Below are 131,353 nucleotides of genomic sequence, written 5' to 3'. Positions count from 1 at the left end.
AAGCATATTAGGTGATGTGCATCTCTGTAATGAGAAGGGGTGTGGTCTAATGGCATCAACACCCTATATCAGGTGTGCATAATTATTAGGCATCTTCCTTTCCTTTGGCAAAATGGGTCAAAAGAAGGACTTGACAGGCTCAGAAAAGTCACAAATAGTGAGATATCTTGCAGAGGGATGCAGCACTCTTAGAATTGCAAAGCTTCTGAAGCGTGATCATCGAACAATCAAGCGTTTCATTCAAAATAGTCAACAGGGTCGCAAGAAGCGAGTGGAAAAACCAAGGCGCAAAATAACTGCCCATGAACTGAGAAAAGTCAAGCGTGCAGCTGCCCAGATGCCACTTGCCACCAGTTTGGCCATATTTCAGAGCTGCAACATCACTGGAGTGCCCAAAAGCACAAGGTGTGCAATACTCAGAGACATGGCCAAGGTAAGAAAGGCTGAAAGACGACCACCACTGAACAAGACACAAGCTGAAACGTCAAGACTGGGCCAAGAAATATCTCAAGACTGATGTATCTAAGGTTTTATGGACTGATGAGATGAGAGTGAGCCTTGATGGGCCAGATGGATGGGCCCGTGGCTGGATTGGTAAAGGGCAGAGAGCTCCAGTCCGACTCAGACGCCAGCAAGGTGGAGGTGGAGTACTGGTTTGGGCTGGTATCATCAAAGATGAGCTTGTGGGGCCTTTTTGGGTTGAGGATGGAGTCAAGCTCAACTCCCAGTCCTACTGCCAGTTTCTGGAAGACACCTTCTTCAAGCAGTGGTACAGGAAGAAGTCTGCAAGGTAAGAAAAACATGCTTTTCATGCAGGACAATGCTCCATCACACGCGTCCAAGTACTCCACAGCGTGGCTGGCAAGAAAGGGTATAAAAGAAGAAAATCTAATGACATGGCCTCCTAGTTCACCTTATCTGAACCCCATTGAGAACCTGTGGTCCATCATCAAATGTGAGATTTACAAGGAGGGAAAACAGTACACCTCTCTGAACAGTGTCTGGGAGGCTGTGGTTGCTGCTGCACGCAATGTTGATGGTGAACAGATCAAAACACTGACAGAATCCATGGATGGCGGCTTCTGAGTGTCCTTGCAAAGAAAGGTGGCTATATTGGTCACTGATTTGTTTTTGTTTTGTTTTTGAATGTCAGAAATGTATATTTGTGAATGTTGAGATGTTATATTGGTTTCACTGGTTAAAATAAATAATTGAAATGGGTATATATTAGTTTTTTGTTAAGTTGCCTAATAATTATGCACAGTAATAGTCACCTGCACACACAGATATCCCCCTAAAATAGCTAAAACTAAAAACAAACTAAAAACTACTTCCAAAAATATTCAGCTTTGATATTAATGAGTTTTTTGGGTTCATTGAGAACATGGTTGTTGTTCAATAATAAAATTAATCCTCAAAAATACAACTTGCCTAATAATTCTGCACTCCCTGTATGTGGGGGCATTGTGGTGGAAACTACTATATGGGGTGTTGCTATTGGGGAGGCACTGTAGGGGCAATTCTATTATTTCTGGGGACACTATACAGGGATTATTACCTGGAGCACTGGTAATTGCTATGTGGGGACAGTGTGGGGTAATTGCTATGTGGGGGCAAATTACTGTGTGGAGGAAAACTACTATATGGGGCAGTTTGGGGCAAATTACTATGGGGGGATTACTATGTGGGGGCATTGTGGTGGAAACTACTATATGGGGGTGTTGCTATTGGGGAGGCACTGTAGGGGCAATTCTATTATTTCTGGGGACACTATACAGGGATTATTACCTGGAGCACAATATAGGGTGTTATTATTACTGGGGGTAATTTATCAAACTGGTGTAATGCAGAACTGGCTTAGTTGCCCATAGCAGCCAATCAGATTCAGCCTTTCATATTTGGCAGCTCTTTTGGAAATCCAGTTCTACTTTACACCAGTTTGATAAATTACCCCAATTATATCTATCAGGGTCACTATTTTTTCAGCAGTATAGTTCCTGGGGCATTGGGGAGCACAACGGGCACAGTATTGGGGGTGGCAGCAGGATGACACTGTGGGGACACCAGGATGAGGAGGTTGATGGAAAAATTGAGAAATCTAACGTGTCTGTGTTACAAACTGTAGAGACGAGATGCGGCTGAAACAATTTGCCATGGTGGTCTGGGTCTAACGGAGGAGAAGAGGAAAGAGAAGGTCTACATGACAGGAGATGTCACTGGATGTAAGAGGTATGTGGTGCTGTACTCTCCCCCATGTCTTTTTTATTACAATTATATGTATTTTAAATTTGACGACCACATTTTTCAGTTTAGGACCCAATTTGGGGTATTTTTTTTTTTGGTCTGAAGATGTCATATGGCCTAAGAAGAGACTCTGGCGCCCATAAAGCACCGCAGCCTCTTCATACAAAAAAAAAAACTAAACTAAAATGGAGGGGGGGGGGGGTGGCAAGTTGGGTAGACAGCCCCGGGCCTGTCATGCACTTAATCCGCCCCTGTTCAGCCGGATCGGATGTTTACGTTAGGCTAGGTTTCATTTTCTCTTTTTAGTAGGTATGAATGAGATAGTCTGCATGGAGCTGGGCCAGTAGGGTAAGTGTATATACTTGTTTTATATATTGTTTGGAAACTTTATGGCAAATTTTTGTATTTTTGTATAAAATTAAAAAGAGTTCCTCAGTATCTGCTCTTATTCTGTATATATACACTGCACAGTACCACTTCTCCTCTCCTGTATACTGGGTGTAATCCTCAGTATCTGCTCTTATTCTGTATATATACACTGCACAGTACCACTTCTCCTGTCCTGTATACTGGGTGTAATCCTCAGTATCTGCTCTTATTCTGTATATATACACTGCACAGTACCACTTCTCCTGTCCTGTATACTGGGTGTAATCCTCAGTATCTGCTCTTATTCTGTATATATACACTGCACAGTACCACTTCTCCTGTCCTGTATACTGGATGTAATCCTCAGTATCTGCTCTTATTCTGTATATATACACTGCACAGTACCACTTCTCCTGTCCTGTATACTGGGTGTAATCCTCAGTATCTGCTCTTATTCTGTATATATATACACTGCACAGTACCACTTCTCCTGTCCTGTATACTGGGTGTAATCCTCAGTATCTGCTCTTATTCTGTATATATACACTGCACAGTACCACTTCTTCTGTCCTGTATACTGGGTGTAATCCTCAGTATCTGCTCTTATTCTGTATATATACACTGCACAGTACCACTTCTCCTGTCCTGTATACTGGGTGTAATCCTCAGTATCTGCTCTTATTCTGTATATATATACACTGCACAGTACCACTTCTCCTGTCCTGTATACTGGGTGTAATCCTCAGTATCTGCTCTTACTCTATATATATATACACTGCACAGTACCACTTCTCCTGTCCTGTATACTGGGTGTAATCCTCAGTATCTGCTCTTATTCTGTATATATGGACACTGCACAGTACCACTTCTCCTGTCCTGTATACCGGGTGTAATCCTCAGTATCTGCTCTTATTCTGTATATATATACACTGCACAGTACCACTTCTCCTGTCCTGTATACTGGGTGTAATCCTCAGTATCTGCTCTTATTCTGTATATATACACTGCACAGTACCACTTCTCCTGTCCTGTATACTGGGTGTAATCCTCAGTATCTGCTCTTATTCTGTATATATATACACTGCACAGTACCACTTCTCCTGTCCTGTATACTGGGTGTAATCCTCAGTGTCTGCTCTTATTCTGTATATATACACTGCACAGTACCACTTCTCCTGTCCTGTATACCGGGTGTAATCCTCAGTATCTGCTCTTATTCTGTATATATATATACACACTGCACAGTACCACTTCTCCTGTCCTGTATACTGGGTGTAATCCTCAGTATCTGCTCTTATTCTGTATATATATATACACTGCACAGTATCACTTCTCCTGTCCTGTATACTGGATGTAATCCTCAGTATCTGCTCTTATTCTGTATATATATACACTGCACAGTACCACTTCTCCTGTCCTGTATACCGGGTGTAATCCTCAGTATCTGCTCTTATTCTGTGTATATATACACTGCACAGTACCACTTCTCCTGTCCTGTATACTGGGTGTAATCCTCAGTATCTGCTCTTATTCTGTATATATATACACTGCACAGTACCACTTCTCCTGTCCTGTATACTGGGAGTAATCCTCAGTATCTGCTCTTATTCTGTATATATATACACTGCACAGTACCACTTCTCCTGTCCTGTATACCAGGTGTAATCCTCAGTATCTGCTCTTATTCTGTATATATATATACACTGCACAGTACCACTTCTCCTGTCCTGTATACCGGGTGTAATCCTCAGTGTGCAGGAGCCACTGGTCGGGTGTGGTTGTGTCTGGAGGAGCTCCTGCTGATTGCTAACGAGACTTCCAGGGATTTTTCCAGCTATCCCAGCCCAGGCCCTGCCTCTCTCTCCCCAGGGAGTTGGTAGGGTTCTGGGCTATGAAGCGACTCAAGACCCAGGATCCTGCTTCCCGGGGTAGGCCGGCGGGAGGTAGGGGAGGTGAGCTACCGGCCTCAGTTCCATCTTCCGCCCCGGGGGTCAGAAGATCCAGCAGGAGTCGTGGTGCAGCGGCCCCTGCAGCCCCCGGAGGTGAAGCCGTGTCCATCGCCGGCGGTTCCAGGAGGGCGGACAGTAGCCCTCCAAGAGGTACGCGGAGTGCTCCTGGGGATGGGCCGGTTCCGGTTGAGGCTGACTGGGGTGACATGAAGCCCCGGGAACTGATCGCCGTTTACAGCTCCCGGATCGCGGCCTACCTCCGGGAGTTCGAGGAGGCGAATTGGACCCTCAAGAAGGTGAGGGAGCAATTAAGGCTTGAGAGGGGGAAGGTGGACAAAGCGGCCAGAAAAAACAAGCCGGAAATAACAAGGAAAATAAAAGGCTTGAAAGAAGTTATAAAAGAGCTGCAGGAAAGAATGGGGGCCATTCTGGAGAACAGTGGCCCCTTTAAGGAAAAGCTCCTGAATGACAAAAGATTTAATGAAATGGCTGGAAACCAAAAACAGCAAGAAGATGACTCCTCTAGTGAGGAGGAAGAGTCGGACATGGGGGGGCAACCTGTGGAAACTGGCATCACCGCAGAGCAGGTGTGCCTGCCCCCCACTAGTTCCGATGAAGAAGGCGGGTACAGTGAGAACAGCGGAGTTGGGGGGCAGCTTATGGCCGAGATACGCCACCTGGAGTCCCCCAAAATTCGTGAGGACATTTGTTTTGGTAATGAATTACCTGAAGATGAGCCAATAGGAAAGAAGAGAAAGGCAAAGACATTAAAGCCAGAGGTGAGGTATGTCTATGTGACCCACCCTGCGTGCCCTAGGCCAGCTGAAAAGCCAGCTCAGGGCACGAACCCCACCATCCTCCCTGGCCCAGTCTCTGTTGTGGGACCGGTGCGTAGGAGTGGGGAGACAGACGTGGCAAAGATGGTGCAGGACGCCGTCCCTGTTTGCGGTAACAGGGGCGGTGAGGAGAAGCAGGAGGGGCCAGACAGGAAGGCTCCCGGGGCGAGTGGCGAGGGGGGCATGGTTGGTGGTCGGGTGGCTCCGCCCGCCTCTGCTGGGGCACTGGACATGTGCCGGATGGAGGTGCGGCGGGGCGATGTGGCTGCCACTGCCCCCCTTGCAGAGGTTGTTGCCGGGATCCCTGTCCTGGGGTCTGCGTCCTCTGCCCCGGTCTGCTTTGCCGCTCCCGTGCGCCCTGCAGTCCCCCATGCCGGTTTTGGCATGGCAGCGGGGGACGGGGGGGCAGGGGTGGCGGGGGTGGCTGTGGGTGGAGGGGGTGCGGCTGCGGGTACAGCGGTATCCCGATCCGGAGTTGCAGGGGGAGGGTGCGAGGTGGCTGCCTCCGCCCCTCCCAAGTTGTGTGCCCAGGTCCTTGCCGGGGTTCCAGTCTCCTCTGTCCCGGTCTGCTCCGCTTCGGTCCCTTCCGCTGGTATTGTCGTGGCGGCGGGGAGTGGGAGCGCAGTGGGAGTGGTCAGGGGTGGAGGGGGTGGGGCTTCGGAAATCCACAAAGCAACTCAAAGCAGCGTGTGTGTAGGCAGAGAGGGAGGGGGCGGTCCTGATGCGAGTGTGGTGCGCACCGCCCCTCCCTCCTTTACTGTCCGTCAAGTGGATAAGGCCGGCGTGGCTGGGACCAGTGGTTCTACAGCCCGCCGGCCCGAAAAATCAGGAAAGACTTTTAAAAATGTGTCCAGCAAGGAAATGATGGACAAAACAAATAAAGTGACCTCTGTCCCCTCTGGCCCAGCAGTGTGTGTGGGTGGAGGGGAGAGTGCGGTAGTGGCCACTGAAGAAGTGGTCACTTGTGTGAATACGGTTTATGTTAGTGGTGTTGCCCCGGGCCTTGATGGAGGGGTGAATGTTGGAGGTCGGCCGACCACTGTACAAGTGGCCGGTGCGCCTCATGTAGCCCCTTCAAAGGGGTCTGGAGTGACACCTGCTGTAGATAGGTCTGGGGGGGGTGGGGGCGGGCCCGGTCCGGCTGCCCCTCCTGCGTCGGTTACGCCTGGCAGAAGTTATGCTGGTGTGGTCGCCGGCGCAGGGGGGGAGGGGCGGCCCCCATTGTCCTCCCCATTACCAATGTCTGGTGACGGTAACTTGCAGCGGCAACTTCTAGAGGCTCTTAGGAGAGGGGAGAATTCCATTACAGTAGGGGGGCAGCAGGTGGATCTATCCTTCTGGATAGACAGGCATGGCCTGCGGGCCTTCCGAGAGCAAGGCGGGGGCGAGACCACCTGGTCCTCCCCCACAACCGGCCCTGGGTCAGCCAGACGGAATGTTGTCTGTCTGAAATGGAGAGGCAAGGAAGCGTGCCCTACCAGGAAGAGGGTGGCGGAGCTTCTCTTTCAGATGGGCATCAGGGCATGTGACATCTTTGCCCTGATACATCCGTATGGCACCCGGGAGTTTGATGTCAGTTTTGCCCGGCCAGAGGGTCTTGAACTTTTCTGGTCTGGGTATGAACTGGCAAAAGACCAGCCGGACTGGCAGGGGTTTTTTGTGCAAGCGATAACCCGCCAGAATGAGGTCAAGAAGGTGACCGTTCTGACCCGTAATGAGTCACTTTCTTGTGTTGACATCTTGACCTGGTTGAGCAGGTACGGGGACGTCCAGGGTCTTCCTAGCAAGAACCTGGATGAGTTTGGCATCTGGTCGGGTGCCTGGACGTTTCAGATTAAGTTGAAACATTCAGGGGGGTCGGTTTCCCACATACCGTCATCTGCTTTCCTTGGTCGGGATAGGATCATGGTGTTCTACAGGGGGCAGCCTAAGCTGTGTTACAAGTGCGGCAGCCCTTCGCACTTCAGCGCCAGCTGCCGAGTGCAGAGGTGCGCGTTGTGCGGGGGTGAAGGCCATCTAGCTGCATCTTGTGGGCAGATTAGATGCAACCTGTGTGGTGAGCTAGGGCACCCGTTCAGTCGTTGCCCTCGCTCTGTCGCCAACGTGGCTCGTGCACGCGCAGAGGCGAGCCGGGAGGCCCCCACTGCCGAGGCGAGTGCTGGCGAAGGAGACAGGGCAGTGGGGTCGATGAAGAGAAAAGAAAGCCCGTCCCAGCAGAGACGGAGGGAGAGGCGTCAAATGGAGAGGGGGCAGGTGGAACCCCCTCCTGGGGTGATGCCTGTGCCCTCCCAAGAGAATGCCTCTCCTAGAGCTGAGACCCTGGGGGATATCGAGGTGAATGAGGAACTCAGGAGACTAGACCGTTCCGAGGTGACTCTGTCCTCTTGCTACGAGAGTGCAACAGAGGAGAGTGAGACAGAGTCTAAAAGAACAAGAAGGAAACGTCTGACCAAAAAAAGATCTAGCCCGGCTAGAGTGCCTGTGGAAGGCAAAGCCAGCTCCCCCCTGGACCTCTCTAATCCTGACTCTCTTCCCCTGGATCTTTCCAACCGGTACCTCACCTTGGATGAGATCTCTTCTTCCGGGGAGGAGGTTGAAGGTGGGGAGCCGGAGGGGCAAGAGAAGGAGCCTCTGGAAGGGCCCGCGCCTCCCTCCGGTGAGGATGCAAGGTCCTCGGGAGGTGGGGCGGGTCCAGACGCTGGTAATGGGAATGACAAGGGTGGTGCGAAGGGGGAGGCGGTGGTGACTAATGAGATGGACACCACTGTCTCTCTCAAAAGAGATCGTGCCACCTTAGGGGGTAGCCCCAAGAGGGGTAAGAAAAAGAATAAGAAGGGGAAGGGAAGGAAGAAGGCCGTCTAACTTAATCACTCTGTATGGCGGCACTCACTCCGTTGACGCTGGCGACCATTAATGTCGCCAGTATTAAATCGGATGCGGCTAGGTTTGCAGCCTTTGATTTTCTCAGCCGGGTTGAAGCTGACATTTTATTTTTGCAAGAGACCAGGCTCCCAGATTTGGCGGCTGTGTATAAAGCAAAAAAGGAGTGGAGGCGTGGTCCATCATATTGGTCTCTTGCGGCTGAGCCGTATAGCGGAGTGGCGGTTCTTTTTACCGCACCAGTAGAAAGCCGACGAGTGATTGAGTTAGAAATGGGGAGGTGTTTGATTTTAGATGTCCTCATGAAGGGTCAAGAGCTTCGCCTGATAAACATCTATGGTCCCCAAACCAGGTGGGATCGGAAGCGTCTCTTTATGAGGATCAAACCTTTCCTTTTTACGAGTCGGCAGGTGGTCTTTGGCGGGGACTTTAATACAGTCACTAGGTCCCAAGACCGGGGAGGCGCCAGAAACCGGCTGGCTTATGATAGTGTATCCCTGAATAGCATAGCTAGCGAGGCTCGCCTGGTGGATGTCCACATTAGGCACACCCCAGGCCACGGTGGTTTCACTTATTATAGAGGTAGTCAGATTAGGTCTAGAATAGACAGGTTTTATTTAAAGGAGGAGACTACTTTTTCACCTTTAGAGGTGGTAGAGGTGGAATTCTCTGATCACTGTATGATTATGTTCTCTTTGAATGTTGCAGAATCCCCCCAAATGGGAAGAGGCTATTGGAAGCTAAATTCGGCCCTCCTGGAGGAAGCAGAGGTGAGACAATCCTTTAAGGACTTCCTTCAGAGTCAGGTAGAGTTGCTGGATCTTTGTGACACTAAGTCTGAGTGGTGGGAGATATTCAAAGATCGGGTGGCAAAATTCTTCCGCCAGCTCTCGAGCCTCAGGTCCCTGGACAGGTACCGCTTGTATCAGGGTCTGAGGAGGAAACTCGAACAACTGGTCTCGACTGGAGGTAGCCGAGAGGATATCTCCAGGGTGAAATCTTTGCTTAAGAGGTGCCAGTACGATAGGCACACATCTTTGGTTTTTGAGAGGGATTTCGGGAAGTACCGCTCGCCCGACCCTTACAGAAACTGTAAGATGTCAGTGAAAAGTAAGTTGGTGACGGGACTGGTCGATGGTACGGGATCTCTGGATAGGTCCAGATCAGGGATCTTGGAAATCGTCAAGTCCTTCTACTCGTGCCTCTTGAGGAAGAAGGATCTGAATCGGGACAGGATTTCGGCTTTCCTGGCTGAAACCATCCCTGAGTCAGGAGTAGACCTCTCTCTTGGTGTTTTGATAGAGGAAATCAGAGAAGAGGAAGTCAGCCTGGCGATCGAAGGGCTTGCCCTAAAGAAGTCGCCAGGCCCGGATGGCTTAACATCCGAGTTTTATAAGACCTTTAAGGACTCCTTGGTTCCCCTCTTGACTAAGGTATTCAATGAGTGCCTTTCCTCGGGTGCTCTCCCGAAGTCAATGAGGAGGTCAGCTCTGATCCTTATATCAAAGGGTAAAGATCCGAGCCGTATTGAGAATTGGCGTCCCATAGCGCTTCTCAATACGGACAGAAAGATCCTGGCCAAGATACTGTTTAAACGGTTGGTGCAGTTTGCGCCCCGGCTCCTTTCGGAGACCCAACATTGCTCAGTTCCAGGCCGAAGCACGTTTAGTGCTGTGCTCGGTGTCCGAGAGGCAGTGGAGCAGAGTAGGGCGGGTAACTGGAAGGGGTACATGCTGGCTTTAGATCAGGCAAAGGCTTTTGATCGGGTTGACCACGAGTACCTCTGGGCAGTCCTTCTGAAATATGGCCTGCCGGGGGGGTTTGTCGATTGGTTAAAGATCTTGTATGCAGGGGCAGAGAGTTTCCCTCTGGTGAACGGTTGGTCTGGCAGCCCTTTTGAGGTCGGGTCTGGAGTCCGCCAGGGTTGTCCATTGAGCCCGCTCTTATACGTGTTTGCGATTGATCCTTTTATTAGGAGGATTGATCGAGGACCGTTGGCGGGAGTCAGGATGAGTCTGGAGGAGCCGGAAGCCACTCTGAGGGTGGTGGCGTATGCCGATGACGTCACTGTTTTCGTATCCTCAGGAGGGGAGGCGGAATACGTGATGTCGGAGGTAGAACGCTACTCGGAAGTTTCCGGGTCCGTGATTAACCGGGATAAGTGTGAGAGTCTCTGGCTGGGAGGAGGTGATCCATCTTTCGGTCTCCCGGACACCCTCCCAGAGCCCCAGTCGTCAGCCAAAGTCCTAGGCGTTCAATTCGGCCATGGGGATTATCCCACCCAAAATTGGGACAGCAGGCTCACGATCGCCGCTCAGAAGGTTGACCAGTGGAAGGGTTGGTCTTTGACCCTCAGGGAAAGGGTGAACCTGATCAAGACTTACCTTCTCCCTTTGCTTATCTATTTGGCCAGTGTATGTGTCTTGCCAGAACCTCTCTGGACTCGGGTTTACAGTCTGTTCTTTCAACTGTTATGGGGGAATAGGCTGAACCTAGTCAAGAGAGAGGTGACATACCGTACGAGGAGATTAGGGGGGTTGGGTATGGTCAACCCAGTGGTGTTCCTCGTGAACACCTTTGTTAAGATCAACCTGGCAAACCTCTGGAAAGAGAGGGCTCCTCCGTGGGTAGTCTCTTGCAGGGGTTGGTTTCGGCCTTTCTTCCAGGAGTGGGAGACAGGAGGGCAAGTGAAGGATTTGCGTACACCTCACGGATATCTTCCGGCTTATGTCACCCCGATTCTGAAGGTGATCCGCCAGTGGGGTTTGGGAGTGAGGGAAATCAAGACCCAGTCAAGGAGATCCCTTGACGAGAGGGTCTTGTTGACCCACTTCCGAAAGCCCCTGGCCCTTAAGGATTGCCCAAGCCGGGATCTAGACAGGGGTTTACAGTTGTTAAATTCGGCAAGGATCCCCTTGAAGTTTTGGGACTTGGCTTGGCGCTGCTTTCACGGGAAGCTGTATGTAAGGGGCAACTTGAGGTATAGGAACTCTGATGAAAGGGGTTGTCCCCGGGAGGAGTGTGGCGACATACTGGAAAGTATGGAGCACTTCCTTCTTCAGTGTCCCTTTAATACAGAGGTATACAAACGGGTGGGCGCATCCATTGGCTGGCCTAGGCTAGCCAACCTCTCCTATGCGGAATGGGCTTATGGAGCATTCAAAGGTTTGGGAAGAAGGGACCCATGCACAGCTTTTGTAGTTAGCATAGTGGTCAGGTACTTCACATGGAACGCACGGTGTTTAGTTTCAACCCAGCAGAAAGTCCTCCCTGTGGAAGAGGTGTGTAGGAACATTCTAGGTGACCTGGCGAAGGTTCGCTCTCTTGAGTGCGAGAAGGTGGGTACGGATGGGGTCTCTTACCTCTGGAGAGGCTTCACCTTTGATGTACCTTAGCCTCAGTAGCACTTTTCCTGGTGTTGGGCTGAGGCTTTCACATTAGGTTTTTGTTTTGTATTAAAGATGAGTTTTTGAAGAAAGGTTTGCAAATGACTGAACTTGGGCCTTCGGGGGGATTTTAATATTGGTTTGTATAGATAGATATGGTTGTTATAAGATGTATATAGGGTAAGTGGGGTGTAGTTAGGTTGGGTGGGATAGGGTGGGGGGGGGGGTTCATATTTATTTATTTATTTATTTATTTATTTTTCGTGTGGGGAGGCCTGCATCCAGCCCTGGACTATGCGGACATAGGAGGACATGAGGCGAGGGGCTGGGTTTGGGTGGTGGAGGAAGGGCTGGCCTCATGGAGGGACAAGAGGCGGAGGTTGGCCCTGGGTGAAGGTGATGGGATAGATAGATTGGTAGGGTTAGTATAGGTTTGTTTTTCTCCTATATGTGTGTGTATATAAAAAAAATAAAAAAATATTTAAAAAAAATTAAAATATACATAAATAATAATAACCCAATAAAAAATATGTATATAAAAAAAAAAAAAAAAAAATTTTTATTGTGACAATTTGTCATTTCTGTTAGAAACAATTTGTATATAGTCAGGGTTCAGCCGGATCGGATGTTTACATTAGGCTAGGTTTTATTTTCTCTTTTCAGTAGGTATGAATGAGATAGTATGCATGGAGCTGGGCCAGTAGGGTAAGTGTATATACTTGTTTTATATATTGTTTGGAAATTTTATGGCAAAGTTTTTGTATTTTTGTATAAAATTAAAAAGAGTTCCTCAGTATCTGCTCTTATTCTGTATATATATACACTGCACAGTACCACTTCTCCTGTCCTGTGTACCGGGTGTAATCCTCAGTATCTGCTCTTATTCTGTATATATATACTCTGCACAGTACCACTTCTCCTGTCCTGTATACTGGGAGTAATCCTCAGTATCTGCTCTTATTCTGTATATATACACTGCACAGTACCACTTCTCCTGTCCTGTATACCGGGTGTAATCCTCAGTAACTGCTCTTATTCTGTATATATACACTGCACAGTATCACTTCTCCTGTCCTGTATACCGGGTGTAATCCTCAGTATCTGCTCTTATTCTGTATATATGGACACTGCACAGTACCACTTCTCCTGTCCTGTATACTGGGTGTAATCCTCAGTATCTGCTCTTATTCTGTATATATACACTGCACAGTACCACTTCTCTTGTCCTGTATATACACTGCACAGTACCACTTCTCCTGTCCTGTATATACACTGCACAGTACCACTTCTCCTGTCCTGTATACTGGGTGTAATCCTCAGTATCTGCTCTTATTCTATATATATATATATATATATACACTGCACAGTACCACTTCTCCTGTCCTGGATACCGGGTGTAATCCTCAGTATCTGCTCTTATTCTATATATATATATACACTGCACAGTACCACTTCTCCTGTCCTGTATACGGGGTGTAATCCTCAGTATCTGCTCTTATTCTGTATATATATATACACTGCACAGTACCACTTCTCCTGTCCTGTATACTGGGTGTAATCCTCAGTATCTGCTCTTATTCTGTATATATACTCTGCACAGTACCACTTCTCCTGTCCTGTATACCGGGTGTAATCCTCAGTATCTGCTCTTATTCTGTATATATATACACTGCACAGTACCACTTCTCCTGTCCTGTATACTGGGTGTAATCCTCAGTATCTGCTCTTATTCTATATATATATACACTGCACAGTACCACTTCTCCTGTCCTGTATACCGGGTGTAATCCTCAGTATCTGCTCTTATCCTGTATATATACACTGCACAGTACCACTTCTCCTGTCCTGTATACTGGGTGTAATCCTCAGTATCTGCTCTTATTCTATATATATATACACTGCACAGTACCACTTCTCCTGTCCTGTATACCGGGTGTAATCCTCAGTATCTGCTCTTATCCTGTATATATACACTGCACAGTACCACTTCTCCTGTCCTGTATACTGGGTGTAATCCTCAGTATCTGCTCTTATTCTATATATATATACACTGCACAGTACCACTTCTCCTGTCCTGTATACCGGGTGTAATCCTCAGTATCTGCTCTTATCCTGTATATATACACTGCACAGTACCACTTCTCCTGTCCTGTATACTGGGTCCTGCTGCATTTGGGGGCCCCGGACAGTAATCTTCTGCATTCTTTGATCTGACGGGTGCTGATGAGTTAACAATGAGCACGGAACCTAGAAGTTTTTGGTGTCGCTCGGAGTGAACCCTTTTGTGTATTTACAATTCATAAGCTGTAGTGCCGGCTGCACAGTCTTCACATGACCACCAGGTGGCACATATCCCAGAATATCTCAGCAAATAATTCAAAGTGAATCTAAAACGTGTCAGGAGGAATCACACTGCGTAAAGCCTCATTCACACATCAGTGTTACACAGATCATTAAGAATTGATTCTTTGAAAACACTGATACATCACGGACGTGTGAATGAGGCTTAACTTACACAGAAATCCCCAAACCATTAGACCCAATGGAATCCGCCCTGATTTCACCTCTGTCAGGAGACTGTTTACAGTATATACATAGAGAATCCACGAGCAGAATAGTGAGTGCAGCTCTGGAGTATAATACAGGATGTAACTCAGGATCAGTACAGGATAAGTAATGTATGTACACAGTGACTGCACCAGCAGAATAGTGAGCGCAGCTCTGGAGTATAATACAGGATGTAACTCAGGATCAGTACAGGATAAGTAATGTATGTACACAGTGACTGCACCAGCAGAATAGTGAGTGCAGCTCTGGAGTATAATACAGGATGTAACTCAGGATCAGTACAGGATAAGTAATGTATGTACACAGTGACTGCACCAGCAGAATAGTGAGTGCAGCTCTGGAGTATAATACAGGATGTAACTCAGGATCAGTACAGGATAAGTAATGTATGTACACCGTGACTGCACCAGCAGAATAGTGAGTGCAGCTCTGGAGTATAATACAGGATGTAACTCAGGATCAGTACAGGATAAGTAATGTATGTACAGTGACTGCACCAGCAGAATAGTGAGTGCAGCTCTGGAGTATAATACAGGATGTAACTCAGGATCAGTACAGGATAAGTAATGTATGTACACAGTGACTGCACCAGCAGAATAGTGAGTGCAGCTCTGGAGTATAATACAGGATGTAACTCAGGATCAGTACAGGATAAGTAATGTATGTACACAGTGACTCCACCAGCAGAATAGTGAGTGCAGCTCTGGAGTATAATACAGGATGTAACTCAGGATCAGTACAGGATAAGTAATGTATGTACACAGTGACTGCACCAGCAGAATAGTGAGTGCAGCTCTGGAGTATAATACAGGATGTAACTCAGGATCAGTAATATAATGTATGTACACAGTGACTGCACCAGCAGAATAGTGAGTGCAGCTCTGGAGTATAATACAGGGTGTAACTCAGGATCAGTACAGGATAAGTAATGTATGTACACAGTGACTGCACCAGCAGAATAGTGAGTGCAGCTCTGGAGTATAATACAGGGTGTAACTCAGGATCAGTACAGGATAAGTAATGTATGTACACAGTGACTGCACCAGCAGAATAGTGAGTGCAGCTCTGGAGTATAATACAGGATGTAACTCAGGATCAGTACAGGATAAGTAATGTATGTACACAGTGACTGCACCAGCAGAATAGTGAGTGCAGCTCTGGAGTATAATACAGGATATAACTCAGGATCAGTACAGGATAAGTAATGTATGTACACAGTGACTGCTCCAGCAGAATTGTGAGTGCAGCTCTGGAGTATAATACAGGATGTAACTCAGGATCAGTACAGGATAAGTAATGTATGTACACAGTGACTGCACCAGCAGAATAGTGAGTGCAGCTCTGGAGTATAATACAGGATGTAACTCAGGATCAGTACAGGATAAGTAATGTATGTACACAGTGACTGCACCAGCAGAATAGTGAGTGCAGCTCTCGAGTATAATACAGGATGTAACTCAGGATCAGTACAGGATAAGTAATGTATGTACACAGTGACTGCACCAGCAGAATAGTGAGCGCAGCTCTGGAGTATAATACAGGATGTAACTCAGGATCAGTACAGGATAAGTAATGTATGTACACAGTGACTGCACCAGCAGAATAGTGAGTGCAGCTCTGGAGTATAATACAGGATGTAACTCAGGATCAGTACAGGATAAGTAATGTATGTACACAGTGACTGCACCAGCAGAATAGTGAGTGCAGCTCTGGAGTATAATACAGGATGTAACTCAGGATCAGTACAGGATAAGTAATGTATGCACACAGTGTCTGCACCAGCAGAATAGTGTGTGCAGCTCTGGGGTATAATACAGGATGTAACTCAGGATCAGTACAGGATAAGTAATGTATGTGCACAGTGACTGCACCAGCAGAATAGTGAGTGCAGCTCTGGAGTATAATACAGGATGTAACTCAGGATCAGTACAGGATAAGTAATGTATGTGCACAGTGACTGCACCAGCAGAATAGTGAGTGCAGCTCTGGAGTATAATACAGGATGTAACTCAGGATCAGTACAGGATAAGTAATGTATGTACACAGTGACTACACCAGCAGAATAGTGAGTGCAGCTCTGGAGTATAATACAGGATGTAACTCAGGATCAGTACAGGATAAGTAATGTATGTACACAGTGACTGCACCGGCAGAATAGTGAGTGCAGCTCTGGAGTATAATACAGGATGTAACTCAGGATCAGTACAGGATAAGTAATGTCTGTACACAGTGACTGCACCAGCAGAATAGTGAGTGCAGCTCTGGAGTATAATACAGGATGTAACTCAGGATCAGTACAGGATAAGTAATGTATGTACACAGTGACTGCACCAGCAGAATAGTGAGTGCAGCTCTGGAGTATAATACAGGATGTAACTCAGGGTCAGTACAGGATAAGTAATGTATGTACACAGTGACTGCACCAGCAGAATAGTGAGTGCAGCTCTGGAGTATAATACAGGATGTAACTCAGGATCAGTACAGGATAAGTAATGTATGTACACAGTGACTGCACCAGCAGAATAGTGAGTGCAGCTCTGGAGTAGAGATGTCGCGAACATAAAATTTTCCGCTTGCAAACGGCGAACACGAATTTCTGCAAATGTTCGTGAACGGGCGAACCGCCATTGACTTCAATAGGCAGGCGAATTTTAAAACCCACAGGGACTCTTTCTGGCCACAGTAGTGATGGAAAAGTTGTTTCAAGGGGACTAACACCTGGACTGTGGCCGGAGGGGGATCCATGGCAAAACTCCCATTGAAAATTACATAGTTGACGCAGAGTTGGATTTTAATCCATAAAGGGCATAAATCACCTAACAATCCTAAAATATATTGAACAACATGGTTTAAAACATCCAGTGTGTGTATACGATAAGATATGATGTTGTATCGATCAGGTAGTGTAAGGGTTACGCCCGCTTCACAGACATTGACAGACCAAACTCCCCTTTCTCGCCCAGTTTCCTTGGGGGACACAGAAGACCTTGGGTATAGCTCATCTCCATAGGAGGCGTGACACTAAGTGAAAACTGTTAAGCCCCTCCTCCACAGCTATACCCTCAGCCTGGAGAGAGAGGCTGCCAGTTTTTGCTTAGTGTCCAAGGAGGCAAGACACTCCCTGCTACTGCAGGGCTGTTTTCTCCTTTGTTGTTTTAAAATTTTTGATTTTTACTTTTTCTTTTCTTTTTGTTCCAGAATACGGGATAACAGAGACGCACTAGACCTCTCTGTTTCTCCCGGGGTTGAGCTGCGCCAGTGCCGGTCATCCGCACTGCTGCCTCCCCCACAGAAGGCAAGGTGGACCAGGGCAGCCCAGCTCCCCTGCATCCCGCCAGCGCAAGGGTCGCCCGCACGCCAAGCCCCTCTTCCAGCGTCCTGCCACTACGGTGCCAGTAGCTGAAGGGGCGACCCTGCTGGAACGGACCGAGGGTGAAGACATCTGTGGTGAGAGAGTGGCTTCTCCAGCCCTACGTCCCCTCCCTCCCCGGTCTCCTGCGTGACTGACCCCCATACTGGTAGCCTATCCGAGAGCGGAGAGGTGCAAGGTTTAGGCATTACCCATTGCTTTACCAAAGACAGATTTAAAATGTTTGTCTCTTATAGCAGAGTGGCTATAGGGTGGCCCTGCTGGACCTAGGGTGGTCCCTGGGGTGCCGCAAGGCGGCAATCTGCTCCTCTCTTCCCCGCCATAGATCATACCGCTGGTGCAGGACGCGCGCAAAGAGGGGGCGCTTACCGGTGCGCTGCTCAGGACCTGCTGCCGCTCCTGACGGCATGGGTAATCCTGGGCGCCGCCAAAATTCAGTCCAGGCTTCGCGGCCTGCTGGCCCGCACCATCCGGTGCTCCTTCCTCGGGCCCCTGACTCTTCCGGGCCGCGGGGTGGGCACCCGCGGTCTGCATTGCATGTGCGCACTATGCTCTAACTAGGCCGGCCGACCATCCGTCCGGTTGGCCGGACGCCGCAACTTTGGGCCCAGACATCGCGGCCTACTGGGCCGCACCTCCACGCTCCTCTCGGGTCCCTGATTCTCCCGGCTGCCGGGTGGGCTCCCGCAGCCGGCATTGGATAGCGCTGTGTTCCAACAGGTCCCGGCCGGCCATCGGTGCATTCCGGCCGGCCGGGGCGCTGCATAGTTTGTTCAGGCTTCGCGGCCTGCTGCGCACTTCCGGCGCTCGGGTTGGGCACCCGCGACCGGTACGGGGGCTCCCGCGGCCGGCTTAGGCCCGGCCGATACTTTAAATACTTGCGGCCCCGGTCAGCCGGGCGACGCTAAAATTTAGGCCCCGGCTTCACGGCCTACTAGGCCGCAACATTCTGGCCTCTGGGGGGGGGGGCGGGAACTCTCCAGGCGCGGATTCTTCCCGCCTGGAGGTTCCCCCACCCCCAGGGGTTCGCTGCGCCGCCCCCAGGCCAGATGCCTGTTAACCCTTTGGGTACTGGCCGGCTCCTGAGGGCCTGTGCCCCTGTATGGTGGCCCCCCTTCTGCCTCAGGGAGGCTGTAATATTAATAAATAAATAATAATGATAATAAAAAAAATAATAAAAAAAAAAAAAAAAAAAAAGAATACTATTATTTTGTTTTAAATAACTGGACTTGTGGGCTGCGCAGGACGCGGCAGCCTCATCATTCAGTACTGCTGTCTGTATGCATGCCCCCCTCTCTTAGGCGGTGTGTCGTGTTCCCCGGCCGCGGCGCCTCCCAGGCGTTTTTTCTTGCCCTCTCCCGGGATTCGGCGCTGGCCAAGTGCATGCAGATTTTTTTCTGACCAGACTTCGTCACCCACTCCAGTTCTGGTGGCTGCAGGTGCATGACCCTCCTTCCTAGGCGGAATACTGCACTCTCCCTGGCTGCGGCCTGGCCTCGTGCATGATCCCCCTTTTCTAGGCGGACTGCTGCACTCTCGCCGGATGCTGTGTTGGCCATATGCACGACCCCCTTCCACAGGCGGGACGCTGCACTCACTGGATTCGCTGCCGGCTATGTGCATGAACCCTTCCATAGGTGGAATATTGCACTCTTACCGGATACGGTGCTGGCCATGTGCATGAACCCCTTCCATGAGAGGTATACTGCACTCTCCCCGGATAAGGAGGTATACTGCACTTTCCCCGGTTACGGTGCCGGCCATGTGCACGTTCCCCTTCCATAGGCGGAACACTGGATTCGCTGCCGGCCATGTGCATGAAACCTTCCTTAGGCGGAATACTGCACTTTCACCGGATACGGTGCCGGCCGTGTGCGAGAACCCCTTTCATAGGTACACTGCACTCTCACTGGATCCGTTGCAGGCCATCTGCATGACCACCACCCCCCCCCCCCCTTCCGTGGGCGGTGTGCCGCACTCTCACTGGATTCGCTGCCGGCCATGGACATGTCTCCTTTCCTCAGGCGACATACGTGCACTCTCATCCATGGCGGCGCTCTCACTGGATGCGTGGCTGGCCATGTGCATGACCCCCATTTCTGGGCGGAATACTGCACTCACTGGATGCATTGCCGGTCATGAGCATGCCCTCTAACTTGGGTGGAATGCTGGCACTTCCATTGGATACGGTGCTGGTCTTGTGCATGACCCCCCATTATTCCATGGGCGGCATTTTGCACGCTCACACGATCCACGGCTGTCCTTGTTTATGCTGTGCTGGACTGGTACACGTCCCCCTTCATTGGCGGAGTGGTGCACTCTCACGACTTTCGGTGTTGGGTGGATTTTTGCACAATCACTTAATGATAGAATAACCTGTGCATGCCCCCTTTCACTAAAGTGGACCTTCCTGCGTTCTGCTGGATATGTGCGGCCATGGGCATGGCCCCCTTCTGGGCGGAGTATGGTATGCCCTACCTTTCCGGAGTAGGTACTGGCCTTGGCATCCCCCCCTTTTTTTTTTTTGGGCAGGCCTCTGCAGTGGTTGCCAGGTACATTTTCCCCCTTTTCTGGGCGGACTGTTTGCGTTCCATCGCATGCCGTACTAGTCTTGTGCATGACTACCTTTCGGGTTGCACTTTGCACTTCCATTGTTACGGTTGGACTCTGGCTGATTCTTCGCTGAGTGACTATTTTTTGCAGTGGGCGGACTTTCTTGTGCGCTCTATCCGTTGTTTGGGCTGTGTATGCCTTCTCCTCCCATAGGTGGGTTGGCCTTCTCACTGCTTACGGGGCTACTCGTCCGTATGCCCCCCTTTATCCTGAGATGTACTTTTTTCTCTTGGGATATGGTGCTTCCAGCAAGCCTTGCACTATTCTCTAAAGAGCTCATTCGGTCCAACTGTGTGGGCCTGAGGTGGTGTCCAACAAACAGCAGATGAATGCCCAATGTATTCAAGGTATATACCTTTTTTATAAGTAGACGGGCTCTACTTGTTCGCTACTGCACCTAGCTGGGTGGTACTCATTCCTTTCGTGGCCCTTCCGCCCGGGGTGTGTTCGTGGTCTCTAGATACGTACCCATTCGTCCTCCCGCGGCATTGTTCCCCTGCGTTAGTGGTCACATGCTCGAGAGTGCTGTTGTCTGCAGCGCCTCTCGAATTCTTCGTTGGCTCGTGCAGGACTGCGATTCCCTTGCCTGCTGCAATTTCCTCCTCTTCGGATGCAGTGTGGTATGAGTCCTTCCTCTTGGCGCCTCTGCGCTTCTGTCTGATCTGCTGCCAGGTTCGGGCTGCTATTCTCTGGAAGGTCACCCAACTTCTCTTGGGTGCTCGATTACCCAGGTCCGGAGGACCTCCGCCTTGGGTTCTCCAAGGTATTCGCCTTCTGCGAGGCGGTGGACCGGGCGTCTCTCAGTGTAGCGGGTTCTGCTTTTCAGCTGGCCTATGGCTTCCCTGTTGCCCACCCCTCCTCCTTTCGGTTGGAGGGTGTTATGCCGGCCTCTGTCTCCACTGCCTTATCTCGCCGGCTTTGTTTGGCTCCCGCTCGGTACGGATCACTCCGATGTGGCTTCCCGCCGGACTTCAGAGGCTGTTCTTTCACTGTCCTCCCCTCTGGGGAGAGCATGGTTGTTCATGTGGATGGTTCCGGTGTTCCTTTTGGCCTCGTGCTGTCTCCCTGGTTCACACTGGCTGTATTAGCTGTGTGCCTATTTACCGAGTCTACCGCGTGCTGTCCTCCCGCTGAGTGCAGATTGCATGGTCCTGCTGTAGACTTGCCTTCTTGATAACTTGGGGGGACTACCTTTTTCGATCCAGATTGTCCTTTTTTTTTGTTTCAAAAAATTTATTGGGCAAAATACAAAACATTTACAATAAATAAGATTTTTACAATCTCTCAATTCTTAGTGACCCAGCTAATTATATATAAACATAAATATATTCAACTCGTCTTTTCATAGCAATTAGAAAACCCTCCCCTCCCTCCCCCCCAATATGTGGTGCGTCAAAGTAGGACCCCCAAATATGAAACAACCTGACCTCAGCTAATCAAATCCTCCAACCGTCCCATATCCTACTCCACTGGTACTCAGTTTCCCTCCGTTTATATATAATTTTCTCATAGTTCTTTACCTTATCAGTTAAGTTTAACCATGTATTTATGTCTGGAGCGGAACGGGCAAACCAGGTCCGACTGATCAGAACTCTGGCCAACATCAATATTCTGCTCAGGAAAATCTTTTGATACTTGTGATTTTTTAGTTTGGAAAGATCATTAAGAACAAATACTTGTGGTTCAAAAGGAATTTGAATTTTTAGTTTATACATAATACAGTTATTGATACTATTCCAATAATTTATAAGTTCTGGACAAGTCCATATCATATGGAGAAAGTCCGCTCCTACAGTGTCACATTTGGGACAGTTGGACGAATCTCTTAACCCACATTTATTCATCCACAAGGGAGTAATATATAATCTGTGACAAATATAGAATTGTATTAGAACATGGTTGAAGTTCTGGGATAATAAAGATAAATTCCCAAAAATATTCTCCCACCCTTCTATTTGTAAATTCGGACAATCCACCTCCCACGCTTTTTGTCCTGGTGAGTGTATATCACTAAACCGTGTCTTTAGTAATAACTTATATATATTGGAAATTTTTATTCTAGAAGGTGTACCCCCTACCCAATCATTCAAAAACGGTAAATCATCTATATCCAACAGCCGCTTATCATCCAAACTAGATAATACAGATCGCAATTGAAAATACCTAAACCATGAAAGATTTTTTATAGTGTGTGTCATTTCTATAAAAGGTTTAATTTCTCTATCTTTAACTACCTGTGAAATATATAAAATGTTATTATTCTGCCAAAATGTGTCAGCTGCAATTTCATCTAGCCCTTGTAAATAGAAATTATGCCAAAGAGGCGTAAATATAAGTGAACCCTTAACCTTCAACCATGTCCTAATTGTGGCCCACACTTTCAGGAGTAGTTTTATAGTCTCTCTGTAGCCTTGGTCATAGATCTTCAATAGCCCAGATTCCAACAAAGTGAAAATATTATTGTGAGCGTGACTAGTTACCAACTTCCCCAGCAGTGCACTGTTCTCTGATTCATAACACATTAGTAACTGGGCTGCAATAAAATACCCCTTAAAATAGGGGAGATTTAAGCCCCCGCACTCCACAGATTTATACAAATATTCCAACTTAATTCGAACTCGCTTTCTTCCCCAGATTAAATCATTAATTATTCTTTCCATAAGTTTAAAATGTTTATCTTGTATCCAAATAGGTGTATTCCTAAGCACATAAAGAAATTGTGGTAGTATCACCATTTTAACTAATGAAACTCGATCAGCTCTAGATAGGGGAAGTTTCAGCCAGATTCCTATTTTTGCTCTGATCTTTACCATTATAGGAATCAAATTAAGTTCTAAAAAATTTTCAACCCGAGGCGATATAGTCAAACCCAAGTATTGAAAAGTATCAACAGTATCCAACTGTGTAAAAGGAACCTCTTTCTGTAGCAGGGGGTCTATTGGGAGCAGACTGGTCTTGGCCCAGTTTATAAGAAAACCAGACACCTCTCCAAATAGTTTAACCATTTGAATAATCCTAGGGAGGGATTGTCCTTTGATCTCCCACACCGGGGCTGTACAACGTGGTTACATCAGCATGGACTTTTGCCTGTCTTCTCCTGGTATCTGGCGGATCCTTTGGGTTCTTTCCATCTGTCCTCTGCTCCCCCACTCGGGTGGATACGGGACAACGTTGTTCGAGGGCCGACGGGGCTATTTTTGTCGACCCTTCTGCCCGTGTTACTGGTCTGCGCCTGATCACATTGGGTTTTCGCCCGCTTGCCAGGCGACTCCAGCGGGTTCGCTACTGTCCACTCCTGGCTGTGTTTCGTCCAGGATCTGTCGTAAGGCTTAGGGTTTTTTGTATGGGGTTCAGTGGGAAGCTGTGCATTCCCCACTCTGAATTTCTCTCCCCATGGTTCTGTCGTTTACTTGGGGTGTCAAGTGTCGGCGCTGTTCTTCCTCTTCCAGCGTTCCCGGCCCTCTGGGCCTGCCAAGACCTTCTTCCTCGGAGTGGCTCTTTGGTTCCTCTGTACTGTCCTTCGGTACCGCCCTGGGACTATATACTGAGATCTCGGCGCTCCAATCTTGTCCTTGGGGCCGTTACAGAGGTTCTCTCTACCCCTTCTGTCCGGTACGGTTGTGTTCTGTATCAGTCGTGTCTCTGACGGGTGCCGGAATGGCCCTTTTTTTGTTACGAGCCTTCTGTCTTTTCCAGGACAGGGCTGTTCTACATCCCGTTTTTCTTCGTTCCTTCCTTCCTTCCTTCCTTCCTTCTGAAGGTGGTGTTTGCCTTTCGCTTCAACACCTCACCTATTTGGACGTTGTTTGGGCCTTGCCGTTTTTTTACTTGGAGATCTCCGACTCTTGTAGATGTTCGGCCTCTTGGGTTTCCAGGAGGTCTGTGCATAGGGTTGACGGACTCCAGGGTGGTTGTCCTCCGCTTGCTCAGATTGGCTATTGCTGAGGTTTCCGCACCTAGGGCAGGATTCTGTCTTGGTGTCACCGTTCATTTCACCAGAGCGGTCGGTGCCTCCTGGGCCGGAGGCATTGGGCTTCGGCCATGCATTTGGGCAAGGCGGCCACAGGTCTACCTTGCACGCCTTGACAAGTTCTACAGGGTGCATACTCTGACTTTGGCAGATGCTGCCTGCCCCGCCTGGGTTTGCGGGCGGCGGTTCATTGATGCCTTTCGGGTGCGTCACCTTGGTGCTGTGGTCCCTCCCCCTTTTGGACTGCTTTTGAACGTCCCAAGGTCTTCTGTGTCCCCCAAGGAAACTGGGCGAGAAAACGAGATTTTTGTATAACTTACCAGTAAAATCTCTTTCTCGCTCTTTCCTTGGGGGACACAGCACCCACCCATTCATTGTTTTTCTCTGTACAGTTTCCGAGTTTTTTGTTACCCGTTGGGTAGTTGGCTTGTTGGTTCCTTGTTGGGCTTTGCCTTTTCTCACTGCTTGGACACGCAACTGGCAGTCTCTCTCTCCAGGCTGAGGGTATAGCTGTGGAGGAGGGGCTTAACAGTTTTCACTTAGTGTCACGCCTCCTATGGAGATGAGCTATACCCAAGGTCTTCTGTGTCCCCCAAGGAAAGAGCGAGAAAGAGATTTTACTGGTAAGTTATACAAAAATCTCGTTTTTAATGCACCGCAAACAACCGCAAACAGTCCATTTGCCCAACCGCAAACTCCCCATTTGCACAAGGTTGGATGCCAAGCTCGCCATGTCCCGTTGATGTCATTGAAGGTTTCTTCCTCCACCAGCCACGTACAACACCAAGGGTCCCCGAAAGGTGAATTAAATAGATTTTTCGAACGGGGAGATGGTTAAAAAATTGCTGGCTCCCTCCCCTTTGTTTGAATCCACGCCACGGTCACTGCGTCTGCGCCGTGCAATTTACTGTCACACCCGATATGAGTGGTATTTTCTGTAGTACTATTCTCATCAGTTTAATCCCTGTTACGTCCCATATCAGGGATTGCCTTTTGTGAAAAAAAAATGCGTTGCCGCAGGTCCGGCAAGCGATGATGACAAGGCTGTTTCTGGTGGTGACCACAACTCTTCCTCTTCACGCTCATCTACGGCCTGATCCAGCACTCTTTTCAGGGCACGCTCCAGGAAGAAAACAAATGGGATAAGGTCGCTGATGGTGCCTTCGGTGCGACTGACTAGGTTTGTCACCTCCTCAAAAGGACGCATGAGCCTACAGGCATTGCGCATGAGCGTCCAGTAACAAGGCAAAAAAATTCCCAGCTCCGCAGAGGCTGTCCTAGCACCCCGGTCATACAAATACTCGTTGACGGCTTTTTCTTGTTGGAGCAGGCGGTCGAACATTAGGAGTGTTGAATTCCAACGTGTCAGGCTGTCGCAAATCAAGCGCCTCACTGGCATGTTGTTTCGCCGCTGAATGTCTGAAAAGTGCGCCATGGCCGTGTAGGAACACCTGAAATGGCCACACACCTTCCTGACCTGCTTGACGACGTCCTGTAAGCCTGGGTACTTGGACACAAAGCGTTGTACAATGAGATTCAACACAGGTGCCATGCACGGCACATGTAAAAACTTGCCCAAATTCAATGCCGCCAACAAATTTCTTCCATTGTCACACACCGCTTTGCCGATCTCCAGTTGGTGCGGGGTCAGCCACTGATCCACCTGTGCGTTCAGGGCGGACAGGAGTGCTGGTCCGGTGTGACTCTCTGCTTTCAGGCAAGTCAACCCCAAGACAGCGTGACACTGTTGTATCCGGGATCTGGAATAGCCCCTGGGGAGCTGGGGGGATTCAGTTGATGTGCAGCCAGACGCCGCAGCAGAAGAGGACTCAGCCGAGGAGGTTATCGAAGAGGATGGAGTAGGAGGAGTAGAGAAGGTGGCAGTAGGCCTGCCTGCAAGTCGTGGCGGTGTCACCAACTCCGCTGCAGAGCGGAGTTGGTGACAGCAGGTTGACCCGTCAGCAGGTTGACCCAATGCACAGTGTAGGTGATATACCTGCCCTGACCATGCTTTGCAAACCAGGTATCAGTGGTCAGATGGACCCTTGCCCCAACACTGTATGCCAGAGATGCCATGACTTTCTTTTCAATTACTGAGTAGAGGTTTGGGATTGCCTTTTTTGAAAAAAAAATTTGTCCGGGTACCTTCCACTGTGGTGTTCCAATAGCGACAAATTTTTTGAAGGCCTCCGACTCCACCAGCTGGTATGGTAAAAGCTGGCAGGCTAAGAGTTCAGTCAAGCCAGCTGTCAGATGCCGAGCAAGGGGGTGACTCTGTGACATTGGCTTCTTACGCTCAAACATTTCCTTTACAGACACCTGACTGTGGGCAGATGAGATGGAACTGCTGAAGGTGAGAGGCGGAGTGGCGGGTGGTTGAGAGGGGGCAAGGAGGACAGCAGTAGTTAACGTGGCTGAAGATGCTGGACCAGGAGGAGGATGGTGGCTTTGAGCTTGTGTGCTGCTTCTACGCGTCATCATGTGTTGATCCCATTGGCGTTTGTGATGTGAGATCATGTGCCTTCGCAAAGCAGTTGTACCGAGGTGGGTGTTGGACTTCCCACGACTCAGTTTCTTTTGGCACAGGTTGCAAATGGAATTGCTGTTATCGTAGGAAGACACACATAAAAAATGCCACACTGCTGAGCTTTGCAATGACGCCATTCTGGTGGTGGCAACAGCATGCGTTGATTGGCGTGCTGTCTGGCTGACCCCGGTGTCACAACCAGACAGCTGAGAAGCTCTGACAGATGCCTTTCAGAACCTCCTCCTTGAGTTTTCTTTTGTTGTGGTTTTCAGTTCCTCATCTCATTAGCCTCTCTCAGCTGTCATGTAGTTGGACTGATTGCTTCCCTTTAAATTCCTCCCCATAATGCTTTACTGGGCGGCTTATACTTCTTCCTGGAGTGTGTGTGCATGCTGATCCTATTTCGCAGTCTGCTACTAAGTTAAGTGCTGTACATTTATCTGTTATTTTCTGTTTGCTGGATCCCAGGTGACCCTGACTCCCTCCGTGTCTGGTGTAGGGAGCCGGTGGTCGTGTCCCCTCACTATTGTAGGGTGTTCAGGGGTTATATAGTCGAGGTACGTGAATATGCAACCTTCCACCTCTGGGATCTTTGCATAGGCTGAGCAGCCAGGGAAAGTGCCAGGTCTTCTGCAGGGGTCTCCCTTTTGGTTCCTTAGCTTTGGATCCAGTGAGTCATATATGCATGTTGCTTTGTCTTGTTTCCTGTACACCGTCCGTGACATTATAAGCCGCCAAAAACCTCAAGCATGGATCCGGTTTCACTTTTGGCTGAACGCTTCCAGGGTCTTTCATTGGAGGTAGCTGATCTCCGTAAGACTTTTTCTCAGCTTCGAGTGACCGGTTCAGCTTGCGTTCATGGAGTTTGTTCTGAGCCTAAGATCTCACTCCCGGATACGTTCTCCGGGGGTAGTGAGAATTTTGTGCGTTTTAGAGAGGCTTGCAAACTCCATTTTCACCTTCTTCCCCATTCCTCTGGTGATGAGGAACGGAGGGTGGCGATCATTATATCGCTGCTCAGGGGTAACGCTCAGTCTTGGGCCTTTTCGCTGCCGGAGGGGGCACGGCCTCTCCGTTCAGTGGATGAATTCTTTTTAGCCCTGGGTCAGATATATGATGATCCGGATCGTATTGCTTTGGCTGAGTCTAGATTACGTCTCCTATGCCAGGGTAAACAATCCGCAGAAATATACTGCTCAGAATTTTGGAGATGGGCAGCTGATACTGGTTAGAATGATGCTGCACTCCGAAGTCAATTTTGCCATGGTCTTTCAGAGGGATTGAAAGATGCATTTGCCTTTCATGAGAGGCCTATTTCCTTGGACTCTGCTATGTCTCAGGCCGTTCGTATTGACAGGCGTCTTAGAGAGAGAGGAGAGATCACTCCTCCCTGTCATACTCAGTCCCAGGACAGTGCAGCGGTCCCATTCTATGCGCAGGGGTCTCAGTCGCTGTCAGCCCCTTCTGAGCAGGAGCCCATGCAGCTGGGGTTGATTGCTTCTGACAATAGAAGATTCAGCTCGCATGGGAGGGTTTGTTTTTGTTGTGGAGGTATAAATCATTTGGCAAATGTTTGTCCCTCTAGGAGATTCAGGCAGTTTTCTGGGAGTAATAAAGAAACAAACAGGAAAAAAATCTTTTAAAAATGTTCCGTCTGTTACTATTGGCAGGGTTGAGGCGGAAATTGAAGGTTTTCTGTTTGCTTGTAGTTCCCGTTTAGTCCTGCCTGCTAGGGTGGCGCTAGAGAGCAAGAGCATTTTTTGTGAGATTTTTGTGGATAGTGGAGCAGCTGTCAATCTCATTGATAGTCAATTTGCGATAACTCATGGTTTCCAGGTGCGCACTTTGGGAAAGGATATTCCTGTTTTTGCTATTGATTCCGCTCCACTTTCTCAGAAATCATTAAAGGGCATAGTTCACAATATCCGTTTAATTGTGAGTGATGCTCATGTTGAGGATGTGTCATGTTTCGTCCTTAGCGGTTTGCCTACTCCTCTAGTGTTGGGGCTGCCCTGGCTCACTAAACATAACCCCACCATTGATTGGCAAGCGAGGCAAATAAATGGTTGGAGTGACTTTTGCAGAGAGAATTGCCTCACGACATCTGTTTCTGAGGTTTCTACTAAGACTGTACCATCTTTTCTCTCTGAATTTTCGGATGTCTTCTCTGAGAGTGGAGTTCAGGATTTGCCCCCGCACAGGGAGTACGATTGCCCTATTAATCTCATCCCAGGCGCCAAGCTGCCTAAATCTCGTTTATACAATCTCTCCCAACCTGAAAGGATCGCTATGCGTGCTTATATCTCTGAGAGTCTGAGAAAAGGACACATACGACCCTCAAAGTCACCTGTTGCCGCTGGTTTTTTCTTTGTTAAGAAAAAAGATGGTTCTTTAAGACCTTGTCTGGATTTCAGGGAGCTGAACAGTATCACTATTCGTGACCCTTATCCGCTTCCTCTGATCCCGGACCTGTTTAACCAGATTGTTGGGGCTAAAGTCTTTTCCAAGTTGGATCTAAGAGGGGCATACAACCTGGTCAGGGTCAGAGAAGGGGACGAATGGAAGACGGCCTTCAATACCCCTGAGGGCCATTTTGAGAATTTGGTTATGCCTTTTGGTTTGATGAATGCCCCAGCCGTTTTTCAGCATTTCGTGAACAGCATTTTTTATCATTTGATGGGAAAATTTGTATTAGTTTATTTGGATAACATTTAGATTTTTTCTCCTGATTTCAAGACTCATAAGGACCACCTACGTCAGGTCTTGCTCATCCTGCGGGAGAATAAATTATATGCGAAACTGGAAAAATGTGTGTTTGCGGTTCCAGAAATTAAATTTCTGGGGTTTCTTCTCTCCGCTTCTGGTTTTCGCATGGACCCCGAGAAGGTCCGCGCTGTGCTTGAGTGGGAGCTTCCTGAGAATCAGAAGGCGCTGATGCGTTTTTTGGGCTTTGCCAATTATTACAGGAAGTTTATTTTGAATTATTCCTCTATTGTTAAACCACTCACTGAGGGGGCGGAGCCAGCGCCTGAACTGCATGGCTGTGTCTCGCTGAGCTCCGTACACTGACCTGCCGAGATTCCAGCTTACTTAAGCGTTAGAGACCAGCAACATGGTCAAAATTGGAGGGCAAAGACCCACTGACCAAGGGGCCATCCCTAAAGCCGCAAACCCGAACTCCGGTATGGCTAAATACCTTAAAAAACAGACCTCAGGCCCTGAAGCTACCGTCTCCAAGATGGCGCCGACGGCTGACCGCGCTCCACACAGCGGAGAAGAAGCCAAATCAGACGGAGAAAGTGAATCTGGAGATACATCTCTAACCCGAGACCTCCCAGTATCTAGATCGTTCATAAAACAAGCGCTAGCTGAGGCGCTCACACCCTTGCAGCAAGAGCTGGCCGGCCTGACGCAGGAAATCCTCCATGTGGGACATAGAGTGGAAGCTCTTGAAGCCACTCAATCCGCGTTGCTGGATCACAGCGCAGCTATGGCGCGCTCCTTATCAGTGTGCCAAAATCACATCAATGCTCTATATGTCAGTTTGGAAGATCAAGAAAACCGGGGCCGCAGGAACAACCTGCGTTTCAGAGGTGTTCCGGAAACGGTGGCTAATGAGGACATTGTATCTACCATTCTAACCATAGTCACCTCGATCCTAGATGGCGACGATCTTTCTCCTATGGTCATTGAAAGGGCTCACAGAGCGTTGAGACCCAAACCAAAAAGCAGCGAACCCCCCAGAGACATTAACTATGGGGACAAAGAGAAGATTCTTACAGCGGCAAGATCCATGAAGAATATTTCCTTTGAGAATAACCAGATCTCTATCTTCCAAGACCTAGCTCCGGTCACTCTCCAGAAGCGCAAATTCCTTAAGCCGCTCACCGACTTCCTCCGAGATAAGCGCATTCCTTACAGATGGACCTTTCCCTTCGGGATTGCCTTCAACTTCTCCGGAAAAGCCTTCAGGATTTCTTCTCGTGAAGACCTACAAGATTTCTTCTCCTCGACAGACACTCCCCCAATGGATATCGCTAATTGGGACTCCGCGACGAATATCACATCTCTTCCAGATATCCCAAAGATGACGCCTTGGGAGAAAGTCGGTACTCCGAAACAACAGAGGCTGAAGAGACGGAGCAGCCTCCTGACCCCCAAGAAAATCGCATGGTCTTTTCATTAATGTAGCTTATTAACCATTCATTTTCTTCCCTCCGCTACTTTCATATACACCCTCTCTTATTCCATAACCTTCACTTCCCTGTTCCCCTAACTCCCTTTCCCCTCTTCCTCCCCCCCTTACCTATCCCTCACCCTAACATGCTCTGGTCTCTAGATCTGTTCTAATTGATGTCCTCGTGCAGGTCCTTATATATGAGGATACTTCCTCCTTTTCCCCCCCTGATACTAAAACTCCGTTGTTTAGGTATTTTTCTGCCTATACAATTCACAAATGTTACCTGAGTTGGTTGCCTTAGAGCGACCGTGTTTTGATAGTTACTTTCTGTTATGTTTTTGTTTTATTGTGACACGGTACACCCTGAAATTATGGTCTTTTTCCTTGAAGAGCCATATACTTGCCCCTATGAGATACCTGGCCCCCCTGGAGGCTGCCACTAGTCCGCGTCCCCCCCCCCCCCCCGCATTTGAACCACCATGACAGATTTTACTTTATCTTCCTTCAACGTGAAGGGCTTGAGATCCCCCTCTAAAAGGACCCAGATTCTTTCCCTTCTGTGGAGAGAAAAGTGTTCAAATATTTTTCTTCAGGAAACACACTACAAACAAGGGAAGTTCCCTGATCTTTCCCATTCCAGATTTCCCGTCTGGTTTCATAGTGGCTCGGATGGGGCGGCCTCCAGGGGCGTCAGCATTGGCTTCAAAAGAAACACCCCTTTCCAATACGCCTCACATTCTGCAGACACTGAGGGGAGATTCCTTATTTTGAAAGGTCTTATAGGCCACAAAATGTTTACGTTGGTAAATATATATGCTCCAAATTATAACCAGGTCCCTTGGCTCCTCAAAATTCTCTCCTTAATTGAAGAAACTAGAGAAGGAACAGTTATTTTAGCTGGTGATTTTAATTTGGCGTTACACCCGCCTTCAGACACTTCCTCTAAAAAATACTCTGTCCCTATCAAACTTCTCAAAAAACTGAAGAGAAAACTGCATGTATTGGGTCTCGTTGACGTTTGGAGATGTTTGAATCCATCCACAATTGATTATACCTTTTACTCTGCTCCAGGTCATTCTTACAGTAGGATTGACTACGTCTTCATACCTAAAGATTTTCTACATCTTTCCTCCAACCCGAAAATTGGAGACATCACCATATCGGACCATGCCCCAGTGTTTTGCTCCTTCCACACCCAGCCTGGCTCTGGTAAGTCTTCTAGCTGGAGATTAAATGAATCCATATTGAGCGATGATAGACATGTTGCACACTTTCCCTCCCTGCTGGAACACTATTTTAGGGAAAACGACTCTCCTGATATATCCCCACACACTTTATGGGATGCACACAAAGCCTACATTCGTGGCCATTTCATAAGTAAATGCTCCCATTTGAAAAAGGTCGCAGATCAGCACTTTTCCTCTATATTAGACCGTATTCACACTTTAGAGAACCTTCACAAACATTCCCTGGATCCCCAACACCTTTCTGATCTTTCTACCCTCAGATAAGAGCTCAAAAACCTGTTAAATAAAAAGTCGGCCAAAATTTACCTCTCTTCCCAACATAAATTCTATGCCCACGGCAATAAAGCCTCCAGATTCATGATGAATCGTTTGAAGAAAAGAAAAAACGCTAGATACGTTACTTTGATCAAGTCTCCTCAAGGTCACCAATTTTTTTCCCCTGAGTCCATTGCGGAACAGTTTAAGCTTTTCTATAAAGACCTTTATAATTTAGCCCCTCCCTCTGGCTCGCCTTCTCATACTAAATCATTTTTTGACTCTCTTAACTTGCCATCCCTAACCTTGGCCCAACAAATGGATATCTCAAAACCTTTTACTAGCACAGAATTCTCTATTGCCTTGAAATCCTCCCCTAAAAACAAATGTCCTGGCCCCGACGGTCTCCCAACAGCTTACTATTCGGCTTTCTCTGACACTTTAGCTCCTTATCTTATTCGGGTATATAACCAAACGCTTTCAAATGTCCCTCTCTCATCCGACATGACGAGGGCTGTGATTACGATTATACCTAAAGAGGGTAAAGACCCCTCCAATTGCGCTAATTACAGGCCTATTTCACTCTTGAATATAGACTTGAAGCTATTAGCTAAAATGCTGGCGACTAGAATTCAGTCTATTCTCCCTGACTTGGTCCATCCAGACCGAGTTGGATTTATCAAAGGGAGAGAGGGAAAGGACAATACTACCAAAGTATTAAATGCCCTTTTTTTTGCCTCCAACAAAAAACTTCCATTGGTTCTTCTAGGTACAGACGCGGAAAAGGCTTTTGATAGGATTGACTGGTCCTTTATCAGGCTCACCCTAAGGAAATTCAATTTTCCAGAATATTATATACAAGCTATTTTTGCAATGTACAATAACGCCTCCGCCTCTGTCCTAGTAAATAACCAACTGTCCAACTGCTTTCTAATTCGGAATGGAACTCGTCAGGGATGTCCTCTTTCCCCCCTTATTTTTGTTTTAGTTATGGAAACCCTCTTACAGGCCCTAAGACAAGAAGACTCGATTCGGGGTCTAAAGGTGGGCCTTCACGAATGTAAACTAGCTGCTTTTGCAGATGACTTATTGATTTTAACAACCAACCCCCTTACTTCGATGCCTAAAATTCTCACTATATTAGACACCTTTAGTTCGCTCTCTAACTTTAAAATCAATCCCCACAAATCGCAGATCCTACATTTGGGCCTACCCCCTACCACCATCAAACATTTACAGGCAGACTCCCCTTTTAATTGGACCACTCAACTTATCTCCTATCTAGGAATCAAGATTAATGCCCACCTACCTGACCTTTTCCATTTGAATTACACACCCTAGCTGCATTCTATCACCGCTCAATTGGAATCTCTCGAGGGCCACTTCCTGTCATGGTTTGGACGGAAAAATATGGTGATGTCTCTAATTCTTCCTAGAATTACATACCTTTTTCAGGTCCTCCCTATTGAGATACCTCGAATTTTCCTTAGGAGACTTAATACCCTCATCAGCCGCTTTATATGGGATAAGAGGAAACCCAGAATTTCCATAGCGACTCTCACTAAATCTAAACGGTTCGGTGGAATAGGTTTACCCAATCCTGAACTTTATCTAAAAGCAATACATCTATATAGGATAATTGATTGGATTCGCTCCCCTCCTAACAAACTTTGGGTCTATTTGGAAACTGCTAATTTTGATTCCTCCCCTAGATCCCTTCTGCTGTCAGGGAAACCCCTTATCCCACTCCCTCGAATGCCTAACCCTTTAATTCGCTCATCTATTAAAGTATGGAACTGGTTTTCGTCCAAATACAGTGACCAACTCCCCTTGACGGCCCTCCTTAAAACCAAAGATCTTTTTTCCTTGGCTCCATCTGTGATAAGATCCTCCACTCCCTCCCAGCTCAGGGACTCAAACATCCCCATATCAGACTTATTAGATAAAGATGGGTGTGTCCTTCCGGAGCCGGCCCTGATACCTGCTCTGGATACCACTCCCAATTTCCTCACTCTTCAATATTTCAAAAAAGAACTACTTAACCTCTCCCGTTCCCTACCCAAGGATCACTCCTCCTCTTGGTTTGAGAGTTTACTTGCTTCTGTCAAATACCCCCCCAAATTGATTTCTCTCCTCTACAAAAAGCTTATTGACCCATCTATTAAGGTCAAACCCTCCTTTATAGGTTATTGGGAGAAGGACCTAGATAAGCAATTCTCGGAGAAAGAGATCGATTCATTACTCATCGCTCCTCATAAGGTCTCTAGATGTGTTCGAATTCAGGAGAACGGATACAAAGTCCTGTCGAGATGGTACAAAACCCCTGACAAAATTTCTATCCTTTATCCTGACGCCTCAGATCGGTGTTGGCGGTGCGGATCAGAAAAAGGCACTTTCTTTCACATATGGTGGGAATGCTCCCCTATTTCATTATGGTGGAATCAAATCTTCCGAACCTGTAATACCATCTGCGACTCGAACGCACCCTGTTCTCCTGAACTTGCACTGCTATCTTTAGGCCTAATTAGATATGATAAATGTCATGGTTTATTAAAATTCTTGCTCGCGGCTGCCCGCCTTCTGGTTCCCACCATCTGGCGCACTTCTGAAGTCCCTTCCTTGGACCTTTGGACATCTAGGGTCGATCAAATATACCGTCTGGAAGAATTGTCTAATTGGGAACTAGGGACAAGAAAGAAATTTCTTGCAACTTGGTCTGCTTGGAGGAGTTATAGAGGTTTTTCATAGTCTTATCAGATCTACCTTTCCTCTTTATGTTTATAGGCCTTTTCCTTTGTGGGTTCGAGGTTTTGGTATTAAGCTGAAGCTCTCAGATAGTAATTTCTAGGCTTCATTATACCCGAACGATAATTTAAGTTGTTTGACCATACATATGTAACTCATACATATATTGACCTCCATGTACGCTCTATTGCTTGTACTTTTTGATGTTTTTCTTTGGCTCCATTCCTCTGCTGCGTCAGAGGTTTATACGCACTCTCAGCGATGTACTGTAATTGTCACTTTATTGTTTACATATATGAAAAAACAATAAAAATTGTTTAACAAAAAAAAAAAAAAAAAAAACACTCACTGATATGACCAGAAAGGGGGTAGATTTTTCTTCTTGGTCAGTAGAGGCGCGTAAGGCTTTTTCTAATATCAAGGAGAGTTTTGCTTCCGCTCCCATCTTGGTGCAACCTGATATTTCTTTACCCTTCATAGTTGAGGTTGATGCTTCTGTGGTGGGTGTGGGGGCGGTCTTGTCTTAGGGTTCCTCTCCTGCCAAATGGCGACCGTGTGCCTTTTTCTCGAAAAAACTCTCCTCTGCAGAGAGAAATTACGATGTGGGAGATAGGGAATTGTTGGCCATCAAGTTGGCTTTTGAGGAATGGCACCATTGGCTAGAGAGAGCCAGACACCCTATTACCGTATTTACTGACCATAAAAATCTGGCCTACTTGGAGTCAGCCAAGCGTCTGAACCCGAGACAGGCCAGATGGTCTTTGTTCTTTTTTAGGTTTAATTTTGTGGTCACGTTCCGCCCTGGAGTTAAGAATGTGAAGGCAGATGCCCTGTCACGTTGTTTTCCGGGAGGCAGGAATTTTGAAGACCCGGGTCCCATTTTGGCTGAAGGTGTGGTGGTCTCTGCTCTTTTTTCTGAATTGGAGGCAGAGGTGCAGGCAGCCCAGTCAGAGGCTCCTGATCTTTGTCCTCCTGGGAGGTTGTTTGTGCCTCTTGCTTTAAGACACAAGATTTTTAAGGAACACCACGATACGGTCCTTGCTGGGCACCTGGGGGCAAGAGCCACACTGGATCTCATCGCTTGGAGATTCTGGTGGCCTGCGCTTCGTAAGTCGGTTGAGGGTTTTGTGGCAGCCTGCGAGACTTGCGCTTGTGCCAAAGTCCCTCATTCACGGCCATCAGGTCCTCTCCTTCCCTTACCCATTCCTTCCCGTCCTTGGACACATCTGTCCATGGACTTCATAACGGACCTGCCTCGTTCCTCGGGGAAGACTGTGATTCTGGTGGTGGTGGACCGTTTTAGCAAAATGGTGTATTTCATCCCTTTTCCTGGTTTGCCCAATGCTAAGACGCTGGCGCAGGCATTTATTGATCACATTGTCAAATTGCACGGTATTCCTTCAGACATAGTCTCTGATAGGGGCACGCAGTTTGTTTCCAGATTCTGGAAGGCTTTCTGTTCTCGCTTGGGGGTTCCGTTGTCATTCTCTTCTGCTTTCCACCCGCAGTCGAATGGTCAGACAGAGCGCGTCAATCAGAATCTGGAGACATATCTGCGCTGTTTTGTGGCGGAGAATCAAGAGGATTGGTGTTCTTTTTTGTCCCTTGCTGAGTTTGCTTTAAATAACCGTCGTCAGGAGTCCTCTGATAAGTCACCATTTTTTGGTGCATATGGGTTTCATCCGCAGTTTGGGACTTTCTCGGGAGAGGGGTCTTCTGGTTTACCTGATGAGGACAGATTCTCCTCGTCTTTGTCATCTATTTGGCAAAAGATTCAGGATAATCTAAAGAGCATGAATGAGAGATATAAGCGTGTGGCAGATAAGAGATGTGTGCCTGGTCCGGACCTGAATGTTGGTGATCTGGTGTGGTTGTCTACCAAGAATATCAAATTGAAGGTTCCCTCCTGGAAGTTGGGTCCTAGGTTTATTGGGCCTTACAAAATCCTGTCTGTCATCAATCCTGTTGCCTACCGTCTTGATCTTCCTCAGACTTGGAAGATCCATAATGTTTTTCATAAGTCCTTATTGAAACCTTATGTTCAACCCATTGTACCCTCGCCTTTGCCTCCTCCTCCGATTATGGTTGATGGGAATCTTGAATTTCAGGTCTCTAGGATTGTGGATTCTCGTCTTGTCCGCGGTTCTCTTCAGTACCTTGTTCATTGGGAGGGTTATGGTCTTGAGGAGAGGATGTGGGTCCCAGTGACGGACATTAAGGCCTCTCGTCTCATCAGGGCTTTCCATAGGTCCCATCCTGAGAAGGTGGGTTCTGAGTGTCCGGAGTCCACTTGTAGAGGGAGGGGTACTGTCACAACCAGACAGCTGAGAAGCTCTGACAGAAGCCTTTCAGAACCTCCTCCTTGAGTTTCTTTGTTGCGGTATTCAGTTCCTCATCTCGTTAGCCTCTCTCAGCTGTCATGTAGTTGGACTGATTGCTTCCCTTTAAATTCCTCCCCATAATGCTTTACTGGGCGGCTTATACTTCTTCCTGGAGTGTGTGTGCATGCTGATCCTATTTCGCAGTCTGCTACTAAGTTAAGTGCTGTACATTTATCTGTTATTTTCTGTTTGCTGGATCCCAGGTGACCCTGACTCCCTCCGTGTCTGGTGTAGGGAGCCGGTGGTCGTGTCCCCTCACTATTGTAGGGTGTTCAGGTGTTATATAGTCGAGGTACGTGGATATGCACCTTTGGGATTTTTGCATAGGCTGAGCAGCCAGGGAAAGTGCCAGCTCTTGTGCAGGGGTCTCCCTTTTGGTTCCTTAGCTTTGGATCCAGTAAGTCATATATGCATGTTGCATTGTCTTGTTTCCTGTACACCGTCCGTGACATTCGGGTGCCGATACATGCTGTCGGACTGTGCCACTAGCTCCTTGCTACGACCTTCCCCTGCTTCCAACTCGTCTCCTCCTTCTCTCTGTCTCCCCTTCTGAACTTTCCCCCTCTTCTTCTCTTCGAGCGGGCACCCACGTGGCATCCACGGACACATTATCATCATCAACCACTTCACTTGTATCCAACACCTCAGCAAAGGAAGCAGCAGTGGGTACAACATCATCATCATCATCATCATCACACTGTACGTCCATGTGTGTAATGCTGCCTGACTGAGACATATCCCTGTTATCTACATCCCCTGGCAATAATGGTTGTGCATCACTAATTTCATCCAACTGATGTGTAAATAACTCCTCTGAGGGATCAAGTGAAGCAGCTGTGGTGGCTGTGGTGGTGGTGGTGGCGGGCGGGAGAGTGGTGACCAAAGCTGAGCTGGAGGAGGATGGTGGGTCAAAGTTCTTAGCGGAAGCTGTTGAAGATTGGGTGTCCTGTGTAAGCCAGTCAACTATTTTCTCTGAATTTTTGGGGTTCAGGGTACATGGCCTCTGAACACTGGGCATTATTCCAGGGCCAGTGGAAATCACAGCACCACGACGGCCCCTGCGGCGTGGCCTGCCTCTGCCTGACATTTTTTTTTTTGATAAGTGGTACTATGCGTGCAAGGTATTGTGCCACCCTATATGAGTGGTGGGCAGTGGGCACAGTACAGTCTGTGGGCAAGACACACACTGGCTTGCAACTGGGATTATATCACAGAGAAATAATCCTTTTTTTTTTTATCTGCAAGGTATTGTGACACCCTGTATGAATGGTGCACACAGTGCTGTCTGTGACTGAGCTGCAGCCTCTCACACACGGGCAGCCAGGCAACTGCAATATATATTTAAAAAAAGCAGACTGATGTACGAGCCCTAAAAAGGGCTTTTTGGGGTGCTGTCAGGACGCTGTCCTTACAGCAGATGAGTCTGTGGACACAGAACACTGCCCGAGCTAACTGTCACGGATGGTGTAACAGAAAAGAAGAAGTTACAAATAAGGATCCGACTGGCTTCATCCGAAACTAAGGAACAAAAGGGTGACCCCTATTTAAGCCCTGAAACTCTCCCTGTCTTCTCAGCCCATGCAAAGATCTCTATGATAGATAATTGCATGCCCTCGTGCCTCGACTGTATGACACCTGAACACCCTATAATAGTGAGGGGACACGACCACCGGCTCCCTACACTTAATACGGAGGGAGTCAGGGTCACCTAGGATCAAGCAAACAGGAAAACACAAATCAATGAACAGACTTATCTGTAGAAGGATCAGTTGTAGCATCAGCATGCACACACTCCAGGAAGTTGTATAAACCGCAAACTGATGCAGTATGGGAAGGGATTTAAAGGGATGCAATCAGTGCAACTACATGACAACTGAGAGAGGATAACGAGATGACAAAACGAAAGCAAAACAAAAGAACCTCAAGGAGGAGGTTCTGAAGAACGTCTGTCAGAGCTTCTCAGATGTCTGGTGGTGACAGCAACCCTATTGAACCAGGCTTTTGTCTGTATGTTAATCAGTTGCAAAGATATCTGCACTTGTATTAATATGCAAATGAGCAAGTTGGAGCACCAGGGGGCAGGACTGAATCCTTGGAGCACTGCTTTTGTAACAACTCTGTGCTCCCCCCCCCCCCCCCTTGATTAACAGGACTAGACATCATCATGCTGTGTCCTGGCATGTACATATCCTATACACTACTTACTATAGTCTTAAAGGGAACCTGTCACTAGGATTTTGGGTATAGAGCTGAGGACATGGGTTGCTAGATGGCCACTAGCACATCCGCAATATCCAGTCCCCATAGCTCTGTGTGCTTTTATTGTGTATAAAAACCGATTTGATACATATGCAAATTACCCTGAAATGAGTCAGAGCTTGAAAATATGACTCTTCTCTGGTCACACAAGTAAGATATGACTCTTTTATGTTAATTTGCATATGTATCAAATCGTTTTTTTTACACAATAAAAGCACACAGAGCTATGGGGACTGGATATTGCGGATGTGCTAGTGGCCATCTAGCAACCCATGTCCTTTAGTTCTATACCCAAAATCCAGGTGACAGGTTCCCTTTAACATGTTTGTTTTCTACACTTAGAAAGCTAATACATATTACTAGTGTCTTTATAATTATAGATTAACATACAGACAAAAGAAAGGTATTGTTTTAACCAGCATGATCAACCCTATCAGACAGTATGCCTGGTTTACCAGGGTTGAGAATGCTGACAAAGGGTCTATAATGTGTATTTATTCACACAAAAAGCAACAAAGCAAAAATAACACTGTGCATAGTCCTGATGTTAATTCACACTACATAAAGTCCACAGCACAAACGTGTCACCTGGTGGACGGTTTTGTCCAGGGCAGTCCTCAGCCGTCCATTGCAGGCTTTAGGGCGCCTGATTTTCAGCGTGCGGCTCTCCAGCACGCTACCAACTGGTGGGAACCCAAACACCTCAGTGCTTTACAGCTTCACTATGAAATTGCAGGGTAATCCACACACAGCTGAGACTGCTGGCTGGGTTTTTATTCCCAGCCCAAAACCTGGCCTGGACGTGGGGAACAGCCACCCACCCTGCTCTTTGGCTGCTTCCAATAAGAACCGGATCAGCTTTACAGCCACACTAAGTAAAACAGTGTCGGCGAGCACTAGCTGCCGCTGACAAACAAAATTGCCGGTTCTTATCTCACCGCGGCCAGGAATATCGGAGACACATACCTTCCGTCAACGACGGACCCTTGCGCCTTCCTACATACCTCCCCCCTTTGTTCAACCCTGAGGGGGTGAACACTCGCCAGACAGTGTACCCGGGACAGGGCATCCGCGTTTCCCTGTAACCGGCCTGTCCTGTGTTCTACTGTGAACTTAAAGTTTTGTAGAGACCAGAACCACCTGGTGACCCGGGCATTCCTCTCCTTGGCCTGGCTCATCCATTTGAGAGGGGAGTGGTCGGTCACCAGACAGAATTGTCTCCCCAACAGATAATAGCGGAGAGACTCGAGTGCCCACTTGATGGCCAGGCTCTCTCTCCACTATACTGTACCGGGTCTTCGCTGGAGTGAGCTTACGGCTAAGGAAGACAACGGGATGCTCCTCAATATTGACTTCCTGAGACAGTACAGCACCGAGACCTACTTCAGAGGCATCTGTCTGTACCACAAATTCCCTCTTGAAGTCGGGCGTCACCAAAACCGGGGACCCACACGGGGCCGACTTCAAAGCAGAGAAAGCCTCTTCCGCCTGCTCATTCCAGCGGACTATCACAGACTTCCGTCCCTTTAAGAGCCCTGTCAATGGAACCGCTAAAGTGGCAAAATGGGGGACAAACCTTATATAATAGCCCACCATTCCCAGGAACGACTTTACTTGTCTAGAGGTGGCAGGTCGGGGCCAATTCCATATCGCCTCTATTTTGTTTACTTGGGGTTTGATGTTTCCGCGCCCAATGACATACCCAAGGTATTTAGTCTCCTCTAACCCTATCACACATTTCTTTGGTGTTAGCTGTTAGACCAGCCTTTCGAAGGGAATCCACTACGGCCTGTACTTTGGGCAGGTGACTTTCCCAGTCGGTACTGTGAATGATAATGTCGTCCAGGTAAGCCGAGGCGTACCGCCAATGTGGACGAAGTACAATATCCATTAGACATTGGAAAGTGGTGGGGGCGCCATGCAGGCCAAAGGGTAACACTTTATACTGGTGCAGCCCCTCTGGTGTAACAAAAGGCAGTTTTCTCTTTGGCAGACTCACCTGCCTGTACCCTTTGGTGAGGTCCAAAACAGAAAAATATCTTGCTTGGCTTAACCTCTCAGTCAGTTCATCTACCCGAAGCATATAGGGATATGCATCGAATTTAGATATTTCATTCAACTTCCTAAAATCGTTACAAAATCGTAACGTCCCATCTGGCTAAGGAATTAAGACTACAGGACTGGCCCACTCACTTCTAGATTCCTCAATGACATCTAGCCACAGCATGAGCTGCACTTCCTCCGAGATGGCTTTTCGCCGAGCCTCGGGTACCCGGTATGGCTTTAACCGGACTTTTGCTTGAGGCTCAGTGATGTCATGTTGGATTGCGGAAGTGCGTCCAGGGAGGTCTGAGAACACATCCGTGTTCCGATTAACGAACTCCCTGGAACTCCTGAGCCTGTTTAGAGGAGAGTCTGTCAGCAATTTTTATTGTGGCAACCGCTTCCCTTGCTTCAGACAGAGGAGACGGAACCTCTTCCCCTAGAAAACCCGGCCGCGGGCTGTCTTCCGTACAGGTCTCCCTACCTTTCCAGGGTTTTAGTAAATTAACATGGTAAACCTGCTCCGGCTTTCACCTTCCCGGCTGGTGTACCTTGTAATTTACCTCTCCAATTTTTCCCCGTACCTCGTAGGGCCCCTGCCAAGTCCACGGTTGGCACCAAAACCAAAACCTGATCGCCCGGGTTAAAGATGCAGACCCGAGCCCGCCGATTATAGATCCGACCCTGGGCTCGCTGAGCGGCCTCCATATGCTCCCTGACAAGAGGCAAAACGGTCTCTATCCTCTGTTGCATCTTGGTATTCAAGGACGCTTTTATGCGGAGTGGGTTGTTGTTCCCACACCTCTTTGGCTATATCCAAAAGACTACAAGGATGTCTGCCATATAGCAATTCGAAGGGCGAGAACCCACTAGAGGCCTGGGGCACCTCTCGCACTGCAAACATGAGATAGGGCAGAAGAAGGTCCCAGTCCTTTCCATCTTTGGACACCACCCTTTTTAACATGGTTTTTAGAGTTTTGTTAAACCTTTCAACCAGTCCGTCCGCTTGTGGATAGTACACGGACGTCCGTAACTGTTTAATACGCAGTAAATTACAGAGTTCCCTCATGAACTTGGACATAAAAGGGGTCCCCTGGTCAGTCAGAACCTCTTTTAGAAGCCCTACTCAGGAGAACATCTCCATTGGCATCTTAGCTATAAATCTTGCCGATGTATGTCACAGTGGCACTGCCACCGGGTACAGAGTGGCGTAATCAAGGACAACCAAGATGCGGACTTCGGTACTGGGCCTACTAGGTCCATAGCTATTCGCTCAAACGTTACCTTGACGATCGGGAGAGGTAAAGGTGCTGGGGGCTAGTTGCCTGGCAGGTCGGGCAAGACTTACAGAACTCGTCCACCTCTCTGAACACACTGGGCCAGTAAAACCGTTGTAGTATCCGGTCCTGTGTTTTCTGCATTCTCAGATGACCCCCGAGAACACGCTGATGGGCTAACTCTAACACGAGTTTGAGATAAGCCTGGGGCACCACCAACTGTTCAATGGATTAACCTTGCAGCTGATTTACCCGATACTAAATATCCTGATGAACCACAAAACGGGGGAACAGTGACTCTGCCCCAGGTTGTTGTGGTTCACCATCTATTATTAGTAAATTTTCCCAGGCTCGGGGTAAGGTTGGATCCCAGTGTTGTGCAGTACCAAAATTATCTCTGGAGACATTGAGGTCTGCCAGCTCAGGCCCCGGCGGCAAATCCTCCATGTCTCCCACTATTACACTTAGCGGGGTTGTTTCCCCCTCTTCCACTGAAGTGGCAGTCCCCCCTACCGCTAGCCCTTCGGACTTAGGTTCTCATGGTTCTGGTCTTCCCACTAAGTCATGACACTCTGCTAGGGTTACACTTGTCTCATGGGTATCAGTTACTCTCGGAACAGGCCACAGTGCCGGGAAGCCCGGGAAGTCTCTCCCTATTATGAGTTCATAGTGTAGATTGGTTGCGACAGCCACCTCCTGGCTCCACCTGCTGGAAACCGTGGACAGAGACACTATAGCAGTAGGGTAGTCTTTTAGGTCCCCATGTATACACATGACTCCGACCTTACGGCCGGTGTTCTCAGCGGAGCGTACCAGGGTCACCAGAATCCTTGAGTCCAATAGAGCCTCCGCTGGAGTGTCTCCCACCTCAACCTGGCACAGGTGGTACAGAGACTCCGGAGCACCCATTGCACACAGTTTTGTGACATAAAATGACTGACAGAAACCATAGTTCGTGTCCATGGGTTCCCACTGATGTGGACAGGCAGCTTGAACATGGCCAGACTCCCGACACCGCCAGTAGATTATTGGAACGGGGTCCACAGGGGTTACATCCTGGGCGGGTTTGGGGGGCACCAGTCGCCGGGGCCGGGGTGGAGAGTTGCAGAATTTGACTGCCCCGTCCCAAAGGAACCCCCCTGCAAGTTCCAGGTCACCTCATAGCGCTCCACCAGGTCGACAATCTCAAGTGCATTACCTGGAGAGACCTGGCCAATCCATTGCTGGAGAGGGAGTGGCAGAGCCCTCCAAAACCTGTCTGCTAACAACCGGTCGAGCATAGCAGTGCGGCTCAGCACCTCAGGCTACAGCCACTTTTGCAAAAGGTTGAGCAGGTTATAATACTGGGGTCTAACGAGCTCAGCCGGGTTGAACCCCCACTGATGCACCCGCTGGGCCCGGACCAGAACATTCACCCCCAGTCTTGCCAAAATCTCACCCTTTACCTTTGGGTAGTCGGCCGCTTGATCGTCTGGCAAGTCAAAAAACACCTGCTGAGACTCTGATGTCATCTGTGGGTGTCATCTTAGGGATCGCTGCACGGACTGCTTTCCGGGCATTGTGGACGCTTAGGGTTGCTCCTGCTGACTGCAAAGCCATCAAGTGTTGTAGCAGCAACTGGTTGGTCTCTTGCTGCTGTTTGTTAGCCTCTCGCTGCTGCAGATTAGCCTCCATGAGGGCCTTCACAACAGCCTCCATTTTGTTGTGTGACACAGGTTTGAATTTAGCTGGTTTGATAACTGACATACCACTCTGCCCAAAAATGCAAACCAAAAATATTTTGGTGTTCACGCCAGCCTCTCTGTGCTTGCCCGCTCCAAGCCACCAATTGTAGGGATTCGCTCTGGTAGGCAGGGTGAGCGGACGCAGTACAGAGGCGAGACCGCGGTTGAAAAGTTCAGTGTTTATTCACACAAAAAGAAACAAAGCAAAACTACCACTGTGCAGAGTCCTGGTGTTAATTCACACCACATAAAGTCCACAGCACAAACGTGTCACCTGCCGACTGTTTTGTCCATAGCAATCCACAGCCGTCCACCGCAGGCTTTAAGGCGCCCGATTTTCAGCATGCGGCTCTCCAGCTACCAACTGGTGGGAACCCAAACACCTCAGTGCTTCACAGCTCCACTATGAAAGTGCAGGGTAATCCACCCCCAGCGGTGACTGCCGGCTGGGTTTCTATTCCCAGCCCAAAACCTGGCCTGGATCGTGGGGAACAGCCGCCCACCGTGCTCTTTGGCTGCTCCCAATAAGAACCGGCCCGGATCGGCTTTGCGGCCACACTAAGTAAAAACACTGTGTCAGCGAGCACTAGCTGCGGCTGACACACTAAAATACCGGTTCCTATCTCACCAAGGCCAGGAAACTCGGTGACACGTATCTACCGTCAATGACGGATCCTTGCGCCTTCCTACAAATGCTTCCGAGTGCACAGTACTGATGCAGATGGAGATTGCACTATAATTTGCACCAAGTGATAGGTCATCGGTCAGACCGCCGTCAGCCACGCCCCTTCTAGTTAACGCTTTCTATGTTTCAAAAGTAGAAAGAAAAGTCACCACACTAGCGTTAAGGAGTCCGTTATGGCTTTCCATTATAACAGGATTATAACGGAAGATAACGGAATCCATAGGATGGAATGCAAAACAGAAGCCTTTAAGAGGCATTCCGTTTTGCTCCGTCCTAATAGAAGTCTATGGGAAAACATAACGGATCCATCTGGGTCTCGTTATGCAAGAAGGAAAACAAAGTCCTAACGGGATCCATTAGTGGGAACCCACCCTAATTCTGCCAATATGACGCGTGCCATAATTTGTGACTATCATAACCTGAAAGGCGATATTTACTACTTCTAAGATCTCTGCTTGCTGTCAGCGACTGCCTTAGTGATGTCATTTGTTCCGGCAGTGACAGTCCAAGGACGACTTTGTTCGGTGTCTGTTAACTGACTTGTTAGTATTAGATTCATTATCATAACACGGCCCCCCAGCTGTATGTAAGAAAGCGACTCCCCCCATTCCTGCAGGGGGCTCATCTGAACCCCTTAGCTGTCTGTCAGCGCTGTTTGTATTCTGCTGCCTTCCATAGACTTTGCCCTGACATCGGGCCCCTCTGGCGGCTCCTGGCAGTTCTCCGCAGCTGGGAGCAATTTGTGAATTATGGAGCAAATAGCACTGGACGGGATCACTCACATTACCATAATTACTGCCATTTGTGGAAGACCTGCCAAAAGATTCCTGCAACTATGTAATGGTCCGTCACTCTAGTGAAGGATCTCCGCCATCTTATTAACTCTTCACATGCCAGGACATTCTACTATCACTGCAGCATTCACAGGACACAGCAAACCAAGAACGAAGCTCAAATAACCGGACTAATGACATCACAGGACACAGCAAACCAAGAACTAAGCTCAAATAACACGACTAATGACATCACAGGACACAGCAAACCAAGAACGAAGATCATATAACCGGACTAATGACATCACAGGACACAGCAAACCAAGAACGAAGCTCAAATAACACGACTAATGACATCACAGGACACAGCAAACCAAGAACGAAGCTCAAATAACACGACTAATGACATCACAGGACACAGCAAACCAAGAACGAAGCTCAAATAACACGACTAATGACATCACAGGACACAGCAAACCATGAACGAAGATCATATAACCGGACTAATGACATCACAGGACACAGCAAACCAAGAACGAAGCTCAAATAACACGACTAATGACATCACAGGACACAGCAAACCAAGAACGAAGCTCAAATAACACGACTAATGACATCACAGGACACAGCAAACCAAGAACGAAGCTCAAATAACCGGACTAATGACATCACAGGACACAGCAAACCAAGAACAAAGCTCAAATAACCGGACTAATGACATCACAGGACACAGCAAACCAAGAACGAAGCTCAAATAACACGACTAATGACATCACAGGACACAGCAAACCAAGAACGAAGATCATATAACCGGACTAATGACATCACAGGACACAGTAAACCAAGAACGAAGCTCAAATAACCGGACTAATGACATCACAGGACACAGCAAACCAAGAACGAAGCTCAAATAACCGGACTAATGACATCACAGGACACAGCAAACCAAGAACGAAGCTCAAATAACCGGACTAATGACATCACAGGACACAGCAAACCAAGAACGAAGCTCAAATAACCGGACTAATGACATCACAGGACACAGCAAACCAAGAACGAAGCTCATATAACCGGACTAATGACATCACAGGACACAGCAAACCAAGAACGAAGCTCAAATAACACGGACTAATGACATCACAGGACACAGCAAACCAAGAACGAAAGCTCAAATCACACGACTAATGACATCACAGGACACAGCAAACCAAGAACAAAGCTCAAATAACACGACTAATGACATCACAGGACACAGCAAACCAAGAACGAAAGCTCAAATCACACGACTAATGACATCACAGGACACAGCAAACCAAGAACGAAGCTCAAATAACCGGACTAATGACATCACAGGACACAGCAAACCAAGAACGAAGCTCAATATCACACGACTAATGACATCACAGGACACAGCAAACCAAGAACGAAGCTCAAATAACTGGACTAATGACATCACAGGACACAGCAAACCAAGAACGAAGCTCAAATAACCGGACTAATGACATCACAGGACACAGCAAACCAAGAACGAAGCTCAAATAACCGGACTAATGACATCACAGGACACAGCAAACCAAGAACAAAGCTCAAATAACCGGACTAATGACATCACAGGACACAGCAAACCAAGAACGAAGCTCAAATAACACGACTAATGACATCACAGGACACAGCAAACCAAGAACGAAGATCATATAACCGGACTAATGACATCACAGGACACAGTAAACCAAGAACGAAGCTCAAATAACCGGACTAATGACATCACAGGACACAGCAAACCAAGAACGAAGATCAAATAACCGGACTAATGACATCACAGGACACAGCAAACCAAGAACGAAGCTCAAATAACCGGACTAATGACATCACAGGACACAGCAAACCAAGAACGAAGCTCAAATAACCGGACTAATGACATCACAGGACACAGCAAACCAAGAACGAAGCTCATATAACCGGACTAATGACATCACAGGACACAGCAAACCAAGAACGAAGCTCAAATAACACGACTAATGACATCACAGGACACAGCAAACCAAGAACAAAGCTCAAATCACACGACTAATGACATCACAGGACACAGCAAACCAAGAACAAAGCTCAAATAACACGACTAATGACATCACAGGACACAGCAAACCAAGAACAAAGCTCAAATCACACGACTAATGACATCACAGGACACAGCAAACCAAGAACGAAGCTCAAATAACCGGACTAATGACATCACAGGACACAGCAAACCAAGAACGAAGCTCAAATCACACGACTAATGACATCACAGGACACAGCAAACCAAGAACGAAGCTCAAATAACTGGACTAATGACATCACAGGACACAGCAAACCAAGAACGAAGCTCAAATAACCGGACTAATGACATCACAGGACACAGCAAACCAAGAACGAAGCTCAAATAACACGGCTAATGACATCACAGGACACAGCAAACCAAGAACGAAGATCAAATAACACGGCTAATGACATCACAGGACACAGCAAACCAAGAACGAAGATCATATAACCGGACTAATGACATCACAGGACACAGCAAACCAAGAACGAAGCTCAAATAACACGGCTAATGACATCACAGGACACAGCAAACCAAGAACGAAGATCATATAACCGGACTAATGACATCACAGGACACAGCAAACCAAGAACGAAGCTCAAATAACCGGACTAATGACATCACAGGACACAGCAAACCAAGAACGAAGCTCAAATAACACGGCTAATGACATCACAGGACACAGCAAACCAAGAACAAAGATCATATAACCGGACTAATGACATCACAGGACACAGCAAACCAAGACTGAAGTTTTGTTTTTCCATTCTAAACCTTCCTTGTTGGCCAGTGGCTGATAATGTATTGCACTAGTGGGTATCTGTGAGAGTTTGTGATGGTGGTTTGTTTGTCATTTCTCTCTATAGCCAAGTGCCCGTCCTGCATAGACCGGCGGCTCATTCACCTACTGTGGTTAAACATGTACCTAAACCATCGGATCTTGATTTATCGCACCAACTATTGGATAAGGGGTTTTGCAAAAATGCCACCCAAATATAGCAGGAAATTGGTGGGAACACTCTCACCAAAAGGTGGGGCCAGAAGTGGCCCCCAAGCTAGAATGGAAAAATATCTTAAATCCCCGACATCCAAGTCTAGAGGGGGACAGAAAACACTAGTCCCAGTTGAAGTTGGTTGTCATCGTGTGGTAAAGGGCGACCCCCCTATAAAACTCAAATTGGAATGAGTCATAAAGTTCTAACATGGAACGTACGAGGGCTGGGGGATAAAACTAAGAGGATTGTTGTCTTCGATTTGATTTCTAGACATCTCCCTGCGATTGTGGGTCTGCTTGAAACCCATGCCTCATCGGAGATTCCGTTATATCTGAAGAAAAAATGGGCAAAACATCAATTCCACTCTTGTTTATCCTCGTACTCCCGTGGGGTCAGCGTATACAGGTCCTTCTAAAAAAAATTAGCATATTGTGATAAAGTTCATTATTTTCTGTAATGTGCTGATAAACATTAGACTTTCATATATTTTAGATTCATTACACACAACTGAAGGAGTTCAAGCCTTTTATTGTTTTAATATTGATGATTTTGGCCACAGCTCATGAAAACCCAAATTTCCTATCTAAAAAAATTAGCATATTTCATCCGACCAATAAAAGAAAAGTGTTTTTAATACAAAAAAAGTCAACCTTCAAATAATTATGTTCAGTTCTGCACTCAATACTTGGTCGGGAATCCTTTTGCAGGAATGACTGCTTCAATGCGGCGTGGCATGGAGGCAATCAGCCTGTGGCACTGCTGAGGTGTTATGGAGGCCCAGGAGGCTTCAATGCGGCGTGGCATGGAGGCAATCAGCCTGTGGCACTGCGGTGTTATGGAGGCCCAGGATGCTTCAATGCGGCGTGGCATGGAGGCAATCAGCCTGTGGCACTGCTGAGGTGTTATGGAGGCCCAGGAGGCTTCAATGCGGCGTGGCATGAAGGCAATCAGCCTGTGGCACTGCTGAGGTGTTATGGAGGCCCAGGAGGCTGCAATGCGGCGTGGCATGGAGGCAATCAGCCTGTGGAACTGCTGAGGTGTTATGGAGGCCCAGGAGGCTTCAATGCGGCGTGGCATGGAGGCAATCAGCCTGTGGCACTGCTGAGGTGTTATGGAGGCCCAGGATGCTTCAATGCGGCGTGGCATGGAGGCAATCAGCCTGTGGCACTGCTGAGGTGTTATGGAGGCCCAGGATGCTGCAATGCGGCGTGGCATGGAGGCAATCAGCCTGTGGCACTGCTGAGGTGTTATGGAGGCCCAGGATGCTTCAATGCGGCGTGGCATGGAGGCAATCAGCCTGTGGCACTGCTGAGGTGTTATGGAGGCCCAGGAGGCTTCAATGCGGCGTGGCATGGAGGCAATCAGCCTGTGGCACTGCTGAGGTGTTATGGAGGCCCAGGAGGCTTCAATGCGGCGTGGCATGGAGGCCATCAGCCTGTGGCACTGCTGAGGTGTTATGGAGGCCCAGGATGCTGCAATGCGGCGTGGCATGAAGGCAATCAGCCTGTGGCACTGCTGAGGTGTTATGGAGGCCCAGGATGCTTCAATGCGGCGTGGCATGGAGGCAATCAGCCTGTGGCACTGCTGAGGTGTTATGGAGGCCCAGGAGGCTTTAATGCTGCGTGGCATGGAGGCAATCAGCCTGTGGCACTGCTGAGGTGTTATGGAGGCCCAGGAGGCTTCAATGCGGCGTGGCATGGAGGCAATCAGCCTGTGGCACTGCTGAGGTGTTATGGAGGCCCAGGAGGCTTCAATGCGGCGTGGCATGGAGGCCATCAGCCTGTGGCACTGCTGAGGTGTTATGGAGGCCCAGGATGCTGCAATGCGGCGTGGCATGAAGGCAATCAGCCTGTGGCACTGCTGAGGTGTTATGGAGGCCCAGGATGCTTCAATGCGGCGTGGCATGGAGGCAATCAGCCTGTGGCACTGCTGAGGTGTTATGGAGGCCCAGGAGGCTTTAATGCTGCGTGGCATGGAGGCAATCAGCCTGTGGCACTGCTGAGGTGTTATGGAGGCCCAGGATGCTGCAATGCGGCGTGGCATGGAGGCAATCAGCCTGTGGCACTGCTGAGGTGTTATGGAGGCCCAGGATGCTTCGATAGCGGCCTTAAGCTCATCCAGAGTGTTGGGTCTTGCGTCTCTCACTTTCTCTTCCCAATATCCCGCAGATTCTCTATGGGGTTCAGGTCAGGAGAGTTGGCAGGCCAATTGAGCCCAGTAATACCATGGTCAGTAAACCAGTTACCAGTGGTTTTGGCACTGTGAGCAGGTGCCAGGTCGTGCTGAAAAATGACATCTTCATCTCCATAAAGCTTTTCAGCAGATGGAAGCATGAAGTGCTCCACAATCTCCTGATAGCGGCTGCATTGCCCCTGCCCTTGATAAAACACAGTGGACCAACACCAGCAGCTGACATGGCCCCCAGACCATCACTGACTGTGGGGACTTGACACTGGACTTCGGGCATTTTGGCATTTCCCTCTCCCCAGTCTCCTCCAGACTCTGGCACCTTGATTTCCGAATGACCTGCAACAGTCCAGTGCTGCTTCTCTGTAGCCCAGGTCAGGCGCTTCTGCCGCTGTTTCTGGGGAATGCGGCCCCTGTAGCCCATTTCCTGCACACGCCTGTACACGGGGGCGCTGGATGTTTCTACTCCAGACTCAGTCCACTGCTTCCGCAGGTCCCCCAAGGTCTGGAATCGGTCCACCATCTTCCTCAGGGTCCGGTCACCTCTTCTCGTTGTGCAGCGTTTTCTGACACACTTTTTCCTTCCCACAGACTTCCCACTGAGGGGCCTTGATACAGCGCTCTGGGAACAGCCTATTCCTTCAGACATGTCTCTCTGTGTCTTACCCTCTTGCTTGAGGGGTCAATGATGGCCTTCTGGACAGCAGTCAGGTCGGCAGTCTGACCCATGATTGCGGTTTGGAGTAATGAATCAGGCTGGGAGTTTGTAAAAGCCTCAGGAATCTTTTGCAGGTGTTTAGAGGTAATTAGTTGATTCAGATGATTAGGTTAATAGCTCGTTTAGAGAACCTTTTCAGGATCTGCTAATTTTTTTAGATAGGAATTTGGGTTTTCATGAGCTGTGGCCAAAATCATCAATATTACAGCAATAAAAGGCTTGAACTCCTTCAGTTGTGTGTAATGAATCTAAAATATATGAAAGTCTAATGTTTATCAGCACATTACAGAAAATAATGAACTTTATCACAATATGCTAATTTTTTTTAGAAGGACCTGTATAATGGGGTAGACTATGAACCGCTGGAACATCAGATTGATAGTGATGGGAGATTTGTCTTCTTATATGGCAGGTGGAATGGTCGGATTTGTATATTGGCCTTTCTATATATCCCTGCACCATTCACCATTACGGTCCTCAATCAATTGGCGACGTTTATACATAATAGAGAGCAGTGTCTGGTATTCGTTTCGGGGGATTTTAATTGTGTAATGGACCCCGAAATGGATAGAGTCTCCAATCTCATTAAATATAATGGGATTCAGGGAAAACATTCATTACTCTATAGGTTTTGTCAGGAAATGGGGCTCATTGACATTTGGCGGGATATATATGGAAACGGTCAGGTTTACTCATGTTACAGTAATACATATAAGGCGATGTCAAGGATCGACCTAGCACTGGCCAATAGCGAGATGATGGTTCTTATCAAAATGAAATATGAGATACATGGAATATCGGATCATTCTCCGATTTTGATAGCTACTAAGGAGAGGGATCAAGAGACATGTGTTAGACCATTTAGACTTAATCCACATTGGATATTTATTATACAAGATCACGACCTGATCCGTAAGGAAATATCCCAATTCTGGACACAAAATATAGGATCAACGCATAGTCACTTTGTGTGGGACGCAATGAAAGCGTTCCTTCGCGGCCTGAACTACAGTAAAATTAGAGTGAAAAGATCAAAGAAGAGAAAGGTTTGGAGGAGAAGCTAAACCACCTGGAGGTAACCCTCATACAAAGTCGGGCCCAGCTTAAAATCGCTCAAGAGAAATATACAAATTCTATGATGAATAAGGCACAAAGCAAGCAGTTTTTTCAAGGCTATGATTATTATAGCGAGGCCGGTAAATTACTCGCCTCGATTATTACAAATCAAAGGTGCTGTAATAAAATCGGACAGATCCAAACAAGCGCGGGGCAGATAACTGATAAACCGGAGGGAATCGAGGGTGAATTTGTTAAATACTTTAACTCCTTATACAGATGAGAGATAACTGACGGAATCTATAGAGCGTTACTTGCAGCAGACTAAGGTCCACTCTCCGAGCAGGAGGCGGCGACTCCGTATCCCCCATCCTATTGAGTGAGCTGCAGGAGGTGGTATCCGGGATTCAGGGGTCTTCATCGCCAGGGTCGGACGGTTTGACAAGTGCCACAGGGAGGTCCTCCTGCCAAGGTTATTGCAGGTAGTAAATGAGTCCCGGCTAGTGGGGAAATTGCCTCCATCGTTAATCACGTCGTCACTTTAATTTTGAAAAAAGGGAAAGATGGTAAAATGTTGAGTCATATTGACCCATATCGTTACTTAATACAGACTATAAGATAGTCGCCAAACCGACTGAAAAGAGTAATAAAGAGGTTAGTGCACGCAGGTCAGACGGGGTTCATCCCCGGGCGGCAGATTCAGACTAAATTACGCAGAACATTCTTTAACATTCAGATTGCGGGGGGGGCGGGGGGGGGGGGGGCGCTCCATCCTGTCTCCAGATGCCGCGAAGGCCTTTGACAGGGTGGAGTGGTCCTTCCTCTGGCAGACCACACATAGGATGAACCTGGGAAATAGCTTTATAGATCTGATTCGGCTGTTGAATTGTCAGCCGACAGTGAGAATCAATATCAACGGGGCAGCCTCTCCCGCCGTCCTCTTCAGCGTGGCACTCGACAGGGTTGCCCCCTCTCCCCCTTACTTTTTGCCATCTTTATGGAACCCCTCGCTTGTAGAATCAGATTGGATGATGAAATAGAGGGATTTGGGGGAAATGGGGCAACAGATAAGATCAGTTTATATGCGGATGATATTTTGCTGTATTTGAATGACGGCTGGAGAATCGTCACCGCGTCATTCAGACAATCGATGAGTTTAGTCACCTGGCGGGTTATGAGATAAACTGCTCCAAATCCGTTCTCCTCTCTTTGAATGGTAGCGCTCCACAAAGAGACATCAAAGTGAAGGTATTATCACCGTCGGATCATATGGAATATCTGGGGATAAGGATTGGTGGGAAATTACACGACTATATTGGATTAAACGTTACCCCTATGATAAACACCATAAAGGAGAGGGTTAGGGTCTGGCGGAAACTGCCCCTCTCACAGGCTGACAGAATCGCATTGGTCAAAATGATTTTGCTGCCGTTGATATTGTACGTGACCGGCACCTGCCCCATGTGGATTGAAGATAACTTCTTCAACTTGTTGGAGAGGTTGATTAATGATCTGATATGGGGCAGACAACGGGTGCGAAGATACGTGTGGTTAGCGGAAACTGATGGCGGCCTTGGCTTACCTTATTTCCAGGGATACTATTTGTGTATTAATTCTGGGGAGAGCTGCTTGATCTCGTATCTTACTGAAAAATACCATCGCCCCATACAGAACATATTTAGGATTCCTAAAAAACGGGTTACTGGAAATACCTGCCCTATCAGCACGATGCTTCAGAAAGTATGGACTAAGATAAAGGTCACTCTGAAGGTCACATATGCCTACACTTTACCCCTCTTTGAGACAATATAATTTTAAAGGAGTTTTTGGCACTAAATGAAAATAATTACTGGAGTCGGAGACACTACGGTGTCTCACATCTGCACATTAGGTAAATTAAAACCCATAGCGGAACTGTTTCACGGCACGCCCATTCAGATATGCTCAGCTTAGGCACGCATTTGATTACACAAGTAATAACATTTTCTGTAAAATTGCCACTCAACCACTTTTGGATTCTTGTTACACGTCATTCGGCAACAAACAAAATGTTACAAATATCTGCTAGATTACAAAAAGAATTAGCGAAGGTCACGAAATATGAAAGTGTGGGAAAATGGGAAGCGGATTTAGGGATAAGTAATGCACTTCAGCGGGGAGAAGTCTATAAAAATATTAAAAAAGCCTCGCTCTCCAGGCAACACAGGCCGATATAGCATAAAAGTGCACATCGGTTATCCTGCACTCCGGCGCTCCTCCTAGAATGTACAAGGAGAGAGAATTTAGCTGCCTGAAAAGTCTGAGCCCAGAAGCCGGATACATTCATCTATTATGGAGCTGTCTGGCCAATAATAGATTTTGGCAAAGTATATTCCAGGCAATGAGGTCAAGATCTACATTAAAATTAGAACCTACGATTGAGCTCGCCATATTGGGTATAGTTCCCCCGGATAGAAAGAATAAGATTTCAAAAAGTGATCTTCTCTGGTGGTTGAAGGCGCTATTATTGGCCAAGGTCTTGATTCTCAGGGGCTGGGGTTTGGAGAAGGCCCCCGTCCTGGGAGAATGGAAAAGTTATATGCGAAGAATAAAGGAATTTGAACGTATCAAATAAAAAAGAGGTAAAGCAACAGAGTCTATGGGAAAAGACCTGAATGGGGTGGAATTGATGAGGCTGCGACGGTACGGACCCCCCTCAAGCGAGCTATATCATAGAATAGGCTGTGGGTGGCTCAGCTCCCAGGATGACAACCGTGGTGGGGTGGGGGACGGGTGAGTTTACAGGGGGGATACGAGTATTATTATTTTTTTTTTATGTAGTAGAGATTTCAATGTCTCAATTACTTGCCTTTTTTGTTTGCTTTTTCTTTTTGGTTTTCCTTTGTCTGTTGTTGTTCTCGTCTTTTTGGTTCATATATGTAGACATTGAGATGTGTTGTATTTTTATAATGTCATTGTCTTTTTTGGAGAAAACAATAAATAAATATAAATAAAAAAATAATAAAAAAAAACGAAGATCATATAACCGGACTAATGACATCACAGGACACAGCAAACCAAAAACGAAGATCATATAACCGGACTAATGACATCACAGGACACAGCAAACCAAGAACGAAGCTCAAATAACTGGACTAATGACATCACAGGACACAGCAAACCAAGAACGAAGCTCATATAACCGGACTAATGACATCACAGGACACAGCAAACCAAGAACGAAGCTCAAATAACCGGACTAATGACATCACAGGACACAGCAAACCAAGAACGAAGCTCAAATAACCGGACTAATGACATCACAGGACACAGCAAACCAAGAACGAAGCTCATATAACCGGACTAATGACATCACAGGACACAGCAAACCAAGAACGAAGCTCAAATAACCGGACTAATGACATCACAGGACACAGCAAACCAAGAACGAAGCTCAAATAACCGGACTAATGACATCACAGGACACAGCAAACCAAGAACGAAGATCATATAACCGGACTAATGACATCACAGGACACAGCAAACCAAGAACGAAGCTCATATAACCGGACTAATGACATCACAGGACACAGCAAACCAAGAACGAAGCTCATATAACCCGACTAATGACATCACAGGACACAGCAAACCAAGAACGAAGATCATATAACCGGACTAATGACATCACAGGACACAGCAAACCAAGAACTAAGATCATATAACCGGACTAATGACATCACAGGACACAGCAAACCAAGAACGAAGCTCATATAACCCGACTAATGACATCACAGGACACAGCAAACCAAGAATGAAGCTCAAATAACCCGACTAATGACATCACAGGACACAGCAAACCAAGAATGAAGCTTGTATAACCGGACTAATTACATCACAGGACACAGCAAACCAAGAACGAAGCTCATATAACCCGACTAATGACATCACAGGACACAGCAAACCAAGAATGAAGCTTGTATAACCGGACTAATGACATTACAGGACACAGCAAACCAAGAATGAAGCTTGTATAACCGGACTAATTACATCACAGGACACAGCAAACCAAGAAGGAAGATTACATACTGTATATTCCGGCGTATAAGACGACCCCCAACTTTTCCAGATGAAATATAGGGTTTGGGCTATACTCGCCGTATAAGACTACCCCTCCAACAACATTTACTTTGGCATCAAGATCTGCAGGTGATTGTTGTGCAATTTTCGTCTTTTGCCTCAGTACCATACTATGCCTTTCCAAGAATCTAGTGCACCAGGAGACAGTGGCCGTACATCTGTTGCTGTGATCTGGGTTAGATTTGGCCACTGAAGTGCAAACAAACGTATTTTATTTTGTGTCACTACATAACCGTTTTGGCGATGCTCATTCACCATGTCTGCTACATGTTTTTCGAGTTCTGGCCAATTGTCTTGCAGCAGCGCAGTCATTATGTTCCATGGCAAAGTTTACAACTTTAAATTTGAAACTGGCTTCATATTTCTTTCTTCTTGCTGGTAGAGCCATGATGGGGTCTTGACTGTTAGCCATTTGTATACTGTACTGTATGTACTGGTGCTGTACTGTATGTACTGGTGCTGTACTGTATGAACCGATGCAGATACTGGTGCTGTACAGTAAGTACAGGTGCAGATACTGGTGTTGTACTGTATTCACCACCACATGTATCTGCTCCCCAGATAGACTCTGTTTTTTCACCACAGATAAGATGCACACCAAACTTCATTAGAGATCCGCCAACATTAGAATTGGCTGAAGTGCAGACGCTCCTGCTCCCCCCCTGCCTTCCCTCAGAATCGCCAATCCAACCCAGTATACAACAACCAGCCAATCACAGCAAGCGATGTAGCGGTATTTTCTGTGCACACTGCATACAAAGCCTGCTTGGATTGGGTGGGTCAGCTCTCCCTGGCGATCTGAGCGGTAGTACGCAATGTGATACTGCCGGCATGAGAAAACCACTGAGAGCAGGGGGAGGGGGCTGCTTCAGGAGCGGCTGGCCGGGATGCAGCACACGGTGGCTCAGCTAGAGGGCGCCTGTCCCTGAAGCTGGAGAAGGACAGCTTCTCCAGTCTTGCTAGGAAGTAAGTTTCAGCACGCTGTAGACCGGCATATGAGACGACACCCGGCGTATAAGACGACCCCCGACTTTTGAGAAGATTTTCATGTGTTAAAAAGTAGTCTTATACGCAGGAATATACAGTAACCGGACTAATGACATCACAGGACACAGCAAACCAAGAACGAAGATCATATAACCGGACTAATGACATCACAGGACACAGCAAACCAAGAACGAAGATCATATAACCGGACTAATGACATCACAGGACACAGCAAACCAAGAACGAAGATCATATAACCGGACTAATGACATCACAGGACACAGCAAACCAAGAACGAAGATCATATAACCGGACTAATGACATCACAGGACACAGCAAACCAAGAACGAAGATTATAGAACCGGACTAATGACATCACAGGACACAGCAAACCAAGAACGAAGATCATATAACCGGACTAATGACATCACAGGACACAGCAAATCAAGAACGAAGATTATAGAACCGGACTAATGACATCACAGGACACAGCAATTTCCAATGTGCCGCCCCCCAGGGCCGATCGTGTCCCAGGTTTTTAGGAATGCCAAGAGACTTTGTACGGCCCCAAAAGTTTCTGTGTGTGTCACTGGTTAGGCTCTGAAGCAATAAAGGGGAGAGTAATGGTGGAGGTGGAGAATAGGTCGAGTCCACACTTGGTGAAAGTTCAACTGCATTACTTGCATAAACTTGCATCCAGACAAAATTCTGCCTTTCTCTTGGTTCCAGCAGGTTTTGGGATAAACTAGTAGGCAAACTTGAATATTCTACTTTCTCCTTCTCTGCTGTGCTATACTTGACTTTAGTCTGGTAGCTGGACTCTGCAGCGATTCTAGTAGTTTTGCAGCAGGTTGCCTTTGGCTGCTGACCCCCTCTTGATACTCTATCTGTAAACAGTCAGAGTGCTCTATGAGCTGCTTCCCTCTGGCTTTCCCCTTACTGCTACATTTTGATATGTCTGCTTCCAACACCATCATCTACTAAGACTGACCATACACTTCCTGCAGCCTCCCACTTGGTAGGTAGCAGGACTAGCCCACTTCTGCCCAAAAGGGGGAGAATGGAATGGTGAGTTTCATTCTATCTATGGATTCTCTCTTCTTACAGTAAAGAGTCCCATAGTCTCACTGCTCTTACAGTAAAGAGTCCCATAGTCTCACTGCTCTTACAGTAAAGAGTCCATAGTCTCACTGCTCTTACAGTAAAGAGTCCCATAGTCTCATTGCTCTTACAGTATAGAGTCCATAGTCTCACTGCTCTTACAGTAAAGAGCTCCATAGTCTCATTGCTCTTACAAGAGAGAATCCATGGTCTCACTGCTCTTAACGTAAAACGTCCATAGTCTCACTGTTCTTACAGTAAAGAGTCTATAGCCTCACTGCTCTTACCGTAAAGAGTCCATAGCCTCACTGCTCTTACAGTATAGAGTCCATAGTCTCACTGCTCTTACCGTAAAGAGTCCATAGCCTCACTGCTCTTACCGTAAAGAGTCCATAGCCTCACTGCTCTTACCGTAAAGAGTCCATAGCCTCACTGCTCTTACCGTAAAGAGTCCATAGTCTCACTGCTCTTACAGTAAAGAGAGCCTAGTCTCACTGCTCTTACAGTAAAGAAAGCAAAGTCTCACTGCTCTTACAGTATAGAGTCCATAGTCTCACTGCTCTTACAGTATAGAGTCCATAGTCTCACTGCTCTTACAGTATAGAGTCCATAGTCTCACTGCTCTTACAGTATAGAGTCCATAGTCTCACTGCTCTTACAGTACAGAGTCCATAGTCTCACTGCTCTTACAGTATAGAGTCCATAGTCTCACTGCTCTTACAGTATAGAGTCCATAGTCTCGCTGCTCTTACAGTAAAGAGTCCATAGTCTCACTGCTCTTACAGTATAGAGTCCATAGTCTCACTGCTCTTACAGTAAAGAGTCCATAGTCTCACTGGTCTTACAGTAAAAAGTCCATAGTCTCACTGCTCTTACAGTAAAAAGTCCATAGTCTCACCGCTCTTACAGTAAAGAGTCCATAGTCTCACTGCTCTTACAGTAAAAAGTCCATAGTCTCACTGCTCTTACAGTAAAAAGTCCATAGTCTCACTGCTCTTACAGTATAGAGTCCATAGTCTCACTGCTCTTACAGTACAGAGTCCACAGTCTCACCGCTCTTACAGTATAGAGTCCATAGTCTCACTGCTCTTACAGTACAGAGTCCATAGTCTCACTGCTCTTACAGTATAGAGTCCATAGTCTCACTGCTCTTACAGTAAAGAGTCCATAGTCTCACTGCTCTTACAGTAAAGAGTCCATAGTCTCACTGCTCTTACAGTAAAGAGTCCATAGTCTCACTGCTCTTACAGTAAAGAGTCCATAGTCTCACTGCTCTTACAGTATAGAGTCTATAGTCTCACTGCTCTTACAGTAAAGAGTCCATAGTCTCACTGCTCTTACAGTAAATAGTCCATAGTCTCACTGCTCTTACAGTAAAGAGTCCATAGTCTCACTGCTCTTACAGTAAAGAGTCCATAGTACCAGGTACTAAAGGGAACCCCGAAGAACTCTAGAATCAAGAATCCTGGAGATCTCAAACTCTAAATTCACATCGACCAGAACAGGAGGAGGGGGCAATGGTTCCACTGGTTTCACATATTTATTTTTTCAATAAAGATCTATTGAACACATCATGGATCCTCCAAGTCAGCGCCTCAACGGTCATGAAGATTTGTTGGACTGGCATCCCAGGATGCGGATTCTGAAAGACGGAGCGGGCGCGGGCAGACGCTGTGCCGCAGGTCTGATAACACGCTGGGATTCAGCACCATTTTTACACTCATTGATGAGAAAAATCCCATCCTCAGATAGAAATGTCGGACGCTGCCGTTCTGGCTCAGCAGATATGTGATGACTACAGGTCTGGTCTGATTCTGGGTCCGGCCACAAAAGAGCGTAAAACTGCTTCCGCAGCTGCCCTATAAAAGGCTCTCAGAGGCTACTCTTGGTCAGTGTACCTCTCGGTGACAGATTGCTGACCCCCAGATATGCCTCTGTGATGCACTTGAAGGCATTCTGATCAGCTGACAGACTGTGAGAGGCTGTACATCATTGGACTGAGAGAAGTAGAATGGTGGCTCCAACGAATTGCCCTCCATATAGACCAGGGATGGGCAAACTCGGTCCTCCATCTAGACCATTCTGATCCCGCTGTATGGAAACACGACAACCACAGCCGGTCCAGTCTGGATACACGACGTCCACAGCTGGTCCAGTCCGGATACACGACGTCCACAGCCGGTCCAGTCCGGATACACGACGTCCACAGCCGGTCCAGTCCGGATACACGAAGTCCACAGCCGGACCAGTCTGGATACACGACGTCCACAGCCGGTCCAGTCTGGAAACACGACGTCCACAGCCGGTCCAGTCCGGATACACGACGTCCACAGCCGGTCCAGTCCGGATACACGACGTCCACAGCCGGTCCAGTCCGGATACACGACGTCCACAGCCGGTCCAGTCTACAATTTACCTCCTTGCAGAAAGGAATGTAGTCTTCCCTGGAAGGGGGAGATGTGTGGCGAAAATAACCTCGCCTCTGGGTTTTGGAGGGGCCTGTTTGCCACTCTCTTGCCTCAGGATTATGGCCCATACTAACTTTGAAGGAGAAGACAGACCGGCCGCACAGCCTCAATCTGTGGAACTGTTTTGGGCAGGAAAGCCATGCTTGCGGTCGGCCAAATGTGACTTCCATGGAATTCGGGAACCCCTGCCCAGACCTGAGTGATTTTTGGATATGTTGTTCACCCAGATCAGAGCTATCCAGGGATGTATACATTATGGGGATATGTGGGGTTTTGAGGTGTTTTCTGTGTTTTGGGAAAAATGTGTTTTCTGCCTGTGAGTAATTAAGTTAGCCCATTATTGTAACGGCATACAAGGCAATGCTCCAAACTCCGGACAGAACCTCACGAATAGCTGCTAGCAGACGAATAGGAAACGCACCCAAGCGGCTTACACTCCTAGCAATCAGTCTCTAACAGCATACAGTGAATCCCCCAAGAATGAGACGAGGCTCCGTGTTGAGGGTCAAGCCGTGGACAGACAGAGCTGTGTGTTTATTGTTCTTATACAACATTGTTACACACTAGTACCACCCATAGGGTTTTGTAAGACAACCAATAAACACGTACAATACAGTAAAACACTCCCACACAAAATCCTCCCCTCTGCCTGTGATACAATTACCTTACACAATGGGTTGATGTAATTAACACAGGCAGGAGAATACACAATGTCTTCTGTCCTGGAGACAACCGAGTAATTCAATTATCTCTCAGGACAAAGGGAAATCGCCAATACACACGTGGGGACAATAGGACAGACATCACTATTCAAAAATACAATGTCCCAACCATTACAGTAAACACAGACATTTAACATATCCCAGATGGCTTGGATCTGAGCGCTCAATATATCCAAACAGTGCTCAGATGCCACAAACACAGTCAAATCGCCATGGGGTTTAAAGGGAACCTGTCACCGGGATTTTGTGTACAGAGCTGAGGACATGGGCTGCTAGATGGCCGCTAGCACATCCGCAATATCCAGTCCCCATAGCTCTGTGTGCTTTTATTGTGTCGAAAAAACGATTTGATACATATGCAAATTAACCTGAGATGAGTCCTGTCCCCGACTCACCTCACATACAGGACTCATCTCAGGGTAATTTGCATATGTATCAAATAGTTTTTTTTACACAATAAAAGCACACAGAGCTACGGGGACTGGGTATTGCGGATGTGCTAGCGGCCATCTAGCAGCCCATGTCCTCAGCTCTGTACACAAAATCCTGGTGACAGGTTCCCTTTAAGTTTAGCATGGGCTGATGAGAGGCCCATAATCCTGGGGCAAGAGGCTGGCAACCAGGCTTCTCCAGCACCCAGTGGCGAGGTTGGTTTCGCCACAATTATGTTTGGTAATTGTATCACAGGCAGAGCCCATTGTGCTTGGTAATTGTATCACAGGCAGAGCACATTGTGCTTAGTAATTGTATCACAGGCAGAGGCCATTGTGCTTGGTAATTGTATCACAGGCAGAGCACATTGTGCTTGCTAATTGTATCACAGGCAGAGCACATTGTGCTTGCTAATTGTATCACAGGCAGAGCACATTGTGCTTAGTAATTGTATCACAGGCAGAGGCCATTGTGCTTGGTAATTGTATCACAGGCAGAGCACATTGTGCTTAGTAATTGTATCACAGGCAGAGGCCATTGTGCTTGGTAATTGTATCACAGGCAGAGCCCATTGTGCTTAGTAATTGTATCACGGGCAGAGCCCATTGTGCTTAGTAATTGTATCACAGGCAGTGTCCATTGTGCTTGGTAATTGTATCACAGGCAGAGCCCATTGTGCTTAGTAATTGTATCACAGGCAGAGCCCATTGTGCTTGGTAATTGTATCACAGGCAGAGTCCATTGTGCTTGCTAATTTTATCACAGGCAGAGCCCATTGTGATTGCTAATTGTATCACCGGCAGAGCCCATTGTGTTTGTTAATTGTATCACAGGCAGAGCCCATTGTGTTTGTTAATTGTATCACAGGCAGAGCCCATTGTGTTTGGTAATTGTATCACAGGCAGAGCCCATTGTGCTTAGTAATTGTATCACAGGCAGAGCCCATTGTGCTTAGTAATTGTATCACAGGCAGAGCCCATTGTGCTTAGTAATTGTATCACAGGCAGAGCCCATTGTGCTTGCTAATTGTATCACAGGCAGAGCCCATTGTGCTTGCTAATTGTATCACAGGCAGAGCTCATTGTGCTTGCTAATTGTATCACAGGCAGAGCCCATTGTGTTTGGTAATTGTATCACAGGCAGAGCCCATTGTGCTTGCTAATTGTATCACAGGCAGAGCCCATTGTGTTTGGTAATTGCATCACAGGCAGAGCCCATTGTGCTTGGTAATTGTATCACAGGCAGAGCCCATTGTGTTTGTTAATTGTATCACAGGCAGAGCCCATTGTTTGGTAATTGTATCACAGGCAGAGCCCATTGTGTTTGGTAATTGCATCACAGGCAGAGCCCATTGTGCTTGGTAATTGTATCACAGGCAGAGCCCATTGTGTTTGTTAATTGTATCACAGGCAGAGCCCATTGTGTTTGGTAATTGTATCACAGGCAGAGGGGGTTGTGTACAATTCCTGGGAGTGTTTCCATACTGTAAATGCATGTGATTGGCTAATGTATAAACTGTCTCAGTCTTCCACAAGGTCCTCAGGGGAGTGTCCCTTGCTGGAAGACCTGTATAAGAGGCTGACATGTAGCCCCATTACAGAGAGTTGCTGTTTTACACTCAGCATAGAGCCTCGTCTCCTGTGTGGGGGGAAGGCTGCATCTACACTGGGGATTGCTATACGCTGTATACTCCCAGGCTATAATCCCTGAGCTCTTAAAGGGACTCTGTCACCAGTTTCTAACCCCCCCTTTTAAAACTATTGTTCTCTCCATGGTGCCCTTGTCATTACAAAGCTGTTGTTATAAGATAAATCCGCCCTGTAGTTTTGATAAAAATCGCTTTTATCTAACCTGTCAATCCTCTGGATGAGGTGCCCAGGGCGTTTCTGAAGGTCTGAATCTGCCGCTCTCCGCCGCCGTTGGTGCCCAGCTCCTCCCATGATCCTTTCAGCACCACCTCGATGTAATGAAATCCGCCTCCGGCTCTCCTCAGTGCCCCCTCCTCCTTTTCAAAGATCCCGCGCGTGCGCACAGGCCTGTGCCTGATGCGTCCGTGCGGACTTTTAGATTCTGCCTCGTTGAGCGAAGCGCGCGTTCGCGCGCATGCGCACTTCGCTCAACGAGGCAGAATCTAAAAGTCCGCACGGGCGCATCAGGCACAGGCCTGTGCGCACGCGCGGGATCTTTGAAAAGGAGGAGGGGGCACTGAGGAGAGCCGAAGGCGGATTTCATTACATCGAGGTGGTGCTGAAAGGATCATGGGAGGAGCTGGGCACCAGCGGCGGCGGAGAGCGGCAGATTCAGACCTTCAGAAACGCCCTGGGCACCTTATCCAGAAGATTGACAGGTTAGATAAAAGCGATTTTTATCAAAACTACACGGCGGATTTATCTTATAACAACAGCTTTGTAATGACAAGGGCACCATGGAGAGAACAATAGTTTTAAAAGGGGGGGTTAGAAACTGGTGACAGAGTCCCTTTAAGAGCTGTTCCTGCTCTCGGGTTTTAGGAGAGGTTCACCCACTGGAGCCTTGTCGTAGGTCCAGGGTGGGTAGGAAACGGTGAGACCCCAACCAAGCTGTGGCGGTTCATGGGGTCTGCAGCGCTTACGGTGTCGAGTGGAGTCCTCGGGAAGCACTAGGAGCATCCATTGACGGAGGTACCCGGCCGGGGTGCCAGGAGATCCGTTACAAGCACCGATCCATCATAAATCTGTGCTCTTCCTGTTTATTTTGCTTCAGGATGTAATAAGCACAAGACGCAGCAAATAATCTAAACTGAGTACAAAACAAATGCCCCGAAAGAAAGCAGATAATACAGGAAGACCGATGAAATGGCCTGGGCAGAGGTGGCCGCTACATACAGTCCGGCCGACTAGCAGAAAGTCTGTAACATATCTCATCACAGAATGGCGCTTCCGTCTCCTCCTCTCACATTGCTGCGCAGAATAGTGCGGGAGCGGCTGCTGCCGGACTGGAAGGGGCTTCACTGCGGAGACATCGGCTCTGAACGAGCTCCGCCCTGATGTCACCAGATGGAAGGAGGCTACAGATCCTACAGACGGCGCACCTCACACCCTGCAGACGGCGCGCCCCCGCACCCTGCAGACGGCGCACCCCCACACCCTACAGACGGTGCACCCGCACACCCTACAGACGGTACACCCCCACTCCATGCAGACGGCGCACCCCCACAGACGGTGCACCCCCACACCCTGCAGACGGCGCACCCCCACACCCTACAGACGGCGCACCTCCGCACCCTGCAGACGGCGCGCCCCCGCACCCTGCAGACGGCGCACCTCACATCCTGCAGACGGCGCACCCCCACAGACGGTGCACCCCCACACCCTACAGACGGCGCACCTCACACCCTGCAGACGGCTCGCCCCCGCACCCTGCAGACGGCGCACCCCCACACCCTGCAGACGGTGCACCCCCACTCCCTGCAGACGGCGCACCCCCACAGACGGTGCACCCCCACACCCTACAGACGGCGCACCTCACACCCTGCAGACGGCTCGCCCCCGCACCCTGCAGACGGCGCACCCCCACACCCTGCAGACGGTGCACCCCACACCCTGCAGACGGCGCCCCCCACACCCTACAGACGGCGCACCTCACACCCTGCAGACGGCGCGCCCCCACTCCCTGCAGACGGCGCACCTCACACCCTGCAGACGGCGCGCCCCCGCACCCTGCAGACGGCGCACCCCCACTCCCTGCAGACGGCGCACCCCCACAGACGGTGCACCCCCACACCCTACAGACGGCGCACCTCACACCCTGCAGACGGCGCACCTCACACCCTGCAGACGGCGCGCCCCCGCACCCTGCAGACGGCGCACCCCCACTCCCTGCAGACGGCGCACCCCCACTCCCTGCAGACGGCGCACCCCCACAGACGGTGCACCCCCACACCCTACAGACGGCGCACCTCACACCCTGCAGACGGCGCACCCCCACACCCTACAGACGGTGCACCCGCACACCCTACAGACGGTACACCCCCACTCCATGCAGACGGCGCACCCCCACAGACGGTGCACCCCCACACCCTGCAGACGGCGCACCCCCACACCCTACAGACGGCGCACCTCCGCACCCTGCAGACGGCGCTCCCCCGCACCCTGCAGACGGCGCACCTCACATCCTGCAGACGGCGCACCCCCACAGACGGTGCACCCCCACAGACGGTGCACCCCCACACCCTACAGACGGCGCACCTCACACCCTGCAGACGGCGCGCCCCCGCACCCTGCAGACGGCGCACCCCCACTCCCTGCAGACGGCGCACCCCCACAGACGGTGCACCCCCACACCCTACAGACGGCGCACCTCACACCCTGCAGACGGCTCGCCCCCGCACCCTGTAGACGGCGCACCCCCACACCCTGCAGACGGTGCACCCCACACCCTGCAGACGGTGCACCCCACACCCTGCAGACGGCGCCCCCCACAGCCCCTGCAGTTTCCTCTCCACTGACACGCTAAGCTCCACACTTCTCAACTTCAACAGCTTGTCACCATGACAACAAGAACGTATCGTGGGTGCACGCACATGACGTCACCATTCCCCGCCCCTTTCCTCGTTCTTAGTCCACTAATCTGCGACGGAGGAGAACAGCTGAGGCAAAAACGGATAACGGAGTGACGCAATCACATTGGTCCCGCCCATGCGATGTCGCAGCCAATCAGTCTCTCGCACAGGGTGACAGCTGGACGGTAGTAGCCGCCCCGTGTCAGTCCGGCAGCCAATCACCTGGCCGGTGGCGGAGCCGGAGCCCGCCCCTTCCTGCTGAGGCCAGCCAATGGGCGGCTCGCTGGCGCTGAGGCCGCTGCTGTGAGGCGCAGGCCGGTCATGGTGTACGCGCTGCTGCTGGCCGCTCTGGCCGGCTGTGTGCTGACCGTGCTGCTGCAGCTGCTGCTCCTGTACCGCCGGCCGGCCGCTCCGCCGCCGCCCCCGCCTCCCCCCAGCCCCGGGCGCTCGGTGCAGGCGGACGCCTCGCTGCGGGACTACCTGCTGGGCTCGGCGGCGCCCGAGAGCTGCCACTTCCTGAACGCCATCTTCCTGTTCCTGTTCCGGGAGCTGCGGGACACGGCCGTGCTGCGGCGCTGGCTGCTGCGGAAGATCCGGGTGGAGCTGGAGGAGCTGCTGCTGTCGCGGACGGCCGGGCGGCTGCTGGAGGGGCTGAGCCTGCGGGAGCTGAGCCTCGGGGAGGCCGTGCCGGTGCTGCGGGGCATCCGCCTGGTGCCGCCCGCCGAGGCCGGGGACGAGGAGCTGAGCTTCGAGCTGGAGGCGGAGTACGGGGGCGGCCTGCGCCTGGCCGTGGACGTGGAGCTGCTCTTCGGGAAGTCGGCGTCGCTGTCGGTGCGGCTGGGCCGGGTGCAGGGCCGCCTCCGCCTGATGTTCCGCCGCCTGCCCTTCACCCACTGGGCCTTCTGCTTCCTGGACGAGCCGCTCATCGACTTCCAGGTGCACAGCCAGTTCGAGGGCCGGCCCATGCCGCAGCTGACCTCCATCATCGTCACCCAGCTGAAGAGGGTGATCCGGAGGAAGCACACGCTGCCCAACTACAAGATCAGGTACTACTGCCCCCAGCATCCGGCCCGACTGGAGGGTCGGGGACTACTGCCCCCGGCATCCTGCCCGACTGGTGGGTCGGGTACTACTCCCCTCAGCATCCGGCCCCACTACAAGATCAGGTACTACTGCCCCCAGCATCCGGCCCGACTGGAGGGTCGGGGACCGCTGCCCCTGGCATCCTGCCCCACTACAAGATCAGGTACTACTGCCCCCAGCATCGTGCCCGACTGGAGGGTCGGGGACTACTGCCCCCCAGCATCGTGCCCGACTGGAGGGTCGGGGACTACTGCCCCCCAGCATCGTGCCCGACTGGAGGGTCGGGGACTACTGCCCCCCAGCATCGTGCCCGACTGGAGGGTCGGGGACTACTGCCCCCCAGCATCGTGCCCGACTGGAGGGTCGGGGACTACTGCCCCCCAGCATCGTGCCCGACTGGAGGGTCGGGGACTACTGCCCCCCAGCATCGTGCCCGACTGGAGGGTCGGGGACTACTGCCCCCCAGCATCGTGCCCGACTGGAGGGTCGGGGACTACTGCCCCCCAGCATCGTGCCCGACTGGAGGGTCGGGGACTACTGCCCCCCAGCATCGTGCCCGACTGGAGGGTCGGGGACTACTGCCCCCCAGCATCGTGCCCGACTGGAGGGTCGGGGACTACTGCCCCCCAGCATCGTGCCCGACTGGAGGGTCGGGGACTACTGCCCCCCAGCATCGTGCCCGACTGGAGGGTCGGGGACTACTGCCCCCCAGCATCGTGCCCGACTGGAGGGTCGGGGACTACTGCCCCCAGCATCGTGCCCGACTGGAGGGTCGGGGGCTACTGCCCCCCAGCATCGTGCCCGACTGGAGGGTCGGGGGCTACTGCCCCCCAGCATCGTGCCCGACTGGAGGGTCGGGGGCTACTGCCCCCCAGCATCGTGCCCGACTGGAGGGTCGGGGGCTACTGCCCCCCAGCATCGTGCCCGACTGGAGGGTCGGGGGCTACTGCCCCCCAGCATCGTGCCCGACTGGAGGGTCGGGGGCTACTGCCCCCCAGCATCGTGCCCGACTGGAGGGTCGGGGGCTACTGCCCCCCAGCATCGTGCCCGACTGGAGGGTCGGGGGCTACTGCCCCCCAGCATCGTGCCCGACTGGAGGGTCGGGGGCTACTGCCCCCCAGCATCGTGCCCGACTGGAGGGTCGGGGGCTACTGCCCCCCAGCATCGTGCCCGACTGGAGGGTCGGGGGCTACTGCCCCCCAGCATCGTGCCCGACTGGAGGGTCGGGGGCTACTGCCCCCCAGCATCGTGCCCGACTGGAGGGTCGGGGGCTACTGCCCCCCAGCATCGTGCCCGACTGGAGGGTCGGGGCTACTGCCCCCCAGCATCGTGCCCGACTGGAGGGTCGGGGGCTACTGCCCCCCAGCATCGTGCCCGACTGGAGGGTCGGGGGCTACTGCCCCCCAGCATCGTGCCCGACTGGAGGGTCGGGGGCTACTGCCCCCCAGCATCGTGCCCGACTGGAGGGTCGGGGGCTACTGCCCCCCAGCATCGTGCCCGACTGGAGGGTCGGGGGCTACTGCCCCCCAGCATCGTGCCCGACTGGAGGGTCGGGGGCTACTGCCCCCCAGCATCGTGCCCGACTGGAGGGTCGGGGGCTACTGCCCCCCAGCATCGTGCCCGACTGGAGGGTCGGGGGCTACTGCCCCCCAGCATCGTGCCCGACTGGAGGGTCGGGGGCTACTGCCCCCCAGCATCGTGCCCGGCTGGAGGGTCGGGGGCTACTGCCCCCCAGCATCGTGCCCGGCTGGAGGGTCGGGGGCTACTGCCCCCCAGCATCGTGCCCGGCTGGAGGGTCGGGGGCTACTGCCCCCCAGCATCGTGCCCGGCTGGAGGGTCGGGGGCTACTGCCCCCCAGCATCGTGCCCGGCTGGAGGGTCGGGGGCTACTGCCCCCCAGCATCGTGCCCGGCTGGAGGGTCGGGGGCTACTGCCCCCCAGCATCGTGCCCGGCTGGAGGGTCGGGGGCTACTGCCCCCCAGCATCGTGCCCGGCTGGAGGGTCGGGGGCTACTGCCCCCCAGCATCGTGCCCGGCTGGAGGGTCGGGGGCTACTGCCCCCCAGCATCGTGCCCGGCTGGAGGGTCGGGGGCTACTGCCCCCCAGCATCGTGCCCGGCTGGAGGGTCGGGGGCTACTGCCCCCCAGCATCGTGCCCGGCTGGAGGGTCGGGGGCTACTGCCCCCCAGCATCGTGCCCGGCTGGAGGGTCGGGGGCTACTGCCCCCCAGCATCGTGCCCGGCTGGAGGGTCGGGGGCTACTGCCCCCCAGCATCGTGCCCGGCTGGAGGGTCGGGGGCTACTGCCCCCCAGCATCGTGCCCGGCTGGAGGGTCGGGGGCTACTGCCCCCAGCATCGTGCCGGCTGGAGGGTCGGGGGCTACTGCCCCCCAGCATCGTGCCCGGCTGGAGGGTCGGGGGCTACTGCCCCCCAGCATCGTGCCCGGCTGGAGGGTCGGGGGCTACTGCCCCCCAGCATCGTGCCCGGCTGGAGGGTCGGGGGCTACTGCCCCCCAGCATCGTGGCCGGCTGGAGGGTCGGGGGCTACTGCCCCCCAGCATCGTGCCCGGCTGGAGGGTCGGGGGCTACTGCCCCCCAGCATCGTGGCCGGCTGGAGGGTCGGGGGCTACTGCCCCCCAGCATCGTGGCCGGCTGGAGGGTCGGGGGCTACTGCCCCCCAGCATCGTGGCCGGCTGGAGGGTCGGGGGCTACTGCCCCCCAGCATCGTGGCCGGCTGGAGGGTCGGGGGCTACTGCCCCCCAGCATCCGGGTCCACTACACTGCCCCCTCCCAACACCCCCCCCGGCATCATCTGTGCACTCCCTGTCTGACTACTGCCGCCCCCATCATCCAGTTTAGTGTCCTTGTGCTGCCGCCTCTTGGTACTCCCATCCTCTGCTCCTCTCAGCACATTGGGTCTTGGGGGCGGATATTCTGGCGGTGCTCTCTCGTCTGTGTAGCTCCTCCTCCTTGGATGTTGATGGGACCTTGTGCGCTGCCTCCATCATCCAGTAATTAACCTTTGACCTGACTAGCTCATATGCCGCCATGTGACTTGGCGGTCGCCATGTTGGGTGTCATAGTTCAGCATCCCGCTGCCAGTAGTTTGCCGCACTTTGTCCCTGATCTCGCCATCCGGGGGTTAAACTCTGATTTTTCTCTTCATTCAGATACAAGCCATTTTTTCCGATGCAAGTGGCACCGGCCGCCGAGGAGGTGGAGGACCGGACACTGACGCTGCACGACCTGGGCCTGACCGAAGGTCGTCTGAAGGTGTCTGTAATGGAGTGCGGCAGGTGAGCGCCCCTTCTGGGGGGTGGGGGGCTGTGTTCTGTAGGAGGGGTCTGTGGTGGACAGCGCCCTCTGGCGGGGGGTCTGTGGTGGACAGCGCCCTCTGGCGGGGGGGGGTCTGTGGTGGACAGCGCCCTCTGGCGGGGGGGGGTCTGTGGTGGACAGCGCCCTCTGGCGGGGGGGGTCTGTGGGGGACAGCGCCCTCTGGCGGGGGGGTCTGTGGTGGACAGCGCCCTCTGGCGGGGGGGGTCTGTGGTGGACAGCGCCCTCTGGCGGCGGGGGGTCTGTGGTGGACAGCGCCCTCTGGCGGCGGGGGGTCTGTGGTGGACAGCGCCCTCTGGCGGGGGGGTCTGTGGTGGACAGCGCCCTCTGGCGGGGGGGTCTGTGGTGGACAGCGCCCTCTGGCGGGGGGTCTGTGGTGGACAGCGCCCTCTGGCGGGGGGGGTCTGTGGTGGACAGCGCCCTCTGGCGGGGGGGGTCTGTGGTGGACAGCGCCCTCTGGCGGGGGGGTCTGTGGTGGACAGCGCCCTCTGGCGGCGGGGGGTCTGTGGTGGACAGCGCCCTCTGGCGGCGGGGGTCTGTGGTGGACAGCGCCCTCTGGCGGCGGGGGTCTGTGGTGGACAGCGCCCTCTGGCGGCGGGGGGTCTGTGGTGGACAGCGCCCTCTGGCGGCGGGGGGTCTGTGGTGGACAGCGCCCTCTGGCGGCGGGGGGTCTGTGGTGGACAGCGCCCTCTGGCGGCGGGGGGTCTGTGGTGGACAGCGCCCTCTGGCGGCGGGGGTCTGTGGTGGACAGCGCCCTCTGGCGGCGGGGGGTCTGTGGTGGACAGCGCCCTCTGGCGGCGGGGGGTCTGTGGTGGACAGCGCCCTCTGGCGGCGGGGGGTCTGTGGTGGACAGCGCCCTCTGGCGGCGGGGGGTCTGTGGTGGACAGCGCCCTCTGGCGGCGGGGGGGGTCTGTGGTGGACAGCGCCCTCTGGCGGGGGGGGGGTCTGTGGTGGACAGCGCCCTCTGGCGGGGGGGGGGTCTGTGGTGGACAGCGCCCTCTGGCGGGGGGGGGTCTGTGGTGGACAGCGCCCTCTGGCGGGTGGGGGGTCTGTGGTGGACAGCGCCCTCTGGCGGGTGGGGGGTCTGTGGTGGACAGCGCCCTCTGGCGGCGGGGGGTCTGTGGTGGACAGCGCCCTCTGGCGGCGGGGGGTCTGTGGTGGACAGCGCCCTCTGGCGGCGGGGGGTCTGTGGTGGACAGCGCCCTCTGGCGGCGGGGGGTCTGTGGTGGACAGCGCCCTCTGGCGGCGGGGGGTCTGTGGTGGACAGCGCCCTCTGGCGGCGGGGGGTCTGTGGTGGACAGCGCCCTCTGGCGGGGGGGGGGTCTGTGGTGGACAGCGCCCTCTGGCGGGGGGGGGTCTGTGGTGGACAGCGCCCTCTGGCGGGGGGTCTGTGGTGGACAGCGCCCTCTGGCGGGGGGGGGGGGGGGTCTGTGGTGGACAGCGCCCTCTGGCGGGGGGGGGGGGGGGGGGGGTCTGTGGTGGACAGCGCCCTCTGGCGGCGGGGGGTCTGTGGTGGACAGCGCCCTCTGGCGGGGGGGGGGGGGGTCTGTGGTGGACAGCGCCCTCTGGCGGGGGGGGGGGGGTCTGTGGTGGACAGCGCCCTCTGGCGGGGGGGGGGGGGGGTCTGTGGTGGACAGCGCCCTCTGGCGGGGGGGGGGGGGGGGTCTGTCGCTATAAAGGTTTTGCTCCTGTTAGAGGTAATAGTTTAGTCCTGATCAGTGGAGCACATCGCTGTAGTCTCATCAGGATGATGGGGGTTGTGTTACCTGGCGCAGCGGGCACCAGCTGCTCCTCCATTGTCCCCAGGCACAGTCTGCTGCCTCCATTAATATTTCATCCTTATGCTCCAGTCACCTCTAAAGCTGCGTTCAGGCCTAGGAGTCCTGTGCTGCGGTACAGGCGCCACATCTCCCACAATGCACTGATACTGGTTATGTGCCCCCCATGTATGAGCTGTAATCGGGGGGTCCTGGTTACTGACCCCCCCCCCGCCCCCCATGTATGAGCTGTAATCGGGGGTCCTGGTTACTGCTTCCCCCCCCCCCCCCCCCCCATGTATGAGCTGTAATTGGGGGTCCTGGTTACTGCTTCAATGTATGAGCTGTAATTGGGGGTCCTGGTTACTGCTTCCCCCCCCCCCCATGTACGAGCTGTAATTGGGGGTCCTGGTTACTGCTTCCCCCCCCCCCCATGTACGAGCTGTAATTGGGGGTCCTGGTTACTGGCCTCTGACCTCCCGCCTCTTATCTTTCAGGCTCCTGATCTTCGGCTCTTATGACCAGGAGACATTTGTTCACTGCACCCTGGAGATCAGCGGCGCCCCCTGGAAGGAGAAGACCAGGACCTCCATCAAGACGGTAAGAGCTGCTTCCCTACGTTTCAGATAAAGTCCTGAACATCTAGAGCCATGATGGGGAACCTGGTACAGACCGAGCGCCCGATCTGCCGCCGTACAACCCACGTGTTTAGCGCCAAGTGCCAATAATTTACCCTAAATGCTGCCCGTGCCGCCCGTGGGGCACCCTGCGCTGCCGAATGGCAGGAAAAACCTCTAAGGCATATTGGTACACCATGGACTTTTCCAGGGTGCGGGACCCCACAGAGAGGGCTCAGAATACCACCTCGGGCACCTGTGACAAATTTTTGCCACCACTGGTCTAGGGTTTGGAGCAGAAAATGTAAGTGCCCCCCCCCCCCCCCTCATGTTAACATCCATGTAGAGCCTGAATCCGCTCACATAGTGAGTGCAGCTCTGGAGTATAATACAGGATGTAACTCAGGATCAGTACAGGATAAGTAATGTATGTACACAGTGACTGCACCAGCAGAATAGTGAGTGCAGCTCTGGAGTATAATACAGGATGTAACTCAGGATCAGTACAGGATAAGTAATGTATGTACACGGTGACTGCACCAGCAGAATAGTGAGTGCAGCTCTGGAGTATAATACAGGATGTAACTCAGGATCAGTACAGGATAAGTAATGTATGTACACAGTGACTGCACCAGCAGAATAGTGAGTGCAGCTCTGGAGTATAATACAGGATGTAACTCAGGATCAGTACAGGATAAGTAATGTATGTACACGGTGACTGCACCAGCAGAATAGTGAGTGCAGCTCTGGAGTATAATACAGGATGTAACTCAGGATCAGTACAGGATAAGTAATGAATGTACACAGTGACTGCACCAGCAGAATAGTGAGTGCAGCTCTGGAGTATAATACAGGATGTAACTCAGGATCAGTACAGGATAAGTAATGTATGTACACGGTGACTGCACCAGCAGAATAGTGAGTGCAGCTCTGGAGTATAATACAGGATGTAACTCAGGATCAGTACAGGATAAGTAATGTATGTACACAGTGACTGCACCAGCAGAATAGTGAGTGCAGCTCTGGAGTATAATACAGGATGTAACTCAGGATCAGTACAGGATAAGTAATGTATGTACACGGTGACTGCACCAGCAGAATAGTGAGTGCAGCTCTGGAGTATAATACAGGATGTAACTCAGGATCAGTACAGGATAAGTAATGTATGTACACGGTGACTGCACCAGCAGAATAGTGAGTGCAGCTCTGGAGTATAATACAGGATGTAACTAAATGATTTTCCTATTTCATGACGTAAAGTCATAGTTTTATTAAAGACACGGAGGCGAGTATTGCTATCTCCTTCTTTACTTTCCACCAATAGCAGCAAAGAAGAAATTTACATAATCATAACAATAAAGGACCCTCCCCTCTCAGATCCTATAATAAGCAGTGTCCTCTTCAGTAACTTCCTCTTTCTTTGGAACCGAAACACCAACTTCATAACCGGAACTGGAACCGAAACCGGAAACTGGAACTGGACCCGAGAATGATAAACAACCGGTCCATCACGCCGTAGAACTCAAGCCAACATGGCTAACACCTCCGGAAACCGGGAGCAACGCAGAAGTCCATACTTCGTGGAACCTTCAACCTGAAACAAAGCAAATAATATAGCCAGTGTAAGAGGCAGGCAAAAATTGAACAAAAACCGACCCAGGAAACGGTCGTACATTATAAGGTCGCTGAAAACAGAACCATAAACAGTCAGTAATACAACTATGCAAGTATACGTAATAAATAACCAGAATCGACAATGTAAACAGTCCAACAAATTAAAACCACAAAAGGGCGGGCAGGAACAACCCAGGGCGGGCAATACTCGCCTCCGTGTCTTTAATAAAACTATGACTTTACGTCATGAAATAGGAAAATCATTTAGTTTTACCTCAAGACACGGAGGCTCATATTGCAAGTTCAAAGCTGATCAATAATCGACGAAAACACATGAGGGGGCGGACGAAAATAAAATTCTCTGAACGTTGCGGCCGTAGACCAGTCAGCCAAGCGCAAGATGTCCTCCAAACGAGCCCCCGAAACGGCCAGGGCAGTGGCAGCCACGCCCCTGGCCGAATGAGCGGTAAAGACCGCCGTATCAATCCCAGACAGGGACATGACCCACTTCATCCAACGCGCCAACGTGGGACTAGACACCGGGCCAAAAGGATGGCGGATGGAGAGGAACAGTTGCGGAACGTCCGCAGAGCGGTGAGTCCTAGTACGCGACTCATACTCCCGCAAACAGGCTACCGGACAGAGCGCCGGGGAAGACGGGAAACAGGGATAAGAGACAGACCGAATATTAGTCTTAGTGCGCCGCGTAATGTTAAACGTGACGCCCTCGGGAGAAAAGGACCTAGCGTCATGATCCAAAGCCCTGACATCGGAAACCCTCTTACAAGAAATGAGACAAAAGAGGGTCAACAACTTGGCAGACAGTTGCCGGAGAGAAAGAGCCGCGTTCTCAGGCCACGCAGAGAGAAAAGAGAGGACCAGGGAAACGTCCCACGTAGTGGTGAAGCGAGGCCGAGGAGGCCGAGCCAAGCGCGATCCACGTAGCAGGCGTGACACCGAAGGGTGTTGACCCGCCGGAACGCCATCAAAACCCTGATGAGTCGAAGAAATCGCTGAACGGAACAAATTAATGGTCCGATAAGCCTTTCCCGCCTCAAAAAGGGATGTAAGGAACTGCAGCAAATGGGTCACAGGCGCCGAAACGGGATCAAGGTTCCGTTCCACGCACCAGCTAACCCAAGCTCCCCAAGCTGCCCGGTAAGATTTTCGGGTGCCGGGAGCCCAAGCGTTGTCCAGGAGGCGTCTAGTTGCCTCCGAAATGCCTGCGACCTCTCCGGGAGTCCGGAGATCCGGCACGCCAGGAGCTGAAGGGAGCCGTCGAGCAGCAGGGGGTGAGGAGCACCCAGAGGGCCCTGGAGGAGATCCGTCCGACCCGGAAGGAGGAGAGGCACGTCCGTCAGGAGTTCCAGGAGAACCGGGTACCATGCTTGAGTCCCCCAGAAGGGGATCACCACCACCAACTCCGCAACCTGACGACGAACCTGCAGCAGCATCCTCGGGATCATGGCGAAAGGAGGAAACGCGTATTGCAGAGCCGAAGACCAGTCCTGAAGGAACGCATCCACCGCCTCCGCCTCCGGATCCGGGCGCCAGCTGAAGAACCTGGGAAGGTGAGTATTGAGCCGTGACGCGAAGAGGTCCACGGCGCAAGGGCCCCAGGTATCCGAGATCGTGGAGAACATCTCCGGCGCTAGCCTCCAGTCGCTGCCGTCCGTGAAGCAGCGGGAACTCCGATCCGCCCGGACGTTGTGTAGACCCGGAAGGTACTCCGCCTGCACCATGATGTCCCTGGAGAGACAGTAGGACCAAAACTCCTTCGCCAGTCGCGCCAAGGTAGCCGACTGGGTGCCGCCCAGGTGATTGACATAGCGGACCGCCGACACATTGTCCATACGTAATCGGATGCAGGCATGCGCCATGCCATTGGAGAAACTGCGGATGGCAAACGAGCCCGCCAGGAGTTCCAGAGCGTTGATGTCAAGATGGCTCTCGGCCTCCGACCACCGACCCCCGGTGGAGACACCTTCGCAGTGGGCACCCCAGCCCAGGAGACTCGCATCCGACTCTATCGTGAATTCCGGTTGAAATCCGAAGATCGCTCTGCCGTTCCAGGCTTCCAAGTTGTCTAACCACCAACAAAGTTCCTCCCGAGCCTCCTGATCCAGAACCACCATGTCCGCGAACGAGGCCCCGGAACGAAGGTGAGCAATCTTCAGGCGCTGAAGGGCCCGATAATGGAGGGGGGCTGGAAACACCGCCTGGATGGAGGAGGCCAACAGGCCAATAATGCGAGCCAGGTGACGCAGGGACAGGGACGACGCTGAAAGGGCATGTCTCAATTCCTTGCGGATCGTCCGCAATTTCTCTGACGGGAGACTGAGAGATTCCGCAACAGAGTCCACCGTGAAGCCCAGGAATTCCATCCGTCGAGACGGCGTGAGGCAGGACTTCTCGGGGTTCAGTAGAAAACCAAGAGCCGAAAGGAGGTCCGACGTCCATTGAAGGTGCCGAAGCAGGGCCGCCTGACATTGATGCATAATGAGGATGTCGTCCAGATAGATGACTAGACGTACACCCCGACTCCGCAGCCAGGCAACGACCGGACGCAGGAGCTTGGTAAAGCACCATGGCGCCGAAGAAAGGCCGAACGGGAGGCAAGTGAAGCGCCACACTTCGCCCTTCCACAAGAAGCGCAGGAGATCCCTGGACGAAGCGGCTATCGGGACCGTCAGATAGGCATCTTTGAGGTCCAGTTTCACCATCCAGTCCCCTGGGATCAGTAAGTCCCGAAGGAGGTGAATACCCTCCATCTTGAAGTGGCGGTAGCGCACCACGGAGTTCAGGGCCCGGAGATTTATAACCGGACGCATTTGCCCACCTTTCTTCTGAACTAGGAAGATGTTGCTGAGCACGCCCCTCGGGGCGGAAGGGGCCCTCTCTATCGCCCTCTTTTGAAAAAGGGAAAACAGCTCTAAGTCCACGAGCTCTCTGTTTGGTGGGGCTAGGGGAAGTGGTGGGGGAGAAGGAATGAGGTTCGGTGAACCCGTGAGCTCTATGTGGAACCCCTGTAGAGTGGTCAAAACCCACGGGTCTGATGTAATGCTGGACCAAACGTGGAAACAAAGACGGAGTCTGCCCCCTACACAAGGAACCAAAGAAGCCCCCACTGGGGGAAGACTTACCGAAGGACTTTCGGAAATTGGGATTTCCCCGGACAGACCTCGAACGCCATTGGCCGCCTCTGGCCGGAAAGAACGGAGGAGGATTCCTTTGGTCCTGGAAGGGCGGTCTTTGATTGAAGGAGCCTCTGCCCGAGCTGCGGGCCTGGAAACTGGAGCGGCCGGACAGACGGCCCCTACTACTGCCGGCCCTAGTGGAGACCCGTCCCTGAAAGACCCTTCTCATGGAGGACTGGGCCTTGTCCAGGGCGGTAAATGCCCCTACGTATCTGCTGAGGTCCTTAATAAAGGAATCCCCGAACAGCAGACCCTGAGCATCCCTTCCTGACTCAGTGAGTGCCAGGTTGGCCAATTTCGGGTCAATTTTAAACAAAATGGCTTTACGCCGTTCAATGGCCAGGGAGGAGTTTGTGCTGCCCGCGATACAAATGGCCCTCTGTATCCAGCCAGTAAGCTCCTCCGGATCTATCGGAGAGCCGTCCGCTCTGGCCGATTCGGCCATCTCAAAAATTTTGGCGAGGGGGCCAAAGATGTCAAGGAGTTTATCCTGACAACTCCTAATTGCGGAATCTAACCCCTTGCGGGGGTTCCAGCCGGTTTTAGCCAAGAACTGGGTCATCTTTGGATCCACAGATGGCGTATCACAGACCTTGTTGGGGATCAATGGTCTGGGGCATTCAGCTCGGAGCTTGCTGCGCGCCTCTTTGCTAAGAGGACGGCGCACCCAATGTTCCAGGTAATCGCTCACATGAGCCACTGGCAGCCACTCCGCCGACCTAGGGTGGTGGAGGGAATCAGGATCAAATAATGGGATGCCTGAGGGGTCCACCAGGGTAGAAACCGTGTTAGGGGCAGTGGCGGAGGCGCCCACGGACCCAGAGGTGGAAGGCCTAGGGCCAGCATCATCTGGAAATTCAGATTCCATCTCCCCTTCAGATTGGCCGCTTGCCTCCGCATAAGCCTCCATATCAGATTCTACATCCGAATCTATATCATCAGTTTGTGCTCTAGCACATTTCCACTTTCGCGTCCGTTCTGCCTGACGCGGCAAGGCTCTTTTGCGCGATCTAAGCGCGCTATCATGGGTGGCTTGAATCACACCAGTCAAGGTCTCCTGGGCAGGAGGTTCAATGGTAGGCTGCGGGTTAGTGAGTACAGGCAACTGAGTAGAGGGGCCAGGGGTATGGGCAGCTAGGGCCTGAGAGATGGTTTGGGATATCATAGAAGACATGGATCCCATTGCCTCAATAATAGCACTAGACACTGAGCGTTGTAGCTCCAGGGCCTGTGCACTAGTAGTTGGTAAGCTGGGATCCCCAGCAGATGGGGGGGGGATTAGGCCCAGCAGGAGAGCGGTCAGAAGACATATTAGGAGTTTATTTAAAGCTACTAAAGTGGCAGACAATCTAACTGGCAGATGCCTGATATATTAGGGGTCACTAAGACCGAGGAGGTGGGTACCTAAAGAGGGGTTAGTCACCCCAAGCGCCGCAGAGCAGGAGCCGAACCGGAGCCGAGCGACAGACGTGCACGGCAGAAAACTCCGAAATCCCGCGAGAGGACGGGCGGGAGTTCCCAAAATGGCCGCCGAGATCTCGGAGCCGCGGGAAACCAAGCGCAAGCTGCCGCCGAAACCTAGAGCGCCGGGAACCAGCGGGGCGGAATCGGCGCAGAGGATGAAGGTAGGGAGGAAGGAGGAGAGGCGCAGAGCGCCTCCCAAGTAAAACGGAGCGAAAATTTGAATAAAAACGCGGTGGTTGAGGCAAGGATAGGATGGGGAAAAAAGGAGGGGGCACCCCCAAACGAAAAACCCAATAGGCGCAGGGGATTACAGGTGACAAGGAAGCAACTAGCCCAAAACTAGGGGAATGATAAAAACCTGGCAAAGGGCAGAGACTATGAATAATAGACAAGCCCTAAGCCACACAGGGTATTGAAATACAGGCATCATACATGCAAAAATACCACATGAAACACAGAATCAACTTATCTTTGGTGGAGCAGCAAAGAAAGAGGAAGTTACTAAGAGGACACTGCTTATTATAGGATCTGAGAGGGGAGGGGCCTTTACTGTTATGATTATGTACATTTCTTCTTTGCTGCTATTGGTGGAAAGTAAAGAAGGAGAAAGCAACATGAGCCTCCGTGTCTGTAATGTATGTACACAGTGACTGCACCAGCAGAATAGTGAGTGCAGCTCTGGAGTATAATACAGGCTGTAACTCAGGATCAGTACAGGATAAGTAATGTATGTACACAGTGACTGCACCAGCAGAATAGTGAGTGCAGCTCTAGAGTATAATACAGGATGTAACTCAGGATCAGTACAGGATACGTAATGTATGTACACAGTGACTGCACCAGCAGAATAGTGAGTGCAGCTCTGGAGTATAATACAGGATGTAACTCAGGATCAGTACAGGATAAGTAATGTATGTACACAGTGACTGCACCAGCAGAATAGTGAGTGCAGCTCTGGAGTATAATACAGGATGTAACTCAGGATCAGTACAGGATAAGTAATGTATGTGCACAGTGACTGCACCAGCAGAATAGTGAGTGCAGCTCTGGAGTATAATACAGGCTGTAACTCAGGATCAGTACAGGATAAGTAATGTATGTGCACAGTGACTGCACCAGCAGAATAGTGAGTGCAGCTCTGGAGTATAATACAGGATGTAACTCAGGATCAGTACAGGATAAGTAATGTATGTACACAGTGACTGCACCAGCAGAATAGTGAGTGCAGCTCTGGAGTATAATACAGGATGTAACTAAGGATCAGTACAGGATAAGTAATGTATGTACACAGTGACTGCACCAGCAGAATAGTGAGTGCAACTCTGGAGTATAATACAGGATGTAACTCAGGATCAGTACAGGATAAGTAATGTATGTACACAGTGACTGTACCAGCAGAATAGTGAGTGCAGCTCTAGAGTATAATACAGGATGTTACTCAGGGTCAGTACGGGATAAGTAATGTATGTACACAGTGACTGCACCAGCAGAATAGTGAGTGCAGCTCTGTGGTATAATACAGGATGTAACTCAGGATCAGTACAGGATAAGTAATGTATGTACACAGTGACTGCACCAGCAGAATAGTGAGTGCAGCTCTGGAGTATAATACAGGATGTAACTCAGGATCAGTGCAGGATAACTAATGTATGTACTCAGTGACTGCACCAGCAGAATAGTGAGTGCAGCTCTGGGGTATAATACAGGATGTAACTCGGGATCAGTACAGGATAAGTAATGTATGTACACAGTGACTGCACCAGCAGAATAGTGAGTGCAGCTCTGGAGTATAATGCAGGATGTAACTCAGGATCAGTACAGGATAAGTAATGTATGTACACAGTGACTGTACCAGCAGAATAGTGAGTGCAGCTCTGGAGAATAATACAGGATGTAACTCGGGATCCTGTGGGGATTCGTTCTGGTAGACGGGGTGTGCGGACCCAGTACAGAGGCAAATTACCAGTTCTTAAATCAAACTTTCGTGTTTATTCACACATAAAGCAAAAACAAAACGTCCCTTTGCAGCCTTGGTCTTGGTTCACACAATGGAAAGTCCACATAGTAAAAATCACCTTGTTGGCAGTTCTGCCTCAGCAGTCCATAGCCGGCTTTTAGGGGGCCCGTTTCCCTTACAGACGGGTCTCGGCCCTCCAGCACGGCACAAGCCTCAGATCCCAGCACACAGACCTCCTGAGCTCCACTGTCACAGAGTTAGTCCTCCTCACCTGGCAGTGCTGGCATTTTTTTTTTTTTTTTCTTAGGCCTGGCAAAACTCTGCCTGGAACATGGGGAGTTAACTACCCCCTGTAAGAGCCGTCCTGTATCGGGTATTGCCGCCATACTAAGTATTAAGGTGTCAAACAACTGCTGCTGACACATAAAAACCGTCTCTTACTCCACTGAGGCCAGGAACGTCGGTGACGCGTACCCATCATCCACGATGATTCCTTGTACCTTCTTACCTTTGTTCAACCCTGAGGGGGGTGAGCACCCGCCAGATACTGTACCTGGGACAGGGCATCCGCGTTTCCCTGTAACCGGCCTGCCCTGTGTTCCACGGAAAACTTGAAGTTTTGTAAAGATAGGAACCACCTGGTGACCCAGGCATTTCCGTCCTTGGCCTGGCTCATCCACTTGAGATGGCAGTGGTCGGTCACCAGATGGAACTCCCTCCCCAACAGATAATAGCGGAGAGACTCGAGAGCCCACTTGATGGCCAGGCTCTCTCTCTCCACTATACTGTACCTGGTCTGGGCTGGGGTGAGCTTACGGCTGAGGAAGACAACAGGACGCTCCTCCACGTTGACTTCCTGAGACAGAGCCGCACCGAGACCTACTTCGGAGGCATCGGTCTATACTATAAACTTGCCAAAAACGGGAACCCACACAGGGCCGACTTCAAAGCGGAGAAAGCCTCTTCTGCCCGATCATACCTGCGAACCTACATTGACTTGTGTCCCTTCAAGAGCCCTGTCAAGGGCGCGGCCACCATAGCAAAGTGGGGACAAACCTCATGTAATAGCCCACCATTCCCAGGAATGACTATTTGCCTTGTGGGGACAGGTCGGGGCCAATTCCGTGTCGCCTCTATTTTGTTCACTTGGGGTTTGATCACTCCGCGCCCAATTACATACCCCAGGTACTTGGTCTCCTCTAACCGTATCGCACATTTTTTTGTGTTAGCGGTTAGGCCAGCTTTCCGAAGGGAGTCCACCACAGCCTGCACTTTGGGTAGATGACTTTCCCAGTCGGTACTGTGGATGACGATATCATCCAGGTAAGCCGAGGCGTACCGACGATGTGGACGAAGCACAATGTCGATGAGTCGTTGGAACGTGGCGGGGCGCCGTGCAGACCAAAGGGTAACACCTTCTATTGATACAGCCCCTCAGGCGTGATGAAGGCAGTTTTCTCCTTGGCAGCCTCCATTAGGGGCACCTGCCGGTACCCTTTGGTGAGGTCCAAAACAGAAAAATACCGGGCTTATCCTAACCTCTTGATGAGCTCATCCACCCGGGGCATGGGATACGCATCGAACTTGGAAACCTCGCTAAGTTTTCGAAAGTCGTTACAAAACTGCAACGTCCCGTCCGGCTTGGGTATCAATACTATCGGACTGGCCCACTCACTTTTTGACTCCTCAATGACGTCTAGCTGCAACATCATCTGCACCTCCTCCGATATGGCGGTCGCCGAGCCTCGGGTACCCGGTAAGGTTTTAACCTGACTTTTGCCTGAGGCTCAGTGACAATGTCATGCCGAATTGTGGAAGTGCGTCCAGGGAGGTCCGAAAACACATCCGTGTTCCGACTAACGAACTTGGTCTCCTGAGCCTGTTTAGAGGAGAGGCTGTCAGCAGTTCTTACTTAACGGCCTCTCTTGCATCAGACAGAGGGGCCGGTACCTCTTCTCCTAGAAAACCCGGCCGCGGGCTGTCTTCTGTACGGGTCTCCCTATCCTTCCACGGTTTGAGTAAATTCACATGGTGCCCTGTAGGGCTGCAACGATTAATTAACTCTATCGATAATATTCGATAACTGGATTTGTTGTAAACTAATCCCGTTATGGAATAATCGCTGATTCGTTGCTATGCGGACGGTTTACTCGAAATCAGCAAATCTTTTTTACCTTACAATGAAGCTCCGGTAACAGGCAGGGCGGGCGGCGGCGTAACGTCACTAACTTACGTGACGCGCCTGCGCCATTCATAAACTTCGCCCTCCACAGATTCCCCCCCAATAACTCCGCCCTCCACAGATCCCCCCCCCTCCCAATAACTCCACCCTCCACACATTCCCCCCCCCCCCCCCCCCCCCATAACGGTCTTACCTATTCCAAGTACATCCACACCATCGGAACGCCTCTTCTCTGCTACAGGAAACATAGCGTGTAAGAAGACGGCTAGCCTCAGCCCTGACCATGTGGATGTGGGTTTTTTTTTTTTTTTTTTTTTGTTTTTTTACATTGTAATGCTAAATTTTTGTAAATAGGTCACTCCTAAATTTGTTTTAATATGACCTTTGAACATCATTTTTCAAGTAAAATCATATAAACCCCTTTTTTTGTCTTTGTCTTTTATTTATTTTTTTCCTGATCAATGAAATTATCAACAACTAATCGATTATTCAAATAATCGTTAGCTGCAGCCCTACCGCCCCGGCTGGTGTGCCTTGTAGTTTACATTCCAATTTTCTTGAGTACCTCGTAGGGCCCCTGCCACCTGGCCACGAACTTGCTGTCCCCGGTCGGCACCAGAACCAAAACCCGATCACCCGGGTTAAAGATCCGGACCCGAGCCTGCCGATTATAGCCCCGACTCTGGGCGCGGCCTCCATATGCTCCCCGACCACAGGCAGCGCTGTCTCTATCCGATCCTGCATCTCGGTGACAGTAATCAGTGACCCTTTTATGTGGAGTGGGTTGTTGTTCCCACATCTCTTTGGCCACGTCCAAGAGACCACGAGGGTGCCTGCCATACAGCAGTTCGAAGGGCGAGAACCCAGTAGAGGCCGGGGGTACCTCTCGCGCTGTGAACATGAGACGGGGCAGAGGGAGGTCCCAGTCCTTTCCATCTGTAGCCGCCACCTTTTTTCAACTTATTTTTTTAATGTTTGGTTAAACCCTTCTACCAGACCGTCCGTGTGCGGATGATACACGGACATCAGTAGTTTTATGTGCAGCAACTTGCAGAGTTCTCTCATCACCTTGGACATAAAAGGGGTCCCCTTGGTCGGTCAGAACCTCTTTAGGTAGTCCTACTTGGGACAACATCTCCAGTAACTCCGTAGCTATGAGTTTGGCCGAGGTATGTCGCAGTGGCACCACCTCCGGGTACCGAGTGGTGCAGTCTAGGATGACCAAGATGTGTTGATGCCCTCTGGAGGACTTCAGTACTGGGCCTATGAGGTCCATAGCTATTCAGTCAATCGGGAGAGATACTAGGGGACTGCGGAAATGTGGCTGGGGGCTGGTTATCTGCAGGTCGGGCAAGACTTACAAAACTCTTCCACCTCTCTGAATATGCCGGGCCAGTAAAACCGCTGTAGAATACAATCCTGAGTTTTCTGCAGCCCCAGGTGACCCCCCTCCGAGAACGTGCTGGTGGGCTAGATCTAACACAAGCATGCAATAAGCCTTGGGGACCACCATCTGTTCGATAGGCTCACCCCGTAGTTTACCGGATACAACATATCCTGATGAACCACAAAACGGGGAAACGCTGACTCTGCCCCAGGTTGTTGTGGTTCACCATCTACTATTAACACAATTTCCCAGGAGCGGGATAGGGTTGGGTCCTGACATTAGGCGATACCAAAATTATCCACGGAAACATTGAGGTCTGCCAATTCAGGCCCCGACGGCAAGTCCTCCATGTCTCCCACCATCACACTTAGCGGGGTTGTCTCCCCCTCTTCCACCGAAGTTGCGGTCACCCCTACCGCTGGCCCTTCAGTCTCGGGTTCCCAGGGTTCTTGTCTCCCCCCTGAGCCGGGCCACTCTGCCAGGGTTACCCCTGTCTCATGGGTATCAGTTACTCTCTGAACAGGCCACAGTGCCGGGAAGTCTCTCCCTATTATGAGTTCATAGTGTAGATTTGGGGCAACTGCTACTTCGTGAGTCCACCTGCCGGCCACCGTGGACAGAGACACCAGGGCTGCGGGATAGTCTTTTAAGTCTCCATGGATGCACATGACCCTGACTTTCCGGCCAGTATACTCCGCTGGCCGTACCAGGGGGGCCCTTACTAGGGACACCAGACTCCTGGAGTCCAGCAGAGCCTCCACTGAGGCCAGGAACCTCAGTGACACATGCCTATCATCCACTAGGATTCCTTATACCTTCTTACAATCGGTACAGGATAAGAAATGTCTGTACACAGTGACTGCACCAGCAGAATAGTGAGTGCAGCTCTGGAGTATAATACAGGATGTAAACCAGGATCAGTACAGGATAAGTAATGTATGTACACAGTGACTGCACCAGCAGAATAGTGAGTGCAGCTCTGGAGTATAATACAGGATGTAACCCAGGATCAGTACAGGATAAGTAATGTATGTGCACAGTGACTGCACCAGCAGAATAGTGAGTGCAGCTCTGGAGTATAATACAGGATGTAACCCAGGATCAGTACAGGATAAGTAATGTATGTACACAGTGACTCCACCAGCAGAATAGTGAGTGCAGCTCTGGAGTATAATACAGGATGTAACCCAGGATCAGTACAGGATAAGTAATGTATGTACACAGTGACTGCACCAGCAGAATAGAGTGCAGCTCTGGAGGATAATACAAGAAGGGGTGTCGGTGGCTTTTATTTTGTACTATGTGGGTGGGAGTTGAGAATTAAAACTTTTCAGATTTATAACTGGGGGCTGCAGTTATAATTAGTGGACACTAGATGGCAGCATGTTTCTGTTAATTCCTTTCTGAGCAGCGTAGTAATGGCGGCCCCCAGTCATCCAGTGGCCCCTCGCTCCCAGGGCAGGGGGTTATGGGGCCGATGTCTTCTGTCTGGTAGCGGCAGTCCTGATGGATGAGCCGGATAATATCTGGTGGTTATGAGCGGCAGAATGTAATAACCGGCTGTCGGATGAGGCTGCAGTGACTCTGTGCGCAGGCAGGGGGTGCTCTGAGAACAGACTCCTTGTAGCCGTGTCAGCGGTATGTATGCCGGTGCTGAGCCCTCAGAGCTGCGCTCTGGTGAATGATCGACGGGTAATGTCCTGTGTGTGCCCTGATCTACTTCTGGGGTTCGCTCTCCTGGGGGGGGGGGGGGGGGGGGGTGTTCCTGCAGACCTTCTCTCTATTTCTGAGGTTCGCTCTCTTGGGTTGGGGGGAGGGGGCTGCAGAGCGTTGCTCGGTGGATTAGTTTCCTCACTGTTTCCTGCAGACCGTCTCTCTAGTTCTGGGGTTCCCTCTCTTGGGTCGGGGGGGGCTGCAGAGCGTTGCTCAGTGGATTAGTCTCCTCGCCGCTTCCTGCGCTCGTTCTGACATTTAGGTGTTTGATCAGAAATTCTTTCTTTTCTTGTGGAATCGTTTTCGGGATTATGTGGAAATGTCGCTTCATGGTAATGAGGGGAGAGCGGTCCGCGATTTCCCCCCCGTCCTCCTCATCGTCGGCCATCTTTCCTTAGAGGATTAATGTCTGGGCTCCAGGATGTGCCGCCGCCGCTGTGAATGATGAGTGCTCCGTCCTAGGTTCACTTCACGTTGAGAGGTTTGGTTGTATTTAACCCCAAATCCACGTAATAAGGAAACTGGAGCTAACACCACCCCCCACCTTCCTCTCCTTGGGCCCCACCTTCCTCTTCCTCTCCTTGGGCCCCACCTTCCTCTTCCTCTCCTTGGGCCCCACCTTCCTCTCCTCTTCCTCTCCTTGGGCCCCACCTTCCTCTCCTTGGGCCCCACCTTCCTCTCCTCTTCCTCTCCTTGGGCCCCACCTTCCTCTCCTCTTCCTCTCCTTGGGCCCCACCTTCCCCTCCTCTTCCTCTCCTTGGGCCCCACCTTCCCCTCCTCTTCCTCTCCTTGGGCCCCACCTTCCCCTCCTCTTCCTCTCCTTGGGCCCCACCTTCCCCTGCGCTGTTCCTTTAACAGCCGTGTGTGCAGAGGTTGTGTTCTGCGCCCTGGACATTTCCCGACTCCTGATTGGTCCGTCCTGCGGCTGCGCCCCGGAGCAGCTGCTGATGTCTCCAGCTCCTCACTGCTCCAAGCTCCACCTCGAGCACACTGCTGAGGTCTGCTGACATCCTCTGTGCTGCTGGGACCCTGCTCCCTCTACTATGTAACTGTGTGACCTCCCCAGGATCAGCACACTGCTCTCCTGACATCCTCTGTGCTGCTGGGACCCTGCTCCTTCCACTATGTAACTGTCTGTGACCTCCCCAGGATCAGCACACTGCTCTCCTGACATCCTCTGTGCTGCTGGAGATGTGCTGTGACGCACACTGCTCTCCTGACCTCCTCTGTGCTGCTGGGACCCTGCTCCTTCCACTATGTAACTGTCTGTGACCTCCCCAGGATCAGCACACTGCTCTCCTGACATCCTCTGTGCTGCTGGGACCCTGCTCCTTCCACTATGTAACTGTGTGACCTCCCCAGGATCAGCACACTGCTCCTGACCTCCTCTGTGCTGCTGGAGACGTGCTGTGACGCACACTGGGTGGGGGCGGGGCGGCTGTGTACACGGTGATAAGGCGGCTATGTGCAGCAGGTGGCCGCCGTATCTCTCTGCTCTCAGCCGGTGAGGGGAGATTAATGGGGGGCTCCCGCCCTCTGCACACTTCGCCCTGGGAGGGTCGGGGGTGGGGTAGTGCCTGCAGCTCTCTGGCAGTGCGGGGGTTACCAGCGGCTTCTGGTCGTGGTGCCCTGGAGTAGGCGCAGAGGCCGGGTAATCGGGGGCGCGGCGGAGGCGCTCAGTAATGGCCTCTTGTTATGCCGGCAGAGGCTCTATCGGAAATCAATGCAGTAACGCAATCCCCGGCAGCAGCAGCGCAGAGCGCACCGCCAATAGGAGCCGCCGCCGGGAAATGTGCCGAGCCGCCACTTCATCACACCCCGAGAGGGGAGCCGGGGGGAGGCTGGAGAGGCGGGCGGGACCCGGGGAAGAGATGGAGGCGGCCGGGGCCCGAGGAGGAGGGGATGGAGAGGGAGGGGGAGGCGGCCGGGGCCCGAGGAGGAGGGGATGGAGAGGGAGGGGGAGGCGGCCGGGGCCCGAGGAGGAGGGGATGGAGAGGGAGGGGGAGGCGGCCGGGGCCCGAGGAGGAGGGGATGGAGAGGGAGGGGGAGGCGGCCGGGGCCCGAGGAGGAGGGGATGGAGAGGGAGGGGGAGGCGGCCGGGGCCCGAGGAGGAGGGGATGGAGAGGGAGGGGGAGGCGGCCGGGGCCCGAGGAGGAGGGGATGGAGAGGGAGGGGGAGGCGGCCGGGGCCCGAGGAGGAGGGGATGGAGAGGGAGGGGGAGGCGGCCGGGGCCCGAGGAGGGGATGGAGAGGGAGGGGGAGGCGGCCGGGGCCCGAGTAGGAGGGGGAGGCGGCCGGGGCCCGAGTAGGAGGGGGAGGCGGCCGGGGCCCGAGTAGGAGGGGGAGGCGGCCGGGGCCCGAGTAGGAGGGGATGGAGGGGGAGGCGGCCGGGGCCCGAGTAGGAGGGGATGGAGGGGGAGGCGGCCGGGGCCCGAGTAGGAGGAGGCGGCGGGGAAGGCCGGGGCCCGAGGAGGCGGCAGCTGGGGCGGGGTGGAGGCGGCTGGGGGGAGATGGAGGGGGAGGCTGGAGAGGTGGGCGGCACCCGGGGAAGAGATGGAGGGGGCTGGGGTCTGAGCCAGAGAAGGGGGGGGGGGGGAGAGACGTCCGAGAGGTGGTCGGGGTCCGAGGAGATTGAGGGGGGGGGGGGGGAGATGGAGGCATCTGGGGCCTGAGAAAAGGGGGAGGGGGTGAGAGGTAGTCGGGGCCCAAGGGGGGGAGGTGGCTGGGGCCTGAGAAAAGGGGGGGGGGGGGGTGAGAGGTAGTCGGGGCCCAAGTGGGGCAGAAGGAGGCCTGAGCCAGAGAAGAGGGAGGGGTGAGAGACGTCTGGGGACTGAGAAGGGGTGAGAGGTGGTCGGGCATCCCTCTGGGTCGGGGTGTCTGTGGCATTGTGTGGGGGAGGGGGCCCTACTTCTGGCGTCACTGTGAGGGTCCTGTGATGTTTGGCTGTGGGAACTATAGAGTTAATCTGCTGCGGCCTGGCGTTAACCCTTGCACTCCTGTGCAGAGCGCTGCTCTGGGGGCTGACCGCAGCCTCCGACGTTGGTATGAGATTGAAGTAATTGGATTAGAGGCCCCGTCTCAGGTGACTGATGGGATTAGGCTGATGTGTGGCCCCGGGGCCGCTCTGCTGGGAGGCCCGGCTAATTGGAGGTGACGCGGCCTGCCGTCCTCCCGGCTGCCAGCGACCGGCGCCCTTTATCGATCAGCAGCAGCTGCCGCCGCACGTGATGTTCTGGGCCCAGCAGGTCACCCCGGGGGTCAGGCTCCTCATCATAGGTAGTGACGAGCGTCTCCCCGCAATATACCGCCAGAGCGAAGGGCGGCGCGCTCAGCGCTCCGTTATGGTGGTCAGCGTGCCGCTTGCACGGGGGAGGGGTCTGTGTGAGGGATCCGCCCACCTGAGTGTATAGGCGGGGCCTGCTGACTCTCGTGGAGGGATTAGAGGTGGAGCGGTGCACGGCTGGAGGAGATGGCGCCGCTTCTCTCTCTGATAAGATATGGAATGGTGTACGGCCGGAGGAGGCGCCGCTTCTCTCTGATGTATTTGCCAAGCACCTCTACTTTGTTAGCATTACAATATGTTTTTGTACTTTTATTTGGTTCGCAGAGAATTGTTGCATTTGTTTTGCTTCTCTCTGTGATGAGACCTGGAGCATTGTGCGTCCGGAGAAGGAGGCGCCGCTTCTCTCTAATAAGACCTGGAGCTTTGTGCGGCTGGAGAAGGAGGCGCCGCTTCTCTCTGTAATAAGACCTGGAGCATTGAGCGGCTGGAGAAGGAGGCGCCTCTTCTCTCTGTAATAAGACCTGGAGCATTGTGCGGCTGGAGAAGGAGGCGCCGCTTCTCTCTGTAATAAGACATGGAGCATTGTGCGGCTGGAGAAGGAGGCACCGCTTCTCTCTGTAATAAGACCTGGAGCATTGTGTGGCCGGAGAAGGAGGCGCCGCTTCTCTCTGTAATAAGACCTGGAGCATTGTGCGGCTGGAGAAGGAGGCGCCGCTTCTCTCTGTAATAAGACCTGGAGCATTGTGCGGCCGGAGAAGGAGGCGCCGCTTCTCCCTGTAATAAGACCTGGAGCATTGAGCGGCTGGAGAAGGAGGCGCCGCTTCTCCCTGTAATAAGACCTGGAGCATTTTGTGGCCGGAGAAGGAGGCGCCGCTTCTCTCTGTAATAAGAGCTGTCTTGAGAAGGAGCCGTGCTGTTGACTAAATTGCTGTGTTTGGGAGCGGGGCACGCAGGGCGGGGGAGGGGCGGGATCCGGGATTATCGAGCGCGGTAAATGCCGCCGCTTCCTCCGCTCGGATGTAATTGCCTTTTATTTGGACGTCTCTGTAATTGCCAAACATTTTATTTTGTCTGAAGGGAACGTGCTGGAAACGGGGGACGAGCGGCTGCTGCGCCCCTCCCCCCACACCTGTTACTGCTCCATGAATACAATACTAGAATGCCAGTGAAGACTGACACAGGGAGTGTAAGAGTTACAGGACTGATTGTGATGATGGCCTCTCTGCTTGTTTGACAGGTGGAGCTAATTAAAGGGACGTCCCAGAACATCGGCCTGGTGATGGTGCAGGCCAGAGATGGAGACACCGGACACGTCTGCGTGGAGACCGTGACGCCCAATTCTCCCGCCGCCGGAGCAGATCTGAAGAAAGGCGACCGCTTAATAGCCATCGGAGGTATGTGCGTCGCCCCTTTAAGAGGCCTCATATGCGCCCAATGCTTGGAGTGTAAATTCACTACAGAAGGCCGTGCATGCAAGTGTGTACTCCAGTCACACCCAGAGCTGCACATACATGTTATATCATGGTCCCCAGTCACACCCAGAGCTGCACATACATGTTATATCATGGTCCCCAGTCACACCCAGAGCTGCACATACATGTTATATCATGGTCCTGTACCCCAGTCACACCCAGAGCTGCACATACATGTTCTATCATGGTCCTGTACCCCAGTCACACCCAGAGCTGCACATACATGTTCTATCATGGTCCTGTACCCCAGTCACACCCAGAGCTGCACATACATGTTCTATCATGGTCCTGTACCCCAGTCACACCCAGAGCTGCACATACATGTTATATCATGGTCCTGTACCCCAGTCACACCCAGAGCTGCACATACATGTTCTATCATGGTCCTGTACCCCAGTCACACCCAGAGCTGCACATACATGTTCTATCATGGTCCTGTACCCCAGTCACACCCAGAGCTGCACATACATGTTCTATCATGGTCCTGTACTCCAGTCACACCCAGAGCTGCAGTCACAGTTGCTCTGGATGGCACTTGAAATCCTTTAACACTGGCCTATCTTATAAAAGCACCGCAGACGAGGATGTCCTCTCCAGATACTGAAGCTCCTGCAGCCTTAGAGCTTACAGAAAGAGAGCACAATTGTGAGTGCAGCTCTGGACGTGACAGGAGAATAAGGCTACTCTACTCATGTTTGGTTTTGTCTCGTTTTCTCAGGTATCAAGGTGACGTCGTCGGTTCAGGCCTCAAAGCTCATCAAGCAGTCTGGAGACAGAGTGCTGCTGTTCTACGAGAGGCCGGCGGGACAGAGTCAGAGTGCTGCGGGGCCCCAAGAGAGTGCGGCCACGCTGGACGACTCTGCTTTCCCGCAGACATTTGACGAGGATGCAGCAAGTCTGATAGTGGATGTGGAGAACAGGGAGCTGGATTCTGAGTTTGAGGACTTGGCGTGTGAAGTGAGGCCGGCCGAGAGCAAAGACGACAACTTCCTTCCCGTAAATCAGAGCCCTAAACGTGTGGTGGGAAATGTGTCCACCAAATCCCTGGGATCCATTTCTCCCATCCTAAGTCGGAAACCAAATCCAGCCGCTTCTCAAATAACATCAAAGGTTCAGACCAAAGCTGGGAAACCAAATGTCCTGGAGAACCAGGAGCCGCCTCAGCTGAGCAGAACATCATCTGGATCCAAGCCCCCGGTGCCCCCAAGACCTCAAGTGAAACTTACCTTAACCACCTGTGAAACTCCAACTACTGTAGATCTAGGTGAAAGCGCTGTAGAAAAGCCGGAGAAGCCTACTCCACCCTCAACGAATGGTGAGAAGGTACCTGAGAAGCCTCCAAAAACTACAGATCTGGTGGAAGAACTAACAGCTCAGAAACCCAACTCTGTGAAGCCAGACCCTGCAAAAGACAAGATCTCTGAAGGTTCCACGAGCACGAAGGATGGCTCCGAGGACCAGCAGGTGTGGGAGTCTCCAGACACGCTCTACAGGGGACGGCAGGGTCGCTGGACAAGGGCTTCTTGTGTATTTGATGTTGAGAGCCACCACAGATACTTGAATGTAGCCCTTTGGTGCAGGGACTCTCTAAAGACTGGTAGTCTATGCTGCGTTGGACATGTCAGTATCAAACTAGAAGATATTTCCTTAGAATGCCTTTCCATGTCCTCACTGGAGTATCTCAGCAGCTACAAACTGAATCCTCCTGAACCTAAAGCTTCTGTCAGTAGAACGGCACTGAGGAGCTTGAGTACACACAAGGGCTTCAATGAGAAGTTCTGCTATGGAGACATCACCCTAACCTTCAAGTATCTGATGGAAGGAGAGTCTGAGAGTTCGAGCATGCTACAAGAGAAGGATGGAAGCTTCACTGAGGACCTGGCCGTTCTTCAGAAAGAGGATGCTCCTGTGCCCCAGGTCACTTTCTGTGAATCAAAGCATAACTTTCAGGACACTCAGTTCCAGAATTCCACCTTGTGTGACCACTGTAAGAGAAAGGTGTGGACCAAGGCTGCATCTCAGTGCATGATCTGCGGTTACGTCTGCCATAAAAAATGTCAAGAGAAATGTCTAGCCGAGAACCCATACTGTGTGTCCCTGGAGAAGAGGGTCGACCTGGAGTCCAAGTCTCTTGGGAACAGAACTACAGGCATCACACGCCACATCATCAACACCAGTTCCCGTCTACTGAACTTGCGTCCAGCTCCAAAAATGCGGCAGCCCGAACAAGGAGGCTGTGATCTGGTGGAGCCCTCACCAAAGCAAACGCCAAACACGTCGGACAATGAGAGCAGCGACACAGAGATGGGTGGGACCGGCAGCCCTTCTAAGCGTCCCGGAGGTGGCTCTGCTAAACTGGTCCGCAAGGAGGGAGGCTTGGACGACAGCGTATTTATTGCCGTCAAAGAAATTGGACGTGATCTGTACCGAGGTCTACCAACTGATGAGCGGATCCAGAAGCTGGAGTTCATGCTGGATAAGCTCCAGAATGAGATTGATCAGGAGCTGGAGCACAATAACTCCCTGGTGAAAGAAGAACGAGAGACCACCGACAGCAGGAGGAAAGTCCTGATCGCGGCGGCGCTGGCCAAGTCCGGAGAGAGACTGCAGGCGCTGACGCTGCTCATGATCCACTACCGCGCGGGAATCGAGGACATCGAGTCGCTGGAGAACTCCTCTCTGGCCCATCCTAGAAAGACTGCGAGATATGAGGAAGAGGCCGTGGCCGAAGCTGCCGATAACGAGGAGGACGATGCTTTGGATGAAAAGGAGGTGTTGAGCGAGCCCTCCGAGGAGAACCTGCTCGACTCTCCAGAAATGGAGTGAGGGCTCGGCGGTTCTCACATGACTGTTGATTTGCACTTACCATGTGTCTCATGCATTGGGCGGAGCACTCTGCATTGAAGTCGTACAGTGGCGGCCTTCCTCGTGGGGCTCTTGGTGTCGGGGAGGGGACAGTCTTCTCCATAGTCAGTGGATGCGCCTCAGGCCAAATGTACGGTATCCCCAGGTTCTAGCAGACATTTTGTTTTAATGAATGTTTAATGTGATTTTCTTTGGGAATTTTATTTTTCCCCTTGGCAGGGGGGTGGGAGGGAGTTAAACACTTTGTACATTGACCCTTTGCTGGCAGAGGAGAATATAATATGAAGGCGATGATGATAACATGTAGGTCCTAGGAATACGCTGTAGAATGTGCTTCCTGTATGTGACTCATCGAGACCAAAGACGGGACACCGAGCAGCTCCTGATTTTTGTTTTCTGTTGTGGGTTGGACCGGCTGTGCCCCCCGGAACATAACCAAGAGTGACTGGACTTTCCCCACGGCTTCCCCCATATGCCTCCCCGCGCCTCATACCCAATCTCCGTAGTGGGGTCTGTGTGCCTCATACACAACAAGCTATGTAGTGGGGGGGGGGGGGGGGGCAGTAGTGGGGTCTGTGCGCCTCATACACAAGCTCCATAGTGGGAGGGCTGTAGTGAGGTCTGTGCGCCTCATACACAAGCTCTGTAGTGGGGGGGCAGTAATAGGGTCTGTGCGCCTCATACACAAGCTTCGTAGTGGGAGGGCAGTAGTGTGGTTTGCGCCTCATACACAAGCTCCATAGTGAGGAAGGGGGGCAGTAGTGGGGTCTGTGCGCCTCATACACAAGCTCCGTAGTAGTGGGGGGGGGCAGTAGTGGGGTCTGCACCTCATACACAAGCTCCATAGTGGGGGAGGGGGGCAGTAGTGGGGTCTGTGCGCCTCATACACAAGCTCCGTAGTGGGGGGGGGGGCAGTAGTGGGGTCTGCACCTCATACACAAGCTCCATAGTGGGGGAGGGGGGCAGTAGTGGGGTCTGTGCAGTCGTTCCTCTCACTCCTGTATCTCTGCATGGTGTTCAGGAGCTGCCACCGTGAGAACCAGACACGTAGAATGGTTTTCTGTGTGCTCAGAGGCTGGCAGGTACGTCGTCCTGCGACCAGGGCAGTGTGCCTTGGCGCCAGTTACTCTGCCCTAGTGGCGGGCTGTGTGACCTGCACCCGGATGTCTGGTGTGCGGTCTCCTGGGTTTGCTCCTTGTGTGTCAGAGGGACCCGAGGTGAACAGGCCGGGCCGTCTGTACGTGTTCTCTTCGGCTTCGGCTTACTGTAGGTGGTGACCCATAACATAATCGGTCACATTCCCTCCGCCCGTGCTGCTTTCCAAACCTCTGAGCGCCATTGTTTCCTGAAACAATTAGATTCCCCGGACAAGTGACTGTCTCTTCAAGGTCTTGTTTCTCTACACTCCCCTAAACCATTATGTTAAAGTAACTTATGAGGAGAAGGCCTTGTCTGGGGGCCGGGCCCTCATCTCTGTGTATTGTCTGCACCAGGGGCGTAGCTATGGGGAAGCGGCTGCTTTGGGGACCACCCAGGAAGGGGACTAAATGATTTTATCATTCGGGCCCCCAACAATATTATAACAGACTCTGTAGGAAATGGACAGAGTGGCTGCCGCGCCTTAGAGCGCTATCTTGACTAGCTGCAGGAGTGGTGGTTCCACGGGAGGAGGGGGTTACGTATAGAAGCATCTGCTGTAGGGCTGGTTGTCGGACGACTACTTGTATCTGCCTCTGTGTGACCCTTGGACCTGAGCTTTTTAGTTAGTGGCCGGAGCTCTACACCCCTACATCAGGTGCTCCCCGATGTGACGGCCACACCGAGGCTGTGGGTTCAGGTTAGTGGTCGCAGCGAGGCGCCCGGGGACACAATTCTCCAGCATTTAGGTCTGTGGGGAGCGCCCATTCTAAACCAAGGTACTTGTCCTCTGACTCCAGCGAGTAAGCCGGCCATACACCATAAGGTTAGGGTCGGGCTGATGATTAGTGCGTTGGATCGTTCACCATCAGCACGCCACACTAAAATGGCAGATGAAGTACATGCGCTTGTACAAAGTGGCGAATAATCAGCTGTAAAGGACCATACAGCCAGAAAACTGTCAACACGAATTGCGTTTTCAGCAGATGTCAGCCGGCTTTCCTCCTATGGGTATGATCCAGCCTACCTTCAAGGGTTAATCCGGAGGCTGCAGTTGCGCACAATCCGCTGCGCTTTCTACTAAAAACTATCGTCTATGCACAATAAATAGGATGTGTCACTTTAAGGAGAGCGGCCCTGGGGTTCTCCAGCAGGGGGTCAGGATGATTGGGGTGAGTTCTGCTGGGGTTTGAGACGTTTCTTTCTGATGATCTGCACCAGTTTATTGATTTCTGGAGCGGAGCCTGTTGTGTGGTCACATTCACGGGCAAGACCCTGAAGGCCGGGGGGAGGAGTCAGGTCTAAGAACATAAGGGTCTTCTCCTTTCACTGATCTCGTAACTTTGTGTGATCATTCCTGTTCTAACCTGGCGCCATTACACGGACTGAGTGGAGAGGAGAGTGGCCACTAAGTGCTTGTACCCTTCCTATTGCACCATGCAGCGCTTCTGCTGGACGGTAAACCTGCAACACCACATCCACCACTCGCCTACTCCTCGGCTGTGCCACTGCTGCGTTACGTCAACCCCCACCACGTATCTGGTTCTCAGCTGTGCAGCTGCTGAGTCAAGTCCACTCCCACCAAGTATCTGGTTCTCGGCTGTGCCACTGCTGCTTCACGTCCACTCCCACCACTTTATCTGGTCATCAGCTGGGCCAATGCTGCGCCACGTCCACCTCCACCATATGCTACTCCACAGCTCCATTATGTACACTGCATCTGACCCTTTGTGTGCGCCGTGTCCGCCCCTCGGCCCCTCTGTGTGCGCCGTGTCCACCCCTCTGTGTGCGCCATGTCCGCTCCTTGGCCCTTCTGTGTGCACCATATTCATTGCTATTGCACCAGCTTTTCTTCTCAACCCCTTTTCCACCACTACGTCCTGGACAGGTCCAGATTGAAGTCAGCCCCCATGTCTACTCCTCGGCCCCTCTGTGTGCGCCATGTCCACCCCTCTGTGTGGCCCATGTCCGCTCCTCGGCCCCTCTGTGGGCACCATATTCATTGCTATTGCACCAGCTTTTCTTCTCAACCCCTTTTCCACCATTACGTCCTGGACATGTCCAGGTTGAAGTCAGCCCCCGTGTCGGCCCCTCTGTGCGGCCCGTGTGCGCCCCTCGGCCCCTCTGTGCGGCCCGTGTGTGCCCCTCGGCCCCTCTGTGCGGCCCGTGTGCGCCCCGCGGCCCGTGTGCGCCCCTCGGCCCCTCTTCGCTCCTCGGCCCCTCTGTGCGCCCCGTGTCCGCTCCTCGGCCCCTCTGTGGGCACCATATTCATTGCTATTGCACCAGCTTTTCTTCTCAACCCTTTTTCCACCACTACGTCCTGGACAGGTCCAGGTTCAAGTCAGCCCCCATGTCTACTCCTCAGCCCCTCTGTGTGCCCAGTGTCCGCTCCTCGGCTCTTTTGTGCGGCCCATGTCCCGTGTGCGGCCCGTGTGCGCCCCTCGGCCCCTCTGTGCGGCCCGTGTCCGCCCCTCTTCGCTCCTCGGCCCCTCTGTGCGGCCCGTGTCCGCCCCTCGGCCCCTCTTCGCTCCTCGGCCCCTCTGTGCGGCCCGTGTCCACCCCTCGGCCCCTCTTCGCTCCTCGGCCCCTCTGTGCGCCCCGTGTCCGCTCCTCGGCCCCTCTGTGGGCACCATATTCATTGCTATTGCACCAGCTTTTCTTCTCAACCCTTTTTCCACCACTACGTCCTGGACAGGTCCAGGTTCAAGTCAGCCCCCATGTCTACTCCTCAGCCCCTCTGTGTGCCCAGTGTCCGCTCCTCGGCTCTTTTGTGCGGCCCATGTCCGCTCCTCGGCCCCTCTGTGGGCCCCATATTCATTGCTATTGCACCAGCTTTTCTTCTCAACCCCTTTTCCACCACTACGTCCTGGACAGGTCCAGGTTGAAGTCTTGCTCAGGCCTGGCAGAGTTGTCATAGTGTGATGATGCAGTCCTATCCTAAACACAAGACCCTTTGTTGGACTGTGGTTAACCCCTTCAGCTTCCTCCAGCTTAGTCCGTGGCGATGTATGCTTTTCTATACACTGGATATGGGTTGTTTTTCAGGTAATTGGGGAAGTTCTCACCACTCCGTATGTAGACCTCGTTCAGACAGCTGTAATGTGCGTGCATTTTAACGACTGTATTATAACGACTGTGCTTCTAATGAGCTGAACTTACAGCATGATGAATGTTGTCGTTTGGGTCATTACGGGTGGGGCTTTATGGCTGTATTATAGACACTAAGATGCACCCACGTTACATGTAAATGAGGTCTGAATGCAGTGAGCTGCCATGGCGGAGGGCTGGTGGAGTCCAGTACTTCATGGTGTCTCATGTGCACCATGTCTACAGGCAGATTGGGACCTTGGGTACCTGTGTCTTCCAGACCGTCCTGACCATTGCCGTGTAGTTGCGACATTCCACTATCCTGTGTTGTGAGGAGCAGCGGACAGGGACCTGCAGTCGACTGATGCTGCTATTCCATTTCTCTTTTGTAAAGTGCAGAGTATCTGTAGTGCAATATTTTTCTATACTTGGAGGGAAGATGATTGGAGGAGTAAGGGAAGGTTCATAGATGTGAGGGGTTCCTGGGGGTGAACTGGACGAGTCTGTATAATGTAAACCTTGCAACTATGCTGTAATGTACATACTGTAGCTTCCATAATAAAAGCCTCGCAGGACCTGCTGTGCTGTGTGGACTTATTGGCCTGCTGGCCCCAAGGTTCCTACTGCGCTTTCCCTGATGTCCTGTGCACTCTCCTCTTGCTCTGTGAGATCAGAAACAAGTTTGTATGGTGCAAAGTCAAGCCCCTGCTCGCAGACGGACACTTCTGGGCCCATTGTAGAGCTTTTAGCTACTGGACTCCTCAAGGAGACAAGAAAACAAGTGCTTTCTGTGGGAGATGGAGCCAACGGTAGCACAGACTGCGACAACAACCATGTGCTGAAATCTCAGCTTTGATACAGTTAGAGAAAACCATTCGCACTGCAAGTCTGTGCTGGACGATGGCTGCAGAGGGTCAATGCTACACGGATGGAAAACATTTTGTGGAATTGGAGTGAAAGACATTGGACATTAGATGGCGAAGCTTCGGATACAGTCCAAGACTTGTCTCTTCCTTTAGTGTGGTTCTAAACCGTCAAAGTTATGTATCTACCTACTTATGTGTGAGCGAGATGGGTCAGTGGCCGGGTAGATCTCTTCCTGAACTTTTCCTCGATTTGTAGCTCATCTGGAGGCTGACATTGCTCCTGTTCATCAGTTGCATCCAATGATCCTGAATTCGGTGGAAGGCTGAATCCTACAGCAACAGCTGTCATGGTTCTGTAAGTCAGGGCGGAAAAGAAGCCGCTCCTGGAGCAATTGAAGATCATCCGACAATATCAAGGGAAAGAAACCCCCGAGCAAAAAAAAGGCGAGAGCTGCTGAACTGTCTTAGGTTTCATGTCTGCCTTTGAGGTTACGGGTGAAAAGATCAAGATTCACATGAACATCAAAATGTCTGCATCTTCTCCCCTCAGATGTTCAGTGGTTTGGAAGCTGAAGAGAAGTAATGGAGCAGTCAGGGAGAGGAAAGATCTGGGACGAAGCTGTGCCAGAATGTGGCTCTAAGTAGATCAGAGATGCCCAACCTGCGGCCCTTCAGCTGTTGCAAAACTACAACTCCCAGCATACAGCTATTAGGGAGTGCATGTTGGGAGTTATAGCTGTCCAACAGCTGGAGGGCCGCAGGTTAAGCATCCCTGAAGTAGATTATTGAAAAGCTTCTCAGAATGTCCACAATATCAGGAAAGTTCAGTCTACAATGCTGTTCCAGCCTACTAGGTGCTTTCCACCTCTGGTTCTCTGTATGAGCCGCTATACCGTGCTATGTGCAAAACAGTTTGGGGTGAATTGTGAACTCGGTGTCATCAAGCTTTAAATTACCGTGGTGTGGACCATGGGGGAGAGGTTATAGGACTTCTTCACTCTGGGCAATGTAGTCCAAGGAGGTAAATAAGACTCCCTAACTGGATTAAACATAGATGAGATAAAATGCCTGGTCTCACCACTGACTGGACCGTCGGGGTGTGACATAAACTGGTGCATGGAGCCTTTCATCACAAAGCATGATACTGATGCACCCTTACATGCCCCATTTCTATCACTACCCGTTGGCTTGGGCTCTTCAGTCCATGAAGCGGCTGAGCATCGGCAGTGACTATGAACGATCGGTCAGCATTAGAAAAACTGCTGGAGTGAAAAGGACCGTAATCTGAAGACAGAAAATTAGCCTTTGTTGCCCAACCAAGACTGCGAAAATCTAGATAACAATATGATTAAAGTGTAAAGGCTCAAACCCTGGGAAACTGTTTATGGCTCTAGGAGTGGTTGTCGACATGAAGGTTTATCTCTACTACAACATGACGGTTTCATCTTTGACATATGTGGCCTACAAGACTCCATTGTTAAAACGTCCCCAGAACTGGGCAAGAATAGATGTTTACTATTGAATGATGACAAATAGGAGATACTGACCCATAACATGATTCAGGTTCTGATGGGGAAAAAAATATACAATGAAAACTGCACACACTCCAGCAGCAATATCTATACCAGGGATAATGACCCTCAAAGTCCACTCAACCAACAGTGTCTACACCAGGCATGCCCAAACAACCTACAGCAGGGCATTGTGGTAGTTTTACAATAGTTGGAGGGCCGCAGGTTGAGCATGCCTGGTCTACACTATGGATAACGACCCTCACAGCCCATCAGTACACTCCATCAACAGTTTCTACACTATGGATAATGACCCTCACCATCCTGCAGATCATAGGAACCTGCAACTACACGGACTCTGAACTTAACATCCAGATCCAACAGTTGGTCATAATGAGCTTCCGTCTGTAACGACCCAGCTCAGTGATTTGCATACAATTAGGGCTAAACTGAATTAATTAGCCGTGATAATTGCGGCTTGTGTGTAGAGGGTCATTACTTTGCTACAGAAGGAGAAAAGTTGTGAATTTAGACTCGTGGCCCTTAAAGAGAACAGCATTGACTCAGCTGTTCGCAGTGGCTATGTGTATTTGTGCATTCAGATGGTGAAGAAGGGAAGTCTTTCTTCTAAGATCGTAGTGAAGTTCTTTATCAGATGAAATCAACAACTCAGTCTGTCCCAGCGAGATGCACTCAACCCAAGTAAATCTGGCAACGCAAGCCCCATGATCCTGAAAAGAAGCCACAGTATAAACCTGGAACGAGCAAAGGAGACCATTATACAGCAACGATTTCCTCATAAACAATAATCCTCATAATTCCTAGTCAGCCACCATAGTTTTATCGTAGAGACCACGAGGTCCAGTCATTATGGCCACATATGGATATTCTCTATGACTAGCCATACTGCCCCGGGGAGCTCTATAAACATCTCATATATAGCAGGTTTGTGCCTGTCCCCCACTCCAACAATTATTAATTCCCGATCATTGCTGAGTGTGGACATGTTTAGCAAATCTCTTGCAAAGACAAAAACCATAGTTGGCAGCAGCACGGCGGCACTTGGACGTTTATATTACGGCTGTTTCCATTAGGTTACCGATATACGCTTCGTGTAATAGACGCTTCAAATCGCTATAATATAATCGCTAATTTACCTACCCATGAAAAATGGCATAAGATATTACATGATAAAAGTCCTGATCAGACCGTGTCCACCCTGGTCAGCAATGATAATCCTATACAGTCAGAGGCAGGTCACCAATGATTGTCACACACAGTTGGAGGCGGGTCACCAGTCATTGTCACACAGAGGCAGGTCACCAGTCATTGTCGCACACAGTCAGAGGTGGGTCGCCAGTCATTGTCACACACAGTCAGAGGCAGGTCGCCAGTAATTGTCACACAGTCAGAGGTGGGTCACTAATGATAATACACAGTCAGACGCGGGTCACCAGTCATTGTCACACAGTCAGACAAGGGTCACCAGTGATGGTCACACACAGTTAGTCGGGTCACCAATGATTGCCATGCACAAACACAGGTCAAAAGTGATTGTTAGACGTGGGTCACCAGTTATTGTCACATAGAGGCGGGTCACCAGTCATTGTCGCACACAGTCAGAGGCAGGTCACCAGTCATTGTCGTACACAGTCGGAGGCGGGTCACCAGTCATTGTCGCACAGTCAGACAAGGGTCACCAGTCAGTCGCACACAGTCAGAGGCGGGTCACCAGTCATTGTCACACACAGTCAGAGGCAGGTCGCCAGTCATTGTTACACAGTCAGAGGTGGGTCACTAATGATAATATACAGTCAGACGCGGGTCACCAGTCATTGTCACACACTGTCAGATGTGGTTCACCAATGATTGTCACACACAGTCAGAGGCGGGTCGCTAGTCATTGTCACACAGTCAGAGGCGGGTCACCAGTCATTGTCACACAGTCAGAGGTGGGTCACTAATGATAATATACAGTCAGATGCGGGTCACCAGTCATTGTCACACAGTCAGACAAGGGTCACCATTGATAGTCACACACAGTTAGGCGGGTCACCTGTCATTGTCACACAGTCAGACGCGGGTCACCAATGATTGCCATGCACATACACGGGTCAAAAGTGATTGTCAGACGTGGGTCACCAGTTATTGTCGCACATACAGGCGAGTCACCAGTGATTCTCACACACCGTCAGACGTGGGTCGCCAGTGATTCTCACACACCGTCAGACGTGGGTCGCCAGTGATGGTTGCAAACCGTCAGACGCGGGTCACCAGTGATTGTCACACACAGTCGGAGGCGGGTCACCAATGATAATATACAGTCAGATGCGGGTCATTGTCACACAGTCAGACAAGGGTCACCAGTGATGGTCACACACTGTCAGATGTCCACCAATGATTGTCACACACAGTTGGAGGCGAATCACCAGTCATTGTCACACAGTCACAGGTGGGTTACCAATGATAATATACAGTCAGACGCGGGTCACCAGTCATTGTCAAACAGTCAGAAGTGGGTCACTAGTGATGGTTACACACAGTCAGAGGCAGGTCACCAGTCATTGTCACACAGTCAGATGCGGGTCACCAATGATTGCCATGCACAAACACAGGTCAAAAGTGATTGTGTTTGACAATAACTGGTGACCCACGTCTGACAGAGGCGGGTCACCAGTGTGTGTCACACACCATCAGACGTGGGTCACCAATGATTGTCACACGGTTGGAGGCGAGTCACCAGTCATTGTCACACCGTCAGATGCGGGTCACCAGTGAGTGTCACACACAGTCGGAGGCGGGCCACAAGTCATTGTCACACAGCCAAAAATGGGTCAGCAATGATAATATACAGTCAGATGTGGGTCACCAGTTAATGTCACACACAGTCGGAGGCGGGTCACCAGTCATTGTCGCACAGTCAGACGAGGGTCACCAGTGATGGTCACACACAGTCAGAGGTGGGTCACCAGTCATTGTCACACACAGACGCGGGTCACCAGTGATTGTTACACACAGTCAGAGGCGGTTCACCAGTCATTGTCACACAGTCAGAGGTGCGTCACCAATGATAATATACAGTCAGATGCGGGTCACCAGTTATGGTCACACACAGAGGCGGGTCACACAGTCAGACGTGGGTCACCAATGATTGCCATGCACAAACACAGGTCAAAAGTGATTGCCAGACGTGGATCACCAGTTATTGTCACACATAGAGGTGAGTCACCAGTGAGTGTCACACACAGTCTGAGGCGGGTCACCAGTCATTGTCACACAGTCAGACGAGGGTCACCAGTGATCGTCACACACAGTCAGAGGCTGGTCACCAGCCATTGTCACAAAGTCAGACGAGGGTCACCAGTGATGGGCACACACAGTCAGAGGCTGGTCACCAGCCATTGTCACACAGACGAGGGTCACCAGTGATGGTCACACACAGTCAGAGGCTGGTCACCAGCCATTGTCACACAGTCAGACGAGGGTCACCAGTGATCATCACACAGTCAGACGAGGGTCACCAGTGATCATCACACACAGTCAGAGGCTGGTCACCAGCCATTGTCACACAGTCAGACGAGGGTCACCAGTGATTGTCACACAGTTGGAGGAGGGTCACCAGTTATTGTCACACCGTCAAACGCGGATCACCAGTAATTGTCACACGCAGTCAGAGGCGGGTCACCAGTGATGGTCACACACACAGTCAGAGGCGGGTCACCAGTTATTGTCACAGTCAGAGGTGGGTCACCAGTGATTGTCATACAGTCAGATGCGGGTCACCAATGATAATATACAGTCAGAGGCGGGTCACCAGTGATTGTTACACACAGTCAGAGGCGGGTCACCAGTGATTGTTACACACAGTCAGAGGCGGGTCACCAGTGATTGTCACACAGTCAGACGCAGTCACCAGTGATTGTCATTTGTCATACAGTCAGACGCGGGTCACCAGTGATTGCTACACAGTCAGAGGCGGGTCACCAGTAATTATCACACACAGTCGGAGGCGGGTCACCAATGATAATATACAGTCAGAGGCGGGTCACCAGTGATTGTTACACACAGTCAGAGGCGGGTCACCAGTGATGGTCACACACACAGTCAGAGGCGGGTCACCAGTGATTGTCATACAGTCAGACGCGGGTCACCAATGATAATATACAGTCAGAGGCGGGTCACCAGTGATTGTTACACACAGTCAGAGGCGGGTCACCAGTGATTGTTACACACAGTCAGAGGCGGGTCACCAGTGATTGTCACACAGTCAGACGCAGTCACCAGTGATTGTCATTTGTCATACAGTCAGACGCGGGTCACCAGTGATTGCTACACAGTCAGAGGCGGGTCACCAGTAATTATCACACACAGTCGGAGGCGGGTCACCAATGATAATATACAGTCAGAGGCGGGTCACCAGTGATTGTTACACACAGTCAGAGGCGGGTCACCAGTGATGGTCACACACACAGTCAGAGGCGGGTCACCAGTGATTGTCATACAGTCAGACGCGGGTCACCAATGATAATATACAGTCAGAGGCGGGTCACCAGTGATTGTTACACACAGTCAGAGGCGGGTCACCAGTGATTGTCACACAGTCAGACGCAGTCACCAGTGATTGTCATTTGTCATACAGTCAGACGCGGGTCACCAGTGATTGCTACACAGTCAGAGGCGGGTCACCAGTAATTATCACACACAGTCGGAGGCGGGTCACCAATGATAATATACAGTCAGACGCGGGTCACCAGTGATTGTCACACAGTCAGACGCAGGACATTCTTGGGTTTTAATCATTTTATACACATTTACATTACAGTTACAGTAGTTAAAAATATATTGCATAATATGTAATAAAATGAAATACATAAAATAAAGTTTCTCAACAATATTTATATAAACGGGTCTAGAAAAGCTTGTGTGTCCGTTACCCAGTAAGGCGGTTGGTAATGTGAGTAGATTTCGTACAACACATCCTAGCTACAAGAGAACGGGTGGCGTTCATGTGTGAGTCTACACGGAGAGTGCGAGCTGGGGAGCGCGGCGATAATTGGAGACTTGGCGGTCATTATATTTCTGACTGTTCAGCCCAACACAATAATAAAGACACAGTCAGACTGCCTGCACATATACGACACCAGTGATTGTACCAGTAGGACCCTGGTCTGCAGGGTGCCACATATGCTCATTAAATGGCACTTGCTGTTTATAGTCTCACCCCATGGAGGCGCCGCTCTCCGTGCCATGAAACGCCACTCTGCTAGGACAGGACAATAGACCTTTGGCTTGTTACTATGTCACTGTTAGACCAATGATACAACAATGAAATGTACGAACAACTAGCTGCGAAGCAGAGTCCCCGCTCATTCATCGCTCTCTGACTCTTCATCTGCGGCGTAATATGGCTGCGTGCTGTTCTGCGTGTACATGCGTTTCCTCACCGGGCAGTTGTGCTCCATGAGAATGGCCTGCAGGATTGAAACAGATTATATTACAGGACCGGTCGTCTTTCAATGCAGAGACCTTGTTTAGGCTTCGTTCACATCACCGTTCTACTGCCCCGTTTAGAAATCGGCACATAACTGAGCCGAACGGAGCCCACAGGCCCATAGACTTTAATGGGGTCCGTTAGGTTTCCGCTCAGAAGAAGATTTTGGAGTGGAGACAAAAATTGTGCATGTAGGTCTTTCATCTCCGCTTCAAAAATCTTCTTCTGAGCGGAAACCTAATGGACCCCATTTTAGTCTATGAGGCCTGTGGGCTCCGTTTGGCCCAGTTATGTGCCGGAGAACGAAAAGGCTGAACGGTGATGTGAACGAAGCCTTAAATATCAGACAGCAGCAGAAGACTTGAGGCCTAGTTCTGGATGCTCTGGCCTGAGTCTGGTCCTCTAATGACATCAGAACTCGTGGATGGTGGTCAAGGGCTGACAAGGAACTTAAAGTAGCCCTGGAAAAAAAAACTAAAGTGGCCCCATGTTGTAGGTGTGCCCAAATTGACAGAAAGCGGAGTAACACAAGTAGGCATGGCCAACAATATCACAGAGCAAATACCACCCCAGCAAAACCAAATACCACTGTGCAGCCTAAAATACTGCTGTCACTATACTGAGGACAGTGATACAACTGAATTCAGGAGGACACCTGGCTGCTGGCCAGGTGCACAAGTACCAGGTTCATTACATAATGCTAAAACTATTAGATCATTACGTACCTAGACAGCGGCCAGTTGGGCTCAAGTGGTCCCCTGGGCATCGGCCCACCAGGAAATTTTCCTGTAGGGTCTATGGCCAGTCCACCCCAGATGGTGTTACCAATATGAAGACTATGGAAAGTGACTGCATCCAATTCATCATCAGAATGTTCTGAATGTCCACCTGGGAAATCCTTTATAGGATTTAACTAGCAGCTACCCCTGCTGGGTTCATTATGACAGTAAATGTGACTAACCAAATGTCATAAACAACAAGCCAAATTTACCTATTTGTCCTGTGGAGATGGATTTACCTAATTGTCCCGTGGAGCGTCACCCTGCAGATTCTCACATTCTTGTTGAGGCTTCTCAAATGGTATCTGACAAATTAGACAAGTGGCCTGAGCTGTGCTCATGAGGTCCAGGAAGCTGCCCTGTGCTCATGAGGTCCAGGAAGCTGCCCTGTGCTCATGAGATCCAGGAAGCTGCCCTGTGCTCATGAGATCCAGGAAGCTGCCCTGTGCTCATGAGATCCAGGAATCTGCCCTGTGCTCGTGAGATCCAGGAAGCTGCCCTGTGCTCATGAGATCCAGGAAGCTGCCCTGTGCGCATGAGGTCCAGGAACCTGCCCTGTGCTCATGAGATCCAGGAAGCTGCCCTGTGCGCATGAGGTCCTGGAATCTGCCCTGTGCTCATTAAGTCCTGGAATCTGCCCTGTGCTCATGAGGTCCAGGAACCTGCCCTGTGCGCATGAGGTCCTGGAATCTGCCCTGTGCTCATAAGGTCCAGGAACCTGCCCTGTGCTCATGAGGTCCTGGAATCTGCCCTGTGCTCATGAGGTCCAGGAAGCTGCCCTGTGCTCATGAGGTCCTGGAATCTGCCCTGTGCTCATTAAGTCCTGGAATCTGCCCTGTGCTCATGAGGTCCAGGAACCTGCCCTGTGCGCATGAGGTCCTGGAATCTGCCCTGTGCTCATAAGGTCCAGGAACCTGCCCTGTGCTCATGAGGTCCTGGAATCTGCCCTGTGCTCATGAGGTCCAGGAAGCTGCCCTGTGCTCATGAGGTCCTGGAAGCTGCCCTGTGCTCATGAGGTCCTGGAATCTGCCCTGTGCTCATGAGGTCCAGGAAGCTGCCCTGTGCTCATGAGGTCCTGGAATCTGCCCTGTGCTTATGAGGTCCTGGAATCTGCCCTGTGCTAATAAGGTCCAGGAACCTGCCCTGTGCTCATGAGATCCAGGAACCTGCCCTGTGCTCATCAGATCCAGGAACCAGCCCTGTACCATAAGATCCAGGAACCAGCCCTGTGCTCATGAGATCTAGGAACCAGCCCTGTTCCATGAGATCCAGGAAGCTGCCCGGTGCTCATGAGATCCAGGAATCTACCATGTGCTCATAAGATAAGATGCCTTTATTGTCACTGTACAATACAATGTAATACAATGTACAATACAATGAAATGTTGTTTGGAGCAATCCTAGATGCCATGGACAGAGGAACAAGAACTGACATTTAAACTAAAGCATTACACTAGAAAAAAAACAAAAAACCTTGCACTAAAAGGCGTTACTATTCACAGGTCACAGTATATATATATAGCAAGAGCAAAGTAGGAAGTGCTGGTGAGTATATACACACTGATCAGACACCACTGCAGTGTGGTCATCATGGGGTCACGGATGCAGCAGTCACTTTCAGTCTGTGGTAGTTTCTATCCTAGGAAGGGGCAATTGCTTTGGGGTAGACGCTGTTCTTCAGCCTAGTGGTGCAGGCATGTAGGGCTCTAAGACGCCTACCAGAGGGTAGCGGAGTGAAAGGGCTGTGGCCGGGGTGAGTTGGATCCCCGCAGATAATTTTTGCCCTGTTGCTGCAGCGAGCAGTGAAGATGTCACCCAGTGATGGTAGCTGAGGACCAGGGATTCTGCCAGCCATTCTAATGATGCGCTTGAGGGTCTTGTCCTCAGAGGAGCAGCCGGAGGACCACCCTGTACTGCAGTATGTGATCACAGATTCTATGGTGCACCTGTAAGAATTGACAAGCAGCTGTTTTGGGAGTTGTGCTTTCTTCAGACTCCTCAGAATAAATCCTCTGAAGGCCTTTTTTGGTAATTTCTGTTGTGTTTTTTATCCATGACAGGTCCTGACTAATATGAACTCCCAAGAATCTGAAACTTTGAACTATCTCCACGTTTCCACCATTAATGCTAATGGGATGGTGTCCATTTCGTTTCTTCTTCCTAAAATCCAGAATCGGCTCCTTTGTTTTCTTGGTATTGAGTAGGAGGTTGTTCTTCCTCCATCTCTCTAGGTTCTCGGCCTCTTTCCTATAGGCGGTTTCATCATTGTTGGAGATCAGGCCTATCGCGGTCGTGTCATCTGCACATTGTATAATGGTATTGTGTGAATAGTTTTACAGTCATTTGTGAAGAAGGAGTAAAGGAGAGGCTCCGCACACAGCCTTGCGGTGCCCCGGTGTTTAGTGTTAGGGATGAAGAGAAGGGCTTGCCCATGCGTACGACTTGTGGTCTTTTTGTAAGAAAATCCAGTATCCAGTTGCACAGGTCTGAGCCGAGACCCAAGTTGGTTCAGTTTCATTGCCAACTTGTTGGGAGGGACGGTGTTAAAGGCCGAGCTGTAATCAATGAACAGCATCCGCACAGCTGTCTCTCTGCTCCAGTGTGACAGCGCAGTGTGAAGGGTAAGTGAGACGGCGTCCTCAGCCGACCTATCTGCTCTGTAGGCAAACTGGTATTGGTCCATGGAGGTGCAGATCCTGCTCTTCATGTGCCTGAGGACAAGTTCTTCAAAGCACTTCATAGCAATAGGAGTGAGAGCCACCGGGCGATAATCACTTAAGGTCTTCACCCCGGCCTGTTTTGGAATTGGGACAATTGTGGAGGACTTCAGGCAAGTGGGGACAATGGCCGGCTCTAGTGAGCTGTTACACATACTGGTAAACACTGTTTTCAGCTGTTTAGCACAGTTTTTTAGGACTTTTCCAGGAACTTCATCAGGGCCAGCTGCTTTGTGGGGATTAATGTGGCTGAAGGCCCCTTCTACCTCCTGTGCGCTCAGCATCAGGGAACATGATGGAGCCTCTTGCTGGGCTAATCCGATGATCGGCAGCTCATTGTCAAATCGTGCAAAAAACTGATTTAGGTCATCAGGAGAGAAAGAATTTCCAGTGTTGATAGAACAGGTGTTGCTCTTATAATTCGTAATGGACTTGATACCCGGCCCCATGCATCGGGAATCAGAGCTCGTGAAATGATGTTGTATCTTTGCTTCGCCTCCGTAACGCCCCTCGTCAGATCGGACCGGGCTGTTTTGTACTCCTCTGGGTCTCCCTTTCGGAAAGCAATGTCACGGGCCTCCAAAAGGTTTTGGACATTTCTGTTTATCCATGGTTTCCTATTTGGGAAGGTCCGAATGATTTTGGTATCAGTGACATTGTCCATGCAGAATGTGATATAGGACAGGACAGAGGAGGCCGATATGTTTAAGTCTGGGTGGTTTTCCTTTGTAGCTGCCTGTTTAAACAAATCCCAATCTGTGTCCTCAAAACAATCCTGTCGTCTCATTGTGGCTCCTTCAGGCCAAACTCTGATTGTATGCAAAGTAGGCTTAATCCTGGTGATAAGAGGTTTGTATGCTGGAGCTAAAAACTAAGATATGTGATCCGACCTGCCGAGATGGGGACAGGTGATGCTGTATAAGCATTTGCTATGTTGCAATAAATACGGTCCAATGTATTTCTCCCCCTAGTTGGGAATTTAACAAACTAGTAGAATTTGGGGAGCACAGTTTTGAGATTGGCTTGGTTAAAATCACCCGCTAAGATGAACACTCCATCTGGGTGAATATTTTGCAGACTGTTCGTAATATCATGCAATTTGGACAGTGCCAGCTTAACATTAGCTTGTGGAGGAATCTAAACCACGGTGAGATACACGACTGTGAATTCCCTCGGTAAGTAGAATGGTCTGCATTTAAGTGTCATAAGTTCTAAATCAGCAGAGCAGTATTGTTCAGCAATGACTGTGGAGGTACACCAAGCCTTATGGACATAAATAGGTCCAGGAACCTGCCCTGTGCTCATGAGGTCCAGGAAGCTGCCCTGTGCTCATGAGGTCCAGGAAGCTGCCCTGTGCTCATGAGGTCCAGGAAGCTGCCCTGTGCTCATGAGATCCAGGAATCTACCATGTGCTCATGAGGTCCAGGAAGCTGCCCCGTGCTCATGAGATCCAGGAAGCTGCCCCGTGCTCATGAGATCCAGGAAGCTGCCCCGTGCTCATGAGATCCAGGAAGCTGCCCCGTGCTCATGAGATCCAGGAAGCTGCCCCGTGCTCATGAGATCCAGGAAGCTGCCCCGTGCTCATGAGATCCAGGAAGCTGCCTCGTGCTCATGAGGTCCTGGAATCTGCCCTGTGCTCATGAGGTCCAGGAACCTGCCCTGTGCTCATGAGATCCAGGAAGCTGCCCTGTGTTCATGAGATCCAGGAACCAGCCCTGTACCATAAGATCCAGGAAACTGCCCTGTGCTCATCAGATCCAGGAACCAGCCCTGTTCCATGAGATCCAGGAAGCTGCCCTGTGCTCATGAGATCCAGGAATCTACCATGTGCTCATGAGATCGAGGAACCTGCCCCGTGCTCATGAGGTTCTGGAACCTGCCCGAGCAGAACGCAGAACTTGCTAGTCTGTTAATGTGAGTTGATGGGTCTTACAGTGTCAGAAATAAAAAAAAAAGCTTGTATTCTACTGCGAGAGACAAGGAAGTCTCCAAATAAACCTTACTATATTCCACATCTGGCTGTGATCTTGTGCCTTGGGCCCACACTCACTTGACTCTTATGGTCCAGTGGAGCTCCAGTAAAATTGTTCACCCGGTTGGGGGTCTGGTCCCTGCCAAAGGAGATTTTGGACAGAACCGGCAGCACCAACCAGTCACCTGTAACTTCTCCAGTTGGACTTCATTGTGGTTGCGCCCAAGATTGGTGCTACCTGAACAGGTGAGCATAATTAACTCGCCTGTGTTTGAAGGACATACTTTCTCTCCTTGTGGCCATCATTTGCAGAGACAAGAAAGGGAAGGGCGAGAAGAAGAATTGTGTGTGTAGAATAGAGACAGGCAGGGAAGCTGTCAGCCAGGGAGTGAGGAGCTGAGGCCGCTGTGCCTGGCACTGCATTCTAGCTGCAGTTACTGCTGCATAACACAGCTGCAGCTGCTGCAGAAGCTCTAAATCAGCTACCTGCAAGAACATTTATTATTTGCTATTTTAACAGAATTACAATATTTCTTTTTTTGTGTGTGGGGGGGGCACCTTCTTTCCTAAGAAGTGGCAAGAAAACCCCACCACTTCCTATGGCAGATAGTTCAAAGAGTCTCTGGAAAGGCTTTGGTTCTGAGGCGAGGTCTTGGGAACCAGAGGAAAACATTCATGCTCCGAACTTGGTAAAGAGGTTTCTGTCACGTTGTGGCCTCAAGAAGTCTGCTATGCGCCGCTGTTCCCCTACTTACTGCACCGGTCCTGGGCGCCATGTTCAGCGGTGATCTGCTGCCAGGGCTTCCCCATTCACCGCTGCAGTCCTGGGCTCTTACCTTGCAGGTACTGTTTGTTCTGGGATACGCTCCACAGTTTCCTTTCAGCCCTGGTCACAGCATGCTTGCTGCTTCTTCCCTGCAGCACTTCCTTCAGGGCTCCGCTACCTGTTTGACGCCTGCCTGCCTGCCTTGACTCTCCTGCTGCCGATCCGGATTGCCTGACCTGTACCTGTGCCGCCTGCCCTGACCTATTGCTTGTTTGACTCTGCCTCTGCCTCATCCTTCAGTCCTGCACTGTTGCTCCTGGTTACGACTCGGCCTGCTGACTACGTCCGTACCTCTGGTACCTCCTGGTCCGCCTGGACTAGCTGCCTCGTGTGCCAACCCTCCTCTATCCCTCACCACCAGGGGTACTGTGAAGAACGAGGGGTTCACTTAGATAACACCCTTAGAAGAGTTGGAACACGTGGCACGGTGGGTTCATACCCGCTGGTTCGTGACAACAATTTTTGGAGGCTTTGGAAATTACGTGTGATATTAAACACGCAGTATGTTACCGCCATCATACGTGCGTTTCCCCACAACGATGTACGTCGCGGTCACTCAGATATGATTAACTATTGCTGTCATTGTGTCAAAGAGCTGGGGGGGGGGGGGAATCATAAAAAATACAAGTAAAGAGATAACGTTTTCTTAGGAGGCTCGAAGGGGTTTTGTACCAACCTTCAGGGCAATCGTAGCCAATCTGGTTTGGCTCAAACCAAATTTTTTTTTAAAAAAAAGACCTAACCCAAACCTCGAGAGGCTCGCCCATCTTTAGTTTGGAGGACAATGTGGATTCGCTGACCTCGTTCTTGCTGATATGGAGAGGAGCCTGGATGTGACCACCACATAGGAGATCACTCAGGACGTTACCTGCCTCGCCATTAACATAGAACTATTGGGATGCGGCTCTGACCGGGGAGGTGACACTTGTGTTCCCCATCACTCTGCTCATCCTGCCAGGGGATAATCGCTGCGTCACGCCTTACACTGACTCTAATGTTTCTTACCATCTTCTCCTCCTTGGCGGGAGGACTTCTGAGGAACAAACAAAGTGGAGCAAAGATGATATCGACTATTCCGATAATCGTCATCAGCCAGGGAAACCCAATGGATTTAGCGATAGCGCCTCCAGCTGACGGACCTGGAAGAGAAGGGCAGTGAGGATGATGATGGCGTTACATTATAGCGGAGTATAGCATTCACTGGAGTCACAACGCAGTCCCTGGACATGGACTCCAGTCCACTCCTGAATGGGGACCGCCGCTGGGGCAGTGTGGAGCCAGGTGGCGGGATGTCTGGTCCATCTAGTCACGTCTCATCCGGTCACTGTATGGGGCAGTGTGGAGCCGTGTGGCGGGATGTCTGGTCCATGAGGTCACCGTCTCATCTGGTCACTGTATGGGGCAGTGTGGAGCCGGATGGCGGGATGTCCGGACCATGAGTTCACGTCTCATCCGGTCACTGTGTGGGGCAGTGTGGAGCCAGGTGGCGGGATGTCTGGTCCATGAGGTCACCGTCTCATCCGGTCACTGTATGGGGCAGTATGGAGCCGGGAAGTCTGGTCCATGTAGTCACGTCTCATCCAGTCACTGTATGGGGCAGTGTGGAGCCGGGTGGTGGGAAGTGTGGTCCATGTAGTCACGTCTCATCCGGTTACTGTATGGGGCAGTGTAGAGCCGGGTGGCGGGATGTCCGGTCCATGAGGTCACGTCTCATCCGGTCACTGTATGGGGCAGTGTGGAGCCGGGTGGTGGGAAGTCTGGTCCATGTAGTCACGTTTCATCCAGTCACTGTATGGGGCAGTGTGGAGCCGGGTGGTGGGATGTCCGGACCATGAGGTCACCGTCTCATCCGGTCACTGTATGGGGCAGTGTGGAGCCAGGTGGCGGGATGTCAGGTCCATGAGGTCACCGTCTCATCCAGTCACTGTATGGGGCAGTGTGGAGCCGGGTGGCGGGATGTCCGGTCCATGAGGTCACCGTCTCATCCGGTCACTGTATGGGGCAGTGTGGAGCCGGGTGGCAGGATGTCCGGTCCATGAGGTCACCGTCTCATCCGGTCACTGTATGGGGCAGTGTGGAGCTGGGTGACGGGATGTCCGGTCCATGAGGTCACCGTCTCATCCGGTCACTGTATGAGGCAGTGTGGAGCTGGGTGGCGGGATGTCCGGACCATGAGGTCACCGTCTCAATAGGTCACTGTATGGGGCAGTGTGGAGCCGGGTGGCAGGATGTCCGGTCCATGAGGTCACCGTCTCATCCTGTCACTGTATGGGGCAGTGTGGAGCCGGGTGGCGGGATGTCTGGTCCATGAGGTCACCGTCTCATCCGGTCACTGTATGGGGCAGTGTGGAGCCAGGTGGCGGGATGTCCGGTCCATGAGGTCACCGTCTCATCCGGTCACTGTATGGGGCAGTGTGGAGCTGGGTAGCGGGATGTCCGGACCATGAGGTCACCGTATCATCTGGTAACTGTATGGGGCAGTGTGGAGCCGGGTGGCGGGATGTCCGGTCCATGAGGTCACTGTCTTATCCGGTCACTGTATGGGGCAGTGTGGAGCCGGGTGGCGGGATGTCCGGACCATGAGGTCACTGTCTTATCCGGTCACTGTATGGGGCAGTGTGGAGCCGGGTGGCGGGATGTCCGGACCATGAGGTCACTGTCTCATCTGGTCACTGTATGGGGCACTGTGGAGCCGGGTATCGGGATGTCCGGTCTATGAGGTCACTGTCTCATCCGGTCACTGTATGGGGCAGTGTGGAGCTGGGTGGCAGGATGTCCGGTCCATGAGGTAACCGTCTCATCCGGTCACTGTATGGGGCAGTGTGGAGCCGGTTGGCGGGATGTCCGGTCCATAAGGTCACCGTCTCATCTGGTCACTGTATGGGGCAGTGTGGAGCCGGGTGGCGGAATGTCCGGTCTATGAGGTCACCGTCTCATCCCGTCACTGTATGGGGCAGTGTGGAGCCGGGTGGCAGGATGTCCGGTCTATGAGGTCACCGTCTCATCTGGTCACTGTATGGGGCACTGTGGAGCCGGGTAGCGGGATGTCCGGACCATGAGGTCACTGTCTCATCCGGTCACTGTATGGGGCAGTGTGGAGCCGGGTATTGGGATGTCCGGTCTATGAGGTCATTGTCTCATCTGGTCACTGTATGGGGCAGTGTGGAGCTGGGTGGCAGGATGTCCGGTCCATAAGGTCACCGTCTCATCCGGTCACTGTATGGGGCAGTGTGGAGCCGGGTGGCGGGATGTCCCGTCCATGAGGTCACTGTCTCATCCAGTCACTGTATGGGGCAGTGTGGAGTCGGGTGGCGGGATGTCTGGACCATGAGGTCACCGTCTCATCTGGTCACTGTATGGGGCACTGTGGAGCCGGGTGGCGGAATGTCCGGTCTATGAGGTCACCGTCTCATCCCGTCACTGTATGGGGCAGTGTGGAGCCGGGTGGCAGGATGTCCGGTCTATGAGGTCACCGTCTCATCTGGTCACTGTATGGGGCACTGTGGAGCCGGGTAGCGGGATGTCCGGACCATGAGGTCACTGTCTCATCCGGTCACTGTATGGGGCAGTGTGGAGCCGGGTGGCGGGATGTCCCGTCCATGAGGTCACCGTCTCATCTGGTCACTGTATGGGGCAGTGTGGAGCCGGGTGGCAGGATGTCCGGACCATGAGGTCACCGTCTCATCCGGTCACTGTATGGGGCAGTGTGGAGCCGGGTGGCGGGATGTCCCGTCCATGAGGTCACTGTCTCATCCGGTCACTGTATGGGGCAGTGTGGAGTCGGGTGGCGGGATGTCTGGACCATGAGGTCACCGTCTCATCTGGTCACTGTATGGGGCACTGTGGAGCCGGGTATCGGGATGTCCGGTCTATGAGGTCACTGTCTCATCCCGTCACTGTATGGGGCAGTGTGGAGCCGGGTGGCGGGATGTCCGGTCTATGAGGTCACTGTCTCATCCGGTCACTGTATGGGGCACTGTGGAGCCGGGTGGCGGGATGTCCGGTCTATGAGGTCACCGTCTCATCTGGTCACTGTATGGGGCAGTGTGGAGCCGGGTGGCGGGATGTCCGGTCTATGAGGTCACCGTCTTATCTGGTCACTGTATGGGGCAGTGTGGAGCCGGGTGGTGGGAAGTCTGGTCTATGAGGTCACCGTCTCATCTGGTCACTGTATGGGGCATGGGGCAGTGTGGAGCCGGGTGGCGGGATGTCCGGTCTATGAGGTCACCGTCTCATCTGGTCACTGTATGGGGCAGTGTGGAGCCGGGTGGCGGGATGTCTGGTCCATGAGGTCACCGTCTCATCTGGTCACTGTATGGGGCAGTGTGGAGCCGGGTGGCAGGATGTCCGGACCATGAGGTCACTGTCTCATCCGGTCACTGTATGGGGCAGTGTGGAGCCGGGTGGCGGGATGTCCGGTGTATGAGGTCACCGTCTCATCTGGTCACTGTATGGGGCAGTGTGGAGCCGGGTGGCAGGATGTCCGGACCAAGAGGTCACCGTCTCTTCTGGTCACTGTATGGGGCAGTGTGGAGCCGGGTGGCGGGATGTCCCGTCCATGAGGTCACTGTCTCATCCGGTCACTGTATGGGGCAGTGTGGAGCCGGGTGGCGGGATGTCCCGTCCATGAGGTCACTGTCTCATCCGGTCACTGTATGGGGCAGTGTGGAGCCGGGTGGCGGGATGTCCCGTCCATGAGGTCACTGTCTCATCCGGTCACTGTATGGGGCAGTGTGGAGCCGGGTGGCGGGATGTCCCGTCCATGAGGTCACCGTCTCATCTGGTCACTGTATGGGGCAGTGTGGAGCCGGGTGGCAGGATGTCCGGACCATGAGGTCACTGTCTCATCCGGTCACTGTATGGGGCAGTGTGGAGCCGGGTGGCGGGATGTCCGGTGTATGAGGTCACCGTCTCATCTGGTCACTGTATGGGGCAGTGTGGAGCTGGGTGGCAGGATGTCCCGTCCATGAGGTCACTGTCTCATCCGGTCACTGTATGGGGCAGTGTGGAGCCGGGTGGCGGGATGTCCCGTCCATGAGGTCACTGTCTCATCCGGTCACTGTATGGGGCAGTGTGGAGCCGGGTGGCGGGATGTCCCGTCCATGAGGTCACCGTCTCATCTGGTCACTGTATGGGGCAGTGTGGAGCCGGGTGGCAGGATGTCCGGACCATGAGGTCACTGTCTCATCTGGTCACTGTATGGGGCAGTGTGGAGCCGGGTGGCAGGATGTCCGGACCATGAGGTCACTGTCTCATCCGGTCACTGTATGGGGCAGTGTGGAGCCGGGTGGCGGGATGTCCGGTGTATGAGGTCACTGTCTCATCCGGTCACTGTATGGGGCAGTGTGGAGCCGGGTGGCGGGATGTCCCGTCCATGAGGTCACCGTCTCATCTGGTCACTGTATGGGGCAGTGTGGAGCCGGGTGGCAGGATGTCCGGACCATGAGGTCACTGTCTCATCCGGTCACTGTATGGGGCAGTGTGGAGCCGGGTGGCGGGATGTCCGGTGTATGAGGTCACCGTCTCATCTGGTCACTGTATGGGGCAGTGTGGAGCTGGGTGGCAGGATGTCGTCATCAGACGTTAAACTCACCTAATGCAAACCCCATACAGAAGGCCACGTCTGCAATGGCGTAAACGCTGCCATAGACGGAGACGTGACGCAGGTCCACCAGGTAACCCATGATGGGCATCATCGATGAATCCACCATCCCTGCCGGAGACAGGAGCCACAATCATATGAAAATACAACAAAAGCAGAACTACAAGTCACAGCAGAGATGTCAGCTGAGACTGAGTGAGGTCATCTGGTCGCGAGCACAGTGTCTGCAGAGGTCGTCACCAGCGCTATAAGAATCTCCATCAAGCCTTCTCCTACTCCACTGCCTGTGCTGTCAGTCTTCACTGCAGCTCTAGCATTCTATTCTAGGAAGATTCCAGAACACAATATCCACCTGTAGTTCTCAGGACAGGACGGGCGCAGCCTCTCGGGAATCACACAACTTACCAATGGCGAATCCGACTCCAAAATTAGGTGCGATTAACCCATAAATATCCTTAGCAAAAGGCACCTGGTGAAATGAGAGATAAAAGGTCAAATCCGCAGGATCAGCTGCAGGCGACGCCTCCGCCATATCCCTGTACTCACACATATGACGCTGATCCCCACCAGCATCATCCCGATGAACGCACACAACCACCTGCAACCAGAGAAGACAGTAAAAAACCGCGCCAACGCCAAACGCCGCACACAGACGTAAAACGGGAAGAAATTAAAGGGCTTCTATCATTTTTTATTTTTTGGCTACTTATAATCCGTATACTGCGATTTATCACTATATAGCGCTCTTACTCTTTTTCATTCAGTAGTTTCTTAAAAAAACGGCACTTTTATAATATGTAAATGAGCTCTCTACCAGCAAGTAGGCGGTTACTTACTGGTAGCAGGCGCACTGAGAGGAGGACGCTCGCTCGGCTGCTCCATCCTCAATGTGCCTGTGCCGGGTGTAGATGTGACGTCATCGGCGCAGGCGCATTGAGGATGGAGCGGCTGAGCGAGCGTCCTCCTCTCAGTGCGCCTGCGCCGACTGAAGACCGGTGCGGCGCAGGCGTGAGATTTAGAAGGCAGACAGGGCCAGAGGAGGAGAGCGCTCGCTGGCCCTGTCAATCAGCAGGAGGAGGGGGCGTCATTATGAGAGGAGGATGCGGCGGCTACCAGCAAGTAACCGCCTACTGCTGGTAAAGAGCTCATTTACATATTATAAAAGTGCCGTTTTTAGAAGAAACGACTGAACGAAAAAGAGTAAGAGCGCTATATAGTGATAAATCGCAGTATAGGATTATAAGTAGCCAACAAATGAAAAATGACTTTAGGGGGGGGACAGAAGCCCTTTAAAGGGGTTTCAAAGGTGTAAAATATAATTGGAAAAACAGGAAACTCTAAACCTCAGAAACCCTTCTTTACCTTACATAGTAATACAGAGGAGCAGTATTATAGTAGTTGTATTCTTGTACATAGGAGCAGTATTATAGTAGTTATATTCTTGTACATAGGAGCAGTATTATAGTAGTAATATTCTTGTACATAGGAGCAGTATTATAGTAGTTATATTCTTGTACATAGGAGGCAGTATTATAGTAGTTATATTATTGTACATAGGAGCAGTATTATAGTAGTTATATTATTGTACATAGGAGCAGTATTATAGTAGTTATATTCCTGTACATAGGAGCAGTATTATAGTAGTTATATTCTTGTACATAGGAGGCAGTATTATAGTAGTTATATTCTTGTACATAGGAGCAGTATTATAGTAGTTATATTCTTGTACATAGGAGGCAGTATTATAGTAGTTATATTCTTGTACATAGGAGCAGTATTATAGTAGTTATATTCTTGTACATAGGAGGCAGTATTATAGTAGTTATATTCTTGTACATAGGAGCAGTATTATAGTAGTTATATTCTTGTACATAGGAGGCAGTATTATAGTAGTTATATTCTTGTACATAGGAGCAGTATTATAGTAGTTATATTCTTCTACATAGGAGGCAGTATTATAGTAGTTATATTCTTGTACATAGGAGCAGTATTATAGTAGTTATATTCTTGTACAGAGGAGCAGTATTATAGTAGTTGTATTCTTGTACATAGGAGCAGTATTATAGTAGTTATAGTCTTGTACATAGGAGGCAGTATTATAGTAGTTATATTCTTGTACATAGGAGCAGTATTATAGTAGTTATATTCTTGTACATAGGAGCAGTATTATAGTAGTTATATTCTTGTACATAGGAGGCAGTATTATAGTAGTTATATTCTTGTACATAGGAGGCAGTATTATAGTAGTTATATTCTTGTACATAGGAGCAGTATTATAGTAGTTATATTCTTGTACATAGGAGGCAGTATTATAGTAGTTATATTCTTGTACATAGGAGGCAGTATTATAGTAGTTATATTCTTGTACATAGGAGCAGTATTATAGTAGTTATATTCTTGTACATAGGAGGCAGTATTATAGTAGTTATATTCTTGTACATAGGAGCAGTATTATAGTAGTTATATTCTTGTACATAGGAGCAGTATTATAGTAGTTATATTCTTGTACATAGGAGCAGTATTATAGTAGTTATATTCTTGTACATAGGAGGCAGTATTATAGTAGTTATATTCTTGTACATAGGAGCAGTATTATAGTAGTTATATTCTTGTACATAGGAGGCAGTATTATAGTAGTTATATTCTTGTACATAGGAGCAGTATTATAGTAGTTATATTCTTGTACATAGGAGCAGTATTATAGTAGTTATATTCTTGTACATAGGAGCAGTATTATAGTAGTTATATTCTTGTACATAGGAGCAGTATTATAGTAGTTATATTCTTGTACATAGGAGCAGTATTATAGTAGTTATATTCTTGTACATAGGAGGCAGTATTATAGTAGTTATATTCTTGTACATAGGAGGCAGTATTATAGTAGTTATATTCTTGTACATAGGAGCAGTATTATAGTAGTTATATTCTTGTACATAGGAGCAGTATTATAGTAGTTATATTCTTGTACATAGGAGCAGTATTATAGTAGTTATATTCTTGTACATAGGAGCAGTATTATAGTAGTTATATTCTTGTACATAGGAGGCAGTATTATAGTAGTTATATTCTTGTACATAGGAGGCAGTATTATAGTAGTTAGATTCTTGTACATAGGAGCAGTAGTATAGTATTTATAGTCCTTGTACATAGGAGGCAGTATTATAGTATTTATATTCTTGTACATAGGAGCAGTAGTATAGTAGTTATATTCCTGTACATAGGAGGCAGTATTATAGTAGTTATATTCTTGTACATAGGAGCAGTATTTAGTAGTTATATTCTTGTACATAGGAGGCAGTATTATAGTAGTTATATTCTTGTACTAGGAGCAGTATTATAGTAGGTATAGTCTTGTACTAGGAGGCAGTATGATAGTAGTTATATTCTTGTACTAGAGCAGTATTATAGTATGTTATATTCTTGTACATAGGAGCAGTATTATAGTAGTTATATTCTTGTACATAGGAGCAGTATAATAGTAAGGTAATTCTTGTACAGAGGAGCAGTATTATAGTATGTATATTCTTGTACTAGGAGCAGTAATTATAGTAGTTATATTCTTGTACATAGGAGCAGTATTATAGTAGTTATATTCTTGTACATAGGAGCAGTATTATAGTCGTTATATTCTTGTACAGAGGAGCAGTATTATAGTAGTTATATTCTTGGACATAGGAGCATATTAATAGTAGTTATATTCTTGTACATAGGAGCAGTATTATAGTAGTTATAGTACTTGTACATAGGAGGCAGTATTATAGTAGTTATATTCTTGTACATAGGAGCAGTATTATAGGAGTTATATTCTTGTACATAGGAGCAGTATTATAGTAGTTATATTCTTGTACATAGGAGCAGTATTATAGTATTATATTCTTGTACATAGGAGCAGTATTATGAGTTATATTCTTGTACATAGGAGGCAGTATTATAGTAGTTATATTCTTGTACATAGGAGCAGTATTATAGTAGTTATATTCTTGTACATAGGAGGCAGTATTATAGTAGTTATATTCTTGTACTAGAGGGCAGTATTATAGTAGTTATATTCTTGTACTAGAGGAGCGTATTATAGTAGTTATATTCTTGTACATAGGAGCAGTATTATAGTAGTTATATTCTTGTACATGAGGCAGTATTATAGTATTATATTCTTGTACATAGGAGGCATATTATAGTAGTTATATTCTTGTACATAGGAGCAGTATTATAGTAGTTATATTCTTGTACATAGGAGCAGTATTATAGTCAGTTATATTCTTGTACTAGGAGGCAGTATTAGTAGTTTAGGAGCAGTAGTATAGTAGTTATATTCTTGTACAGAGGAGCATATTATAGTAGTTATTCTTGTACATAGGAGCAGTATTATAGTAGTTATATTCTTGTACAGAGGAGCAGTATTATAGTAGTTAGTTAATTCTTTGTACATAGGATGCAGTATTATAGTAGTTATATTCTTGTACATAGGAGCAGTATTATAGTAGTTATATTTCTTGTACATAGGAGCAGTATTATAGTAGTTATATTCTTGTACATAGGAGCAAGTATTATGTAGGTATATTCTTGTCATAGGAGCCGTATTATAGTAGTTATATCTTGTACAGAGGAGCAGTATTATAGTAGTTATATTCTTGTACATAGGTAGGCAGTATTATAGTAGTTATATTCTTGTACATAGGAGCAGTATTATAGTAGTTATATTCTTGTACAGAGGAGCAGTATTACTAGTAGTTATATTCTTGTACATAGGAGCAGTATTATAGTAGTTATATTCCTGTACATAGGAGGCAGTATTATAGTAGTTATATTCTTGTACATAGGAGGCAGTATATAGTAGTTTATTCTTGTACAGAGGAGCAGTATTATAGTAGTTTATTCTTGTACCTAGGAGCAGTATTATATAGTTATATTCTTGTACATAGGAGCAGTATATAGTAGTATATTTCCCTGTACATAGGAGCAGTATTATAGTAGTTATATTCTGTACATAGGAGCATTATTATAGTAGTTATATTCTTGTACATAGGAGCATTATTATAGTAGTTATATTCTTGTACATAGGAGCAGTATTATAGTAGTTATATTCTTGTACATAGGAGCAGTATTATAGTAGTTATATTCTTGTACATAGGAGGCAGTATTATAGTAGTTATATTCTTGTACATAGGGAGCAGTATTATAGTAGTTATATTCTTGTACATAGGAGCAGTATTATAGTAGTTATATTCTTGTACAGAGGAGCAGTATTATAGTAGTTATATTCTTGTACATAGGAGGCAGTATTATAGTAGTTATATTCTTGTACATAGGAGGCAGTATTATAGTAGTTATATTCTTGTACATAGGAGCAGTATTATAGTAGTTATATTCTTGTACAGAGGAGCAGTATTATAGTAGTTATATTCTTGTACATAGGAGCAGTATTAATAGTTATATTCTTGTACATAGGAGGCAGTATTATAGTAGTTATATTCTTGTACATAGGAGCAGTATTATAGTAGTTATATTCTTGTACATAGGAGCCGTATTATAGTAGTTATATTCTTGTACATAGGAGGCAGTATTATAGTAGTTATATTCTTGTACATAGGAGCAGTATTATAGTAGTTATATTCTTGTACATAGGAGGCAGTATTATAGTAGTTATATTCTTGTACATAGGAGCAGTATTATAGTAGTTATATTCTTGTACATAGGAGCAGTATTATAGTAGTTATATTCTGTACATAGGAGCAGTATTATATTCTTGTACAGAGGAGCAGTATTATAGTATTATATCTTGTACATAGGAGCAGTATTATAGTAGTTATATTCTTGTACATAGGAGCAGTATTATAGTAGTTATATTCTTGTACATAGGAGGCAGTATTATAGTAGTTATATTCTTGTACATAGGAGCAGTATTATAGTAGTTATATTCTTGTACATAGGGGCAGTATTATAGTAGTTATATTCTTGTACATAGGAGCAGTATTATAGTAGTTATATTCTTGTACATAGGAGCAGTATTATAGTAGTTATATTCCTGTACATAGGAGGCAGTATTATAGTAGTTATATTCTTGTACATAGGAGGCAGTATTATAGTAGTTATATTCTTGTACATAGGAGGCAGTATTATAGTAGTTATATTCTTGTACATAGGAGCAGTATTATAGTAGTTATATTCTGTACATAGGAGGCAGTATTATAGTAGTTATATTCTTGTACATAGGAGCAGTATTATAGTAGTATATTCTTGTACATAGGAGCAGTATTATAGTAGTTATATTCTTGTACATAGGGAGCAGTATTATAGTAGTTATATTCTTGTACATAGGAGGCAGTATTATAGTAGTTATATTCTTGTACATAGGAGGCAGTATTATAGTAGTATATTCTTGTACATAGGAGCAGTATTATAGTAGTTATATTCTTGTACATAGGAGCAGTATTATAGTAGTTATATTCTTGTACAGAGGAGCAGTATTATAGTAGTTATATTCTTGTACATAGGAGCAGTATTATAGTAGTTATATTCTTGTACATAGGAGGCAGTATTATAGTAGTTATATTCTTGTACATAGGGAGCAGTATTATAGTAGTTAATTCTTGTACATAGGAGCAGTATTATAGTAGTTATATTCTTGTACATAGGGGCAGTATTATAGTAGTTATATTCTTGTACATAGGATGCAGTATATAGTAGTTATATTCTGTACATAGGAGCAGTATTATAGTAGTTATATTCCTTGTACATAGGAGCAGTATTATAGTAGTTATATTCTTGTACATAGGAGCAGTATTATAGTAGTTATTTCTTTACATAGTGAGCAGGTATTATAGTAGTTATATTCTTGTACATAGGAGGCAGTATTATAGTAGTTATATTCTTGTACATAGGGAGCAGTATTATAGTAGTTATATTCTTGTACATAGGAGCAGTATTATAGTAGTTATATTCTGTACATAGGGAGCAGTATTATAGTAGTTATATTCTTGTACATAGGAGCAGTATTATAGTAGTTATATTCTTGTACATAGGAGGCAGTATTATAGTAGTTATATTCCTTGTACATAGGAGCAGTATTATAGTAGTTATATTCTTGTACATAGGAGCAGTATTATAGTAGTTATATTCTTGTACATAGGAGCAGTATTATAGTAGTTATATCTTGTACATAGGAGCAGTATTATAGTAGTTATATTCTTGTACATAGGAGCAGTATTATAGTAGTTATATTCTTGTACATAGGAGCAGTATTATAGTAGTTTATTCTTGTACATAGGAGCAGTATTATAGTAGTTATATTCTTGTACATAGGAGCAGTATTATAGTAGTTATATTCTTGTACATAGGAGCAGTATTATAGTAGTTATATTCTTGTACATAGGAGCAGTATTATAGTAGTTATATTCTTGTACATAGGAGCAGTATTATAGTAGTTATATTCTTGTACATAGGAGCAGTATTATAGTAGTTATATTCTTGTACATAGGAGCAGTATTATAGTAGTTATATTCTTGTACATAGGAGCAGTATTATAGTAGTTATATTCTTGTACATAGGAGCAGTATTATAGTAGTTATATTCTACATAGGAGCAGTATTATAGTAGTTATATTCTTGTACATAGGAGCAGTATTATAGTAGTTATATTCTTGTACATAGGAGCAGTATTATAGTAGTTATATTCTTGTACATAGGAGCAGTATTATAGTAGTTATATTCTTGTACATAGGAGCAGTATTATAGTAGTTATATTCTTGTACATAGGAGCAGTATTATAGTAGTTATATTCTTGTACATAGGAGCAGTATTATAGTAGTTATATTCTTGTACATAGGAGCAGTATTATAGTAGTTATATTCTTGTACATAGGAGCAGTATTATAGTAGTTATATTCTTGTACATAGGAGCAGTATTATAGTAGTTATATTCTTGTACATAGGAGCAGTATTATAGTAGTTATATTCTTGTACATAGGAGCAGTATTATAGTAGTTATATTCTTGTACATAGGAGCAGTATTATAGTAGTTATATTCTTGTACATAGGCAGTATTATAGTAGTTATATTCTTGTACATAGGAGCAGTATTATAGTAGTTATATTCTTGTACATAGGAGCAGTATTATAGTAGTTATATTCTTGTACATAGGAGCAGTATTATAGTAGTTATATTCTTGTACATAGGAGCAGTATTATAGTAGTTATATTTCTTGTACATAGGAGCAGTATTATAGTAGTTATATTCTTGTACATAGGAGCAGTATTATAGTAGTTATATTCTTGTACATAGGAGCAGTATTATAGTAGTTATATTCTTGTACATAGGAGCAGTATTATAGTAGTTATATTCTTGTACATAGGAGCAGTATTTAGTAGTTATATTCTTGTACATAGGAGCAGTATTATAGTATTATATTCTTGTACATAGGAGCAGTATTATAGTAGTTATATTCTTGTACATAGGAGCAGTATTAGTAGTTATATTCTTGTACATAGGAGCAGTATTATAGTAGTTATATTCTTGTACATAGGAGCAGTATTATAGTAGTTATATTCTTGTACATAGGAGTATTATAGTAGTTATATTCTTGTACATAGGAGCAGTATTATAGTAGTTATATTCTTGTACATAGGAGCAGTATTATAGTAGTTATATTCTTGTACAGACAGTATTATAGTAGTTATATTCTTGTACATAGGAGCAGTATTATAGTAGTTATATTCTTGTACATAGGAGCAGTATTATAGTAGTTATATTCTTGTACATAGGGCAGTATTATAGTAGTTATATCTGTACATAGGAGCAGTATTATAGTAGTTATATTCCTGTACATAGGAGGCATGTCATGGTCTTACCTTCTTGCTGTTCTCCTTCGTTTGACATGTGCTGGCGGCCATCTTGGTTTCTGGGTTTCTTGTAGCCTCCCACCCTGTGGCTTCTCCTTCCCACTGGGAGGAGCTGGATGCCTGCTCATATATATAGGAGGTCTGTGGCTTCAGTTCCTTGCTTGGTCCTCCTGTGTTCACATGCTTCTAAGACTGCTGCTGCTTCTGGTTCCTGATCCTTGCTTCGTCTGACTACCCTGCTGGTTCCTGATCCATGCTTCGTCTGACTACCCTGCTGGTTCCTGATCCAGGCTTCGTCTGACTACCCTTCTGGTTCCTGACCTCTGGCTTCGCAAGACCCTGCTTCGGTTTAGCCATCCGTTTGGACTTTTGCCTTACAGCTTGATTTTCAATAAAGCCTTCTTATTTCCACTTAAAAAAAAAAAAAAAAAAATCTGCCGCCACACGTGACTCATGAGACCCTTCCAGTGGGGATAGCCATTGGTGCCGTTCACAGAGAGTCGGTCTGTCTCCAGGTTATTTCGTCTCCACACTACTCGGTGGTCTTGGGGTACCCCTGGCTCCAGAAGCATAATCCGACTTTCGATTGGAGATCGGCCGAGATCCTCTCGTGGTCACCGCAGTGTGGGGCCAGTTGCATCCATGGGCCTGTCAAGTTGCTGTGTACTTCCTCGGACTCTCTGTTGCCTCCTGAATACGAGGAGTACTGGGATTTATTCGATAAGGTGCGTGCGGTTGCCCTACCTCCGCACCGCCCATACGATTGTGCCATAGAGTTACAATCTGGTTGCCGTTCCTCCTCGTGGCAAAGTCTATCCACTGTCGGTTAGCGGAGAATGAGGCCATGGAGGAGTACGTGAGGGAGGCGCTTTCACGCGGACACATTCGCAAATCCTCGGCCCCGGCAGGGGCTGGATTTTTCTTTGTGAAAAGAAGGGCGGTGAGTTGAGGCCTTGCATCGATTACAGGGGTCTCAATCGCATCACGATCAAGAACGCTTACCCGATACCCTTGATTTCCGAGCTGTTCGATCGCCTCAAAGGGGCCACGGTCTTTACCAAACTCGACCTGAGGGCGGCATATAACCTGGTAAGGATCAAGGCGGGCGATGAGTGGAAGACCGCGTTTAACACCAGGACCGGTCATTATGAATCCTTGGTTATGCCCTTTGGGTTGTGCAATGCGCCCGCAGTCTTCCAGGAATTCATCAACGATGTTTTCCGTGACCTTTGCAGCAGTGTGGTGGTCTATTTTGATGACATCTTGGTATATTCTGAATCCATGGAGGCCCACATTCTGGATGTCAGACGAGTGTTGCAACGGTTACGAGAGAACAGCTGTTCGGTAAGCTTGAGAAATGCGAATTTCACCGATCCCAGGTAACCTTCTTAGGTTACATCATTTCCGCTGAGGGGTTCTCCATGGATCCTGAGAAGGTTTCGGCTGTCTTACAGTGGCCCCAGCCCAGTGGTCTTCGTGCCCTGCAGCGCTTTTTGGGCTTCGCCAATTATTATCGGAAGTTCATCAGGGACTTTTCCATGCTAGCCAAGCCTCTCACGGATCTGACCAGGAAGGGCAGTAATCCCCAGTGTCTGGCCGTCCGAGGCCATCCGAGCTTTTGAGGCTCTAAAGTCCGCCTTTGTGTCGGCTCCGATTCTGTCGCATCCCAACCCTGGGTTGCCTTTTGTCCTCGAGGTGGACGCGTCTGAGACGGGAGTAGGCGCCCTTCTGTCTCAGCGTAGAACACCAGAGGGTCCTCTGCTTCCTTGTGGGTTTTACTCCCGGAAACTGTCCTTCCGCGGAGTGCAACTATCAGATTGGTGACAGGGAGTTATTGGCCATCGTGCAGGCCCTTAAAGAATGGAGGCACTTGCTCGAGGGCTCGGTGGTTCCGGTTCTCATCCTGACGGACCACAAGAATCTGACCTACCTCTCTGAGGCCAAGAGATTGACACCACGTCAGGCCAGATGGGCTCTGTTCTTGTCACGTTTTAATTACGTGGTCTCCTACCTACCCGTTCCAAGAACATCAGAGCGGATGCCTTATCACGGCAGTACTCCGAGCTGTCCGGGGAGGAGTCGATTCCGACTTCGGTCATACCTCCGAATCAGATCCTGGCCGCCATTCGCACCAGCCTGACCTCTCCCCTGGGTGAGCAGATTTTGGCGGCTCAATCTGGTGCTCCCTCTGGGAGACCCAACGGCAGATGTTTGTGCCTGAGGAGTTGCGCACTCGGTTGTTGCGAACCTACCATAACTCCAAGGCCGCGGGGCATCCTGGAAAGAATCAGCTGTCCTGGGCTGTTTCACGTCTGTTCTGGTGGCCTTCTCTACGTTCCGACATCGCCGCATATGTAGCGGCATGCTCCGTTTGTGCCCAGAGTAAGTCCCCTCGGCACCTTCCGTTGGGTCTTTTGCAACCCATAGCCACCGGGGAGCGTCCATGGTCACACCTGGGGATGGATTTCATTGTGGACCTCCCTGCATCCCGAGGCCATACGGTCATTCTCATGATTGTGGATCAGTTTTCCAAAATGTGCCACTATGTTCCTCTCAAGAAGTTACCCTCTGCACAAGAGTTGGCCTCGATTTTTGCCAGGGAGGTCTTCCGGTTGCACGGTTTGCCCAAGGAGATTGTGTCGGATCGGGGGAGGTCAGTTTGTGTCCAGGTTCTGGCGCGCCTTTTGCTCCCAGTTGGGGATTCATCTCTCTTTCTCCTCGGCCTACCACCCTCAGTCCAATGGGGCCGCAGAACGATCCAATCAGGCCTTGGAGCAATTCCTTCGTTGCTATGTCTCCGATCACCAAGACAATTGGGTTGACCCTCCTGCCTTGGGCTGAGTTTGCCAGGAACACGGCGGTGAACTCTTCCTCTGGGACGTCTCCCTTCATGGCCAATTATGGGTTTCCAAACCTGCCGTGTTACCGGA

At 50.1% G+C, this 131,353-nt stretch overlaps 2 protein-coding genes across 2 annotated transcripts; one reads left to right on the top strand and one right to left on the bottom strand.

Moving 5' to 3' along the window:
* The first annotated feature begins 67,949 nt into the window (after positions 1–67,949).
* Positions 67,950–100,405, top strand: PDZD8 (PDZ domain containing 8). Its single transcript, XM_044274128.1, has 5 exons — positions 67,950–68,729; positions 71,932–72,057; positions 74,349–74,451; positions 92,502–92,658; positions 93,455–100,405. Exons 1-5 carry the CDS (start codon positions 68,005–68,007, stop codon positions 95,560–95,562), a joined length of 3,219 nt encoding a protein of 1,072 aa, XP_044130063.1. The 5' UTR covers positions 67,950–68,004; the 3' UTR covers positions 95,563–100,405.
* A 5,344-nt stretch (positions 100,406–105,749) lies between these two features.
* On the bottom strand, positions 105,750–120,184 carry LOC122923349 (synaptic vesicular amine transporter-like). The gene is made up of 5 exons (XM_044274129.1): positions 120,135–120,184; positions 119,994–120,057; positions 119,580–119,699; positions 114,992–115,125; positions 105,750–107,673 (listed from the first exon to the last, which is right to left on the bottom strand). The coding sequence occupies exons 1-5, from the start codon at positions 120,162–120,164 to the stop codon at positions 107,569–107,571; spliced, it is 453 nt and encodes a 150-aa protein (XP_044130064.1). The 5' UTR covers positions 120,165–120,184; the 3' UTR covers positions 105,750–107,568.
* Between the last annotated feature and the right edge of the window lie 11,169 nt (positions 120,185–131,353).

Source organism: Bufo gargarizans, unplaced genomic scaffold, assembly GCF_014858855.1.
Source record: "Bufo gargarizans isolate SCDJY-AF-19 unplaced genomic scaffold, ASM1485885v1 original_scaffold_1491_pilon, whole genome shotgun sequence".
NCBI classification, from domain to species: domain Eukaryota; kingdom Metazoa; phylum Chordata; class Amphibia; order Anura; family Bufonidae; genus Bufo; species Bufo gargarizans.
The sequence above is the reverse complement of the archived record's forward strand: the minus strand, read 5'-3'. Positions and strand labels throughout refer to the sequence as shown.

Bases quoted from the DNA above. Each gene is read 5' to 3' on its own strand.
- PDZD8 (XM_044274128.1), top strand. From the start codon at position 68,005: ATGGTGTACGCGCTGCTGCTGGCCGCTCTGGCCGGCTGTGTGCTGACC. The intron at 74,452-92,501 runs GTAAGAGCTGCT...CTTGTTTGACAG, and splicing joins CCAGGACCTCCATCAAGACG to GTGGAGCTAATTAAAGGGAC. The intron at 92,659-93,454 runs GTATGTGCGTCG...TCGTTTTCTCAG, and splicing joins CCGCTTAATAGCCATCGGAG to GTATCAAGGTGACGTCGTCG.
- LOC122923349 (XM_044274129.1), bottom strand. From the start codon at position 120,164: ATGATGCTGGTGGGGATCAGCGTCATATGT. The intron at 119,700-119,993 runs GTAAGTTGTGTG...TGTCTCCGGCAG, and splicing joins TGGAGTCGGATTCGCCATTG to GGATGGTGGATTCATCGATG. The intron at 107,674-114,991 runs GTAAGAAACATT...TCAATCCTGCAG, and splicing joins CCGCCAAGGAGGAGAAGATG to GCCATTCTCATGGAGCACAA.